Genomic DNA, 130,241 nt, shown 5'->3' with positions numbered 1-130,241 from the left:
AGACAGAATCCAGGAACTCCATGTGTGTCTCCTGTGTGGATGGCAGGGACCCAAGCACTTGGGCCAGCGTCTGCTGCCTCTAAGGCGCGTTAGCAGGAAGCTCTATCCAAAGTGGAGGCGGGACTCGATCCCAGGCACTCTGACATGGGATGCAGGTGTCCCAAGAGGCGGCTTACACGGCCCACCCTTCTCTCAGGCTCAGAAAGGCTGCGTTGCTTGCTCAGTGCTGCACAGATCTGCAGAACCCCATCCCCCTCCACTGGTTCTTGGGCTCATGCCTGAGGAAGTGAGTCCCACCTGGCGAGGGGCTGGGGGCCAGGGGGCCCAGGAGTCCCGTTCAGGCCCAGGGCAGGGGGGAGCCTGCAGCAGGTCTGGGTGGGGTCCGAGCATCCTGATGCGCCCCCCAGGGTGGGAGTCTCAGGGCGGCGGGGACAGGTGGAAATCCAGGGCCCGGCTCAACCTCAGCCCCAGTGGTGACAAGTGGCCGACCTTTCCATCCCCAAAGGCAGAAGTGGCGTCACGGGGCGGTGACAAGGGCTCAGGAGAGCACAGGCCCCCATCTCCCCCTCCTCCTCCTCCTGGGCTTCAGACGCAGAGCTGGGGTGGGTGGGAAGGGGGGAGGCTGGGTGAGGGCTGGGGAGCACAGTTTGCCTTTGGCTCCCTCAGGGAAAGGGGGCACTGCCGCTGGCTCCCTTCCCCTGGCTGTGGCCATCAGAGTGGGCCTGGGCGGGGTGGCAGGGGTTGTGGTGGTGCTGGTGGCTGCCGGCAGGGGCTCCACGAGCCCGCAGCTTACCTACCCTGGGGAGGGGGGAAGGAGAAGGGAGAGGGGAGCCCGGGCCAGGGGCAGACCTGGGGCCATGGATGCCTGCAGTCCGTCCCCACAGGCCCGTCCCCCAGACAGTGGACAGTGTCCTGTGACCCTGCGTGGGCATGGGCTCCTGTGGCCGCTCCTCCTGGCCACTGCTCCCTTCCGGCCGGACCTGCTGCTCACAAAGCCGTGCTCCTGCAGGGCCCGCTGTTTGGACAGGGGCTCAGGAGGCCGGAAATGGCCAACGTGCCCTCCCCACTCCAGACCTCGCGGTACCACCTCACTCCAGAACAAACCCCTTGCCATGGCTGGATCAGAACGTGGCAGCTATTTCTCAGTTGTCACATAGAGGACCTGAAAGAAACCAGCCTGGGAGGCCGCATTGTGGCACAATGGGTAAAGCTGCCACCTGCAGCGCCGGCATCCCATATGGGCATTGGTTCAAGTCCTGGCTGCTCCTCTTCCAATCCAGCTCCCTGCTAATGCGTCTGGGGAGGCAGCAGATGATGGCCCAAGTGCTTGGGTCCCTGCACCCACGTGGGAGACCCAGATGGAGCTCCTGGATTCTGGCTTTGGCCCAGCCCTAGCCCCAGCCATTGAGGCCATTTGGGGAGTGAACCAGCAGGTAGAAGACCTCTCTCTCTCTTTCAGTCTCTCCTTCTCTGTCTGTAACTCTGCCTTTCAAATAAATAAATAAATAAATAAATCTTAAGAAAGAAAGAAAGAAAGAAAGAAAGAAAGAAAGAAAGAAATCAGGCTTGGTTGAAGTTCGGGCAGCAAAGCCCGAAGACGCTCAGCTGGGGGCTTCTCCCGGCGGGGGGGGGGCTGCCGTGCTGGGGGAGCTCCGTGATGCGTGAGGGCCAGCAGTGGCTTCGGGGGGGTGGCTGGGGCACAGATGAGAGGCAGGGACTACCAGTCCAGCAGACTGGGCCGCAAGCCTGTGGGGAGATGGGGCCCCCGTGCTTCCGGAGTGGTCAGCGTGGGCTGCGTGAGGATCTTCCTAGATCATGCCCGTCCCTTCTGGGGACCACAGCTGCACCTCCCCTGCCCTGCGCTCAGGGGTGCCGTGTGCGTGAGTGTGAATGCTGGTGAGCATGTGTGTGTGTGAGGCTGAGATGGCGAGCGAGGGAGAGAGGGAGAGAGGGAGAAAGGGAGAGAGGAAGAGAAGGAGAGAAAGAGAGAGGGAGAGAGGGAGAGAGGGAGCAAGGGAGAGTGAACCCCGTTTTGTGCCAGGCCCAAGTCCTAGGCCCTGTGGGGACCAGGAAGTGAGGGCCGGGTGCCCCCTGCAGGTGAGCCGGGGCGGGGGACCCGCCCGTGCCCTGCTGCCGCGGCCCTGACCATGCTGGGTCCTCACAAAAGGACTCTTCTGGGGGGCCTTGGGGGTTTTCACCTGTGGGTTACGTGGTTCCTCCCCACCCTTAGTGCTCAGAACAGTGCCTTTTCTACACACCTGGGCATGTGTGCTAGTGTGCGGGGGCTTTTGTGTGTAGTTGTCTGGGCCTGCGTGTGCATGTGTGGCATGTGTGCACGTGCACGTGTGTGGTATATGTGCATGTGCATGTGTGTAGTGTATGCAGCACGTATGCATGTCTACATGTGTGGCCCTGTGCATGTGCACGTGTGGCACATGTGTGCATGTGTGTGCGTGTGTGTGCGTGTGTGTGTGGATGCAAGCACTTGCGCATTGCCGTCCACTGTGGCGCAGGCTCCTTGTATCTCCGCCTCTCCCCTGCACTTGGCATCTCGCCCTCCCACACCCTGGCCCGTCTCACTGCGAGGGTGTGGAGCACCACTTCACCTCCGGTTCCTTTTCCCCCTTTCTCTCTCGGCTCCTCGCTCCGCAGCCTAGGTTTCCCCCTGCCTTCCACGGTGCGGAGGAAATGGCTTTGGGGGGCCCTTCCGTGGGCTTTGAGCGCCGTGGCACTTCCACGAGTCCTGCTCCATGCTGCACGGTCACACACGTTGGGTCCCCGGGCTGAGGTGCTTGTGAAACCTCCAGTGAGGCTGGGACAGGGCCCAGCACCCCCTCCCCAGTTTCACACGGGCTTTGCCAGGGGCTTGCCTCTGTCTGGGGACGACCCTGGTCTTGTTCTTAATTGTGATTTTTTTTTAAAGATTTATTTATTTATTTGAAAGGCAGAGTGACAGAGAGAAGGAGAGAGAGAGAGAGAGAGAGAGAGAGAGAGAGAGAGAGAGATCTCCCATCTGCTGGTTCACTCCCCAAATGGCTGCAACACCAAGGGCTGTGCCAGGCTGAAGCCAGGAGCTTCCTCCTGGTCTCCCATGTGGGTGCAGGGCCCAAGCACTTGGGCCATCCTCCACTGCACTCCCTCACAGTATTCCACAGCAGAGAGCTGGACAGGAAGAGAGGCAACCAGAACTAGAACCGGCGCCCATATAGGATGCCAGCGCTGCAGGTGGAGGATTAGCCAAGTGAGAAACAGCGCCAGCCATAAATAAATATTTTTTTAAAAAAAATAAAAGCCCGGCCGGCGCCGCGGTTCACTAGGCTAATCCTCCACCTTGCGGCGCCGGCACACTGGGTTCTAGTCCCGGTCAGGGCGCTGGATTCTGTCCCGGTTGCTCCTCTTCCAGGCCAGCCCTGTGCTGTGGCCCGGGAGTGCAGTGGAGGATGGCCCAGGTCCTTGTGTCCTACGCCCGTATGGGAGACCAGGAGAAGCACCTGGCTCCTGCCATCGGATCAGCGCGGTGCGCTGGCCGCAGCACGCCAGTCACGGCGGCCATTGGGGGGTGAACCAATGGCAAAGGAAGACCTTTCTCTTGGTCTCTCTCTCTCTCACTGTCCACTCTGCCTGTCGAAAATAAATAAATAAATAAATACCCTTCAGTGTGTGAGCTCGTCGGCTTCTCGTGTGTTCACGAAGCCACACAACCCTTGCCACTAATTCCAGAACACCCTCTTTGCTGCCCAGATACCCGCATCTTTGAGCTGTCATCCCCCACCCCTCCCTCTTCTCCACACCCTTGCAGCCACTGGCCCACCTGCTGTTAGGGTTAGGGTTAGGGTTAGGGTCTGTCTCCACAGGTGCCTCCTGGGACCCCCATGTAAAAGGGTCCCACAGTACAGGGACCCTTCCTCCACCAACCACAGTGCTTCCAGGGTTCATCCTCCTTGGAGGCTGTCTCCGCACCCGCGGCACTAATGTTGCAGGTTTCAATCAATAATTTTAAAAAGATTTTCAAAGAATTTTAAAAGAGCAATTGTGGGTTCACACTTGAAAACTTAGGGCTCAGGGGATGACACAGTGGTATAGTAGGTAAAGCAGCTGCCTGCAGAGCCGGCATCTCATATAGGCGCTGGTTCAAGTCCCAGCTTCTCCACTTCCGATCCAGCTCTCTGCTATGGCCTGAGAAATCAGTAGAAGATGGCCCAAGTCCTTCGGCCCCTGCACCCACGTGGGAGACCCAGAAGAAGCTCCTGGCTCCTGGCTTCGGATCGGTCCTACTCTGGCCATTGTGGCCATTTGGAAAGTGAACCAGCGGATGGAAGACCTCTTTCTCTCTCTCTGCCTCTCTGTAACTCTGCCTTAAAAATAAAAAAAATAAAAATAAAAAAATAAAAAAACCACCAAGCTCCACATGTTGGATCGGGCATTGTGGCAAAGCAGGTGGAGCAGCTGCTTGGGATGCCCGCATCTGCTCTCCGAGTGCCTGGGACTGCGTCCCGCCTCCACCCCCTACCCAGCGTCCTGCTCACGCCCACCCTGGGAAGTAGCAGATCGTGGCTCAAGTCTTGGGTCTCTGCCACCACGTGGGAGACTCGGATGAAGTTCCAGGCTCCTGACTGCAGCTGGCCTAGTCCCAGCCATTGCAGGAGTTTGGGAAGTAAACCAATGAATAGAAGATCTCTCTCTCAACTATAAATAAATAAATAAATAAATAAATAATAAATGCAAACATTAAAAAGAAATTCCGTGTGTTCGTTGCTGGATATAGGGAAGCCATGACTGTTGTGTACTGACCTTGTATCCTACACAACTACACACCTGCTGTGGTTGGGGGTCCATTCCAGAAGCTGTGGTGCTGACCCACTAGGTGTTCTGCATGGGTAGCGTGTCTTCTGTACACAGAGGCAGTTTCATTTCTTACTTCCCAGTCTTTTCTCGTTTTGTCGCATCCGCAGGGCCCTCCAGTGTGATGTGAGAGGAGCCGTCGGAGGAGACATCCTTGGCTTAGTCCCGATCTTAGAGGGAAAGAGCCAGTGTGGACATTTGGGGAGTGAGCCAGTGTCCTCAGTGCGAATGTTCTGTCTCCAGCTGAGGACGGCCCCTGTGGCCTCAGTTCACCGAGAATTTTTATGCTGAAGGGTATTAGATTTTGTCAAATGTCTTTTCTTCACCTACTGGTCTGATTGTGTGATTTTGCTTTTTCTTCTATTGACCCGATGAGTCGCATGAATTGATATTCAAATGTTGAGCCCTGGCGTGGGCTTCCGGCTCAGCAGCTAGGACACAGCGTGGGGTGCCTGCATTCTATACCAGGGTGCCTGGGTGGAGTCCCAGGTCCACTTCCAATTCCAGCTGCCTGCTAACGGCCACCCTGGGAGGCAGCAGGGCACGGCTCAGCTGCTTAGATCCCTGCCACCCACATGGGAGACCCTAACTGAGTTCCAGCTCCTGACTTCGGCCTGGTTCCGCCGTGGCTGTCGTGGGCATTTGGGGATAGAAGATCTGTCGCTCGCTCGCTCTCTGCCTTTCAAATAAAATGAAAATAAATTTGAGGGGAAAAAAGGTGACTTTAACAAAACAAAAACAAAAATCCCCACAGCTGTTGAATCAGCCTTGCATTCCTTCTATAAGTTGTTGGATTCATTATACTAATATTTTGTTGAGTATTTTCACATGTATGCTCATGAGAGATATTGGTCTGTAGCTTTCCTTTTTTTTTAAGATTTATTTATTTATTTGAAAGTTGGAGTTATAGAGAGGCAGAGGGAGAGAGAGGGAGAGAGGTCTTTCATCCACTGGTTCACTCCCAGAGCTGGGCCAGGAGCCAGGAGCTTCTTCTGGATCTCCCACATGGGTGCAGGGGCCCAAGGACTTGAACCATCCTCTGATGCTTTCCCAGGTGAGTTAGCCAAGAGCTGGATGGGAAGTGGAGCAGCCAAGACTCAAACCAGTGCCCATATGGGATGCCAGCACTGCAGGCAGCAGCTTTACCCTCTACACCACAGCGCCGGCCCCAAGCTTTCCTTTCTTGCAATGTTTTTGTCTGGCTTTGGTATTAACATAATGTTGGCTTTCCAGGATGAGTTAGGAAGTATTTCTTCTGCTTCCAGCCTCTGAAAGGGATTGGACAGAACGGCTATAATTTCTTCCATTAATCTTTGGTAGAATTCACCAGGGATCCATCGGGGCTTCTGGTTTGGAAAGGTATGAAGTACAGGCGTAGCCAGTTCATTTGTTTCTTTGATGATTTTGGTAGATTGTGTCTTTCGAGGAATTGGCCCATTTTATTTAAGTTATCAAATCCCTAAGTATAGAGTTGTTCACAGTATTCCTTTATTATCCTTTTTTTTAAAACAAATATTTATTTATTTATTTGAAAGTCAGAGTTACACAGAGAGAGGAGAGGCAGAGAGAGAGAGAGAGAGAGAGAGAGAGGTCTTCCGTCTGCTGGTTCACTCCCCAATTGGCCGCAACAGCCGGAGCTGCACCGATCTGAAGCCAGGAGCCAGGAGCTTCTTCTGGGTCTCCCACGTGGGTGCAGGGGCCCAAGGACTAGGGCCATCCTCTGCTGCTTTTCCAGGCCATAGCCGAGAGCTGGATCGGAAGTGGAGCAGCCGGGTCTCGAACCGGCGTCCATATGGGATGCTGGCACTGCAGGCCAGGGCGTTAACATGCTGCGCACAGCACCGGCCCCTCCTTTATTGTCCTTTTAAGGTCCACGTGCTCCGTAGGAACGGCCCCTGTTTCACCACTGGTGTTAGTAACTTGTGTCTTCTTTCCTCGCCTTTCTAGGTTGGCTAGGACCTGCTTTTGATAGTGTTGGTTCTTCTGTAATAATTTCCTGCTTTCAATTTCACTGATTTCTGCTCTAATTCTCACTGCTTCTTCTCTTCTGCTTTCTTTGTTCTTTGTGTTTCAGTTTCCTAAGGAAGAAGCTTAGACGACTGATAGTAAAACTGCCTTCCGTTTGGGGCTGGTAAAGTCACCACCTGCAGTGCCGGCACCCCATGTGGGCACTGGTTCAAGTCCTGGCTGCTCCACTTCCAATCCAGCTCTCTGCTAATGTGCTTGGGCCCCTGCACTCACGTGTGAGAGCTGGAGGAGGCTCCCAGCTCCTGATTTGGCCTGGTTCAGTCCCAGCTGTTGCAGCCACCTGGGGAGTGAACCAGCGGATAGACAATCTTTCTCTGTCTGTCTCTCCCTCTCTCTGTAGCTCTTTCAAATAAATAAATTGTAAAAAAAAAAAAAAAAAAAAAAAAAAACTGCCTTCTGTTTGATATTGCATATTCAACATAGCACAGTCCCCTCCAAACCGTGTCTACCTGCACCTCACAAATTTTGGTGCGTTGGGCTTTAATTTTCTTTTTAAAAAAGATTTATTTCAAAGAGTTAACAGAGAGAGAGGGAGAGACAGAGAGAGAGGTCTTCCATCCGCTGGTTCACTCTGCAAGTGTCCTAAAGAGTCAAGGCTGGGCCAGGCCAAAGCCGGGAGCCAGGAGCTTCTTCAGGGTCTCCCACGCAGGTGCAGGGGCCCCAGCGTCTGCTTCCGCTGCTTTCCCAGGTGCATTAGCAGGGAGCCTGATCAGGCGCGGAGCAGCCAGGACTTGAACCAGCGCCCACGAGGGATGCTGTGGCTGCGGGCAGTGGCCTTGCCTGCTACCCCACAGGCTGCCTCTTCCTTTACTGCTGATTGCAGCCATTTTGGTGACTAGGGAGTGGTATCTCATCCTGGTTTTGATTCGAGTTTCCCCGTGACTGCTTGATGTTGCTGCTTTTTGGCCCTTTGCGTATCTTCTTTGGAAAAATGCTTCAGTCTTTTGCTCATTTAAAATTGGGTTATTTTACATTTTATTGTAGATCTGTGGGAGTCCTTTATATTGCAGATACCAGACCCTATCTGTCCCGAGGTTCCTCCCACTGGTGTCTCCCTCTCCCTGTGATGTCCGTGGGGGCACTGATCTTAATGCAATGAAATCCGATTTATCTATTTTCCCTTTCGCTGCTTGTGCTCACATCATATCTAGAAATCATTGCCAAACCCAAGGTCGTGAAGAGTTACCGCTGTGTTTTCTTCTACACTTTTTATGGCTTTTATGCTTAGGTCTTTGGTCCTTTTTGCATGATTTTTGCATATGAAGCGCGGCAGGGCTGCAACGTCACTCCTTCGCGTGGGGACATCTGGTTATCTCTGCACCATTTGCTGAGGATGCTGGAAAGAGGGAAGATTTTAAAGAAAAATGCTATGTAAAATATTAGTGCAATTCTGTGTGTGTGTGTGTGTGCATGCGTGTGCATGTAATAAATGTCACACACATACTGAGCTGATCGTCAGAAAGTGAGAACAGGTCCCTGAGTGGAGGGTGGGCCACTGTTGCTTCTAGAAGGTTCTTTCTCCTGAGGGGCTCCTGTTTCATGGAGGCCCTGTGAGCCTTGGCCTCCCACCCGGAGGGCCAGCGTGGGCAGAGCCCAGTCAGGCCCCCTCCTCTGCTCTTCCCCACACCTGTTCCTGACGGGGGTGGGGGCGGGGTCTCTGGAGGGAGGAGAGGCATTCGGAGTCGTTCCGCCCACTGCAGCCCCGGCCCCACCGCACAGCCCTGGCACCCACCCCTCTCTCCTCTTCCGCAGGCTGGGCTTGGCCCCACGGCAGGCCGGGCCGCCACCTCTCCAGGTAGCCGGACGGAGTATCCTCAGCCAGGGGACGCACTCCCAGCTGGGACCGGATGCTGCCGCCCGCGGTGGGCTCCTGGGCGGACAGCGAGGTTGCGCGGTTTCCCTGTGCCCCAGCGAGGCCGACCCCAGTCCCCCCTCCCCTGCAGTTGGAGGAGATCTCCAGGGTTCGAGGTGTCGGTGCAGTAAGGCGGGTCGCGTCTCACGTGACCTGCTTGTAGGCTCCCCCACCCCCGCCCCCCAGCGTCAAAGCCCACGGCGGCGTCTCCAGTGCGCGGCGGCTTCGTGCTCAGTGGCCTGGTGGGTCCCAGGAGACCCCGCTCGCTGAGGGGAGCTTGGCAGAGTGGTTGCTAGGGGGCTTCCGGTCAGGGCCTGGGGCTGGCTGGGGCCCGGTAGCCAGAAATGTCCCGGGGTCAGCGCTGGGATTCCTCCCCTCCGTGTGTCCCCTCCACATCCCCTCCCAGGGTCCTCCGTGTGTCTCCGACAAGGTCACGGGATTCGGGGCCTGCCGGGCTAAGCCCAGGTTGTCTCCTTGTCCTGAGATCCGCAGCCTCCTTACATGTGCAAAAACCCATTTTCCAAACACTCACGGCTCCCGGGGATTGGATCATGGGGGGGGGGGGAGGCGCAGCCGGCCGGGGGCGGGGGGCTTTGCTTGCCTCCTGCAGGGCAGAGGTGTGAGGTGCGAAGTGGGCACACCCGGGTCTCACCTTCCCTGAGATCTTCATCAGTGTGGGGCCCGGCGGCTTCATGGGGCTTGTCTTCCACTCCCCAGTGTGCACACTTTTTATTTTTATTCTTTAAGATTTATTTATTTGAAAGGCAGACAGGAGACACATGTACAGAGACAGAGAAAGAAACAGAGAGAGAGAGAGGGAGAGAGGGAGAGAGAGATCGCCCACCTACTGGCTCACTCCCCAAATGCCCACCTTAGCCAGCGCTGGGCCAGGCAGCAGCCCGGAGCCGGGCACTCCATCCTGTTCTCCAGCAGGGGCCCATGTACCTGGGCAGGGAGTGGACCAAAGCAGAGCGGTGGGGACTCAGATGGGCGCTCGTAGGGGATGCAGGCATCCCACGTGGCGGCAGTGCTGGGTCCTGGGGCCAGCCCGCCACCATGGGTTCCTGCCGCCTCCTGCTCCCCGGGGTCATGGCAGCGGGGCAGGGTGGGGGCGGAACTCTGCCAGGGAAAGGTGAGTGGCTGATCCTTGCAGTCCCTGCAGGGGGCCTAGAGCCTTCAGTGCACAGCAGGTGCGTGTTGGCCCCCAGAGCTCACAGACGCCCCCACACCTCGACAGACAGCAGGTGTGTCCTGGGGGAGGTCACGTCCCCTCTGGGCATGTGGCCTGGGGGCAACTCCAGTGCAAGCCCCACTGAGAGCTGCCCCCCACCAGGAGGAGGCGCCTCTGTGGGCCTGGCCGTACTCTGCTGTTCAGCCCCCTTGCGCCCCTGGAGATCACGCAGCGAACGGCCCGCTGTTGTCAGACTCCAGAGACTGCGCGGCCCCCATGGAAGCCGGGTCTGCACTCACCTCCGGGAAGCCCTTCCTGACTACTCTGGCTGGTGCCTCCTTCTAGCGCCCTACCTTCCACTACCACATGACCGGACCGTCGGACTCTGGACCTGGTCTCAAACACGCAGCACCGCTGTGGGTGCTTAGCCAGGTCAGGCTGGAGGAGGGTGGGAGGCCAGGAAAGGGCTTTTGGGAGGAGTCTCCGGGCAGGGAGGCGGCAGGTCGAGCAGGGAGTGGCCGGGCACGCCAGCCCCTGCCTGGCCGCCCTCCTTGTTGGGTCTGGCGCGGACCCCACGGAAACCGAGGGTTTCAATCAAACCTTGGTGGAGGGCAGGCGGGCTCCCGCCGCCCCGGCTGTTGACTTTAGAAGTCAGGAGGCTGTGGGCTCAGCTCGGGGAGATATAAAGGGAGAGAAGGGCCCGGCCCATTTTATACGAAGAAAAAAAGAAAAAAAACCCAAACAAAACAAACCCCGCGCGCGGCCCTGGACCCGGTCCACCAGCGCCGCAATCAAAGCTCCTTTCAGAGCTCAGCGCCCTGCCAGCCCCGCTAATGAAAACCAAGGCCGCCCCGGGAGGGCCCCGCGCGCTAACACCGTTTTATGATAACGGGGACCTCGGATTTTTCTAATTTCAGGCGTCGGCGATTTGGGTCGGGGCTGTTTTCACGGAAATAGAAATAGAAGCCGGCGGAGGCAGGTGGGACTCTGCCACCCTGGACTGTGGAGCCCACCCGGCCGCACCTCCTCTTCCAAGGAGGCCTCCAGTGGGGCAGGACTGCCCAGGGACGTGGTGTGGGTCCTTGGGGTGCAGCTCTGGGAGGTCCTGGAGGCCCAGCTCAGCAAGGGAGGCGGGCTCACATGGAAGCGTCTTTGTCTCGGCCTCCACGCCTGTGTGCATCGGGCGACCGCGACCCGAGCCCAGCAGTGCGGGAATGAGCAGCTTTTCCCCCTAAAGTCAACTGAATTCTGAGGTCAGGTTCAAACTCCTGTGCTGGCGAGAAACTTGAGCTCAACCTGCTTTGGTCAGGGTTGGGGTGTGATTCTGTCCTTGCTCCTCTGTGTTCCCATCTGTAAAATGGGAACAAGGAGAATGCAGGCCTCCAGGGGCTGAGTTAAAAATAGCACACATTTAGCACAGTGCCTGGAGCGCACTGTCATTGTTATGCTGAAGAGGAAGATGAGGCCTGAACCCCAGCACAGGTGGGGTGGGGGATCAGGGGAGGCCTCCTGGAGGAGGTGAGGTTGAGGCTAATGAAAGATGAGTCGGAGACCAGTGTGGTAGCACAGTGGATTAAGCCACCACCTGTAGTGCTGGCATCCCATAAGGATGCCGGTTCAAGTCCCAGCTGCTCCATTTCTGATCCAGCTCCCTCCTTACAAGCCTGGGAAAGCAGTGGAGGATGGCCCAGTGCTTGGGCTCCTGCACCCACGTGGGAGACTGGGAGGAGGCTCCTGGCTCCTGATTTTGGCCGGAGTGAACTCTGGACCTGGACAGGCGACTCCTTGTCTGCTGCTCCCTCGCTCTGTCCCTCAAGCAAACACATAGCAGGTTACGCATATAAATATATATGACGGCACAAATCTCTAACCCCACCTGTCCAGGGGCTTCATCCTCGACCAGTCTTGGCCGCATTGTGAACTGTAGTGATTGATAAAGTACATACAGGATGTATTTGGTTAGAAAAAACGATCATTCCCCGAAAGCGTTACTGTGTTCACAGCAAGTGTGGGTCTGCAGTCTAAGCCCTGCACACACACCCCCCTCTACCGAGGGGCTGCGCTGGGGGGTGGGCGGCACCGCTTGCGGCCTGCTGGGGGTGCAGTACCACCGGCGGCCTGCTGGGGTGCAGTACCGCTGGCAGCCTGCTGGGGTGCATTACCGCCGGCGGCCTGCTGGGGGTGCAGTACCGCTGGCGGCCTGCTGGGGTGCAGTACCGCTGGCGGCCTGCTGGGGTGCAGTGCTTCCGGCGTACTTCCAGGGGTGTGGGAAATGCTTCCCGCGTGCTTCCGGGTCATCTCCCTGCCGACTTTCTCTTCCGCGGTGTCCCCTGCCTCCGTCTCCTTTACGGATGGTGTGGCGTGGGTGGCGCGCGGGGCGCGGGCGGCCTCGGGCCCTGGGTGTCTTCAGGCCGCGGGCAGGCGCGTGTGGCAGCGCTGTGCTCCAGGCGGGGACCCTGTGGTCTGAGAGGCTGCCCATGGCCCCAGGTGCGTCCAGAGGATTGCTGGGGAAACTGAGGCAGGAGCCGGGCTTCACAGGTAGCTTGTGGGCGGTGGGGGAAGCAGGCAGAGGTCAAGGGCAATGGCAAGGACACTTCTTAAGGCCTTGTCCCCAGGGGCTCCATTAAGTGACGCTCGGGCCTCAGGCTGGGGGCCAGCGCCCTAGCTGTCACTTTAGTGCTGAGATGTCTTAGGAGCCCACTTGGGCCCCGCCCCACTGTCGTCTCACGCGGGCTTCCGGCTCCTTTGCTGGGACCGGTGCAGATGCCTGGGAACTGGCCTCTGCATGCCTTGGCGGGTCCACACGACCCCCCTACACGTCGCTGTCCCCTCCCCCACTGCCCTTCCTAGTCCCCACTTCCCTCCTCAACTTTCCAATGCACTGAGGGAGGGGCGCCAGGAGGTGGGGTTTGGTGACAGCAAATACGTGCAGGACAAGGCCTTAAAGACAGGGGTCAGAGCAGAGTGGTGTGGCGCTGGGCCCCAGAGCGCCCCCACGGCAGGCACACAGGGAGGGTGGCTCCTGGGCCCCGGCCTGGCGACTCCTGCAGGCTGTGCCCGGGCTCTCGGAGGTGAGGGTAAACACTGCACGCAGTGCTCTTAGCTGCAGGACTAAAAATAGGAAGCTGCGGCTCCCTGGACCACACAGGTGCGGCTGCGGACGCCGGCAGCGGAGCCGGGACTTCCGCCAGGAACAGTTCATTCTTTCTGTCTGCACCCCGCCCGTCCCGCTCCCCAGCTCCTTCCGTTTACGACCCCGAAATGAACTGGCAGGCTGAGGGGCCTTCCCTCCGCCCCTGGCCGGGCTTGGGGCGTGCTGGCGCTGAGAGCCCGCCCCTGGGCTGAGCTGGGAGGTCTGGGGTGCGTTTATGGGGTGCAGCCTGGGGCAGGGATGTCTGGGCGAGGGTGAGGGGGCCTGTGCCACCTCCCCCACTCTCATGGTTCCCACGGGTACCTGGCCTTTCTTCCGGCCTGGGACTGCCTGCCAGACGTGGCTGCATTTCCAACCCCAGCTCTCCCATGGCCAGACAGGCTGCGGGGCTGCTCCCTGCCAGGGCCACCTCCCTGTCGTTCCCAGGCCAGCCCCAAGGGACACCAACAGCACCTCAAACTGTAGGGACTTCGGAGACCGAGGGCTCCCAGCCCCAGGGACACACGGCCTCCCCCTTGCCCCAGCCAAGGAGACGCCTACCTAGGGGCAGGGGCCTGTTCACTACCTGAGGGAGGAGGGGCTGCAGAGACGGCTCCAGGCCTACGGGAGGAAGCCCCGTCCTGCACGTCAGGGTGCTTCCCCAGGCCCTCTCGGAGTCCTCTCCAGGATCCCACCGGAATTCTGGCTGTCACACCGGATGTGCCTTCTCCCCCTCTCCCCGGAGGGGAGGCGGTCGCTCCCTCTCCACCTGCTGCCCAGCGACACCCGCCCTGCCGCCACCTGCAGGCCACTGCAGGTACTGCAGCGAGTCCTGGTGCGGCCCTGGGGGGCATGGCTGGGTCCTCTGGCGAGCGGGTGCGCCGGCCTGAGCCTGCTGGGGTGCTCACGAGGAAGGCTCGAGGGGCTCTGGATGTTGCGGCCCCCTTCCCATCGGTGTGGGGGAGGGGCCTCGGCTCCCTAACGTGACCCCGGAGAAGCAGAGACAGCAGCGGGGACACCATGCAGGCAGTGCCACTGGACCTGCTCTGTTGAGCCCTGCCAGGTGCCACCCAGCGTGGCCAGGACCCTGCCAGAGACAAACCTGCTGTCCCTGGGGCTGGGGAGATGGCAGCCTCCTGCTGGGTGCTGGGGTCCGGGCAGAGGCTGGGCGCCCTCTGAATTCAGTGCCCGTGGGCATCACTCAGTAGCGAGGCCTGTTCCCTGGGGACTGCTCTCTGCCAGTCGCAGCTGGCAGGCACCTGGCCAGGCATGGGGCTGCAAGGAAGCCGGGACTCCTGGCTGGTCGGGTAAGTGGGGGTGCATGCCGAGCCGTGCTGGTGGCCCATCCCTGGCTGTGGTCCCAGTGGAACCTCCAACAGCCCCCACTGCTGCCTCCTCCACCTCTCAGCACCCCCACCCCGTCACGGTCCCAGCCAAGGATGTCCTGGCGGGAGCACCCACCACGGTAGCTGCACATGCCTTCCGCCTCTGCCAGGCCCCCGAATCCGTGCCCGGGAACCAAGCTGCCGTGGGCACCCAGCGGCTCCTGCTTCCAGCAAGGAACCTAGGCCACTGGGAGCAGGGGTACGTGGTGGCACCTTGATGATCACGGGGTCCCAGCCACGCCAGGGGGAGGCCTCACAGGCCATCCTGGCACCTGAGTGGTTTCCTGATGGAGCGGGACGAAAGGCGGCCATGGGCACAGGAGTTCCCAAAGCAGCAGGTGCAGCCCCCAGCCCCTGCCCTCTCCCCCCAGCCCCCCACACACAGCCCTGGAGGCCTGGCCCCGGGACCCTTCAACACATCTCCGAGTTCTATTACAGTGACAAAGCAGCCGAACTCCCACTTTCCAGTTAAATAGTACTGAAGACAGTTTACTGTACAAGCAGGTTGTGCATTAAAAACACACACACCAAGCAAACAACAGTGCAAAGCAGTTCCCAGCCCTCTGCCCGCCCGTCCGCCCGTGGGGGTTCTGAGGCCGGCGGCCGGCCAGCCTCGGCACGACCACCTGTCACCGGGGCTGGGCCCGCAACCCACGGGCTCCCAGGGACCGCCGCACCCTCTCCTTGTGCTTTTGACATCCGTGAGTTTGCAGGGTCCAACTTGAGGGCAGCCTTGCCAGGGCCCTCGCGTGGGCCCTGGCACTCGGCGAGGCTCTTGCCACACCGGGGCAGGGATGGGGAGGGGATCATAGGGCTACAAAGTGCTGGGCGCTGGCGACCCAAAGGTGCCTCCCTCGCTGGCCCGGGCCAGTCTGCAACCACTGAGCAAGGAAGCGGGGGGGGGGGGGGGAAGTGGACTTGTAGCTGCTTCCTGAGAAGGGGTGGGGAGGCCCCCGCAGCCACCGGGAAGAGTGGCCTGCTTTCTCCTGTGCGGACAGGAGAAACTGCAGCAGGAGCAACGTGAGCTGGATCACCAGAAGGACTTCCTAACCGGGCCAGGGTGTGCGTCCGGCCTCTGGCTGTTGCTCCACATGTGGGGGTGGCACTGACAGCCACTAAGGAGCATCTCCAGGCGGCCCGGCTGGAGCGGTTATGGGAAGCCACGGCCGACCAGTGCTGTAGTTCTCATCTGTCTCCCTGAAGCCCTCGAACTGGAGAACCCAGATGTGAGAGCCCACGCAGCCTGTGGAGGAGGGACACAGGCCCCTCCCAGCTCCTCCGACCTGCCCTGGAGCCCCCTGCTCTGGGAGGACGCTGACAGCCCCTGACGTGAGACGTGAGGGTCCCCGCGCGGCACCAGAGCTGCTGCAGGAAGGGTGGGGGTGGGGGACCCCCCCGCCCCGATCCCACGCGCTCAGAGACTGTGTTTAAAGAGGTCTGACTGAAGCTTGTTTCTGAAATCCATTTTAAAACCGGCTTCCGGTTCCAGGCTGTTTGCTTTGGGGGCCGCGGAGAGGCTGGGTGGGGCACAGCTTGGTTGGCCCTCGGGGGGCGGGGCGGCTGGCTCAGTAACCCCTCGGCCCAGGACCCCCTGCCCTTCCCAGGGTGGGAACTAGGGGCCCCCACCAAGGGAACTGGAGGGGGCTGCCTCGGGCTAGGAAAGTGCGTGGGGGTGGGGTCCCGGCCTGCAGGTGCTGGGACCCGACGGGCAGCTGGGGGCCAGCACGTCCCCTCCTTGCCGGCGCCGCCGCCAGCCAGGGGCCGGGGCCCACCCCATCCATACCCGGAGCGGGGGTGCTTTCCAGTTCGGACTCAATGTGTGCCAATGCAGCGGGAGGGCGGGGTCTCAGGAAGAGGGTGGAGCACGGGGGGGGGCCCTCTTCCAGGGACCCTGAGGCCTTCCCCGCGGGCAGAGAGGGCCTGGGGCAGTCGCAGGTGCTCAGATGACTGGGCTCAGGGCGGGGGTGGGGGGCGGCGTTCCTGGGGAGGCCCCCAGCCCTCGGTCCAAAGAGGGAGCTGCGCAGGTGCTCTCAGAGCCACCTGCCGCCTGGGAGCGTCAGTCTCGTCCTGCCGGGCCCGCAGCGGTCAGTAGGGCCGCCACACGGCCTCGTCCATGCGGCCCGGCGTGCTGAGGGCCGTGGGCGAGTTGCTGTGGCTGCCGTCGGCCTCCACGCCGTCGCTCTGGCCGCCCAGGCTGGGGTTCATGAGGTTGCCGGCGGCCACGGCGGCGCTGCTGGTGCAGGAGGCCAGCATGCGGCTGGGCGAGCGGTCGCCGCCCCCGCTGCCGGCCACCATGGAGAACTGGTAGGAGCCCGAGGAGGCGGCCCCGTAGTACAAGTGGTAGGGGGACGGGTTGGCCTGGAAGGGCCCGGCCTGGTTCTGCGGGGCGCCGGGGTAGGGCGGCGGGAGGTAGGTGTGGTGGAAGCGGCTGGTGGCCGGCATGCCAGCCACGCTCAGGCTGCTGATGCCCGTGCCGGACGGCGTGGCGCTGTAGGGGAAGGCGGCCGACATGGCCCCCGGGTAGTGCATCCGGGGGTCAGGGAAGCGGCTCTCCGTGAGCGTCTGCAGCGCCGGGAAGGGGCGGTCAAACTGGCGGGGGTCGGAGAAGGGGCTCAGGTCCGAGGTGCCTGGGGAGACAGCAAGGAGGAGGGTCAGTCGCGGCCCGAGACCACCCGAGCGCTCTTCCTGAAGCGAGATGTTGGGGTGCTGTGTGCAAGCCCACCGTGGGGGGTCCCTGGCTCCGATGGGGTTCTGCCTAGGGCAAGGGGTGGGCAGTGCGGGCCTCCCCCCAGGCCCGGCCCGGAGGGGAAGAGGTGGCGTCTCCTGGCGCATGCGCAGGAACGGGTGCCTGCCCAGCCCTGCGGCACCTGGGCTTCCTCCTGGAAGTGGGCCCTGACCCAGTCCCACAGAGACACAAGGGCCGGCCAGAGCCTGTCCCGGCACCCCCAGGAGTGCGGGTCCCCCAGGAGTTCCCGGATAAGTGTTCCCACCTCCACCCCTGACCTCTCATCCCCGTCTCCCCAGACCTCTGCCCTCAGCATGCAAAGTAGCTGAGGTTCAGTCTAACCCAGCTGGAGAGAAAGCAGGCCTGGGGGCAGTGGGCAAGGCACCGGCCCGAGGTCACACAGCCCCCACGCTAGGTAGGCAGCAGGCCCAACTCCCAGGCAGCACAGGAGCCAGGCTGTGTGGCCTCTGGAGCTGGGCAGTTACCTAGGGTTTTGCACTGATTAGCTGTGTGTCCTCGGGCAAGTCGCTTAACCTCTCTGGGCATCAGTTTCTCCATACTGAAAACAAGGACTGTAACAGCTGATCGGGATTAAGCTGGTTAACCCACATAGAACGGAGCCGGGCTGGGGCGGGGCCTGCCAGGTAGAAGGCAGAGGTGAGGCTCTCGCGCAGGGCCCCCTGGTGGTCTGGCAGCAGTGAGAGGAGGGAGCCCCCAGGGGTTCCAAGGTGAAGGTCTGGCCCCACCCGCTCTGTCACCCCTGAAGATGAGGCCAGGAGGGGGCCCTGGAGCAGCGGGTGGCCACCCCAGTCGTGTCCGAGGCGTGGCTGAGGACGGAGGGCTGTGACCCCCGGGGAGAGCTGCGGGGTGCCCTGGTCCTGCGCGTGGGCTGGAGCCGAGTGATGCTCCTGGCCCAGGCTGGGGGAGGCACACGGGGCATGCACGCAGGGCCGCACCTGTCGGAGGCCGGGACCTCGGTGCCGAGCGGAGTGGCAGTGGGTGCTGCCCGTGCATCAGGAACCCCACAAACAGGAGCCGCAGGAAGGGCCTGGGCCTGGCGCGTGGCGCTGGGGGCCCCGTGGGCTGCCTGGACCTGCCGCGGTCCCCTCCTGGCCTTGTCCCCGGGGTGAGGGAAGTCCCTGCTGTCAGACCCCCACCGGCTTCCCCAAGGCCCCCCACCCAGGCCTCGAAGCTCCAGGAAACCCGAGCTGGCCGGGCCACGGTGGAGCAGCCAACCCCAACAGGGGAAGGGAATGTTTATTTTCTTCTCCAAATTGCCCCAGCTGCTGTGTGGCGGCTGAATGAGCCCTTTGAGCTGCGCGAAGCCCCCCATTGTGGGCGGGCTGGGGGCTGGGGTCCGGAGGGGCTGGGCCTCGCCTTGCTTGCCTGGGACCAAAGCTGGGGGTCAAAGCCATTAACAGGCACCAAGGGTGGGCGGAGGCGGCCTGGGGGCAGAGGCTCACCCCACCTGTAGGGGGGTGCAGTGAGCGTGGCTCCCCAAGCTGCGGCCGCCAACCCGCTCTGTGGCTGGGCCCTCCTCCCCACTCTGCAGATGAGAAAGCTGACGCTCAGAGAGGTGCAGTGACTTGCCAAAGATCACACAGCCAACGTGCAGAAGAGCCAGACCCATTCTTAGCGAGGTCTGACCTCGAAGTTCACACTTCGGGGTCCTGGGTTCCCAAGGACTTTCGCTTGCCCCAAAGGGGCCAGGTCTGGGAGGAGCTAGAGGGCCCTGGCTCAGGCTGCAGCAGGAGGATGGGGGTCTAGCCCCCTCTGTCACCCCAGACCCGCCCCCGGAGGTCAAGCTGAGCGTCTCACACCTGCTGGTCCAGGAGCTCAGGGAGGCTGGGCGGGGCCCTCTCCCCAGGTCCGAGTGCAGACCGAAGGGGAGCTTCGTGGGCTACATGGAGCCGCACCTGGAACCCATGGCAAGCGCCTGGGCAGCGGCCAGTGGACCCACCAGCTCAGCCTGGCACAGGGGGCGGGGCGGGCTGGCACAGCTTCTCCTGTGTCCGCAGAGGGACAGGAAGTTCCCCGGGGGCAGGTGCAGTAGGGGCTGTGAGACCCACGGAGGCCCTTAGGCTCTTAGGCCTCGATCCACTCATCTGCCGGGGCCTCTGAGCAGGCCCTGGAGAAGCGAGGGAGAAGGGAGGCTGCGGCCAGCACCTGGCTGTCCTGGCCCCACCCAGTCCCACAGCCCGGCACCCTCTGACCCCCGGCCTAAGGGCGGGCTGTGCACGCAGCCTCCTGACCTGAGAACCTGGAAGATGGAAGAGAGCAAGCCAGGGCCCAGCGGCTTCCCAAGCACCTGCAGGTGCGCATGCGCTCCAAGACCTCTCCGTGGCTGCGCCTGCTGGACCCACGAGGGTCGTGCCCTGGTCCCTCCCATGGGAGGAGTCTGGGCAGGCAGGGGGAGAGCTTGCCCAGAGAGTGCGTGGGCCTGCAGCTGCACCCTACGGCTCGCCACGTGCGCCTGAGTGCCCTGAGCTCGCTCGAACGCCACTCCAGCCCTGGGCAGAGGGAGGCGGAGGCTGGGGGCAGGGACAGGTCTGTCACCTCCTCGGACAAGACGCTGCGGGATTCGCCCCATTTCCCCAGGCAAGCGCGAGCTCCCGGGGCGCAGGGCTGTGTCTGTGCCGCTGGTGGGCGCGGGCACTGTGCACATCGGCTCGCGTCGGCCACCTGGGCCACAGAGGGCCATCCTCGGAGAGGGGCTCTCCACCCCCTCCGCCTGCCGCCCCCGCCGTGTGTACCTTGGATCGGGGTCTGGGCCTGGCTGCTGAAGTGGCTCGTGGTGCTGAGGGAGCCGCGCGGGCTGGGCGTGCTCGGCGCCACCCGCATGCGGAGCCGCTCCAGCTCCCCGAAGCGGTCGGGGAACGCCTTGGTCTGGTCCTCCAGCTTCTGCCGGTGCCCTGCGGAACACGGGGAGCCGTCAGCCGCCGCCGACACGGTAGAGCCCCACTCTCTGCCGGGAAGTTCTCCCTGAGGTCTAGCCACGGGCCTCGGCGGGGAGAACCCTGACATCACCACCAGCCTCCCCTCCAGGGCTTCCGAAAGACCGAACAGAGAACCGGCAGCCTGTCCCACCCCCAGACTGCGGGAGCTCCCCTACACCGCGTGCGCCAGAGGGGCTCAGATCAAAGCCTCTGCAGCACTGCTTGGCAGAAGGGGAAACTGAGTCACCAGGCCCGGGAAATGCCTCAATGCCCAGGGGAGGCGGGGCGAGAACCCAGGAGTGCTGCCGCCCCCGCCTCCTAGACATCCCAGAATGGGAGGGACTGCTCGCTGGTGCCCCCAGAACCCCTGCCCCTCTCCGGGCCCCAGAAGGGAAACTCACCCTCCTGAGGCCACAGTCACAGCTAAGTGACACCCAGCTTGCGGGACAAGTCCTGCACCACGCCCACGCTGCCTCACCGGCTCACTGGACACGCACAGATACACGCGCCACAGGAGGCTCTCCCCGCCTGAGCCCCCGCCCTCTCCAGAGGCCCCGGGACTTTTCCTGGCCAGCTTCTGGCTCAGTGTGTGTAGGAGACCCCGAGCAAGGTCCCCTCGGGCCGGCTGTGCCCCTCCAACTTGCCCTCTGAGCAGCTCAACCTCCGTTTCCTAGTCTGTAAAACTGGCCCCACGGAAGTGACAGCGTGCCCGGAAAACCCTGGGACCCCTCCCTGGGACAGCGAGGGCCCAGCAACTGTGACGAGCACTTCGCCGCGAGCCCACTGGCCGTCCCGCCTGCCACGGGTGCTGAGGGAAGCAGCGCCCTGACCACAGGGCAGGATGCTCGCCGGGGTGACACACGGGGGATGGGGTGGGGCTTCTTGAGCCCCAGGCCCTCATAGGAAAGTGTGGGGAAGCGGCTGTGCAGGAGGGGGAGAGAGAAGGTTTGCCCGAGTCCTGGGGTCTGGTAGAACGTGGAATTTTCTAGATTGACAAACACAGAAGAGAGAAGTAGGTGGGGAGCAAAACACAAGCCGTGCCCGTCCTGCCAGCGACGGGCGATTCCCTAGGGAACGTGTGACGGGGACAGGGACAGCACTGCAGGCTTCCCCAGGCCTGACTCTGATCTTCCGAATGATCCGGTACCCGCAGACCCCCAAGCTCCCCACGTGTCCCTCACAAAGCTCAGACGGGCATCCGAGAGCCCGCAGAAGTGGAGCAGGTGTTCCTGGGAGCCCCAGAGGGTCACCAAGCCCCGGGGGACCCCAGTTAACTTTCCAGTGACGCCCAGGCCATTGGAACACTGTGGGTCACCTGGCAACGGGAGTGAGGCCGTGGCCTCGGTGCAGTCCCCCAGTGCTGCCTCCCAGAATGCTCAGCAACAAAGGGTGAGAGCTGGGGTCCCAGAGGCAGGTGCACACGGGGCTGGGCATGTGGGATGGGTGGGGACTGCGGCAGACAGGAGAGGGCTGGGCCCAGTGTCACCAGTGCTTCCCACACCGGGTGGGGCGCCGGGGAGCGCAGGGTGGTCTGCCTGCCGGATGGCCGTGGGGACCACAGACTGACCTCACGGCAGCCTGGCTGCGGAGGATCTGGGTGTCTCAGTCCACCACAAGCTTGACGTGAGCCTGTGGGCTCCATGAAAGCGGGTGCAAAACCTCAGGCGTGGCTGTTATCGTCACGATTAACAAGGCCCCTTGTTTCTGAGTCACCCACAGACACAAGCGCTTACGGTTACTCCTGTGGCCTGGTGGGGGGCGGGGGAGGGCGGGGTTCACCGCCAGCTGGGGTTCGAGGACCAGCTCAGCAGCTTACAGCCTGGGGGCCTCGCTCAAGTCCTGCTCCCTGCCCCCACCCCAAGCTGCAGGGTCCCCGACACGCTGGCCCGACAGGGCCTGTGGGCAGTCGGCCCGCACGGGGGGCGGGGGACATCGCTCTTAGGACCGGTGCTGGACGCCAGGGAGGCAGGACTGCCCCTCCCCCACCCGACCTTCCAGCCCAGGACACCGAACTCAGGCAGCACTCGCACCCAGATCCCGGCCCCCAGGCCGGTGCTCTCCCCTCGGACATGTTCCTTTCCTCCCAAGACGGGTGCTGTGCTCAGGGGCTGCTCTGGCACCCGGGCTACGGACCCGGGCCCGGCCCCAGAGCACACAGCACGTGCTGTCAGAGGGCAGACTTCTGGAGGAAGGGATGTGTGCAGCAGTCAGGAATGGCTTCCCTGCCAGGAAGGGGAAAGGGGAGCACGGGGCAGGGTCGGGGGCGTGTGGCCAGGGCGCCAGAGAGTCTCAGAGCCACGGGGCTGGGGCCTTCACGCGGGGAGCCGAGCGGAAGTTCCTGCGCCCGAGGAGAGGCCCTCAGAAAAGGCCCTTTCATTCCGGTCCCACAGTGAGACGGGGTGGGTGGTGCTGCCCTCTGCTCACTCAGGCACCTGCGGCCTGGTCCTCCAGGCTCCGTGCCTCGGTTTCCCTCCAGCCCGCTGGCTCACCGAGGCCCCTCCCTCCCACAGCTGGGGCTTGAGGGCTAGGATCAGCCACCCATCAGCCTAGGGCCCCAGAGAGGAGAGCGGGTGGGGCCTCTCCCGGCAGGGCCCACCCATCACCGCCTCTTCCTGCCCCTGCTCTGTAGAGATTCTCCGTCCCCCACACTTCGGCGCCCCTGGCTCAGGACAGCCTCTGCCTGGAGGGGTCTCCTGCCCTTTGGGGCCTAGGCCAAGAGCCCCCTCCTCCAGGAAACCCCGAATCTGTACCGCGGAGCCCCCATGGCACCTCTACAGGCTACGACCACTAGCAGGAGTGGAAACAGCTCGGTGGCGGTGGACACCCCACCCCGCCCTGCCCCTCGTGGTGCCCAGGCTGCCCACATGCGCGCCTGTCCCCATTTTGCAGGTGAGACACGGAGGCCTGGTGCTGGTCACACCTTCTGGAAGGCACCTGGCCTCCTGCTCTCCCTGCAGCCCAGACACCTTTCAGGCAAAGAGCCTCGCACTTAAAAACCTAGGGCTCTGGGGCCAGCGCTGTGGCATAGCGGGTAAAGCCACCACCTGAGGCGCCGGCATCCCATATGGGCGCCGGTTCGAGTCCCGGCTGCTCCACTTCCAATCCAGCTCTCTGCTGTGGCCTGGGAAAGCAGTGGAAGATGACCCAGAAGAAGCTCCTGGCTTCAAATCAGCGCAGCTCCGGCTGTTGCAGCCATCTGGGGAGTGAACCAGCAGATGGAGGACCTCTCTTCCCTGTCTCTGCCTCTCTAGTGCCTTTCAAATAAATAACTTTAAAAAAAAACAAAACAAAAGAAAGAAAATCTAGGGCCCCAAACTGGGGCGCGGAGCTGCTCTGTGCAGAGGAAGATGAGCAGCGGGCCCTGCCCTGCCCGCGCTCGGAGCTGAGTCTGGCGCTGTACACGCGCCACTCCGGCCCACCGCGGCCCCGCCTCCCCCGGCCTCTGGGAAGCGGCTGTGACACTGTCTAACCCCAAGGGCGTGGCTGAGTTGGGGGACAGATCACAAGTTTTGGAGAGGAAGGTATTTCGGGGGGAGCATGGGCAGCACCTGGGGCACCCCCTCCGTGGCCTGCCTCCAGCAGCCAGGCTCAGATCCCAGAGGGCTCCCCCAGCCTGGTTGGTGCCCAAAGCCCTCACTTCCGGGGGAGCAGAGCACGGCCTGCCCCGCCCCGAGGGGCTCCAGGGGGCCCAGGCCTGTGCCAGGCAGCTCCCGTCCACCAGTGTTCTCGGGTAAACCACCTGTCCCTCTAGGCCTCAGCTGTCCCTGTTGAATGGAGGCCTCGCGGCTAAGGACAGGCCTTGGGCTTCACTGGCGGGGAGGTGACCCGGCTTCCGGCTCTGCCAACTCATCCTCCTCAAGGCGCCTATGGGGCGGGGTGGGGGGAGACCAGGGTCCCAGCGGGAGAAGGGGTCACACACAGCAGAAGCCACACGACAAGGAAGCTTCCAGGTGCCTGGTGCTTCGGAGGGGCCTGGGCAGCCATTGGGGCCATCCTCCTGCCTCCACGCTGCCCAACACGAACCCCTGTGATGGGAGTGGGGCTTCAGCAGGTCCTGTGCCAGGTAGGCCATGCGTATCAAGTCCAAGGTCCCCACCCCCTGACAAGCTGCTCCTCGGCCCCCTGTTTTACAGATGGCAAAGGGGAGGCACAGCCGAGCAGCACCCATGGGATTCAAACCCGGATTGCTCAGCTGCTTCCCAGGGCCTCCAAGGGAAGAGGGCTGGGTCCCCGGACCACGAGGTGGGCAGCCAGGCAGGAGGGGGGGCAGCGGAGCCGGCAGGGCCACAGGGAACAGCCTGGGCCCCGGCACCGGGCCCTCGGCCCATCCGCGCCGCCTGCTGCGCCGGCGGTGCACACACAGCTGCCACTGTGCCGCAGCCGGGTGGGGCGGCCGGCAGGGCGCTCTGCGGCCTGTCAGGAGATTTACACCGGCTCTCAGCAACCGCGGGGGTGGGGGGTGGCGGCGGGTGCTGGCCCGGGGTGGTCTGTCGTGAATGGGCCCCCTGTGAGCAGATGAAAGGCTGGCGCTGGCAGGGGGCCAGCGGGCAGGGAGGCGGCAGCTCCCTCCCAGGCCTGGGCTTGATTAGGGAGCCCGGGAGGTCTGAGGTTAACCCCTTCCCTCCTGCCGGGGCCCAGGAAGCAGCTGTGCGGCTGCGGCACCTCTGGGGTCACTCTTGGTACCCACGCCTGCCCCACTGGGGGCTCCCTTCCTCGGCGCCGCTGCTGCCGTCCCGGCTGCCCCCACCCCACCTCCCCACGCCTGGAAGCACATGAACTAACTCTGGTCACTCTGGTACTCACTGAATCTCGGCTGAGCACCTACTGAGCGCTCGGGTCTAGCTCTGCAGAGACCCCAGCCCAGCAGAGCAGGTGCATGGCGGGCTGAACGGTCAATGACGTAAGCACGTAAGCGGATGATGCCGGATGCCGCGCCTCCGAGGGGGCAGGTGCTGTGGTGAGGGGAGGGCTGGGGAAGGCTGGAACGGGGTGGGTGCCGGGGAAGGCTTCAGCGTTGGAGCACTGCGCCATGCCTTCAGGTGTGGGCGGGGAAGAGTGCCCCAGGCAGAAGGAACAGCGGTGCAGAGGCCCCGCGGCAGCAGTGTGCCTGGCAAGTTCCAGGACTGGTCAGGAGGCCAGTGTGGTGAGTGGGGTGGGCAGGGAGGAGGGGCTAGGAGAGGGAGGCGGACAGAGCGAGGGGCCCGAATGGGGCGGGGCCTTGCGGGCTGAGGTGACAACAAAACCTGTTAGCATCTCTTCCCCCACCCTGGGGTGTAGGCCCCAAGAGGGCGGGAGCCCCACTGGTTGGGTTCATGGTGGCACATGCCGGGCACGGAGCAGTGCCTGAGACCAAGTAGGTGCCCAAGAAAATGTTTGTTGAAATCATTCCATATTGTACACTTTGGGGAAGAAAGGGCCCACCAGGAGGACCCCAGAAGCAAGCTTCCCTGGGCCTCGGGCAGCGTCAGGACCTCGGGGTCTCCCTTGTATGGCAGCAGCACCCGCGGGGCCCGGAGGATGGAGTCAGCCCTGCCCAGGCCTGGCTCCCCCGGGAGCCGCCGGGCACGGCACAGCTCCTCCGGACCCGCATGCAGCCTGGCAGCCTTGCTCTGTCGCCAGGCCCCAGCGCCTCTGGGACACCAGCATCGCGAACCTCAGAAACCAAGGCCACACAGGCAGGAAGCCACCAAGCCAGCCTCAGACCCAGCTGGCCACCTGGCTGCAGGTTGGGCACGCTCTGCAGGGCACCGGAGGGGAAGAACCCGGCCACAGAACCCACAGCCAGGCCTCAGGGAGCCCCAGGACCAGCCCCCAGGCCCTGCCCTGCCGCCGCCTCAGACCCCACAGGGGGCTGGGGCCTGGAGAGGAGATCCCGGAGTGCAGCTGGCGGTGGCAAACCTGGGGGCCGCCAGGCAGCGAGCATCTCACTGAACCCTCACAGCACTGGCCCGCATCCACACGGACCCCACCCATTTCACAGATGAGCACACTGAGGGGGGAGGCCCCTGGGCTGCACAGAAGCCGTCACCCTGGCTTCGACCTGGTGGTAGAGGGTCTGTTCCCAGAAGCTCTGCACAGCGCACCCAGGGGCTCTCGGGGGGCAGCAGCCCGGGGCTGGCCTCTGCCCTCTCACCCGTGCACAAACCACAGCCAGCAAAGGAGAGGGCGTGTGAGGTCACAGGCTAAAGGCCAGGAGTGGGCTGGAACCAGGGTACTGGAACCGGGGTACTGGAACCAGGCGTACTGGAACCACGGGTACTGGTACGATGTGACCTGGGCCAAGAGCAAGCAGGAGGCCAGCTGAAGATGGGGGGGAAAGAGGGGAGCCCGCGCCCTCCCACCTCGGCCCTGCTCCACGCGGGAGCCTCTACTAAGACTTCCTTTGTGCCAGTCACTTACCCCACTGATCTCCCGCGGCCCAGAGAGGGGCACTGCCTGCCTCGGGTCACACAGCAAGCCGGCATCTTGCCTCCCGGCCCAGCCTCTCTCCCTTCCTCTGGGGCTATCTCAGGCCTGGGAGACCCCAGAGAGAAAAGCAGGCAGTGGACTCAACCAGCGGCTCCCTGAGGGGGGGGCGGGGCCTCACATCCACCCAGGGGCTTCGGTAGGGGACGGCAGGCAGCTCTGGGCCAGGCGGTGCTGGCCCCCTGGGGCCTTCTCACCCAGCCTGCACCCGTGCCTGTAAGAGCAGGTGCTCCTAGACGCCAGCCTCCGCGGGGCCCAGCTGTGCCCGGTCCTCCGCAGCCAGCCTGTGGCTCCCGAGACAGCAGTGTGGGGGTGGGAGGCTCCACTGCTGATAGCCCCACAGGCTCTCAAGCACCCCCATCTGCTCCAGCCACCAGTGACTCCCGTGTCACCACCGTGCGCCAGGCTGCACTTCACGGCCCTGAGTGGTCAGTGTCACGCCCAAGGTCACACAGCAGGTAACAGCCCTGGCTGACACCACCCATCGCCTGCTGCCCCTCCCCCACCCGTGAGCAGATGGACACCACTCCCTCCTCACAACAGCACCCTGGGAATCCCATTTTCCAGACAAGGAAACTAAGGCACAGAGGTGACCTGCCCCAGGCCGGCTGGCTCAGCACCTGCTGGCAGCACCACGGTCTCCCTGGGTCACGAGAGTTCCTCAGCCATCGCTACCTTCAGACGCCTGGGGTCCCTGACCCAGTTTCCAGATGACAAAACTGAGGCCAGAAAGGAGACAGGACTTGCCCAGGGCCAAGGGCACAGACCTGCCCCTGCCTGGTCCTAGCAGAAAGGAAGTGGCAGGGATGTGGCCAGGCCTGGGGACCACGTAACGGAAGGCACACAGGTGGGGCCCTAGGCAGTGACCCTGAGAGGCCAGGAGGGAGCTCCCCAGGGAATGGGACGTGGGTGGATGGGGAGCCAGGCCTGGGCCTCCTGGGCGCTGGGGTGACACCGGGTGCTCCTGCCGCAGGCCCACTCGGCCAGAATGGAAGGCTGGCTCTGGGTGCCCAGCCGTGCACTGTGGGGTTCTCAGCCTGGGGCCTCGCCGCCCTGGGACACAGGTGACCCTCTGTCTCTGCTGCCATGACAACGAACAACACAGAGTGGCAGCTAACACCGATGGGCTGGCTGTCCACACCCAGGCCCAGAGCCCCGGGATGGCTCACCAGCCCACAGCTGTTCCTGGCTTCACTCGCTGGCCCCCTGGGCCCACACAGACCCGCGGCCTCCGCTCAGCTATCCCCACCTTCCCTGCAAAGCCGGCACTCTGATGGGTCAGGTCCCCCTGCACACAATAGGTGCCCCATCCTATCTGGGGGATCAAATGCGCACCCCCGACCCCCCTGGCTGTGTGCGGCTGGAGCCAGTCCCCCCCCCCCGCCCTGTAGCCGTGGCCCATCAGCCAGTGGTGGCGGAAGCTGGGGAGGCCCAACCTTCCTCCCCACCCCCCCCACACGCACCACAAACGCCCCAGCCAGAACTTCGCCCATCCTCTTCCGCCCCTTGACGCCTCAGCTGGCCCCCGTGGCGGGCAGTCACCCCACGGCGGAAGTGACCTCACCACGCACGCAGCCTCCCACATCTGCAGCGAGGTCCATGGGCTCTGCACACGACGACGGCGTGGGGGTGCAGAGCCTGGGACGCAAGCAGAGCGATCCGGCCAGTGCCCATCCCTCCCTGGCCTGGGGCTCGGCGCCCAGTGGCACTTACGTCTGGGCTCCCGGGGTCCGTCCACGGTGACCTTGATGGCTCGGTGGTAGGTGGCCACTTGGGTGGGGTTAGTGAACACGGTGATGGTCAGCGTGAAGCTCTTCCCTGGAGAGAGGACGCGAGAAAGGCAGGGGGTTGGCACCTGGACCCCACCTGGAGCCTTGCGAGAAACTGTCCCCTTTGAACTTGGGCAGAAGAAGGGGCTCTGGGGGAGCTCCAAGCAGCTGGGGCTGACAGTCAAGGCCCAGGGGGGTCTCGGCCCCCCCTTGCCACCTGCTCCCTGCCCCCACGCCTGGGCCGACCAGGTTTGTTTCTCCTCTGCTCCTTGGCCGTTCGTTGCGCTGTTCCTCCTGTTTGGAGACTTACATGATGGGGGTGTGGGGAGGAAGGCTAAGTAAGACCTGGTGGTTTCTGAAAATGGCCCTTGCGGAAAACTTGGAAAACACAGAAATCAGAGAAGAAGACGAAGAAAAAGGCCCACAGTGCTAGCACCCTCTGGGTGCCGCTGCTTCTGACCCCGGGGGACGGCACTGCGCTCCTGAGTGGGCCCCACGGAAACACAGATTCTCGGACCCAGCTTTTAGCATCTGCAGACTTGCCGCGTCCTCACAAGCACCATCTGCCGCGACCCCTGGAGGCCCCCGGCTGCAGGAGCTGCCGCCCCCGGCCCACCCTCCCGGCTGCGTGCAGCGGGTCTGCCAAGGGCCTGATCTGGGAGCTGCAGACGCTTCGTTTGCAGACACAACTGTTATTTCCAGAACCCTGTTCTATTTTTAGACAGACATTTGGCTCCGAAGTCTCCATTCAAAATTCCAGAGAGGGGGGGACAAAGTTTTGAAAATAATACTATTATTATTATTTTTTTGGCCCTTGAAAGTAAAATGAGAATGACCTTGTGTGTACAGAAATCTCCGTCTGCATCTGTGCCTATGTCCTTAGCCTGGATTCCAAGAAGTGGCGACGACAGCCGCGTGGTCTCCCTGCGCCATGACGCGGGCGGCGGGTGGGACCCCGGGGCGCAGGCTGCTATCGGGCGGAAGATCTCTGAGCCGCTCTCGGTTTTGTTGGTCTTTCTTCCAGATTAGTGAGACCGAAACTTAGGCGGTTGTCACTGTCCTAATCCAACACTGATTACTGCTTTGCCTTCCTTTCTACTTCTCCCGTTAAGGGCTCTGCCCCTTTTAACAAGCCCGGCCTCTGGGGCCGGCGGACGCTGTCCACGGGCGCAGGCAGCCCCCCGGGGCCACCCCGGGCTGTTTCTCGCGCCAGCCACCGCCACTTCCTTCGTGGATCTCAGCCCGAGACAGGTGTCCCCGCGGCCCAGGCTTCCGCTCAGCAGGCACTGCTCTCTCTGTACTCCATGTCTCACTGCCTGTCTGTGCTCTGCTCTAAGGCAAAGAGTCTTCCTCAAAGCACAACGGACTTTGCTGGCGCCGTGGTAACAGTCTCCTCTCAGGGGGCCGGCGCTGTGGCGCAGCGGGTTAAGCCACCATCTGCGACGCCAGCATCCCCTCTGAGCGCAGGTTCGAGTCCCAGCTGTTCCATTTCTGATTCAGCTCCCTGCTAATGCTTCCTGAGAGGCAGCCGAAGGTGGCCCAAGGGCTTGAGCCCCTGCCACCCACGGCGGAGACCCTGATGGAGGTCGAGGCTCCTGGTTTCAGCCTGGCCCAGCCCTGGCTGTGTGGGGAGTGAACCGGGGACTGGAAGCTCTTTCTTTTCACTATGCCTTTCAAATCAACAAGTAACTTAAAAAAAAGAAAAATCTCCTCTCACACTGTTCTCTTATAAGAGACTGCGGGGGAGTTCTATGGACCCGGTTCCCGCGAGGTAGCGGCGGCCCGTGCCCCCAGGGCTGGCCAGGGATGGGCAGATGGAGGCTGCCCAGTGTCCCCTCGGGTGTCCTGGGGCCAGCAGGTCTCAGGACTCCGACTTCCCAGGTGGAGTTGAAGGGCAGGGCGGGGACGGATATCTGAGGGATTTTTTTTTGCACGGCTGCTCCAGGAATCAAGAGGAAATTCTAGCTCCAGAAACAGGAGGCTCCCAAACATAATTCAAGCAGCCGGGCTGCCCGGGCCACACCAAAGAACCCCAGGGCCTCCTAGAGGCTGGGGGAGTGGAAGCTGGGGTGTGGCTCTGCGGGGAGGGGGCCTCCTTGCCGCCTCCCGCCTTCCCTTCCGGAGGCCATTTCCCTCGTGGGCCCCTCCCCCCGCACCAGGCACTGGGGGGTGGTGTGTGTCCCACGGGGCAGCATACTGATGGGGTCTTACACAGACAGCCCAGAACCCCAGCTGGACTCCAGGTGACCAGGACCAGGGGGGCCCATCCCCTGCGGCGAGGGACGCTGGCCGCTCCTTGGGGTGCCCACTGAAAAGTCACCTCCTCTGAGAAGCCTGCCCTGCTGCTCCACCCAAAGCAGGCCCCTCCCGGCATGGAGGGGAAGCACACGGTATCGGGAGGTGGCGTCTCCCTCAAGTGAGCGCGTGGGCAGCCAGCCCCAGCGATTCTCGGCAGTACCTGTGACCTTGCCGCCGGCTGACGTCACCGTCACCGATCGCGTTACAGTCCTGCGGCTGCTCTAAATGTGCTGTCTGCTCGCCTCAACTCCAGGGTCGCTGGCGTCACCGCCTGCCGCTGGCCCTGCTGTTTAATACGTTAAGCTACGCAGCACGCACGCCGCAGCTCCTTTAAGAGATTTTCCAGCGGGACTTTCACACCACGGTTTCCGTGACAAGCCCCTCCACCTCGAGCCCCTCCGCCCGCCCACGCCCCGCCCTCTCTACACCCTGCACCTGCTGGCGCCGCCCCAGAACGCCCGCCACTTTCAATAATCCACATTCTTCTTCAGCTCATTTTGTCTCCCTCTGCGAGACTGTGATAAGCTCCTTGGCAGCCGGATTTTCTGTCTTGCTCGTGGCTGTGTCTCTAGACCCAGGGGCTGGCTTCCGGCATATGCTCAATAGATGTTTGCTAACGGAATTAATGACAGAGGCTACTGCTCCCATTTTACAGATGAGAAAACTGAGGCTCAAAGAGGGGCTATGCATTGGCCAGGACACAAAATGTACAGGGAGGGTCCAGCAAGGTCAGAATGTGTGGAACCTGCCCCTAGGACCTACTCCTGGGAGTGAGGGGCCCCTACCCCCACCAGGTAGCAGCCCGCATCCCACGGCCGAGACCCCCAGCTTCCTCCCAGGTGCCAAGCGCACTGCCACCCCTCCCAGGTACCTGCAGAGCAGAGAGAGGGAGTCAGGAGGGCTGGGAGCTGGATCTGGAAGCAGGAGTGGAGGGAGAGGCAGGGGCCGGGGGTCCCAGGAGGCAGGGGAGGGGCAAGGGTATCTCCCTGGGTGCCCGTCCCCTGTCTGTCCTCCGGCAGCAGGGAGCTGAGAAATCGAAGGGGAAAAACTCTGCAGGGGCCCAGGGCCAAGTGGTACCAGGGCAGCCCCCGGCACAGGGAGAGAACTTAAGTCCGGGAGGGGATGCAGGTGCGCCTGGGCGGCTCGGAGCACCACCCCACGACATGCCTTCAGGCCTCAGGGCCCCGGGCCGCTCAGCAAGTCCAGCGGGGCAGGATCCTAGGCCTCTAGCTTGGGTTCCCATGTGACAAACCCCGCCCCCAACCCCGCCCTGGAAGCTGCACGGGCAGCCGAGGGGCCTTCTGGGCCTTCTGGGATTGCTCAGCCTTGACCAAGAAGCCGCCTCTCTCCTCCCGAACGTGCACGCATCTCACTCGCACGGTCTGCCCATGCACTACGGCTTCTACCCAGTTCACACAGAGCAGGGGCTCACACCTCGTCATTCGCACCCAGGACAGTGGCTACCCACCGGGGGCATCGCAGGGGCGTGTGGCTGTGTGAGGCGGCCAGTGATGGGGACGGGGCAGGGGGAGCGTCCAGCAGCACCCGGGGCCCTGGGGGTTCATTCTCCCTGAAGGCAGACTCTGAGCTGCGCAGACTCTGAGCCCCTAACTCAGTAAGCGAGCGAGTCTGTCTGCGCCTCTCCCAGCTACTGGATTTCCCAGGAGAGAGGACAGTCCTGATTTTTCTTTCAAATTTTATTCAGAACTTTTCCAAGAGCTCAAAACTTGGCAGTCTCACGGCTCTGAGAGCAAGGCCGCATTCAGACGTGGGGCCTAGAACCCTGCTCCAGCACCCAGTGTGGCCTCTGTCCACGCACAGTAATGCGTGCAAAGGGTCTTAGAAATCACTTCCCTGGGGCCTGTACTGTGGCGTGGCGGGTTAAGCAGCTGCCTGCAGCGCCGGCCTCTGAGATGGGCGCAGGTTGGAGTCCCGGCTGCTCCACTTCCGATCCAACTCCCTGCTAATGTGCCTGGGAAAGCAGTGAAAGATAGTCCAAGTGCTTGGGCCCCTGCCATTCATGTGGGACACTTGGAAGAAGCTCCTGGCTCCTGGCTTTGGCCTGGCCCAGACCCACAGCTCTGTGGCCATCTGGGAAGTGAACCCACAGGTGGAAGATATCTTTCTCTCTGTCTCTCTGTAGCTCTTTCAAATAAAATAAATTTATTTTTTAAAAATTATTTGACAGATAGAGTTAGACAGTAAGAGAGAGAGAGAGAGAAAGGTCTTCCATCCACTGGTTTACCCCCCAAATGGCCACTACAGCCAGAGCTATGCTGGTCCAAAGCCAGGAGCCAGGTGCTTCTCCTGGTCTCCCATGTGGATGCAGGGCCCAAGCACTTGGGCCATCCTCCACTGCCCTCCCAGGCCACAGCAGAGAGCTAGACTGGAAAAGGAGCAGCTGGGACTAGAACCTGGTGCCTGTATGGGATGCCGGCACCCACAGGTGGAGGATTAACCAAATGAGCCACGGTGCCGGCCCCATCAAATAAAATAAATATTAAAAAAGAAATAGTTTTCCTTTTCTTCTCTTCCATGGTAGCTACAGAGACTCTGAAACTGTGTAAGACAGTGGGCACAAACCTATGAATTTCACTGCAGGACCGTACAGGGTACATTCTAGATCATCCCCTGCAGGCTGGGCAGGCCCGAATCACCCCAGGAGACACTGATCAGTTGCCCTGGCCTCGCTCTCCTCTGTCCTGGGTTCACACCCATGAGGGGCCCAGGTTGCAGTGTAGCAGGTTGAGCCGCCTGCACGATGCCACAGGCCCGCCTCCCATATTGGTGCGGCTGCTCCACTTCTGATCCATCTCCCTGCTAATGCACCTGGGAAAGCACCGGAGGAGGGCCCAAAGGTCCCTGCTCCTGGCTTCAGCCTGGCCTAGACTCCCATGTGGCCATGTGGGGAGTGAACCAATGGATGGAAAATCTCTTTCTCTCTCTTCCCTTTCAAATATATATATATATATATATATATATATATATATATATATAAAAGAGCTCCATGGTACTACCCAATCAGTATATTTCATGGAAAGCCATCTTCCTGGAATTCAGACACAATCGAGGAATAAAAATCAAAGAAACGGCAGGAGTTCCCATCTGACTGTTGGCGCTGGCGACTGTCAGAGAGGCAGGGAAGAGAGAGACCCAGACCCCACCTGGTCCCGACTGCGTCAGGCACGGATCAGGCCTCTGAGGGTGCGTCCCCTGGGCAGGACAGGCTCAGCAGACGTGGGGCGGCGCCCTCGGACCCTGCACCCTCCCTGCTCACTCCAGCCGCCTCCACCTCTCCCACTCCACAATTCATACCTTCTGGGTTTCCCCCACCCCCGCCCAAACCGCACCATAATCACAGAATCAGTGAGTGTCACCGCTCAAAGGGACCTCAAAGCCCGCCCCCAGCCCCAAGCATTTGAAGTGACACAATCTCTGACAGGCCTCCAGCTCTCAGCGCGCGCGCCAACTGATTCAGCTCCATCCATTTCCTTAATCCTTCCAGAACACACGCCCCGAGTATCCCCACTTTCCGGAGCAGCTACAGGGAGCGTCATCCAGCAGCTCACCAGCAGGGCTGGGGACTACACCCAGGTGGGCCAGCCCAGAGCCTGGACTCTCACGGACCAGACGCCCTTGAGAGCCCACGGCCTGGTCCAGAGCTCCAGGGCACCAGCCCGGCCTCCCGGGACCGCGGAGGCTGGGGAGGGAGTGCGCGAGAGCCGGTGTGCAAGCTCAGCCGCCTGTGGCTCCCCAGCCCCGGTCCCGGGCTCAGCTTTCCCAGCCAGGTCACTGCCAGCCACCAAGGCTTTAGTCCCCCTGCCTCCCTGCCGGCGGCCAGCAGCGGGTGGGCTCAGGCCGCGAAACCACAAAGAGTTCATTTTCAGAGACTGGCCAGGCTGGCTCTCAGCAAGCTGGCGACTCCCGGCTCTCTTCTCGCTCTGCATCTCGTCTCCCAGGAGAGGGCGCGAGAAGTGAGCCGGCGACACCGAGTTCCCGAAGCCGGGAGCAGCCTCGCTAGGGGCAGCAGCCACTCCCCCCCTCCACGCACACCTGGGCCAGCCACCGAGCAGCAGCGACACAGACACCGAGAGCTGGGGGGGTTCGGATTAAGTTGCAAAGCGCTTGAGAGATTGGGGATGACAAAAGGGGCTTGGAGACTCATTAGGAGCAGCAATGAAAGCTTAATTCATAAAAGCAAACATTTTCCATCCATCAACCTGCAACTAGTTAAGGGCAACGTTTGAAAGAAATCTGTGCGTGGGGAAGGGAGCCAAGAGGAACAGGAAATGTTTGAAAGAATGTAAACTATTTCAGTTTCATAAAAAGTAACAAGTAAACAGTTATTACATGCAAATAATGCCCTGGTTTTAATTAATGCTGAAAAGTCAAAATATGTCTGACATTTGCGCGTATACATTGAGGGGCTTCGGAGGAGAAGTGGTACCCAGATGCCCGCTGCAGAGTGGGGCTGGCGGCTTGGGGGAGCGGAAGCCCCGCGCAGGCCTTGCTCACTGGTGAGGAAAAGCACAGCTCTGCGCCGGCCGTGCGTCAGCCCGCGCCGGGTCCGGGAGCGTGGGTACCGGGGCTGGAGGGGCGCCTGCCTCGGGAAGGGAACTGCAGGCTTCAGCCTCTTCGCCACTGGCCCCTCTTAAAGGGACACGGCACGGCCTCTCCACCCAGGAGCTAAGGGGTGGCGGCAGTCCCAGCAGCCCCAGGCGGCAGCCACCGGGGCGTCTGCTCCGGTCCTGAGAACAGCACACCAGCCTGACCCTGGGCGGGTGGGCGGGAGCCGGCAGCCTGAGCACCCCACGCTAGCATCCAGAGGTGCATTAGTTTCTCTTCTAAGCCACCTGGAGGGCTCTGGGAGACCACAGCTGGGGAGAGCAGAAGCAGACTCCGCCCCGGGGCCGGGAACGCCGCTGGGCAGCTCTGTCCCCAGGCCAAGGGCTCCTCCTTGGAGCCTCCTGCCTCTCTGAGCTGGTGATGCCACGGTCATGGTGCAGCATCCTCCCTGAGACCAGGGGAGAGCGCGGCGGTGCCGGATGGCCGCAGGAGCCGGCAGGCGCCAGGAGCGCGCCTTCACATGGGTCTGTGACACCCTCAGGGGTGGTCCAGGCGACTGCGGACCAGCTGGGCCTTTGGGGTGGGGGAACCCCAAGGCCTCTCTCTCTCAGTCTCCTTCCCCCTGCCTCCGCCACGGCCAGCACTGGCCACCCGCCCCCTTACCTCGCCCGCTGCGGCCCACGAAGCGCAGGTCGTTGAACCTGGCCACCTGGTTCTTCATGACCGCCGAGGCGTTGCGCAGCTCAGCCGAGTAGTTCTCGTCGTTGCCGGCCATCACGGTCACCACTGTTCCGTCGGGCACGTCCCCCAGCGCCACCACCTGAGGACACAGGGGGAGCGGGGGCCGCTGAGAAAGGAGGGGAGGGGCCGGGCGAGGGAGCGCCCCAGGTCCCAGGCGCACTGCGGATTCCTCAAAGGAGGGACCAGGAAGGGAACGATCTTTTTCCGCCCAAAGGCAACAAAAACAAGACGGAAGCCCTGCCTTCCGCCCCGCGGTCCTGGCTCCGCTGGCTAACCCGCGTCCCAAGAAATCTTGCTTTCCGCCAAGCTACCTGTGCTGGAGAGCCGTGGCTCGGCTCAGTCACGGTGCGACACACGGTTCCTCTGCCTTCCGCTCGAGCCAGAGAGGAATCTGCGTGCTCCCAGCAAGCAGCCCGCCAAGTCAAGAGCATCAACAGGAATCATAACGGCACTGCTCGCCCCACTCATCCACGCGAGGGCCACTCGGGGCCTGAGACGTGGCCCAGGCCCCGTGGATCAGCCTCCACAGGGCCTCGATTCATTACACAGAGAAAATGCAAAATGCAAAAAATACGCTGGTGCCTTGAGAGGGGTCCTCAGGAAAAAAAATAAAAAACCCTTTTAAAGTGTGTGTGTGCATGTGTGTGTGCGTGTGTGCGTGTGGGGGCAGGCTTTCGTTAAGAGGAAGATGCACCTGCTGGGAATTGCAGGGGGGGGCTGTGCCCCTCCACTCCATCTCCCCCACCCCGGGGAGGGAGAGTCAGATGCCTCCTAAAGGAATCAGACTTTGCACAGAGCCACAGCCATTTCAAGGTGCCCGCCGTGCGCAGGGACTGGGGATCCAGATGGTAGAGATTTCGAGGAGAAATGTTTGGGGTCTGATTAAAAAGGCCAGATTTCCTGTCAACATCCTGTCTTCTTCTAATTTCAAAGATTCCTTTTAAGCTCCAAGTGACAGTAAACCTCCGATCTGAGGACGAGTGGCACACGGGCCTCCCCCCCACCCCCCACCCGGGAGATTTAAGATGTCACCCGGGAGACCTCAAAGAGCCACTCATCCTTTTTTCCAACTCGGAGTCGCCTTAATGGGCGCAGGGCCGGCCTCCACTGCCTGCGGCGGCGGTTTGCAGCCACCTCGGCACCCCCCGCCCCCCGCCGCCGGCCTTTCCGGCCCGGCCCTTTCTCACGGCAGCTGCGAGAGGTTTAGGGGAAAACCGGGGCGTTTTTCGTTTCATCTCGCTGCCCCCTTAAACAAATGAAAACGAAACAGTCGCCCACTCCCTGGCACCGACGGAGCTCCTCCGAGTCGCCGGGGGACTGCCAGGGGCGCCGCTCTGGCCGGCGACCGCGCAGGGTGCGGGAGCGCCCCGAGTCACAGCCTAGGGTGCCCCCCTCCCCGGGAACGCCTCGGAAGCCAGGGGCCGGGGTGAGCAGGAAGTGCCTGCGAGGAGGCGCAGGAGGGCGGTGCTAGGCCCGCTCGCCCCCCACTCCCCACCCCCGGGGTCCTCCGCCCGGCAGCCCAGGGATCCCGATTGTGGGGGGGGATCGGAGCCCCATCCGCCCGTTCCTCCCGCAGCGTCTCCACGCAGGACTCCGCTTAGCCCGGGTGCAGGGGGCCTAAGCCTTGAAAGACAGCCTGCGGGGCGCGCAGCGACGCCGCCCAGGTACGGCGCGCAGTGGGGTCTCGGGCGCGTCCCCTCCCCACCGCTCCGGGCCGCCGGGAGCCCCGGGGACCGTGTCCTCCGCCCCGGCCCGCACTCACCTTGAAGGCGACGGGCAGCGTCTTGTTGCAGCGCCAGTGCGAGGGCAGCACGGAGCAGAGGAAGTTGGGGCTGTCGGTGCGCACGAGCTCTCCCGCGTGGTCTGCCAGCACGTCCACCATCGAGCGCACCTCCGGCCGGGCGCGCCCGCCGGGCCCCACGGCCGCCTGCGCGCCCAGCGCGCCGCTGTTCTCGCCCATCTTGCCGCCGCCGCCGCCGCCGCCGCAGGGGAAGGCCGTGGAGGGAGGTGTGAAGCGGCGGCTGGTGCTCGGGTCTACGGGAATACGCATAACAGCGGCCGTCAGAGCGCGAGGCGGCGGCGGCGGCGGCGGCTCCCCACTGGGTGGCCGGCGCGGGCGCCTCCTCGGCCGCGAGAAGCGGGAAAGCAGAAGCGGCGGCGCCGGCCCGGGCCTCGGGGCACAGGGGGCGGCGCCCGGGGACGCCCCGCCGGGGCCCGGCCGCCGCCGCGAGGCCTCGCCGCCCCGACGGCCGCGCGCAGCCTGCCCGCTAGCACCGCATCCCCGGGGCGCGGCCCGCCCGCGGCCGCCCCTCGCGGCGGTCCTGGCTGCCCACGCCGCGGCGGGGCCGTGCGGGCTCTGCTGCCGCCGTAGCCGCCGCCGCCTCCCGCCCCCGCAGCCCGCGCGCGGCCGCCCTGCGACTCGGCAGCCGCAGCCCCAGAGCAAATCCTAGAGAATCAAGTGGCGGCGCCGCGGCAGCCCGCGCGGGGTTAGTACCCTGGGGCCAACGGGGCGGGGCCGGCCCGAGCGACGCGCAGGGCAGCCAATCGGAGCCCCCATCGCGGGCACCTCGCGGGGGAGGAAGGGGCCCCGCCAAGGCCGCCCAGCTGGGGAGGGACGGGAGGCCCCGCCCCGCGGAGCGCGCCCTGGGCCGTAGCCCCAGCGCGGTGGCATCCCGGGGCCCGGGGCGTTCCGCGGAGACGGGGACTGACTCTGGAGACGCGGTGGGGGCGCGGGGGTCGCGCGCGAGCCCTCCTCGCCACCACCTCCAAGGGCCGCGTCTGCGCGGCGCGGGGCCGCAGCCACTTCTCTCCGCTCCCCAAGCCTTGCTGCTCCTCGCTCGTGACGCCTGCACCCTCCTCTGGGCGCGGGGAGCCTCCGGGAGCGAGTTCCCTCACCCCGCGCCCGCGCGCCCTGGCCTGCTTTGACCCAAGAGGCTGCACAGCACTGGGGGATCCCGCTGCCGTCGGGGCCCTGCCAGCGGCCTCTGCAGCTCCCAGCGCTGTGCGGCTTTGGTCCTGGCCTCGGTGTCTCCCGTGCCAAGCTGGGGACAGACGGGAGGGAGTCCCCCACGGGCCCGCCGCCGGCTAAGTCCGGCGGTGCCGTTGCTCTCTCCGCTCTCCCTTCAAAGGCAGGTGACAGAATCGCGCAGGCCTTGGGGCGTCGCACTTCGTTGGGGCGGCCTGTGGCGCCGTGAAGGCCCCGCCGGGGCCTGCTGTCCTGACCGTTTCCCTCCACGCTTAGCCCGCGTCCTGCATGATATGGGCGCACGTCTGTGGCGAGGAGTGGCCGCAAAGCTATGGGCCCCGGCTGCCAAGGGGGAGGCAGTGTTCTCCCTCCCGGGGCATGAAAAGTCGCCCCGGCGGATCCCAGCTCACTGCTCCCTGGGCCCCTTCACTCCCGAAACGCGGCGGCCTGTGTCCCGGCCCCGGGTTCCTGCTCCCACCCTGGGCCGCACCGCGCAACCACTCCCGGGCTTTATAGCAGGCAGCCCCCTTCTCTCCCGCCTTCTCGGGCCAGCGGGTCTAGGCAAGGGTTGCAGCAGGGAGCGGGCGGGAAAGACCAAGCCCCAGTTCACTCTCAGTTACACCCTGGATGTGCTCCTTGGACCCCGGGGAGCAGGCGGCATCAGAGTCTCCACGTTGCTTTAGAGAGGGGGCTGGATTTTCGTTTCGTCCAGAGCCCCGCAGGTGCAAAACAACGAATTCCAAGCCTGGGGAGCTGCAGCAGGGCAGTATCTCACTGCACCTCCCAAGACCCGGTCCTGGACCTGACCCCTGCCCCGCGCTCGGCATTTCGTGGTCTCCAAACGAACTCGAGCCCAGCCTTTTTTCCAAGGGGCTCTGGCCCAGCCCCGATGCCCTGGAGCGCTAGCCTCTGGCCGGGTCCCCTGCCAGCCCCTCAGTCCATCTGGAAAGTGAGTGTAGCGAGAGAGTCCCTGACTGGACCAGTTTGGGGAGCTGTCAGCCGCGGGGGACGAGGCCCGTGCGCCCTCGGAGACGCCGCCGTGAGCAGCACCACTGGAGGAAAGCAAGGGATCCCGGCCTTGGCCCTTGGCCAGCGGGATCTGCAGGAGCTTCCTGGGGAGGCGCGCACCGTGTCGTGGCCAGGAAGGGCTCTGGGCCCTCCAGCGGCTCTGGGGCCGCGGCCCGTGGCTTCTGGGGTTTGTCAATTCTATCCCTCGAGTGGTTTCAGTTTGCACCCGTGCGCTTTCCTTCTCCCTCCGCCTGAGTTCTGCCTCTCTCCCCACGACGGGGTAGCAAACGGATTTCCTGAGAATGGGGCTGTTCTGGGCCCCGGCCCCGGCCCTCCGGAGGGCGCTCGCTGCCCGTGGGCGCGCAATCCGGAGAACGCGGGTTGCCGGCGCGCGGGTCCCCCAGCCCCGCGGTCTCTGGGGCCTGTGGGGCAGCTGCAGTCTCGGGAGCCACCGCTAGTGGGTGCCTGTGCCCCGCCCGGAACGCAGTTGCGGGGCAGGGCCCAGCGCACAGATGCGCGCCAGCTGCGGTCCCCGTGCCCGGGCGCGGCGGGCAGCCTCCTACCAGCTGCCCTTTCTGCGCAGACTGCCCATCCACTTCCTCCTCCTCTGGGCGGCCACGTATTGGACAAGCCGGTGTCCTGGCGTCGGAACGCCGCCCTCGCAGCCTCCGAGGGACGGGCCAGGCACCCGAGGGCCCCTGCGCCCGCGCGACGGCACTTAGTCCTCGCGGGAACTGCAAAGCCCTTTCCCGGGGGAGGGTGGGGGCAATGCAGGGAAACAGGCCGGGCGCTCTCCGATTCCTACCTGTCTGCCTGCGGCCGCCGACCCTCTTCCTGCCCACCCCGGGCCGACAAACCTGCCCCCTTGCCTTGTTTGCAGTGTGCCCTTGACGCGTGGAACACCCTTTCCCCGGGCTGAGGTCTCCTTTCCCTCTGCCATCTGCCCCTGCACAGACAGCGCCATTTCCCGCCAGGGCCCCCAGCTAAGAGCGCCCCAGGCTGTCCGCAGCGGGGCGTGGAAACGGAAGGTCGGGACACTCCTCCTCCCCTACCTTGGCGCCCGGGCGCCGAGCTAGGTAAACCCGGACCCCGTGTGGAGCCCCAGGCTGGGGTGGGGTGGGAGGATCCGCCTACTGAGGTCGGTCTACCAGGAGTGCGCTCTGAATGCGTTCACCGCAGCGAAGGGTCCGCTGGGTCCCGCCCCCTCCTTCCAGCCTCAGGAGTGGCCTGGGGAGGGGCAGGGACCCCACCGGGTCTGAACAGACGCGCCCGGGCTGTGGAAGAACTCGGGTCTGCAGCGCCCTAGCCTGAATCCCCGCAGTGATGGAGGGGCAATGGCTGAAATCCTCCGCTTGACCTGCAAGGTGGGGGAAGTGCTTCTGTAGCGGCCTCCTCTTAGAGGGGCGTGGGCCCCGTGCTTAGCACCGGCCTGGCACACAGGGGCTGCGCCGTCCGTGCCGGCTGCAGCCATTTTAGCACAAAAAGAGGCCTGTCGCCCTTGCTGGGGGCTTTTGGCAACCCCCCGCCCCTCTTGGGGCCTCAGAGCCTTCATCAGTGAAACACTCTGTTCTCATATTCACAGCCCGCTCGAACTCGAACTCGAACTCAGAACTCAGAGCCGAGTCCTCGGCAGTCCCGCCTGCCTGGGGGTTGCCTGGGGCGGCCTGCGGGGAGGTGGACACCACCTGGGAGCTGCCCCCAGCACAGGTCACAGGTGCCCGAGCTGGGGTCTCAGGCCCCAGGCTCCCACACCCTCCCTCTGGAAACCTGTTGGCTCCGATCCTGCCCGTGCTGTCCCCCCAGGCAGCCACCTTCCCAAGTAGCCGCTGGGCCTCTTTGACTCCCCGGTCCGGGGAAGAGGGCTCTGGCTGGACGGAGGCCTGAAACCTGCCCCGCTCTGGGCTAGTTCTCCCGGGACTCCGGGGAGGCCTTTCTGCCTCTCGCTGAGCCTGGGTCTCCCGTCCGAGTGGTCTCCGCTAACCACTCCCTTTCACCTCCTGGGGTTAAAGAGGGGGAGGGCGTGGTGCTGCGCTGCGCTGTGCAGTGCCGCCGCGGGAGGAGGAGCTGCTGCCCCGAAACCGGGACTGCTCTGTGCCTGTGCCGGGTGTCAGGTGCCCATGTGCTGACATGTGTGCAAAGTGTGTACGTGGGCAGAAGGCATCACGCCATAGAACATATCTGACCATAAACTAGCCAGGAACATTCGTGAAAAACCGTCACATCTCAGTCCAGAGGTTGTCCCCTGCAGGGTCCGGGCCACCACCAGGGAGAACCCAGCTGTGGGGCCGCTTCTCTGGAGAGATCCAGTACTTGTGGAAGAGCAAGTGTGCTTCTCCAATTACAATAGATCGCTCTCTCCCCAGGGCCAGTCTTAGAAGGGAGGGAGGAGCGCAGGGGAGTGCACGGCGAGGCGGTGAGGCCGCAGCCGCCGTCTGTGCCAGGGACTGGCTGTATGGCTTTTGCCCAGGGTTTGCGCCCCTCTGCGCCGGGGCCCCTGCCAGGTGAGCTGAGTGGTACCGTGTGCTCGGTGCTCGGCACTGTCCAGCAGGTGGTACACTCACTGAACCAGGATTGCCCCAGGTCTGCCTGGCAGAGGAAGCCGGGAGCCAGGTGCAAGCCGGCGCCAGGGGCAAGGCAGTCACCACTTCCCAGCTCCTGAGGGCTGAAAGAGGTTAAGAGCAGCAGGGGGCACGGATCCAATGCAGCCCCGGGAACCTCTCAAATTCTCAAACCCCGTCCCAGATGGTCAGCGCTTGCCAGGGCCTCCGGGAGCGACCTGTGCGGAGGCTCACTCACCGGGCGCTCCCCTTCGACCTCAGAAACGGGGCGGGGAACGTTGAGACCAAAAATGGAGGAGAGGCGCAAACCAGGGTCTGGAATGAGCTCGGCAAGGCCAGGGAGCGGGCACTGAGCGGCCCAAAGCACGAGGGGGCCTGACCTCAGCCCTGCTTGAGCCGCGGCCCGAGCCCGGGCCCGCGCCGGCGCGGCAGTACTGGGCGCGCAGTCTCCGAGCCTGGACGCAACCCGCGGCGTCGGCCGCCGCCACGGCAGAAGCGCGAGAATCGGCCGCGTTCTCTCTGGGCCTCAGTGTCCCCGTGCGAATGCGGAAGGTGCGCTTCCCCGGCCCTCTGGGCGCCAGGCCGGCTTCTCGCGGTACCCCAGACGGGTTGGGTTCTGCGGTGACCACAGGCTGGAGCCCGAGATCCTCCCTGACACCCAGCGCCTTGCCACCTCCTGGGGGCCGCAGCGAGGACCCCAGCGCCAGCGCCTATCCCGCCGCGCAGCGCAACAGAAGTAAGGGGGCGCTCCGCGTGGAGGATGGGAGCGGGTGGGGAGAAAGGAGCAGAGAGCGCACGCGGAGATCCCAGCTCACCGGGCGCAGAGCGCGCTGCGTGCGGGGCGCAGAGCAGGGGCCGCGGGCACCCTGAGACGCCAAGCCCCAGGGCTCCTACCATTTGCTTGGACTTCCCGCTGCTGTCCCTGCCCTTGTCTTTTGTCGCCTACAAATCGGGGAAATAATTCTAACAGAAAAGCGTTCCTCTATGACTTTGATGACCGATCTTTGCCTGATAATGCCCCTAACGTTCTGGGCAGGCGGGCGTGGGCAGGGAGTCCCCCTCTGCAGCTCGCCCCCTGGTGCCTCTGCATTTTACAGGTGGGGAAACCCAGGCTGAGAAAGCCAGGAGCTTCCTGTGAGGGCCCCTGAACCTGACAGGTTCAAACCAGAGCCCTTTCAGCCACCCCAAGCCAGCTGCATCCGGGTGGTGCAGGCAGGCAGCCGGCCACAGGGCCTGACTGGAGCTAGGCAGGGCAGGGCCTTCAAATGGGAGGCCTCCTATGGTGGGGTGGAGCAGTGGTGAGATGGGACCTCCAGGGGCTTCTGGGAAAGATGAGCCCCGTCCGCAGCCCCAGGCGGGCAGAGAAAGGACTCCTCCAAGTGCACCTGCCGGGGAAGAACATTACTGTGGGGTGGCTGAAGGTATCTCCTCCACGGCTCAGAGAGGTTGAGTCACTTGCCCAGGGTCACACAGCTTGGAAACCGTGAGGCAGCCTGGCCTGGGATCCCAGCTTCCTGCCTATTGCTCTCTCCTCTCAAGGCTCCTACTCAGAAGTGCCACGTTGTGGTGATGGGCTAGAAGTAGGCTCCTGGCATAGGGACCTTGGTGGAATTCAGAGTTTTAGGGGCTCAGTGGGACTCTTAGGTGTCAAGTGCAAACTGCCATTTATGCAAGGGGGAAACTGAGGCCTGGGGAGGGAGAGGGTCTCCCTGAAGGTCACAGCCTAGGCCGCTCCAGGGTCTGGGTGCCCCTGCCCCTCCTGCCACCTCCCACGGACTCTGGTCCTGGTGCCTTCCTCGTCCACCCCCACCCAGCAGCTCCTGGGCCCGGCCCGCCCCATTAGGGATTTTCCACCTCCCCCAAAAAGGTTCTAATGACTGTCAGTCCTGTGAAGCTTTGATTGATCTCAGAGGCCGATGGTGGAGGAGACGGGGGCTGTGGGTTTACGCACATGAAGATTACGGCTGCATTTCATGTGGCGGCGAAGGAACGCCTCAGACATTCCTGCCAGCAATGAAAGCCACATGGCTTTCCAGCATCGCCCTTGGAAAGGGGAAAAAGCACAGGCCTTTGCGGAAAGAGATCAGCCCTGTGCTGCATGCATGGCGTGCGATAAAGACGGGCTCAGCCAGGTGGAGAACAGTCCGTCTTTTATGCCGTCCTGATGGCTACTGAGTGTGGCAGGGACCCTGCACGCCCGCCCCCAGCGACAGCCCTGGGCGACGGGGGTGGCACCCACAGGGGAAGGGCCTCACCCCCCACCTGACTCGCTGCGAGCCACCCCAGCGGGGCCCAGAGGCGGGGCCCTGCTGTCAAAGCTTGAGTTCATGCCCTGCTGCTGCTGCCGTGAAATTCTTAGTGCCCTTTGACCAGTCCCTCCTGGGCCCCCAAGTGGCCAGCCCGTCCTGACCACGCCTGCGCCCACTGGCCAATCACCAGCTTGCTCTCAGTGCCCGGGGTGTGGCTTTTCTTGAGCATCTGCCTCTTACGCCCCCCTCACCTGAGATGAACTTCAGATCGACCCCGCGAATCTGGCAGGTGCAGAAGCTGAGACTCGGAGAGGCTTCCATGTGGCGAGGAAGCCTAGGCCAGAAGCCAGATCCTCGTCCCCGGAGCGAATGCTCTTAGAACCCCTGCACTAGTTCATCTCTGCCACACCCAGCAGTGGTGACACCTGCTCGGACCTTTCGCTCGCCAAGCATGACTGAGACCCGAGAGGGCACCTGCCCAGGCTCACGCACGCCCCAGGACCTGGGCCTGCTTCCCTGAGGCTGGTGGTGGGCTTGCAGCTTCAGAGTTGGGCCCTCTGTGAACCCAGGAGCTCTCTCTCCGAGCAGATCATGGCCTTGAGTCTGGCCTGCTATGTGGCCAGAGCCCTGGCTCCTCCAGCTCTCCCTTCCAAACATCTGTAAGTCTTCCTTAGATCTTCTTCCTCTCCTTCCTACTCCAGTTTTCTCTGCTCCCCTGATTGGCTGCTAAGCAGCTGCACCTTGCATTTACAAATTTTAGAAGAGATTACTTTATTGAAAGGCAGAGTCATGGAGAGAGTGGGGGAAGACAGAGAGAGAAAGGGATCTTCCATTTGATAGTTCATTCCCCAAATGCCAGCAAGGGCGTGGGGCTGGACCAGGCTGAAGCCAAGAGTCTGGAATTCCATCCAGGTCTCTCACATGGGTGGCAGGGGCCCAGGCATTTGGGCCATCTTCCACTGCCTTCCCAGGCACATAGACAGGGAGTTGGATCAGAAGTAGAAGTGGAGCAGTGAGGACTTGAATTAACACTCATATGGGATGCCTGCGACGCAGGTGGCAGCTTAATCCACTGCGCCACTCACACCTGGCATCTTGATAAACTCAGAGGAGTCCAAACCTTCACCGGGTCTTAGAGAGTCGGGGCTGACTGGAGCCCCGAGGCTGTTGTGTCCTCTAAGCTGGGCCAGGCCTGAGGCTCCTGCCCCTGGCCACCAGCTCCAGGGGGCCTCGCCCTTGTTCCTTGCTGGGTGAGCCCAGGCAAGTTCCTGTCCTCTCCAGGCCTCAGGCGCCCCTCCAGGGAGACAAGGGCAGTGGCTCACACGGGATCCCCAGGAGGCGTCTCCAACTCCAAGCTGCTGTCGCCTGCCAGCCCGGCTGCCCTCGCAAGCCTTTGGAGGAGCCGCCACAGCACCGGCTCTGCTAGCCTGTGCTGTGTTCCCCATCCTGTCAGCTCACCCGTGCCCTGCGTACCCCCCGCGTCAGCTCACCCGTGCCCTGCCCCCTACTGTGCCCACTTGGAGAGCCCGGGGCCTGGAAGTCACAGCTAAGGGTCCTTGGCAGGCACTCAAGGTCCCAGGCTGTGGTCTGAGTGTGCCTCCAATGCCTCTGTTGAAACCTGATCCTCATGGTGGTGGCATTAAGGGGTGTGGCCTTTGGGGAAGTGACTGAGTCACGGGCTCTGCCCACATGAATGGCTTTGTCTTGGAGAGGGGCTGGAGGGGACCTGGCTTTAGCGAGCTGCAGCCTGCGCTCCTCATCAAAGTCTCTTTGCTTCCGCTCCCTGGCTCCAGCGTCCCCCCAGCATGGACTGAGGAGGCAGCAGGTGACGGCTGAAGTAACCGGGCCCCTGCCTCCCACGCAGGAGTCCTGCATTGAGCTGCTGGCTGCTGGCCCAGCCGTGGCTACGGTGGGCACGTGGGCAGCGAACCAGGGCACGAGAGCTTTCTATCTGTCCGTTTCTCTTTCTCTCATTTTCGTGCCTCTCAAATAAATAGTTAAATGAATATTTTTAAAGAGGGAACTCACGGAGGCCAGCACCTGGGGACACTGCGCTCACGCCCTGAGAGGACCCGGCACGAGGCGCCGCCTTGGGAGTGGAGATGAGGCCTTGGCCAGACGTGGATCCTGTCTCTCCTGGCCCCCGGGGCCGAGAGGGACTTTTCTGTGTCTCCATTTCTGTTTCTAAGTCACCCACTCCGTGTCGTTACAGCAACACACATGAGCTGAGACACTTGGGAGAAAAATGTGCCAGGTGAGCACAGTCCCGTTTAGGCCACATCAGTATTTCCATAAGCAAGCTCCCTCTTCCGCGGGTTATTGAACCAGGAAACCAGGAGGAGAGGTTGGGCCCTAGGACCTGAGGGGCAGAGGAAGTGGAAGCCAGGGAGAGAAAGGGTCTGCCAAGCCCCAGGCATGCGCACAGCGTGTTCCTGAACACAGCACACAGAGCACACGTGCTCACGGACACAGCACACAGAGCACACGTGCTTCTGGGACACACGAAGCTCATGTGCTCCTGGGCACACAGAACACACGTGCTCCTGGGACACACACAGAGCACGTATGCATATGGGCACACAACACAACACACATGCTATGGCATACACATAGATCACATGCTCACAGGACAGCACGCAGCACCAATGCTGCTGGGCTCACACAGAGAGCAATGCTCTGGGCACACGTGCAGTCGGTGTGTTCATGAGCTCTTGCACAGCACATGGGGTCATGGGACACTCCCCTACCCACACGCACCCCCAGCTCCCCTCTCTGTCTGGACAGGCGCTGATGTGATGTGCCCACACCCACAAGCCACTCAGTGCCTGTGTGTGCAGACACGTGGAAGGGACCTCTCCCAGTGTAGACACAGACACAGGCCCCCTTAAAGAGCTGTGTAGACAGCGGTCCATACACATTGGGGCTGGAGTCAGAGCAGGGCTCTGAGTACGGGTCCTCGCATCAGCTGTGGGACAGGCTGAGCCCTGGCGGTGGAGCCCTAGGTCCCCACCCCTGGAACACTGGACAATTCCTGCTGCTCCCGGGAGTGAGATGGGGCTCCCGGCAGCAGTGGGCCCTCAGCCTCGCCCCGGGACGTCCCCTTCATTGACCCCGTGTTTCTTGGTGAGTTCTGACGGCATCTGGGACTTTGTCCTGGACAAGAGCAGGTTGGGGGCCGGAGCGGGGGGGGGGGTGGCACGAGCTCCATTTGCAGATCAATGGAGGGGCCTCCTGGGTGCTGAGGCTAACAGGGGTGCCCCAGGGTGTTGGGCTCCACGAAAGGAAGAGAAGCGTTGAGAACCGGGTGGGAATAAAAGCATTGAGAACTGGGTGGGAATAAAACAACCCACATCCCCCTGGAGGTGGAGAGCTCCCCATTATGGGAGGTATTCAAGGAGAGGCCAGATATTGTAGAGGGGGTTCAAGTGCTGGACGGGACGGGAGGCTGGACGCCTGTGGCCAGCCCAGAGTCAGCGTGGGGAGACGTTCACTGAACACGGGAGAGAGTGGCTCCACCGCTGCAGCGTCCGACCCAGCGTGCACCAGCCCTGAGTGCCCACCGCCGGCAGCCGTGTGTCCCGGGGGCTCCCCAAGCCACAGTTCCCCCAGGTGTAAGATGGGGAGAACAGGTCATCTTCCTTCTCTTCCCCGCCCCTGCAAATGCTTCCAGCAGCTACCAGGGCTCATTTCTCCTATTGTTGATCTTTCAAAGTTGTCCCCAAATTTCTGCTCTTATCAATAGGACATGACCTTGAAAGCAAAAAGCACACAGACAGGCGAGAGAATGGTTGCTACGGAAGCTAGGAGAGAGGTCCCCACGGTCCCTGTCCCACAGCAGGGTGGGGAGGGGACCTAACCGAGTCCCGCCGGGGCTTTATAATTTAAAGCCAGGTGGTGGGCATGTGTATGTTATACGTTCTTCTGGATCTATATCACATAATAAAAGACTGAAAAACTATTTTTAAAGGAAAGCAAAAGATAAAACATAGAGAAAGGCCCTTGCCCCCGAATCTTTGAGAAGAAACAGACCCACGTGCTTACATTTGCATAGAGCAGTGCAGCTGTGTGCGGTGCCCTGAGCCGGGCACATTTGTTCCTGGCCACGTCATTGCTTCAGCCAGGTTGTCCTGTCCACCTGTTCACTGTCAGCCACGTCCCCCGGTGGCCCTGGAAGCCACAGCGCCCGGCCACCACGTGTGCATGTGTGCTCAGCTGCCAACACTGCTGCGCACTCTCTCCACGGCAGCGCTCCTTAGATCCCACCCACAGCCCCCACGTCCCTGGGACCTGGCCGGGAAGGGCAGAGCTGGGGTGAGAGCCTGAATCTGCCCAGGGTGACACTGGGACTTGCTGTCTGCAGTGGCCTCTCCCGGGGCCAGGCCCGTCGATTCGTGACCAGTGCCGTCTCAACATGTATCTGCACTCACGGTTTCCCATAGCTCACATGGCCATTTGCACTGGGTACCACTATGCCCCCCGTTATAATGGGAGGAAGACTGGGGCACAAGGTTAGCAGCCTTTTCACGTTCACACTCGAGGTGGGTGTCGGGGTTGAGCTCTGACCCAGGAGGCTGTGCTGCCTGGCCCAGCTGCGTGGGGGTCTCAGACTCCATGGCAGTGAGACAGAGCTGTGACCCCTGGGGGTCCACAGCCGAACCCTGGGACCGCAGGCCAGCAGTGGAGTTGCTGGGTGGGAGGTCTGTCCCCAGAGTGATGCCGACCCTGGGTCCTGAGCTGTGTGCCCGCCTCCTTTCCAGCTCTGTGGCCCTGGGGGAACAGGAAGGTGCTGCGGCTGTAGGCGGAGCCCAGGAGAGCTGGGGCCCATGGAGCCCTGTCTGGCGAGCCCCGGCCACAGGCTCCGACCAGGGACGCTCTTGGCCATTGCTGTTGGCATGAGCTTGTTACTGGCAAGAAGGTGACATTCGTTGCCTGTGGGTCTCTGGCTGCCCCCGAGTGGGCTTCCAGAAGCCCCCTGCCTGTCCTCAGGCCCCAGGACCCTCCCCCTGCCTCTTCTCTGAGCCTCGGGGGTGGGCATGAAGACCCATGGATGCCTGGGCTTGTCCTAGTGCCCTGGAGAGGACTTGCCCGATTCCCGCCAGAAGCCTTGCACTGAGACGGAGTGGACAGGACAGAGGAGGCGCAGCACTGCATTTGTGCCATCAAGACGCATCTGCTGAGCACTACTCCGTGCCGGGGGTATTTTAGGAGCTAGGGCTGCAGCAACGGCCGGGAGCGCCGCGAGGCTTGGTGGTGCTTGGCTCCAGCACAGAAGACGGAAGACAAACGAGGAGGCAAATGAACAAACCCAACCCGTCCTGGACAAGGAAGGAAATGGGAGTGTGTGTGAGTGTGAGTGTGTGCATGTGAGTGTGTCTGCCTGTGTGTGTCTGTGTGTGAGTCTGACTGTGTGTGACTCTGTGTGTGGGTGAGTGAATGTGAGTGTGTGTGTGTGTATATGACTGTGTGTGTGGGTGAGTGAGTCTGTGTGTGTGAGTTTGTGCCTGTGTGTGTGTGTGAGTGTGACTCTGTGTGTGGGTGCATGTGGGTGAGTGTGACTGTGTGTGAGCATGTGTGTATGTGTGTATGTGTGTGTGCGTGTATGTGAGTGTGACTTTGTGTGAGTATGTGTGAGTGTGTGCCTGTGTGAGCATGTATGTGAGTGTGACTCTGTTAGTGTATGAGCATGTATGTGAGTGTGTGTGCGTGTATGTGTGACTGTGTGTGTGCATGTATGTGCCTGTGTGTGTGAGTGTGCAAGTTTGTGCCTGTGTGTGTGAGCATGTGTGTGCATGTATGTGAGTGTGACTTGTGAGTGTGTATGTGAGTGTGTGCCTGTGTGTGTGAGCGTGTATGTGTGACTCTGTGTGTGTGAGTGTGCATGTGAGTGTGTGTATGTGAGTGTGCCTGTGTGCGTGTGTGTGCATGCATGTGAATGTGACTTTGTGAGTGTGTGTGAGTGTGTGTATGTGAGTGTGTGCCTGTGTGAGCGTGTATGTGAGTGTGACTCTGTGAGTGTGAGTGTGCGTGAGCATGTATGTGTTTGTGCGTGTATGTGTGCCTGTGTGAGTGTGTGCATGTATGTGACTGTGTATGTGGGTGAGTGTGAGTGTGCATGTGTGAGTTTGTGCCTGTGTGTGTGTGACTCTGTGTGTGAGCATGTATGTGAGTGTGACTTTGTGAGTGTGAGCATGTATGTGAGTGTGACTCTGAGTGTGTGTGAGCGTGTATGTGAGTGTGTGTATGTGAGTGTGCCTGTGTGCGTGTGTGTGCGCGTGCGTGTGAGTGTGACTTAGTGAGTGTGTGTGTGTGTGTGAGTGTGAAGGCACCCACGTGGCTGGGTGGGTCAGCTGGCCGAGGGCTCATCATGGATCCCTGAGGCGGAGCAGTCAGGGAGGTCTCTCGGGGGAGGTGAGACCAGAGCAAGGACTGAGAGTAGAGAAGGAGCCGAGGAGGAGGGGAGCGGGGAGCAGGCGAGAGTGCACCGCCCGTGGCCTCGCTGCCCTGTCCCTGTTCCTAAAACCCTGCTCCCTTTCCTCTCTTTTGCTTCCCCTGAGGCGGGAGAGGGAAGGAACCTGCCCAGCGTTGCCTGGCCTCGAATGCCGAGGGCAGACCCAGGCCGCAGCTCCCGGCCTGGTGCTCCTAGTGCCCGGCTCCCCGCCCTGCCCCCCGTGTTTGCCTCTGCCGTGCAGGCCACAGGCTGCAGCTGCCCAGTCCGGCTGCGGGCGCGCTCCCCAGAGGTCACGGGCTGGGCGGGGGGCCCGGGCGGAAGGCGCCCAGCCCTGATTGGAACAAGGTGGCTGCCCTGGAAGCCGGCCGGGTTCCATTGATCTTGCCCGGTGTTCCAGCCACCGGGCGGGGCCAGCGCCGGGCAGGCTGCCGGCTTTCCCAGGTGTGGGGACACCCTGGGGGGAGGGCTTTTCATGTGGTCGTGGGGCAGGCCTGCCACCCAGCACGTGGCGGGGGCCGGGGCCGGGGGCCTGGAATGAGGAACCCCACAGCCACGAATGCCGGGCTCCTGGGGACAGAGTGACAGACTTCGCCCCGGGGGCTCTCCCGGCGTGCGTGCCGTGTGCTTCTGTGCCTTCCATCCTCTCTCTGCCCACACAGTGGGGTCCTGTGGTCGCCCCACTTACAGATGGGGAAACTGAGGTACAGCCCAAGTCGCACAACTCTGAGATCTCCCACGGGGGCGGCAGGGGCCTGGCTGCTCAAGCCATCACCGCTGCCACCCAGGGCCTGCGATGGGGGGAAACTGGTGTCAGACTTGGAGCTGGGCATTGACCCCAGGCCCTGGGACATAGAACGCCACTAGGCCAAACACTCCCCTTGGCTGTGAGGCTTTTGACCCAGGACCTGAGAACTGCGGCTGCAGAGTCTCGGAGGGTGGACTGCGCCGGCCGCGATAGGGGGACCTCGGGGGTCCTGAGTCCGTCTGGCCCCTGGGTTGGAGACACAGATCTGCAGAGGGGGCGGGGCATGATGAAGTCACGAGCTGGTCAGAGGCCACGGGCAGTGCCCCGCCAGGACTTTCCCCCCTCCAGGTCACCCTGGCAGCTCGGCCGGTGCCTGAAGACAGCTCCTGGTCTCCTGGACCCCCAGCCAGGACCTATCTCAGATGTTAAGCCAGCACATGGGAAGTTCTTTCAGACGCCTAACCAGAATCCCTCCTGCTGCAGGGACGCCTGCCGTCTTCTTATCGGGAGACGCTTTGGAGGAGACGGGGGCCTTAGACGTTGGTGAAGAGTGCGGATTCCCTGGCAGTGGGGGTGGCGCACTGAGGCCGCGTCCCTCACCGGTCTAAATGTCTTCCTCACTTCCTGCTGCTCTACCTGGGATGCTGGGGCCTTGCTAATAGAGGCCACTGGCAAGAGGCCCGGTGTGGGACCAAGGGGCAGGGCGTGGGGGCAGCGGAGGGCCAGGATGGGGAGGGGCATCCTCGAGTCTGTCTTTCCAGTGGGCCTTGGTGATCTGCCTGCCTCTCCTTCCAGTTGGCCCCTCCCCCACCTCGCTCCAGCCACACTGGCCTCAAACCTGCCAATCATATCCCCAACCACAGGACCTTTGCACTCTCTTCCCCTCGAGCAGGCCCCTGTTGCCTCCTCCAAGAGGCCTTCTCTGGGCCTGTGTGGTAGGCAGGGTGATGGGCCCAAAGATGAACACACCCTAAACCAGAAACCAGTCACGACTCTGCCATTTTATGGTGAAGGTGATGTCACCGACGTGATGAAGATTAGGACTTTGGGGCGGGAGATTGTCCTGGCTTATATGGGCCGGTGTAGCCAGTGTAGTACAGGTGGAAGGAGGAGGCAGAGAAGGACAGTCAGAGGGAGGCGGGGCCTGGAGGACCCCTGGGACAGCCAGGGAGAGCAGGAGGAGGAGCCTCCGCCCCGGGTCACGGCTTTGAAGCTGGAGGTGGGGCCGAGGGAGGCAGGCGACCACCAGGAACCAAGCTTTCCCCAGAACTCCAGAAGGCAGCGCGGCCTTGGCGTAGGCTTTCTGCTGGTCGTGACCAGCCAGTGCGCGTGGCCCCGGGAGTGTGGCCACAGTGGCGGCAGATCGCCGGCCCGACGCACGGCTCCATTGGAAACAGACCCTTTGCGCACACGCGGCCTCCTCTCCCCTTGCAGCCACTCGCTGTCCCGTGCTGCTGCCTCCCTCCCAGCGACCCGCACGGAGCCCTGCGGTGAAATGCTGCGCACTGCTGGAGGGTGAAGGGGTCCCCAGTATTGTGATTATTCACTGTTTACCTGAAATTCAGGTAAGCTGGGTCTCCCGGCCTTTATCCGGGCAACTCCAGCCCCAGCCCCTGTGGCAGTTTCTGAGTATGTGCTGGGTGGGACTTCAGAAAGTTTGTGTAAAAGGAACCTCAAGATCTGGGGCAGATGCCATGGCGTGACGGGTAAAGCCGCCGCCTACAGTGCCGGCATCCCATATGGGTGCGGCTCGAGTCCCGGCTGCTCCACTTCCAATCCAGCTCTCTGCTATGGCCTGGGAAGGCAGCAGAAGATGTCCCAAGTGCTTGGGCCCTGCACCTGCATGGGAGACCCAGAGGGAGTCCCTGGCTCCTGGCTTTGGCCTGGCCCAGCCAGGGCTGTTGTAGCCATCTGGGGGAGTGAATCAAAGATGGAAGATCCCTCTCTCTCTCCCTCTTTCTCTGCCTTTCAAATAAACAAATTAATCTTAACATAAAGAAATACCGATTGAGTGAGTGAATTAAATCAGTGAGCGAATTCACATTCGCTTCCTGCCTAAAAACCCTCGCTGGCTTCCAGAACACCCGCAGGACCCTGAGCACGAAGGCCCAGAGCTCAGTTCACAGCCCTCACCACCTGCCAGACACAGTGCTGTGTGCTCCGTCACTTTGCCCAGTTCTTGCAGCAGCCACCAAGTCCACCAGCCCATTTCCCAGACGAGGAAATTGAGGCCCAGGAGGTCCAATGAGTTCCTCCAAGTCACATGACCATCGAGTGGCCAAGCTGGGCAATTCCAAGCTCTTGAGGACCCTGGCTCCTTGGAGTGGACATTGGGGTGCGGAGGATGAAGCCACCGCTTGTGACACTGGCATCCATAAGTGCACCAGTTCAAGTCCCGGCTGCTCTGCTTCCAATCCAGCTCCCTGCTAATGTGCCCGGGAGGGCAGCGGAAGAGGGCGAGGATGGAGCTGCAGTCACATGGGGAGTGAACCAGTGGATGGAAGCTCTCTCTCCGTGTGCCTCTCCCTTTCTCATTGTCTCTCAGCCTTTCAAATAAATAAATAAATCTTAAAAAAAAAATAAAGACCCTGGCTCCCAGAACCTTCTGGCTTTACCTCCCACTTGCTCCTCCTCCCACAGCGGCCCCCTTCCTCTCCAGGAGCCCCTCCCACTCTCTGGCTGCCAAACTCCTACTTGAACACCCAAGCCTCGTCCTTATTCCCCTGCTGGGGGAGACTGGCTCTGACACTCCCAGGAGGGCTCGGTCCCTGTCTCCTCTCTCTTCCCACGGCTTCCTGTCCTCACCCACTGGAAGGAAACAGCCACTGTGACCCAGCGTTAGTTAGACCCAACTACCCCAGCCTGCGGTGACCACCCTGGGGACACGCATGGGTCACACTCAGCTCTTTGGGTCTGCGTGGAACTTAGAACCGAGCCTGGCTCTCTGTGGGGGTCTTTCCAGGAGCATTTCGGAATGAATGAATGAATGGATGGATGAATGAATGAGTGAGCATCTTTCCCACCGTGGGCCTGAGCGCTGGAGTCTCGGAAAAGGGGAAAAGCCGCCCTTCATCTGCCCCCACCTCTTAAAACAAAACACATTTTTTTCCCGAGTATAAAAATAATGTGCATTCATTAAAGAAAAATTGGAAAATAATGAAATTATGAAGAAGAAAATGAAAACCACCCACAATCCTGCCACCCGGAACAATGGCCAGGGTTTCGGGTTAGGCCTGCAGGTTTTCCTGCTGCACGGATGGCTGCCGCCCTCCCCGCCTGCCGTCTCTGCGTCTGTCCCAGCGTCGGGAACACGCAGCGCTCGCTGTCGGGGCTCTGCGTTTGAATCCAACCAACACTTCATGTGTGTTCCCCCCGTGACATCAAACCCACTCCCGGATGGCAGGGACCGGACGTGCTGGGGGTGGGGTGGGGGAGGGACCACCGCTGTGTCCCCTCGTGGTCAGCTGTCCAGGGTGCTTCTGGGTTTCTGTCATTAGCGAGGCACTGCAGGGAGCACCCTTGCGTAGTCTTAGCCACATCCCTGATTGGCCCTCCCTTAGGACGGGGTCTGGGGCTGGGGCGCTGAGCCCAGGGTGTGTGTGGGGGACCCTGCTGTGAGCCACCAGCCCCATCCGCCCCCTCCCTGTGGTGGCCTACACAACTCCGCTCCCCCCAGCTGCCTGGACTTCTGGGCTTCTTCCACCTCTCCCGGAGACGAGCCGCATCCACATACGTCCCCCGGGCCTCCCTGTGTGCAGCCACGGCTGAGGACAGCCACTCATGCCGCCGCTGGTGTCTGTGCTATGGTCCTCAAATACTTGTTCCCAACCAAGCAGCCACAGAGATCTCCGTGGTTCTCGGGGAGCTCGTGACCTTGGGCCCGTGCGTGACCTTGGGCCTGTGGCGATGCCACACTTGCTGGGAGTTCACTGGCTGGGCTCGCCATGTCCACACAATGACCCTCGGAGCGTGGGATGGCTGTCACCCACCTTGCGGATCAGAACACTGAGGGTCTGCAAAGCCAGGCGGCCTAGCTGACGTCACAGAGGATCTGAGACCCACCCCAAGTCTGCCGGGGTCTGGTGGGAGGCCACATGAGGGGAACAGTGGGTGCTGGGTATTATAATGTGGGTGTGCAAAAACAGTGTCCCACAGCACCTGCTGCCTGCTGCCAATGGGCCACAGTCCCAGAGTCACCCGGAAGCAAGGACAGGCTTGGGCCTAAATGCTGGGTAACCGGATCCTGCTCCTGTCCTGAGAAGTCCCTGCACCTCACCTTCTCCATCTGAAAAATGGGAGAGCAGGGATTTATTTGACAGCCTCATGGGCTCGTGGCTGCTCTGGGCAGAGCGGGTGGCGTAGCTCAGAGCTGAGTCAAAGGGAGAGAGAACCGTCCCACGCGTCGCTGGCCGCAGCCGGGCTGGAAGGGGCTGGAGCCAGCGGGGCTCGGCCCCGGCTGGCCTGGGAGGCACCCGACGGCCCCAGATGGAGGCTGCCTTCCCCGGCCGCGGCAGATGGGAGGCTATTTTTTAACCGACCCCACAGGAAGACGAGGCCAGAAATGAGTTCAGGGGGTTAACCCAGGCCCCTGGGGGCCCCTCCTATTTGCATCGGCTTGGCCTCGCCACCCAGGGAGCTGTGTGCACTTCACCCAGGCTCCCTGGAGCCTGCCAGGGCTCCCAGCAGCTCAGCCCGTCACAGCCACAGCCGGAAGGTGCCTGTGTGGCCCGGGTGCGAACAGGGCCAGCTGCCTCCCTGTCTGCTGGCTCGCGCACTCTCGCTCGCTCTCTCTCCTCTCTACCCTGCCCTCCCCTGCTGTGATGCAGCTCCACCGGGCTAGCCTGGCTTCACCTCTGCCTTCTTCGTGGGGGAACCCGAGGCAGGGCCCTTGCCTGCCAGGCCTCAGCTTGTCCATGTCAGAAGTGGTCTCCAGGCATCTCTGAGGCCCCCCCCCCCCCCGCAGCCGCTGGGAAACTGCGTTCTGAGCTGGGCCCCTCCGTGCCCTCGGTTCTGGGCTCCCCACCCCAAAGCACGGGCCCTGGGCAGCGCCCGTGGAGGTGTCCAGGGACTCCCGGAACAAGGAAGGCTCCCCGGCCAGAGCAGTGGGGCACGTCTGCCTCCCTTGGGGACACCAAGGGACACCTGGTCCTGTGGCCCAAGGGAGCCTCCCTTGGTGTCCCCAGGAAGTGGTTCCTGGAAAGCCACTGTCTGTCGCGGTGGGCGCGACTGCTGAACTGTGTGCGTGACCTCACGGTGGGCGTGAGCACACAGGCCAGGCGGCCCGACGTGGAGGCAGGTGGGCCAGGCTTTGGTTGCTGTCCCAGGGGAGGCTTAGGCTTGCACGGAGGCCGAGCACTCCCACCAGTCCTACCCAGAGCCCCCGAAGGCACAGCCGCGTGGGGGAGGGTGATGTTGGGGGCGGGGCTTCCTCGGGGAGGGGAGGGGAGCAGCCTGGGCCTGGCCTCTCATTGCCTGACTGCTTAAACAACACGGTTAACCACACTGCTTCCATCTCCGCCCCCTCCCCTGCCCCCCATGGTACAAGTACTATGACACGGCAAGAAAACTTAGAAAACACAGAAAAGCACATTAAAAAGGCTAAAGCCTGAATTTCTAACGCCAGAGCGACCACCGGCAGCACCTGGGAGAGCCATAGCACCTGGGAGAGCCATAGCACCTGTGGCCCTCTGAGGTCATCCCTCCGAGCCCCTCCCATGCGGCTTCCCCATCCTCCACCACCCCGGGGAGGGGAGAGGGGCTGGGTCTCCCCAGTGTCCAGGAGAGGAAGCCAGGGGAAAAGAAGGAATCTCCCTCCAGGAATAGGCGGAGCAGCGGCAAGATTCGAATCCAGGTCCGGCTAATCTGAATGCACACACTTCCGCAGGGCCCGGGGCTTACGCCGCAGCCTTGGCTGCTCTGGGCGAGGTATTCATTTAGCCAGTCCTCCAGTGGTGTCTCCGGGACCTGTCCCAGCCCTGGGGACTCGCGGGTGAACACGGCACACGAGGCCCCACGCGAAGCACCCAGATGGCCACAGGCTGACCCCTAACCTGAGCCACCAGGTTGTCGCTGAGGCCCTGCCCTGGCTACTGACCAAGCTGCAGTCCTGCCTCCCTCATCCAGCCACAGCCTCTGTGGTTGTCATTGGCCACAACGTGTGCAAAGTGCAAGGCTGGCACCCATCTCCCCGGGACCACTGTCCATCGAGGCAGGGACGGGGAGGCCATCTGCAGCCTGCCCACTGGGGCCTCCACCCTGCCTTTGGCCCTGGTAGGCTGGGAAGCCACAGTTAGGCGTAGGAACCAGGCTCCTGTCTGTGCTGGGCAGGCCCAGGGCGCGGGGAGGGGCCAGCAGGGCTGAGTTCGGGGCCTGCTAACCACGCTGCAGGAGGGTTGGACTGGCTGGCTCTCTGGGGGGCCCTCTGAGCTGGGCGCTGGCCGTGGCCTCCCTCTCTTTGCGCCTCGGTTTCTCCAGCTGTGTTATGGTGAAAGAGGGCCCCGTCCCCCTCAAGTGCCATCTGCATGGGCCACACGTGGGTTTTACCACTTTCTCTCTCTTGGCCCTGAAATGATTGCTGGCCAGGTGCCCAGGTGAGGGACCTGGAGCCCAGGGAAGGCCCGACTCATCCAGCGAGAAAGGGGCGGTGCTGAGTCGCCCTGTAGGACGCGGCTGAAGGACACAGCGGCACCAGCTCTTCACGAGAAGGGGCCCAGGGGAGATACGGGATGCTCCCTGATCAGAGGGAACCCCAAAGCTCTCATCTCTGTGGCGAGGGGCACAGGCCCCGGATGCAGGCTGCCTGCCTGCCTTTGAACTCCAGTTGGGTGACCTGGGCAGGTGGCTTCACCTCTTTGTGCCTCTGCCTTCTCATCTATAAAATGGGCTTCCCAACATTGTTTTCTGGGGTTGCGAGGATCCAATGAGCAAAGCCACATGAAGTGCTCAGTGCACGCGTGCAGTCAGAGCTGTCACAGTGTCCGCTGCTCACATCGTAACTGGGTTGAGATGTCGGAATCTGTATTTTCCGGACAATCACAATTCATTAATCTCAATTTCGAATTCTCCTTTCTGTATCCAGTGTAGTTTCCTTTTCATTCCATACAATTTCCTAGATCCTTGAAAAGGTGACCGACCACCCTGCGCCCGCGACCCCTGGTGGACAGCACGCTCCCCGGAGCTTCTAGATGCTTCTGTTGGGTCTCGGTTGGCCGGGAGCCCTTTCGTTTCAGATAACAGGGCCGAACTCGCAGTGCGGGAGGCTGCCTGGGCTCCTGCCTCCCAGCTCAGGGCAAGGGGGCGAGAGCCGTAACTGTCGGCTGCCTCCGTGGAAGTCAGCTCCAGGGACACGCACTTGCTGGCCAGCAGCGTGAATATCCCCATCTCACAGATGAGGGAGCTGAGGTTCCCAGGGGTTAAGTGGCCGCACAGTCCAGAGCAGCCAAACTGGAAATCAAACCGCAGCTTCGATTCTGATGCCCGCGTTCCTCTTCCGTGTGGTGATAGGAAAAGTAAAAATAGATTCCGCTCCGGCAGGATCGCTCTCCCACCATGAGCTTTTAAAAACTGAAAAGGTTGGGGCTGCCCTTGTGGCACGGTTGGGGCGGGGGGGTAAAGCTGCTGCTTGCAGCGCCGGCGTCCCCTGTGAGAGCGCTGGTTCGAGTCCCGGCTACTCCACTTCTGATCCAGCTCTCTGCTACCGTGACTGGAAAATCAGCAGAACATGGCCCAAGTGCTTGGGCCCCTGCACCCACGTGGGAGACCGGAAGAAGCTCCTGGTTTCTGGCTTCAGCCTAGCTCAGTCCCAATTGTTCCAGCCATTTGGGGAGTGAACCAGCAGAGGAAAGATTCTCTCTCTCTCTCTCTTTCTCTGTGTCTCTTTCTGCCTTTCAAATAAATAAATCTTTAAAAAACAACCTAAAGCGGTTTGCCCTCCGGAGCTGAATGTAGAACTGCAAATTCTCATCAGCTTCCCTGTGACTCTGAAAGCTGCGTGGGCTTCTCACGCACGAAGCTTTGCGTGGAAAAACGAGGAACCCCGTGATCTCCTCTCTACCGGGGAGAGACCCCGACAGCTGGGCACCCACTCCCTTGGATCCGCTGGCGCAGGCCAGCTAGGGAGTCACATGGGCTTGTTGAAATGAAAATTAGAATGAAAATGAAAGATCAAAAGTGCGGTCCTCCTCTGGCCCAGCCGCCTTGCAGTGACTGAATATTCCCACGCGGCCGGGGGTTCCCACGCGGGGCACTGGGGGCAGGGGGCAGCAGCACGGAGGGTCCCGGTGACAGCGCGGTTCTAGATTCTTCCGAGGCACCCCCCCCCCACGTCTGCGTAACCGCTGTTAATATTAGTGCGGCTCCCAAATGAGTCTCCCCGCGCCTTCAACATGGAGGCACGAACAAGACCTGGGCCGGGGGAAACAGACTGGAAGGAAGCGCACTGCACAACGGGGGGTTTTCTCTGGGTGCCAAGATGGCGGCGTTCGTTTTTGGGTTTCCTGGCTCCCGCAGGCGTCCTGGGCCAGAGCAAGCGGAGGAGGCCAGGAGCGGCTGTCCCCGATGCTCCCACAGTTTCTAAAATCCTCCAGGTGTGAGCCCACTCGAGACTTACTTTGTTGCTGTTTGATTTTAAAAATTAGCTGCCTTTATTTTTATTTATTTGAAAGGCGGGGGCAGAGGCAGAGAGATCTTCCACGGATTCACTCCCCATCTAGATGCCTGCGACATTAGCCAGGCCAAAGTCAGGAGCCGGGAGCGCCACCCAGGCACCTAAAACATGGTGCCATCACCACGGCCTCCCAGGTGCACATGAGCAGGGTGCTGGAGTCAGGACTTGAACCCAGGCCCTCCTGTATGGAATGAGGGTGTCCCAAATGACATCACCAGTGCTGTGCCAAATGCACACCCCTCCTCTGTTTTAATCTCTTAACTTGTGCCCAAGTCGCAGAGGAAGAGAGATAGAAGGTGGTTTTCAGGGCAAGGGATCTGTCGGCCAGGCCGGCCTCGTGCCCAGGAGCCCGTGCAGACCCCAGGGAAGGCCCGTGGTGGTGCAGTGTTCCGTGACCACCGCCCTGGAATTCTCAGCATGTTTTGAACCCAGGGCCCTGTATTTGCGTTTTGCACCGTGCGCTGAGTCGGAGGTGCCCCCGGCCGGGGTGGGTGTCGTTGTCACAGCTCTGCTCTCTGCCCCGCTCCTGTCTGACCACGCACGTGCCTACCCACGAGCACGCTGCACGTACCCCGCTGCTCAGATGCATGTCTACACCGCAATAAAGATGGGCCTGGCGGGCAGGTGCAGCAGGACACACACACACACACACACACGCACACACACGACGTGTGCTCCAGGTGCACGCCCACGCTGGCCTATTCCAGAGAACTGCCCTGTGCACCACGGGCACTGCCAGTACAGGTCCTGCCCGACCGGAGCCCTGGCCGTCCCCCAGCCTGACCCAGCTTCCTCCAGCCTCCTCCGCACAGGACCACGGCCCCTCTGCCGTGCTTCCCCGTGCCCCTCCCTCCTCCTGCGCCATCTGCAGTCCTTGCCAGATCCGTCTGATTCCATCCTTTCCTGGAGAAGGACCTGACTGTGTTCTGGTCGCACAGAGGATGACGTGAACCACCTCGTCTGGAGGAATCAGGGAGGGCTCCATGGAGGTGGTGTGGCTAGGCCATCAGGAGGAGGAGACATCTGCCTGGCCAGATGCTGGGCTTTGCGTTTCCTCCCTTACACGACCTGGGTGAAAGTCACTTCCCAGCTGCACAATGAGGGCGACAATAACGGTGACACCTGCTACGGATCGCGATGGCGAAAGGCGATATGCTCACCAGGGAACCGCCACCACGCCTGGTGCACAGGGACGCATGGACAGAGGTTCCCTCTCCCTTCCTCTCCCGGGGGAGCTGCCGCTGGGCCGCGCCACCTGCCCGAGTCTTGGCAAACAGCAGAGAGGAATTAACGGGGAAACGGGAACACTTAGCAGTCCCCAGGGCTGAGGCTCCAGTCGGGGGCGGGGCACAGCTTCTGCAGCTTCCTGGCCATGGGGCCCAGGCAAGGCTCGTGGCCTCTCGGGCCTCAGTTTCCCCACCTGTAAGCTGAAAGACAGTGGGGACTTTCCACAGGACAGAGTGTCGGCTCTGCATCCTCCGTGCCCCAAACAGCGCTTGCATGCAGTAAGTGCTCAATAAATGTCCACAGAGTGACTCTGATTTGCCCATATCCGAGCCCAAGTCCAGGGAAACGTGAGAATCCAGGGAAACCTGGCCTGCCTCTCCCAGGAAGGTGTCTCCAGCTTGGGACCTCAGCTCAGGTCACAGGCGTCTCCCGAGCACCTGCTGTATACACGCTCTGCCCAGCCAGGCCAGGGAGGAGGGCTGCTGGGAGCGGGGGCTGGCAGGAGCCCTGTGATCCGGCTGGAGCCCAAGCTGGATGCAGCATGGCTCCCTGGGAGGGTGCAGCAGCTTCTTCCTCTTTCTTTCTTTGGAAAAAAAAAAAATTCTCCCTAAATCTGCCAGTAATGGACGTTCAGTGTTTACAAAGCCTGGGAAGCACGTCACCGCCGACAGAATGCAGAACAAAGCTCCCTGCCGGAACCGCACTAGCGAGGTCCCAGAGCCCACGCCAGGCTCTTGGGGCTGTGGGTGCTGCCCTCAGCCACCGGCACCCTGGCAGTCGGGTCTGGGGACAGGGACACGGCCCCAGCGCACCTCTGCTCAGGCGCCCCCTCCCAGCAAAGCGAGTGGACCAGGGCTCTGGGACCTGAACTCCTGCACTCCCAACAAGCCCACTGGGCAGCGACCCCACCCCCTGCCCCGCTCCGGGTCACCACGCCCCACGGTGCTGGCCACCCTGCGGGTGGGACGTCGCGCAGTCTGTCCTTGCCGCCGCCTACACGTAAGTCTGAACCTTTGGCCAAAAACCCGGTTCCCAGACTCGAAAGAAAACCCCGAAGAGGAACCTAAACCTTCGTGCTGCCTGCACCCATTGGCCAGGAGCGCTGGGGCTCAGGCCAGCAAACGTTTCACAGAAGCCAGACAGCCCAGGGGGAAGTGGCGCGCAGCTGGAAGCCTGCCGGGCGGCGGTGTCGGCTCGCTCACTTGTTCAGTCACTCTTCCTTCCCTCCATCACTGAGCAGGGGGCTCTGAGTGGCTCCCGTGAGCTCCTGGGGCAGGGGCACCCTCTGGATATGTGTGGGGGAGGCGACATGGACGACAGTGACAGGGTCCCCCAAGGCCAGGAGTGGAGGGGGACAGGAGGCTGGGGCTGGACGGGAGGGGGCAAAGAGGGTTTCTCACCTTCACCTCCCGCTCAGAGCTTGAGAGACTTTTTTTTTTTTTTTTTTCAGAAAAGGACAAAGAGCATCAATAAGCAAGTGTTTCTGGCACTTATGGGAGGGAGCTTGATACCCAATACACATCTCACCAAGTCCACCCAGCAAGCCTTGCGCCGGCTCTACTCCACTCCCCCCATTTTACAGACAAGCAAACCGAGCACAGAGAGGCGCGGCGCTGCTTCCACGGCCACGCAGGCGCAGTGTCTGTGTTTCCCCCTCATCACGGGGCAGCTCTCCCTCCCCTCCCTGCACTGCACCCCAGTCGGAGCCAGCCTGGCCCCCTCCCCCAGGCTTCGGGGCCAGGCCCACCCCTCTCTGCAGCCTGCCTTTGGGGCCAGTGTTACAGGGTTGGTGATGGGTTGCCCAGCTGGAAGGCCGGCTCTCTGGCTCCTTGCACGGGGCAGACGGCTGGACCCTGCAGGGACAGCGGCGGGACCGGGCCTCTCCTGAGGTCACTCCCATCTGTGCGCCTCAGTTTCCCCGCTCTCAGACAAGGGGGAGGCAGCGTCTGCCCCAGCCCCAACAGTCTCCTGGGCCGACTCCCGGTCCTCGTGCTCAGCCTTCCTGGGGCCAGGCCGGAGTCTCATCCCTACTCCAGCCCCGCAGCCGAGGGCTTGCTGTTCAGGGCCGTTGATGGGGGAGGGGGGGGTTGTGCAAACTCTCTGATGACTAAACAGACCCCTCTCCCTTCCTCCTCTCCAGCAGGGACGACTCACTGAGCTCCAAGGTGGCCTTGGGCCGGAACACAAGGAGTGGACAGAACTTCCTGGGGGCTGCAGGGGGCCCCAAGGTGACTCCTGGTGGGGAGGGGTGCTGTTTGCATGCAGCCTTGAAGGTTGGGGCCGAGAGACCCCCAACCAGTGGGGCGCCGGGGGATTTGAGGAAGGATCCACAGAGGTGGTCTCCCCAGGAGACTGCCCCCCTGACCCCTAAGTCCAGAGCTCTGTGTCCCCACGGCTGGAGGAGCCTGGCCTCTCTTGGGCAACGCTGGGGTCAGAGGGTGCTGCTAGCGTCCTGCCTCTCAGAGCCTCCTGCAAGTTCATGTCTGCAGGCCCCTCCCAGCCCCTCCCCCTCAGGTAGCCCAGCAAGCATGGGCTTTGATGCTGCCACCTCCGGGCCCAGGCGTCAATGGGCCCTCTATATGACCAGGGGGGCTGCAGTGGGTGCGGGCGAGGCCGGGACACACAGTCCCAGTGTGTGGGGCCGCCACTGGCCCGCCCAGGCCCTGTGGGCAGCGGGGGGCTCCCAGGAATGCCCTCCCAGCCCGGGGGTGCCCTTTGGACAGGCAGGGTGGTCTGGGGAGACGGGTGTGTGCTGGGCAGCCGCGGCGCCAGGCAAGGCCGCCGTCGTGGGCGCCGAGTGGCCGGCAGGCTGGCCTCCGGGGTGCTTGCACTTGGGGTGACCAACTGTCCAGGGTTACCTGGGGCTTTTGGTGTCAGCCCCGCGAGAGCCCCTTGTTGCCAGCTCCTGCCCTGAGCTTAGGAGGGGACAGAGCCGCGACGGATGTGGGGAAGGTCCACGCAGCTTCCTTCCTGTCCAGTGACGTCTGAGTCAGACCCCCCCTCCACACAGCCCGCCTGTTGCCTGAGAACCAACCCTACCCATGGCCGAGAGAAGCCTGGCCAGGCAGGGGAGGCCCCGCAGACGGGGCAGCCAGGGCTGGGTACCCCTCCAGCACTGCCCCCCGTGCAAGGCCTCCAGCCCCATCCCTGCCTGCCGGCACGCCTTTGCCCAGCCCTTTCCCTCTGCCAGGGGCCTCCTTGCCCCTTCCTGTCACCTTGTGCCACTCCTGCATGGAGGGGGTTCTGCCGGAAGTCCCCGAGCTCGGCCCATGCCCCTCCTGCAACTCCCAGCATCCCGTCCTCCCCCGCGAGCTCTCTGCAGCGCCATTGTCTTCCCTGCAGCCCGCCAATTGCACGGTGGAAGTCCTGCCCCGCTCTGCCCGTTCCCCTGCTCCCGGCACGGGGCCAGGTTCGCTGCCTTCTGCCCCTTTAATGCCCTCAGCAGCCCATGGGGTGGGTCTGGTCAGCGCCGCTCACCCACAGGGAAACTGAGGCTGCCTGTAGGCTCCTGGTGGGGGACGGGGCCCCAGTGTCACTCTCCACTCCCAGGCCAGGCAGCCTCTGGGGCTCCTCTCCATCCGCCTGCCCTGAGGGCCCCCACAAGGTGCAGTAGAGGGCCTTGCTGCCCTGGCGGGGGGTGGGGGGGTGGGGAGGGAAGGCGCCCCAGGGAGTGCTGAGAAGGGCCTGGGGATGGCGGGGGCCACAGCTCACTAGGCGAATCCTCCGCCTGAGGCGCCGGCACCCTGGGTTCTAGTCCTGGTTGGGCATTGGTTCTGTCCCGGTCGCTCCTCTTCCAGTCCAGCTCTCTGCTGTGGCCTGGGAAGGCAGTGGAGGGCCCTGCTCCTGCATGGGAGACCAGGAGGAAGCACCTGGCTCCTGGCTTCAGATCGGCGCAGTGCGATTGGCCACTTGGGGGGTGAACCAACGGAAGGAAGACCTTTCTCTCTGTCTCTCTCTCTCTCTCTCTCACTGTCTAACTCTGCCTGTCAAAAAAAAAATAATAATAAAAACAACAACAACAACAACAACAAAAAAACAAAAAAAAGAAGGGCATGGGCACACTCGGGATATAGGAGCTGCCCCTGAACAAGGTACCATGGGCATCCTCAAGGCCACTGCGCACCAGGGGCAGAGAGGGAAACTGAGGCCCAGAGAGAGAAGAGGGCCCGGCCACAGGGACATAGAGTGCCTGAGATACAGCCCGAGGGCTCATCCTCCCCATCTGTCAGAGACAGGAAGAAGCACCCCGAGGCCCCCTGGGAGGCCCCCACACTGTCGAACTCCACCCCCGGGGCAGCTCTTCCGTGGCTGCTCCGCGCCCCTGCACGGTTGGGCGGGAACCCAAACCTCGCCCCCATGTGCACGCAGGGCAAAGCGGTCAGGGACAGGGGTTCGACTCTGCAGGGAGTCCAGGGCTCTCGGCCCCAGGCGGTGAGGGCAGGCAGAGGCCGCAGGGGCTGCTGGTCTTTGCCAGAAAAATAAACCAGGGGGAGGGGGCTTCAGGAGCTCTGTGACAGAGCTGGGGACCCACCCAGGGAGACAGAGCAACCCTCACTGGGGACCCGGCCATCTCAAGAGGCAGGGAATCCACCCCACTCCTCCTCATACTACCAGCAGGGCACGGCAAGGTCCACGGACTCGGATGGAGTCACACAGCGCACGGTGCCAGAGGCAGAGGACGAGACCTCTGGCTAGCACGCCCCGAGCTGCCAGTCACCGGGGGGCTTCCCCCAGCCCCAGCCCCAAGGACAAGGCCCCTGGCCAGCACGCTCCGAGCCACCCCATCACTGAAGGGCTTCGCCCAGCCCCAGCCCCAAGAGATTCTCATTCCAGAGTCCAAGGTGGGAGTCAGGAATCCAGCGTCTCGAACCACCTTGGGATGGCGGGCAGGAAGGCGCTCGCTGAGGGGCTGGGGTGGGACAGGTGGGCCTGGGGAGGTGGGGGGGACAGGACAGGTGGGCCTGGGGAGGTGGGGGGGATGGAGAGGAGGAGCGAGGGTAGGGGAGGCCTTCCCCCCAATGCATCAACCCCGGGAGATTCTGCGAACGTTGTAGCCCTGGGCTCCTCGACTGGCAGAGGCCATGGGGGTCCGTGAACTTGGGCTGGAAATAATGACATCATTCCCTGATCTCTCACTGAAACCGAGGGTCCTTCCCCACCGCGGTCGTGTGCCCACGTGTCGTGAGGGCTGCCAGGAAGCCTTCTGCTCCCTGGCTCCCGCGCGTCACTGCTGCACGAGGCCGGTGGCTGTGCCACCACCAAGCAGCTCCTATGAAGGGACACATGGCCACCGGATCATAGAAGCGCTTTCTTTCCGAGTTTGATAATGGCATTCCCACAGATGTGCTTTTCTTTATAATCCTTTGTGTTTTTTTTTTTTTTTTTTTTTTTTTTTTGCATTTAAAAATTTGACTCCAAGATGTACAAAGTCTGAAGGCTTTTAGATTCACCTCCCAGCGGGGTGAGGACCCTGGGTGGGCGTGTAGAATTGGGGCCCTGCGGAGTGTACCCTCAGGCTGGACCTCTCTGGGGATAAAACCGGCAGCTGGGACCTGGTGGGATTTGGGAGCAGAACTGGGCAGGAGAGGGCTCAGCGTGGTGGACAGAGCTGTTCCGCGGAAGCACAGGGAACCCTCGGTCCCCAGACCCCAGACCCAGACCCAGACCCAGACCCAGACCCGAGACCTCCCCGCCACCCAGGCTTCTGCACCTGAGGCACCTGCGGGGCAGCGATCAGGCCGCTGTGCGCGCCGTGGGCCAGAGCAGCCGACTGCCCCTCCCTCTCCTTTGGTGCCACCTCTGTGGCCCCGGGAGCCCTTCAGCCCCATCTCCCAGGGTTCCTTTGTTTTAAACCCTGCATTTCTCCATCGTGCTCACGGAGGGAGAAGCGTAGATTACAAAGACGCAGCAAATGGTTTTTATAAACTCTTATTTTCTTGCCACAGAACTGCCTTTAATTAGCTCCGAGGACTACAAAGGGAACACGTATAATAGCAGCAGCTTGAAGGCAGGAGCCCACGGCCCCGGTCCCAGACGGGCCGCCTGTCACCAGCCCCAGCCAGGTTTGGTGGGAGCACCCCCATGTCGGGGACGGCGGCCTCCCGCCCCCACCTCAGTCTCTGCCCGCCCAGACCCCACCGGCCCCTACTCCAGCCCAGCCTCGGCGAAGCCTCTGGACGACAAAGACCCACATGGGCGTCGGGCCCTGCCCAGAGCTGGCCGCCAAGTGCTTCCTCTGAGTCACCCTGGGAGCCGGCAGCAGGGGGACAGATGGACAGAAGTGCAGACGGACAGTCGGGCCGGCTTCCGTGCCCCGTTGACCACCTCGGCGGAGGGAGGACAGCCACTGCTCCCGAGCCCAGGAGTTCTAGAAAGCCTTCAACTCTCGTCTGGCAGAGAACTGGTCCCTTTGAGCAACCCAAAAGCCCGGCCCCCGTCTGCAGCCCAGCCTCAGCCTTAGGACCTCACTCAGGGCTCAGAGAGGTTAAGGAATTTGCTATGGTTGCTCAGCAAAGTGGCTACTGTGCTGTGGGACACTCAGCTTGGGGGACGCTCAGGCCCCATCTGGGCTTCTGCTGGGGACGACAGAGGCGGCTTAGGAGGCTGCCTGAGGCCAAGGCCCATCCACCCTGAGGGCCAGACCAGCAGCAAGAGGCCCCTATGAGGTCCAGCCTCAACCAAGTGGAGAATCGGGGACACAGCCCAGACCTCAGGGTCCCTCCAAGCCACGGATGGATGCAAGCACCCCAAGAAACACTCTCTCTCCCCCATGCCTGGGCTCACAAGGCTCCCCAGGCCTGCCCCCCACCCCCGAGGCAAGCCAAGGCGGCACAAGTTCTGCCCTGAATCCAGCAGCTCCCCTCCTCCTGCCGCCCCCCCTCACCCGGGGACGCCGCCAGGGAAGGCCGCCGGGGGCCCACAGTGCTGCCCGGCCTCCACCTGCCTCCCACGGCTCTGCCTGAGCCCAGGTGCAGGGGCCACACTCTGGCAGGCTGGGGGCTGGGCTGCGGGGCCCCCAGAGCCCCACGAGAGAAGCAGGAAGCCGGGCTCTCCCTCCACCCTGCACCCTCCAAGAGCCGGCTGGGGGAGCTGCTGCCCGTGGCCCACTGTCCCCACAGGCTGCGGATAGAAGTCCCACTCCGGGAGACCACGGAGGCCACTGGCCCCTCTTCCCCGCAGGCTCCCTGAGGCTTGCAGGGTCAGGTAGCCAGGCCACGTCCTTGGGCCAGGGTCTGGGTGGTGGCCGCGGCTCCCCACCCGCGAGGGCCAGCCGGGGCCCGGGCACGCGTTACTCACCGCGGATGAAGGCCGGCGAGTAGGCGGGGAAGGAGTCGAAGATGCTGTTGGAGGCCATGCCCCGCTCTGCAGCCGCTTCAGGGGCTCGGCTGGGGCCGGGCTGGGCTGGCCTTGTTAGAGTTTTTTTTTCCTGACTACTTTGGAGAATGAAGGGGGGGGTGTTGGTTTTGTTGTTTGTTTTGTTGTTTTGTCTCTTTTTTTCCCCCTGCTGCTACGAAAAAGAAAAAAGGAAAGAACGCGAGAGTGTGTGTGAGTGAGCGAGAGAGAGAGAGAGAGAGAGAGAGGAGAAGAAAAAAAATCCCCCAGGAAAGCAGAGTTTCTGTTTGTACCCAAGAATCTGGATCCCTGGTCCCACAGGAATGTCTACCCACAAATTCTCAACAGCAGTTGTGTGCAGTGTATCATTAGATGGCGGGAAGGGGCGCTCGGCAGCCAGGGTGGAGGAGGCAGCGAGGCCCCGCACCAGCGCCACGGGGAATGAATGAATGAGGCTTACCCTCGACGGAGCCCAGGCTCCAGCCGGTGCGAGGGCGGCCGGGGGGTGGGGACGACCGGAGCCAACCAGCTCCCGCGCAGGGCCCTGGAGGCGGCCGAGGGCCTGGCCTTGTGGTTCTGTGGTCGAGGGACCAGGCCTTCCCAGTGTCAACCCAAGCCCGGCACACAGGATGCCAGCAGCCAGCTCGCGGCCTTGGCCCATTGGCTGGGGCGCGGTCACCTGGGCCGTGACGTCATGGCCTCTTAGAAGATCTTGTGGCTGCCTTTCTCTGCCTTTTGGAGAGAGAGAGAGGAGACAGAGAGAGAGAGAGGGAGAGAGAGAGGCAGGCAGTGGCTTTTATTTGTGGGACTGGCCTCAGCACGCGGCCCAGAAGCAGAACTGAAAGCGGTTGGAGTGGGGGCGGCCGGGGCGGCGGTTTGGACCCAGTGTGGGAGACTCCTTCTTAATTAAGGCCAGCGTTGGCCTGGGCGGGCCGGGAGCCCCGCCGGCCCCTCACCGGGCGCCGGGAGCCGGGTGCCGCCGCGGGCGCGGGGCTCACACCCTGCCATTGTCCTGCACCGCCTCGGCCAGGCAGAGGCGGCCACATGTGTGGCTCAGTGGCACTTCAGGGGGTTTTATGGGAGCTGGGATTACGTACAAATGGGAAACACATGAGGCGGCACCGCCAGCCCTCGTGCCCGGCAGAAGCCCCGCCTGCGAAGGCGGTGGCGCAGTGGTGCCAGGAGGCCAGGCCTGAGCAGGGCTCTGAGGCCCCGGCTTGTCAGTCCGGCCCACCTGAGCCCACCTGAGCCGCCCCAGGGTCCTTGGCACCACCCCAATGCCCGGGGGTCTCCTTGCCTCCTTGCCCAGTGCCTCCGGCTGAATCTTTCACATCCCAGAATCGTCCCGGCTCACAGCGGCTCAGGAGTAGGAGAGTGGAGGGCGGCCGCTCAGCCGTGCACACTGTGTGCCCGGGGCCAGCTAAGGCTTGGGGCTGGGGGCTGGGGAGGACAGAGAGGGCTTTTTCCGTTTCCCTGGTGAGCTCTACTCTCCCATTTCACAGGCTGAGGCACTGAGGCCCAGGGTGGTGCGGTCCGCTGGGCTAAGGTCACATGGGGCTGGATTGGAACGCCAGCCTCCCACTGGCCAGCCGTGACGTCGCAGCTCACGTCCGAGACTTCGGGAAGTGCCCCCTGCAGCCTGGGCACCACCCCGGCCCCTCCCAGCACCAGCCCTCCACCCTTGGACACACGATGGCCTCTGTAGGCCAAACAGGAGCGGGGGGGTATGGGGAGGAGCAGGGGGCTTGTCCAAGGTCACAGAGCCCCGCTTGTGGCCAACGAATGAGAAGCCCTCCACTGGGGGTGGCTCCTGGTGCTGGGGCGGGGGCAGGGGGTTCTAATTCGGCCGGGGAGGAAGCAGGTTTGTGGTGAAAACCACAGGGCTCTGGAGTCTGATTTGGGCTCCAGCCCCAGCTCCGCTCAATCCGAGCCTCGAGGCCTTGGAGCGAGTCACTTCCCTCCTCCTCGTCTCGGTTTCCTTTCCTGTAAAACAGGGATAACACCTTGGTTGACGGGGCGGGTGCCAGGCGCCGGGTGCCACAAACATGGGTTTCCTTGGCTCAGTCCCTGTGACGCCATTCGGGCTCCGTTATGAGTCAGCTCAGGTACGGAATCAGCACCAATGGGCGAGGTGGGGGGTGGGGGGCACAGACTGCCCCACCCCCACCCTGTGTTGTGCCCGGGCAGGGTCCTTGGAGATCGGGGCCCTGATTCGGCTCAGCGCATTCTGGGGTCTCCCATGCTGTAGGACACTCAGAGATCGACACGGTGGGGAAGACCCCCCCCATTTACTGAAGCGGAAACGGAGGCCCCCCGAGGGGCAGAGACTCATCCCGGCTCCTCGGGTGAGTCAGTGGGAGCCGGGCCCCTGCTCCCAGCCCGAGAGTGGTTTCCACTCTGCCCACACCGCCTCTAGTTTCCAACCCCACCCACTTGGCTGTTTTTTTCCACACCGAGGAGCAGGCCCCCAGGCCCCCATAACTTGATCACCCAGAGGGGCTCCTCCTCCCCAGAAAGCTGAGGCGAGGCCCAGAGATGAGAAGGAGCCCAGGGGCTGCAGGGGCCTGGCGGTGCACCTGTGCGGTTCCCCGAGGCCGAGGGACGAAGGTCTGCTGAGTGCCAGGCTTGACCCTGCCCTGGAGGGAGTTGTACCCACCACCTGCCCGCCGGAGGCGTGAGCTGCCCTTGGAAACAACCCCCTGGAAGCCGCTTTAGAGGGGCAGAAAGAACACAGAGGCTGGAAGCAGCCGTCCCTGAAGGCGGAGCTTGGTTCCTACCAGCAGTGAGACTATGGGCCAGCGGCTTTACCTTTAGAGCCTTGCTTTCCCTGTCTGTGAAATGGGCCCCACCACAACGCCCATCTCCCCAAAGTGTAAAGAGGAAGAAATGAACAAATAGTTGTGAGTTTCCGTGGCACAGTGTGGGTGCCCAGCTCCAGGGAGCTCCTGTCCCTTTAACTTCTGGTTGTGTGTTCCCTCTGCACGCCAAGGAAAGTCAGGTTTCCTCTTGTTCTTCACTGCAAAAAATGAAGTCAGGTTAGTTAAAAAAACAAAAAAGCAAATTTGATTAAAGAAGGGATCATAGGAAACAGTATCTGAAAAAATCACAGAAATTGTATCTTGGAGCCGGTGCTGTGGCGTAGCTGGTAAAGCTGTCGCCTGCAGTGCCGGCAACCCGTATGGGCGCCAGTTCAAGTCCTGGCTGTTCTACTTCTGATCCAGCTCTCTGCTGTGGCCTGGGAAAGCAGTAGAAGATGGCCCAAGTCCTTGGGCCCCTGCACCTGTGTGGGAGACCCAGATGAAGCTCCTGGCTCCTGGCTCCTGGCTTCGGATTGGCGCAACTCCAGCTGTTGCGGCCAACTGGGGAGTGAACCAGCGAATGGAAGACCTCTCTCTCTGTCTTTGCCTCTTTGTAACTCTGCCTTTCAATTAAAATAAGTAAATCTTTTTAAAAAATTCTTATCTTAAACCCACGAGCGTTGAACTTCCAAGTGTGCCTTTGGCAGTTTCCTCTTGCTCTTCCGGCTAAGCCATCCCAGGAGGCCTCTCTTTCTATCTCTGGCTGGGGTTTCTTTCCCGGGAAGGGGAGAGAGCCCACCTCTCCTCCCCCGCCCCACCCCGGTCTCACAACACCTGCCCCAGCCCTAGTGCAAGGTCTTTTTCAGCCACCTGCCTTTGCCAAGTCTTTCCGAAGTGTCCATTGTGGTTTTCGTTCAATCGGGGCTTCCGGGCAGTGTCACAGGGGGTCAGGGTCCACCCAGAAGACGGCCACCGCGGTGAGTGTTGGAAGCAGTGACGGTGATTCCAGGGTTATTGGAAGCACAGGTGAGGGGAGAGCACAGGGCCTGGGAGAGAGGGGGGTGTTCCCACAGCGCCCAGCACAGGCAGGAAGCAGGTGGCCCAGGCTGGCATCTGCCGGAGGGAGCGGGGCGACCACAGAGATGTCCACGGAGACCTGCACCAAGGGGGAGAGATGGCATGACGGGGCAGGGACACAAGGTCAACTCGTGGGGGCGAGTCGACAGCGGAGAGGCTGGTGTGGCAGAGGTGTGGCACCCCGGAGGGCCCTGCTGGCCAGCGGCACGGACTGGTGCACAGCGTGAGAAGTGAGTGTGGGTGACTCCCACAAGCCAGTGGTCTAGGGGTCAGTTAGGAAAGCACCTGCTAGGAGTGACGATAAAATCTGTTTCCTCAAGCAGGGTGCAGAGCTGCTGTTTCACCGTGACCTTGGTTTGCTGCCATTGGGGGATTTCCTTGCCAGTCAGGAGCACTGGACACAGAGCACTGTGCTGAGCTTCACCATGGACAAAGGGGGCGCACCCCAAGCCCACCGCGTTCCCCCACTTTTCACACGAGGCAAAGAAGACTCACCCCGGGGATGAACCCCAACTTGGAGTCTCACAGGACACAGGCCGGGCAGAGACAGAGGCTCAGCGGAAGGGCCTAAGAGGGGTGGGAGCACAGGTGTGCTGCCTCCACCTGCAGCCCGGCCCCCAGATGCCCCTGACTTCTGTTGTCTCCCATGGGAGTCGAGGTGCTGGGGCGTGGGTGCTGGAGGAGCTGGGCTTGGACCCCCACCCTGGCAGCTCCGCAGGGTGGGCACTTGGCCAGGGCTGTCCGACCCTCACCACCCTCCTCTGAGAAATGGGGGAAGTCAGAAGCCCCTAATTCTAACCAGGGTGTGGACGAGGAGAGCACGGAGCAGGCTAGGGAGGAGGGGACAGTGGCTGCCCTCCCGCTGGGTCCCTCAGGGCCCTGAGCGCCCAGGTTTCTGAAGGCCGAGCCCGGCCAAGGGTCTCCGCCTGCAGCCCCCGGCACTGCAGAGGCCGCGCTTGGGTGCCCCGGGGCCTGGCGAGCCTTGCCCACCACCCTTCGTCCCTTGGGGGCCCAGGCCCTCAGGGGAAGAGAGAAAACCCCAAACACTCTCCCCTTCTGGCAAACAAAATGATCCTTCTCCGGGCCTTTGGGTGGAATAACGTATTTTTTAGCTTCAAAGAGTTGTGTCAGGGGCTCAGACCTGCTGTGCGGTGGGCTCTGCGTGGCCGCCCTGGGCTGGGGGCGGGGGCAGGAGGGCACACGGAAGACTCCCCCACCCCAGGGCTGGCAGAGTGAGGGGACTGGGAGGCCTTACCCTCCAGATGCCGGGCCCAGAGCGCCTGCCTGCCCCAGTGCTGGATCTATTTTTCGGGCCAATCTCGTCCCTGCTCCCATGTCTTCTTAGAGTCCTCCCAGCAGGAGCCTAACTCACAGTCACCAAAAACCCACACAGAACCTGTTCTTTTTTTTTTTTTTTTTTTTTTTAAAGATTTTATTTATTTGGCAGGTAGAGTTACAGACAGTGAGAGAAACAGAGAGAAAGGTCTTTCTTCCATTGGTTCACTCCCCAAATGGCTGTGATGGCCAGAGCTACGCTGATCTGAAGCCAGGAACCAGGTGCTTCTCCTGGTCTCCCATGCGGGTGCAGGGCCCAAGAACTTGGGCCATCCTCTACTGCCCTCCTGGGCTACAGCAGAGAGCTGGACTGGAAGAGGGGCAACTGGGACTAGAACCCAGCGCCCATATGCGATGCCGGCACCACAGGCTGACTATTAACCAAGTGAGCCTCGGCGCCGGCCCCAGTGGAACCTGTTCTTCCCACGTGCCAGGCACCTTTCCAAGAACCTCACTTACCTCGCTGAGTTCCACAAGCATCATTTAAAAAGTAATTAATTTACTTGTTTATTTTCACTTGATTTGAAAGGCAGAGAAGGGATCCCCATCTGCTGGTGCATCCCCCGAATGCCCACGGTAGCCGGGCCGGATCGGATGAAGTCCCCCCGCGAGGAGCTCCACCCAGGTCTCCCACGTGGGTGGAAGATACTCACGCACTTGAGCCGTCACCTGCTGCCTCCCAACGTGCACAGGAGCAGGAAGCTGGGTTTGCAAGTGGAGCCAGGACTCGAACCCTGGCACTTTGCCCGATCCGGGATCCAGGTGTTCCAAGCTGGGACTTAACTTTTGTGCCAAATGCTCATACTATGATTGTTTAAAAGACAAGGAGCTCAGCGAGGCTGGCCCCCAGTCCAGCTCAGAAGGGGCCCAGCAGAGCTGGGCCCCAGCCAGTCTACATCACTGGTATTCAGCCACACTCGACAGCCGAGCAAACGGAGGCTCGTGAATTCCTGGGCTGATGAATCTGCTAAGAATGATCTAGATAAATGATTCATGGTGAGGCCATTCTCTCTCTCTCTCTTAAGATTAATTTATTGATTTGAAAGACAGAGGGGGAGAGAGAGAGAGAGAGAGAGAGAGAAAGTTTTCCATCCACTGGTTCACTTCCCAAACAGCCCCAATAGCTGGAGCTGTGCCAATCCAAAGTCAGGAGCCAGGGGCTTCTTCTGGGTCTCCCATGTGGGTGCAGAGGCCCAAGGACTTGGGCCATCTTCTACTGCTTTCCCAGGCCATAGCAGAGAGCTGGATTGGAAGTGGAGCAGCTGGGACTCGAACCAGCACCCATGTGGGAGGCCAGTGCTGCAGAGTCCTCCAGGCCCACTCTGACCTCTGGGCGCCCAGCATGTGGCACCTTTGACCTCCATAGCTGCCTCTAACCAGGGGGCCTGTGTGTCGGTGGGGGGTGGGGAGGAGGTGCTGTTACCCTCCTCTCCCCATTTTACTGAGGCATAAGCTGCGGCTCAGCAGTGAGGGTCTGGCTCGAGTTATGGTGCTGGGTGGTGGGGAAGCTGGCATTTGACAGAGGGTGCTGGGCCCCCAGCCTTCACGGGAATCCACCCTCGCAACCCCCCCTGCCGTCCGGCTCCCTGCCCCGTGCTTCCCGGGGGTGGGGTGGGGTGGGTGGTGGGCGGCGCAGGACTGGAGTTGCGATTTCTGTGACTGATTCGGTCTGAATGTTTTCTTGCCTCGCTCGCTCCTCCCTCTTTCTCTTTCTGCCTTTCAATTATGATGACCCCATTTGCAGGGGTGTGCCGGCCTGCAGATTTGCTGACCCAGGCAGAAGGGAGGGGGTCTCATTATGTGGTTGGGAAATAGCGGGGCATTTTGTATGCCACCGACCGAGCATCCCAGGAATTTCAGCAGCCCTCCAGGAAATGAGGGGATTAGCTCCCGCCCGGGACTGTGGCTTCCCCATCTCCCAGTGTGCCTTCCCCACCTCCTAGTGTGCCTTCCCCTGGCCTTTACCAAGGAGGCTCGGAGCCTCTGCGCACACGGGCAGCCCTGGAGAAGAAGGGGCTGCCTGGGGTAAGGAGAGAGCCCTGGCCAGCGGGGCTCAACCCTGCAGCTGACATCAGAGAGGGTCGGATGCTTGTCCTGGGCCACACCGCCAAGGCTGAGGTCCACGTGACCCTGACTGTGGTCGGGAGTGGGGGGGCCTTCCCCAGGGCCGGGCTCTGGGAGTCACTTGCTGAGTTCCGTCAGCCAGGCTCCTTCCCCCTCTGCCTCCTCTTCCTCATCTGCGGAACGAGGGGGTGAGACCCCTGCTTTGATCTCGATCCCCCCAGAGGTGCACCTGTGTCTACGGAGAATGGTCCAAGCACTTTCCTTAGGAGGTGACCCCAGGAAGCAGGGGTGAGGAGAAGGGCGAGTGAGCCAGGAAAGGAAGGCCCTCAGAGGGTGCAGGGGTGAGCAGCTCAGGACCCTGGGCACTTGGAACTCAACCCCACCGGGGCCCTCCCAAGTGGAGCCTCGGCCCCAGGGGCCAGCAGGCTGGGGTATGTATCCAGCACTTCTGCCACTGGGTGGCTTCTTATAGGGGTGGTATCCACCAATGAGCAGCGCTGCGCGCCCCTGCAAAGTTCACTCAAGGCCACCTGGTGCTTCCAGGGAGCTGTCAATCATCAGGCCACGTGACTCCTAAGGCAGCTTCCATGTCCTCACTCAGCCAGGGAGTGGTGTGTTGGCACGGCAGGTGGGGGATGGCGTCACCCCTGTCCGTGCTCCATACGCCGACACCGCGTCCCTGGAGAGTGCCCGGGGCACCCCGAAGAGCAGGCTGAACTGGGGGAGGGCTCTCTCCTTTTCACCTCTCTGACCAGGGACTGCCACTTTTTCTTTTCATTTTTATTTTAGCATCCCCCCTGCTTCTTTTCTTAACATTATGCAACAGTACTTGTATAAAAGTTCACGGAAAATATGTGTTGTGAAAAAAACTAGGCACGGCTTACACAATTTTTGCCCCAAAATAAACTTATTTTCTAATTCCAGTTTCCCATGAACTTTGTGATTTATCATCGTATATGCTCACGTTTTTAAAAAATTTCTTATTTATTTTCATTTTGTATGTGAAAGAGAAACAGAGAGAGACAGAAAGTTCTATCTACTCTCCATGCCTGCTGGGGTGGAGTCAGGCCAAAGCCAGGAGCCTGGAATGCAATCCAGGTCTCCCATGTGCTGAGCAGTGACCCTAGGACTTGAGCCAGCTCCTGCTGCATTGCCTGCTCCACCCCACTGCGTGCATCAGGTAGCTGGGATTAGGAGCAGAGCTGGGACCCAGGCACTTTGGTGTGGGATGTGGGCATCCTAAGTTCCTCTTTTTTAAAAAATTTTTATTTAGGGGGCCGGTGCCATGGCTCACCAGGTTAATCCTCTGCCTGCGGCGCCAGCATCCCATATGGATGCCAAGTTCTAGTCCCGGTTGCCCCTCTTCCAGTCCAGCTTTCTGCTGTGGCCCAGGAAGGCAGTGGAGGATGGCCCGAGTGCTTGGGCCCTGCACCCACATGGGAGACCAGGAGAAGCACTTGGCTCCTGGCTTCAGATCAGCATAGTTCCGGCTGTAGCAGCCATTTAGGGGGTGAACCAACGGAAGGAAGACCTTTCTCTCTGTCTCTCTCTCTCTCTCTCACTGTCTAACTCTATCTGTCAAAAAATTTTATTTATTTATTTGAAAGGCAGAGTTACAGAGAGGCAGAGGGAGAGGCAGAGGCAGAGAGAGAGAGAGAGAGAGAGAGAGAGAGAGAGAGGGAGGTCTTCCATCTACTGGTTCACTCCCCAAATGGCTGCAATGACCAGAGCTGTGCCAATCCAGCTTCCTCTGGGTCTCCCACGTGGGTGTAGGAGCCTAAGCACTTGGGCTATCTTCCACTGCTTTCCCAGGCCATAGCAGAGAGCTGGATCAGAAATGGAAGAGCTGGGACTCGAACCAGTGCCCATATGAGATGCGAGCACTGCAGGCGGTGGCTTTACCCGCTACACCCAACAGCCTCACAAGTGCGTCTTAACTGCTGCACCAAACGCACACCCTGCTCACAGTTCCCAGAGTCAAATATCTCTGTACGGCTCTCCTCTCATGCTCAGAGAAAATCATTGAAAAATTTTTATTATTTATTTTAAAGGGAGGGAAGGAGAGAAAGAGAGAGAGAGAGAGAGAGAGAGAGAGAGCGAGCTTCCAGCCATTGGTTCATTCTCCAAATGGCTGCAATGGCTGGGACCGGGCCAGGCTGAAGGCAGGAGCCTGTAACTTCATTAGGGTTTTATGGGAGCAGGGGCCCAAGCACTGTGCCTTCCCAGGGGCGTTAGTCAGGAGCTGGGTTGGAAGCAGAGCAGCTGGGACTTGAACCAGTTCCCTGATACAGGATGTCAGCGCCGCAGACGGCAGCTGTTGTACCACAACACCAACCCTGGGAAAATCACTTTTAGCCCCTTTAACTTTTTTTTTAAAGATTTATTTATTTATTTGAAAGCCAAAGTTGCAGAGAAGCAGAGGCAGAGAGAGAGAGAGAGAGAGAGAGAGAGAGAGAGGTTTTCCATCTGCTGGTTCACTCCCCAGATGGCTGCAATGGCCAGAGCTGCGCCGATCCGAAGCTAGGAGCCAGGAGCTTCTTCTGGGTCTCCCATACAGGTGCATGGGCCCAAGGACTTGGATCATCTTCTACTGCTTTCCCAGGCCATAGCAGAGAGTTGGATGGGAAGTAGAGCAGCTGGGACTTGAACTGGTGCCCATATGGGATGCTGGCACTGCAGGCGGCGACTTTACCAGCTACGCCACAGAGCTGGCCTCCCTTCTTGAACTGTTTAAGAGTGAAACAAATCCTTTACCTCTTCAACTTTTAATATTTTCCCTATTTCTCTAAATAACATTCTTGTCAGGCTCCCTGTGATTCTTCCAGCTTCAGGCATTATCTGATCACTTTCCCACCACTGGCAAGAGGGGTTGGCTCCCCGTCATCCTCCCCTGCCCTCCAGGCATTCATAATTTTGTTTGGAGTAACCGTTGGTATTTCCCTTTTTACAACTGGATTAATGCTCTCCACAGCAAAGCCAGAAAGTGTGCTGGGTACAAGTCCTCGCATAGCTTTGTTTTTTTGTAAGAGTTGTGACTCAGCCTTTTGTTTGCATCACATGTGTGCTGATCGCTGAGTCATCCCCAAGATCTCTGCCAGTTGTTCAACTCTCTCGTTACGAAATTCAGGAATATCAAGTGTCCCCGTTCTCTTTACTCCGCCTTACACCAGCGCCCCTGTTTCCTGAACCCTTTCTCCTTCTTGCTTTACTGCCTTATTTTGAAATAGTAAGTACATCTTCCAACCGCTTCCTAAGAAAAGGTGCATGGGCGGTAGACTTAGTGGACGTCTTCATGGATAGTTTGGCTAGGTATAGAAATGACGGTTGAAATGAAAGTCCTTCAGACTTTAAGGTAATTTCTCCATTGGCCTCTTGTGCTGCTGCTGCTGAGAAGTCTGGAGATGTCCAGATTCATCACATCTGAAGAGAGCCTTCTCTCCTTTCTCTCTGAAGGCTGGAAGACGGTCTCTATCAGGTCTCTTCACTACTGCTCTAGACACTCAATTAATTCTTCTGATCTAGATGCTAAGTTGATTAGTACTGGGTTGGTTAAAATCAGTTTTCTCCCTCCATTTTCCACTATTCTTACTTTAGCTTCTAAAGAATTCTAAAATTCCTATCCTTTCTTATTTTCTACCTCTCTGTGTTTCTTATTGTCTTTTGGGGAGATACTTTCATTTTTTTTAATGCCTCTGTTGAGTTTCTCATTTCTGATATATCATTTGGATTTGTATTTTTTGTTTTCAAACTGTAACATCTTGGAGATGGTCCTGTGGTGTAACGGGTAAAGCCACCACCTGCGGTGCCGGCATCTTATATGGGTGCTGGTTCAAATTCCGGCTGCTCCACTTCCAATCTGCTGTGGCCTGGGAAAGTAGTAGAAGATGGCCCAGGTCCTTGGGCCCCTGCACCGGCATGGGAGACCCAGAAGAAGCTTCTGGCTCCTGGCTTCAGATCTGTGCATCTCCTGCCATTGCAGCCAATTGGGGAGTGAACCAGCAGATGGAAGATCTCTCTCTCTCTCTCTCTCTCTCTCTCTCTCTCTCTCTCTGCCTTTCCTCTCTCTATGTAACTCTGACCTTCAAGTAAATAAATAAATAAGTCTTTTAAAAAACTGTCACATCTTATAACTTCCTGTTCTTTTTACATCCATGCAGTGCCTTCTCTTATCTCTCTGAGGATACTATTGACAGGATTTCTTTTTAAAGATTTACTTATTTATTTGGAAGGCAGAGTTACATGGAGAGAATAAGAGACAGAGAGAGATCTTCCATCCATTGATTCACTCCTCAGATGGCCACAACCGCCAGGGTTGGGCCAGGCTGAGGCTGGGAGCCAGGAGCTTCATCCGGGTCTCCCACATGGGTGTCAGGGGCCCAAGCACTTCAGCCATCTTCCACTGCTTTTCCTAGGCCATCAGTATGGAGAAGGATCAGCAGTGGAGCAGCTAGGACTTGAACCAGAACCCATGTGGGATGCTGGTGTGATAGGCAGCAGCTTAACCCACTAAGCCCCAACACCAGCCGCAACAGAATTTTAAATAAATATTTCCTTTGAGTTACTTATTTTTTCTCATTTATTTTGTCTCCTGGAGGAGCTCATCACATAGCTGGAGATCCTTGGCTGCTTGTCCCTACTTAATAGCAGGGTGCTAGAGGCTGATGGAAGCTCTGGGTCGCTGTGGACTCTGCCTGGCCCTGGCTCTCACAGATGGTCTGGCTCGGCCGTCTCCGTGGTCAGTGTCTTCAGGGCTTCCATCTCAGCCTGCTCACCCTCCCGAGGGCAGATGCTTCTGAGCTGCTTGGAAGGTGCCAGACCAGTCACCAATGCTCTGGGCGAGGGAGGATTATCGCGCACGTCCCAGAGTCCTTCAAGTGACACTAAGGGATAAGTTTATTTTGGTGCAAAAATATTTAAATCCATGCATACACTGTCTTCAAACTATTCATGAAAAATGCACATTGTGCATAAACTATGGATGGATTGCAAATGTTTTGTCACCAAAATAAACTTATCTTTTAATTCCATCTTTGCATGGACTTTTGGAAGTCTTTCCACGGTCCCTCCCTTTCCACACAGCAGCCTCTGCCTCCTATGTAGCCGGCCCCTGCTGTCCAGAGTCCCCTGTCTTTGTCTTCCCTGTAAACAGATATTCTGCTGGACAGCGAAGTGACCTGAGGTCTGGCCACTTCCCAAGTGGACTTGCAAGTCCTCGTCCCTCAGCCTCTGGTCCGCCTGCTTTTCCAGATCTCCCCCTTCTGCTGCCAATCCCTGAGGCCTGGGAGGTTCTGCATTGAGAGTGGAGGTGCTTTCTGGCTTTTCCACAACTGGGTCTGCAGGGACTCGGGTCTCCCGGCTCTGCCAGGGCGGGCGTGGAGGCAACTAAAAAGGTTTGCAGAAAATTAAACTGAAAGATGCGCCTATCTTGTTGCAAGCAATTCTGAAATCCATGCACGATTTTCTCATCAGACACATTTCCATGAACTTATTCATTCATTTAAAAATGTTTATTTCTTTCCAGAGAGAGAGAGAGAGAGAGAGAAAGAGAGAGAGAGAGAAAGAGAGAGAGATCTTCCATTCACTGGTTCACTCCCCAAATGCTTGCAAGAGCTAGAACTGGGCCAAAGTCAGAAGCCAGGAGCTCCATCCAGGTCCCCTGTGTGGGTGGCAGGGACCGAAGCACTTGAGTCATCACCCACGGCCTCCCAGGGCGCACGCCAGCAGGAAGCTGGATCAGAAGCAGAGGAGCCCGGACTCAAACCAGCATTTCCGTATGGGATGGGGGCGTTCCAAGAGCAGCTTAACCAGCTGCACCACAACGCCGTTGGCCCATGAACTGTGTGAAGCCTCCTTGCATGCATGTACTTCAAGGTATTTGGCACTAAAATAAACTCACCTTTTACTTCCAATTTCCACGAACTCTGAAGTGCCCTGTACAGCTGCTCTCGGGGCTCCCACACATGAATCCCGTCGTCCTTTTCTCTGTTCTCTGCGTCCCTGTAGGCTTAGGCTTAAACCAAAACAAACAGCAAGGACACCACCAACCAGCTGAACGGCAGCACTTTGCAGACAGCAAGCCGACGGGGCGCACACGTTCCACCCGTACTGTCTGCTCCGGTGGGGGGTCTTGTTTGAGAGGAGGAGTCCACATATACTGTCTTTAGGGTTGAGCCGGGGCTGAGCCAGTGCAAAGCCAGAAGCCTGGAACTCCACATGGGTCTTCCACGTGGGTGCAGAGGCCCAAGCACTTGGGTCCTCTTCTGCTGCTTTCCCAGGCCCATTGGCAGGGAGCTGGACGGGAAGTGAAGTGGCTGGGACTTAAGGAAGCGTTCTGACATGGGTGCTGGTGTCGCAGGCGGTCCGGCCCCATGTGTGGGCTTTCCATAGAACACAGTTTCCCTGACCATTTTGAAGACCGACTTCTGGTGCCAGACCCTGTGTGAGGTGCTCAGGACCCAGTGGTTGGCACACAGACAAGATGTCTCCACTCGGGACATGCGGTATCTGAAGGCAGAAGTAGGTGACAACCAGTAATGTCACAGATCATTACTCCACTGTGTCACAAAGGCCTCTCGGATGAAGGGACAGTTACAGGAGAGGTGGGGACAAGTGCAGGCTCCGGGCTGGGACAAGCAGGTCTGGCGGTGGGAATGGCCTGGGCAAGGGCCCAGCGGAGGGCCGCAGCCCCCCAGGGTTAGGCATTGGTGGAGGCTGAGGAGGAGGGGAACGGGCCACGCAGGTCGGCAGGGCCCGGCTTGGTGGCTCTGACAGTGGACAGAGGTGAACCGAGTGTGGTTCAGTCCCTGGCCTGGGGGAGGGGCATGCCTTGCTCAGATTTGCATTTGGAATTCTCTCCGGGAAGCCAGCTGAAGGGCTACGGGGAGAATGGGGCTGGGGTGTGCTCCGGCAGGTGCATCCCAGGGCTGGGGGACAGGCTCCCTCTGCTTCCCTCTCCGCTGGCGCTTCCTTGTAGGTAGCAGAAGGCCCTGCCCCCTGCCCCAGCTCCTTTTCCCACCAGAGAAAGGGCAAGCCTTCCCAGCCCTGACCCCCTTCCTGCCTGAAAGTGATGGGTTCCACAGGGCTCCCCCAAGGGCCATGTTCACATCCTAATCCCCGGAACCTGTGGATCGTATCCCACCGGGGACCCACGTGAGTTGTGGGCTTTGATGGAGGTGTGCAGGCTGTAGCACCTTCCTGGGTATCTTTGGAGAAAGGAGGCACAAGGGAGCCAGCGCAGGCAGGCACAGACAGACAGGGAGGCCCTGGGCCAGCAGGCTTGGGGAGAAGCTGCAGGGAGCCGAGGCGAGAGCTGATTCTGCCCCGGGGCCTCCAGAGGGAGCGCACACGGAGCCAGCCTTCGGCCTCACGGAGCCCTCTGTAGGCGCAGCTCTGCAGGCCACTTGCTCTGCAGCTGTCTGCATGCTGCCCAGCCCACTGAGTGCAGGCGGAGGCCCCACTGGCCAGCTGGGACCGAGCTCCGGCTATGCAGGTTTCTGTTAAGAGGGTCCAACACCCTGCACCTCTCCGCTCTTTCTGGAACGTCCAGCTCAGGCCTCAGGCCCTGTAACTGTGGGATCCATGGTGGTGGAGCTGAGTTGAGGTGAGTTCCCAGCTGGAGGAGACCTGGGCTCCCCGGCCAGGGTGACCTGGTTTCCATTCCCTCCTCTGCCCGTGCCGTGCTGTGCCGTAGGCCATGCACCCCCAGCAAGCGACACAACCCTAGGGTCTGTGAAGTGTGTGTGTGGGGGGGGGGGCGGGGTTGTGCATGGCCCAGGCACAGGCCCTGGGGAGGTGACACCTGCGGGGTCAGAGAGCCCGAGGCTGGGCCTGCAGCTCCCAGGGCTGGCTGTGCCTCTCGGTGTTCTCTGAAGCTTTGTTATCATTTGGGGGTCAGGAAGGCCTCGAGGAATTGGACTGGGGACAGCAGGTGCACAGGCGGTATCAGCGGTATCCCCCGGACCCTAGGGAGCAGCCACAGACTCAGAGCTGCCCATCAGCCCACTCAGGGTGGCCGCGCCCTTGACCGTTGGTCGTAGCAGGTCCTAGACTCCGGGAACCTCAGAAAATGAGGTTCCTGGGTGGGAGGAGCCTTCCAGTCTTCCTGGAGGGGTTGAGTGAAGGATGCCCCCTCCGGTCCCTGTTCCTAGCCCCCCCAGCTCCCAGCCCCCAGCTCCTGCTCAGATCTTGAATGGCTGCCTTTCCAGACCAAAGGCCCCGAAGTTGCATCCCAAGCCCTGGGAGTGGGGAACGGAGCAGGCAGGGGGGACCCGAGCTCTGTGCTGTGAGTCATCCCTCGCCCTCACCCTCCCGCTGGCCAAGGCGGCACAATTTGTGCCCATTTAGCAGATGGGGCTGAGCCCCTGCTCTGAGTGACCCTGAGAGCCGAGCCCCCCCCCCCCGGCCTGCGCCCACTGGCCAGGCTCTGACTTTTAGAGCCTCTCTTGGCCCGGAGCCTCTGCCTCCTCCACCTGCTTCTCCCCTCCCCCTGCCCGGTTCCTAAACCAGCATATTCAGGCCCGGCCTAGCACCCCAAGGCCAACACGGGATCTCTCGCTCCTCCTTCCTGCTCCCAACGACTCCCCACACCCACATCACAGGGACAGACCCTGTTCTAGAGGCCCTGCTGGCGCCCAGGACGCACAGCCGGAGAGCCCTGCCTTGCTCGCAGCTCCCAAAGCGGCCTGGAGCTCCTTCCCTTGTGTCTCTCAGACTCTCAGGCCCGGAGCTGAGAGAGGAAGGGGCTCACGCCGCGGCACTCGGATGTGCTCACAGGTGTGCCGAGGGGTCTCTGGGGATCCCCGCCCCAGCATGACTCCCTCCAGCTCCCCTGTCCTGTGCTTGGGACCACCCGAAAAGGGCCCTGGGCTTGGCAGAGCCAGAGGAGCAGCGGCTACTTCCCGTGTGGCTCCCGGGGGCAGAGGCGGAATGGATGGCTGGGGAGGTGTGTGCACGCACGTGTCTGTGTGTGTTGCACAGACATCTAATGGCACCTGCTCTATACCAGGCACGAACCTCGGTCCTAAGATTCACTGTGATCCAAGTGAAGACTCTGATCCCTTGGGGACCACGGGGACCAGCAGCCCTGTGCGCCCTGTGTCAGGTGCATCCGTGCTTTGGGGGAAGCCAAGCAGAAAGAGAGAGCAGGAGACAGGGAGGGCCACTGTCAGCGGGGGTTTGGGGAGCAGAAGCACAGGCTGGGGCTGGGGCTGGAGGAAGGCCCCCCCCCCCCCCGCTTCCCCCCGCAGGAGGTCGGCCAGGCAGCTGAGGCCCTGCGGGGTGGGGGTGGGGGGCTGGCAGGAAGAGTTTGACATATTCAGGATCTGCCTGATTTGGCAAATAAAGACAGATGGTGCCAAACAGTTCATGGGATTTATTTAAAAACTACATCGTTTACTGGAAATTCGAATTTAACAGGACACCCTGTCTTTTACCTCGGCTGGGACCTGAGACAGCTGGGCCTCCAGGCGGCCGGGGCTGAGTCAGAGGGGCAGTGGGGCTCCCTGCCATGGTATTTGCACTTGAGCCTGGCTGGGCAGGGGGAGAGGTGGGCTCCGACTTGCGCTTTAGAAAAGTCACCTGGGGTAGGGGGAAGAGTGATGGGTCAGGGGACAGGGACACGTCCAGGCTTCGGTGACACCCAGGAGAAGGTGAGGGAGCTAAAACAGGACAGTGGCTTCAGGGAGGGCAAGGGGACAGGCTTGGGGCATTTGGGAAGCTGGGCAGCAGCGTTGAGGGCTGAGAACGGCCCTGGGCCTGTGGGCCAGACACTGGGGGCCCAGGGAGTGAGGGGTGGAGCCTCCAGGGGCGCAACCTGCTAGGTCTGAGCTGTGCAGGACCTGGGTCGACCCCCACCCTTCCCCAGGCTTGAGGAGGTCTCCTGGTGGCCGGGGGCTGGGGAGTGGGTCCAGCTGGAGGCAGACTCGCAGCTTGGAGCCCAAAAGAGGGGACCAAAGGATTCTGGGGTCCACCTCTGGCCCAGACGTGGCTGCGGGCACAGCGGGCGTGAGGAGACTGGGGCAGAGGGCGGGCGGCTGGAGTACATCAGCCCCTGTGGTAGGGGGCAGCAGTGAGCTCGGCAAGGTGGCTGGGTGGGCTCCAGGGCCGGGGGCGTCTGGGGTGCGGGTCTGGAAGAAGGGCTCCCCAGTGGGGGCCAATGTGGCATTGATGGGTTTGGTGACCAGAATTTGCAGGTGACTTAACAGGGCCAATCTCAGGAGGCAGGTGGCTCAGCGCAGGGGCCCACGCCAGGCGGCACTCACTTCCTCACTCATCCACTCACCCTCCAGGGATCTGTTCCTGGCTCTGGGCAGAGGAACCTGCCCTGCCCCACCCCACCCCCAGGAGCCAAGGGCCTGGGCAGTGGGGGCCAGAGGGGGTGGCCAAAGCGGCGGGGACTCTATGAGTCAGCATGTGGGAGCCACCTTGGTGGGGGGGAGTAGACAGAGGGGTGGCCTCTCTGGAGGGCTGCAGGGAGGTGGCATCCTCTGGGGACAGTCAGGTTCAGGTAGCTGGGATGTGCAAACAAACTTCTTGAATCTCCAGCAAGGTGAAAAGCCACGGCCTACGGACTCCAGGGGCCCTGTGGCAGGGTTTGGGGTGACAGGTGAGGGGTAGAAGTGAAGGCACAGGAAGCTCCAGGGGCCATCAGGGAACAGAGCGTGGCTTCGGAAGTCCCAGGGCCCCTTCTGGCCCCAGAACGGCTATGTTTTTCTGTCCTCTCCCCATCAGAGCCCCTGTCCCCCACCCCAACAACGGAAACACACATCCCCCCAAGGCCTGCTGGACCTGTATTGAAAGCTCCAAGCAGGCATCGGCCAAGGGGAGGCAGCCGCGATGGGGGGATTCCAGGCGCCAGAGCAGAGGGGAGAAAGCCGTCTCCCAGCCCGAGGCTGCCAAGGTAGCGGGGCCTGCCCCTGTCACTCTGGGGCCCCGCCAGCCCCAGGGGCCCAGTAAAGGCAGCCCGTGCCGCCGCCCTCAGCAGCACTTCCGAGGCCGGGCAGCCAGGAGCAGGAGAGCAATCGAGCCGCTTGCCTCGGCCGGCAGCGCTGCACGCTGCACACGAAGCACATCAGATAAGCGTCTTTTCTTGTATGTGGTCAAGGTGTCAGACAGGCTGGCTGCTGGCTGCTTCCCTCCGTGGTGCTTGGGGCTCAGCTGGGCCCCTGGGAAGCCTGGGAGGGGGCGGGCAGGGGCTGCGCGCTCATGGAGCCGGGGTCGGGGGTGCAAGCCTCAGCCTGCTGCAGCTCCAGGAGATGCTAAATGCTGGCCTCTCCTGGTCTACAGCCTCCCATAGCTCCCCAGGACCTGCACTGTCACCTCCACACTCCACAGCCTGGTGTCTGCAGCCGGCAGAGCCACCTCCTGCTGCTTCTCACCGTGTATCTCGCGCCTGGACCCACCATAGCATGCACCTGTCAACCTGCAGGCCACAGCACACAGGGCCTCCTCCTCCTGGGGTCCCCTCCTTTCTTCCCGCGTTTGTCTAAATCCTGCTCTTCCTCTAAGACCCAGGCCCCAGGACCGCCCCCAGGAAGCCCCCCGATGCCCGTCTCTTCCGTCTGTTTTCTGTGCTTTTGGTAGCCAAGCTGTCGGCCCCCAGGGGTCTGTGTGGCCCCCTCTTGTCTGGCCCTGTGTGGCAGGCGGCCCGGGCCCCAGTTAACTGTTAGCTCTAATATGCACGTATGAAGCACTCACTAGGTGTAGGTCCCCTTGAGTCTTTGCGATGGTGGTGTTGGTGCCACCAGCTCCATTCTCCAGGCTGGGAAACTGAGGCACAGAGGGGCTCAGGGGAGCCCCAGAGTCACGCAGCCGAGAAGCCTCAGAGCTGGGGACAGCTGAGGCCTTTCTGAGCCCAGAAGCTGGGTCTCTCCACTCCGTGCTTGGTTCTTCCCGCTGGACACCCCGGGGCCCCCCAAGAACCAGGAGAGGCCGCTCCCACCCCAGCCGGAAGCCCACCTGCTCTTCCTTCTTTCCCCCATCCAAATGACTCGTGTTCACGCCTGACTCCTGGGGCCGCTGCTCTCTCCGCGACACTCCCTTGCCTCGTTCCTGGACCAGGAACCTGAACCAGGAAGGTGGGAGGTTAGCATGGCCGCCCGCCTCCTGGCCCCAGACTGTCAGTTTGGACACTTTTGGCTGTTGCAGGGGACAAAAACCCAGTTGTAATGGAATTCCTATTTGTTTATTCCTCTGCTTTGGAAGAGAGAGAGAGAAAGGAGAAGTGGACAAAGACCCCCCCCCCCCCCGCACTGGTTCACTCCCCAAATACCCACAGGTGCCCAACCGGGCCTGGACCACGCTGAAGTCAGGAGCTGGGAGCTCCATCTGGGTCTTTCACGTGGGAGGCAGGGATCCATCACCTGCCGCCTCCCAGGGTGTGGGTCAGCCGGAAGCTGCAATCACGAGTGGAACACAGACTCGAACCCAGACACTCTGATATGGGATGTGGGTGTCCCAGGCAGCATCTAAGCGGCTGTGGCAATGTCCACCCCTCTGTTGTGTAATTTTTGGTGCTTATTTGGCCAGGCCAAACGTCTGGTCGCATGCTAGTCTGGGCCTTGCTGTGAAGGTGTTTAGATGGCATGGACATTTCACTCAGTGGGTTTGGAGTAAACCAGATTCACCCCACCCATGATGAGGTGGGCCACGCCCAATCAGGTGACGGCCTCGAGGGCTGGGGGCGGGGGGGAGACTGACCCGTGCACACACCGGAAGAGGACTTCCTGCCCGCAGGCTGCCCCGGGACACGTGCAGCGCCATGGACCCTTGCCTGCAGCTCAGTGTGCAGCCTGCCCTGCAGATCTGGCTTTGCAAAATCGCAAGCCGATTTCTGCAGGGGAGGCCCGAGCCCCCTCCCGGAGCTGCTCCTGCGTGCTGGCTCCGTCCTCCAGCAGGCTCTGCACGAGGGCTCAGCCGGCTGCGGGCAGCCCTCCGTGACTGCTGCAGGCGGGGAGGGTGCCAGCCAGAGTTCCGGGGCTGGCACTCGGGCTCGGATCAGTGGTGCCACCGCTGGGGAGCAGATTCCCTGACTCTGGCCGGCCGGGGGCCAGAAGCCCTGCTTCCTGTGGCCTGACCGTGAGGCCTCCATATTTGCCTGGAAGCGGATCCCCAGCCTTAAAGGGGCCTGCGGAGCTGCCGAGCTGCACCCGGCTGCATTGGAGGGGCTTGGGCTGCCCGCAGGGAGCCTGGGCAGACGGCAAGTCCTCCGGGCCACCAGCTCACCACCATGGGCCCCAGGGCCTTTCAGCGCCTGCCCCCATCATCTTATCACACCCCCGAGTGGCTGCGCACCCCCACTGGCGGGGAGCTCATCACCTGTGGAAGCAGCCCGTGCAGTTGGGGCCCGCTCACGTCAAAGTGAAGTCCGCCGCGGCGCCTCCTCTCAGCAGCCCGAGTCTGTGCGCACCCCTTCCTTCCTTCCCCGGCTCTGGCACTGTGCCAGCCCCCACTGCCCCACGGCCTCTCGGCCTCCCATCAGCCGCTCAGGTGCTGAGCTGTTACCACGCCTTCCTCCGGAGCTGGGCACTCTCACTGCACCCATTTCACAGAGAAGGAAACCGAGTCTGCGGGCGTGAAAGGGTTTTGCTGAAAGTCACCCAGCTGTGACAGGGTGAACAGGAAGTCTCCTGTGACTCCAAAGCCGGGGTTCTTTGTCACCAGGCTACCCAACCTTCAACTGTTCCTCACGGTGTTTGAGAACCTCTGCCCTTCTCCAGGTGTTCTGGTCCCAGCCAGCGAGAACAGGTCCTCAAAGCGGGGGGTGCCCAGGGCCGTGATGGTCAGGGCCCCCTCAGTCCTTTGACGTCTCTCTCCAGTTTGGCAATATCATTGACTCACACACCTGAAAATTCCTGGAGAAGGTGGCTTCAGGCATGGTTGGATCCAGAGGCTCGGGCAACCCTGCCTGGTCCCAGATGAGCCTGTGCCCCCTCTGCACGCGGCTCTTTGCGGTCTTGGCCTCATTTCCAAGCCGGCCTTTTCCCCGGTGGTCCTCGGCACCTGAAGCTGCACATTCTGTGGTTACTATCTCTCTCTCTCTCTTTTTAAATTTATTTTATTTATCTGAAAGGCAGAGATACAGAGAAAGAGAGGGAGAGACAAAGACAGGTCTTCCATCCGCTGGTTCACTCCCCAGATGGCCTCAATGGCCAAGGCTAAGGCTAAGCCATCCTGAAGCCAGGAGCTAGGAGCTTCTTCTGGGCCTCCCACATGGGTGGCAGGGGCCCAAGCACTCGGGCCATCTCCACTGTTTTCCCAGGCGCGTTAGCTGGGGGCTAGATCAGAGGTGGAGAGGCCGGGACATGAACCGGCGCCCATGTGGGGTGCCAGGGCAGCAGGTGGCTGGTCCCAGTTTACTGTTTCATGCAGGTAAAGTCCCAGGACTCATTCTCTTTGGCTTGGCTTAGATCACGTGCTCTCCCTCCAACCAATGACTGGATGTAGGATGTAGCGCCCTGATTTGCCAGACCTGGGTCACGTGCTCATTCCTGGAGCTGTGGAGTGACGTCATTGCTACCCAGACCACATGGCCCAAACGTGGTTGCGCAGGGGTGGGGGTGGGGGACGTTTTCCAAAGGAGAATAAAGGTGCTGTTGAGGGAAGCAGTGAGAGGGGAGGCGGGTGGGGGTGCAGGGCAGGCGCTGGGGGGCCCAGCGTTCCCTGCTGCTGGGGCTGGTGGTGGGGAGACTCCTCCTCCCTCGAGGAGCCCACAGTGGCTGCATCTCCGAGTGCTGGCCCCGTGCCCCCCACCGCAGCACAGCCTGGCCTGTTCCTCCCACCTCTGACAGTGGCTCTTGGTACTCTCAGAGGAAGGTTCCTTTGTGTGTCGGGGTGCGAGGGGAGGTCTTCGTCCATCTTGCTCACTGTTGGGCTCGAAGCACCTAGAAGAGTGGCCGGCCCGTACGCTCCTGAATAGTTGTTGAATGAAAATAGGAGACCGGCCTGTGGCTCCAGCTGGCTGAGCCCCATTAGCCAGCCCCCTGGACAGCCACCTGTGGGGTCGCACAGCACAGCCAGAGGTCAGCATGCAAGAGCCCTGGGCACAGCTGTGACTTTCTTTTTGTGACAGATAAGGAACACAGGGAGGGCTCAGAGGGGTCACACAACTTCCCCGAGGTTGCACAGCCGGGGCATGCAGAGCCCAAAGCCTTTTCCTGCAGGGCAGCCGGCACCACGCAGAGGGCGGGGTTCCCGTGCACTGCTCGCGCCCCCTGCAGCGCGGGTGTTAACACGTCCCACTTAACTGGTGAGCAAGCAAGAAGTCGCTCAAGGTCACACTCAAGCAGATGGCTGAGCTGGGATTTGAATCCAGAGTTGCCTGAGGGCGGGTTCTTCCTGGGTACCCAGTGCTGCCTCCCCGAGCCGTTCTTCCTACCCCTGCCCCCAGCCCCACCGACCCTGACCTAACCCCAGGGTGGGCACTGCCCCGGGCGCCAGGGATGCAGCCAGACTGCGCGGGCAGACTTGCCCCAGCAGAAGCACACGCTAGCATCAGAGAGAGAATAAGCCACGGTGCACAAACCGAAGTGGAAAAAGTCCGCAGGTGAAGAGCATTGGGAAGGGAACACAAGTCAGGGTGAGAGGACCGGAAGCCGCCTGCGAAGCCTCCCTGGTGAGGGACCTGAATGCCGTGAGTGCAGGAGCTTCCCGGGCAGAGGGGGAGCCTGTGCAAAGGCCCTGAGGCAGGAGCAGGCCAGGCGTGTCCAGGACCAGCAAGGGGGCCAGCGTCACTGGAGCAGGTGAGTGAGGGGCAGGAAGGGAAGAGAGGAGTGGGGGAGACACGGAGGCTAGACCCGTGGAACCCGAAGCCCAGGGCCTTCCAAGGCGGTGGGAGCCGCTGGAGGATTTTGAGGACAGGAGGGAAAGTCATCTGACGCATGGTGTGAAGAGATAGTGCGTGGCGAGCGGGGAAGCGGGGAGACCCCTACCATGATCCCGGCGGGAAACGACGGGGGCTGCAGTGGGTCGGGGAGAAACAGTCAGAAGGGTTTGGAAGGAGGCGCCATTAGGACGTGGCGGGGGTGGGCTGGGTGGGGAGGAGTCAGGGTCGCAGGCAGGCCTCCAGCCTGAGTGAGTAGCCGGAGGTAGCTTGCATTATCCTAGAGGGAAAGCCCCGGGAGGCAGGCGCGGGGGCAGAGTTAAGAGTTCGCAGTGGGCACTGCTCTGTCTGAGATGCCGGGGCGTGGAGCACACCGGGCAGTGCACTTAGGGATGAGCCTGGGGCTCAAGGGAAGTGGCAGAGCTGGAGACGAAAGGGGGGGAGGGGCAGTGGCAGCAACATTAAAGGCCCGGGCTTCGGGGTTGGGCGTGCAGCACAGCCGCTGAGTCGCTGTTTGGGCCGGCTGCGTCCCACGCCAGAGCGCCTGGTTCCATCCCAGCTCCTCTGCTTCTGATCCAGCCTCCTGCGAATACACAGCCTGGGAGGCAGCAGGTGGCAGCTCAAGTGCTTTGGTCCCTACCACCCACCTGGCAGATCTGGATAGAGTTCCAGGCTCCTGGCTTTGACCTGTCCCACACCTGGCTGTTGTGAATGGAAGATCTCTCTGTCTCTCTAAAATAAAATGAGTAAGGGGGCGGCGCTGTCACACAGCGGGTAAAGCCGCCGCCTGCAGCGCTGGCATCCCATATGGGTGCTGGTTCAAGTCCCAGCTGCTCCACTTTTGATCCAGCTCTCTGCTATGGCCTGGGAAAGCAAAAGAAGATGGCCCAAGTCCTTGGGCCCCTGCTCACGCGTGGGAGACCTGGAGGAAGCTCCTGGCTTCGGATCCGCGCAGCTCCAGCCGTTGTAGCCATTTGAGGAGTGAACCAGTGGATGGAAGACCTGTCTCTCTCTGTCTCTGTAACTCTGCCTTTCAGATAAATAAAATAAATCTTTCAGCTGGCGCCGCGGCTCATTAGGCTAATCCTCCGCCCTGCAGTGCCAGCACACCGGGTCCTAGTCCCGGTCGGGGAGCCGGATTCTGTCCTGGTTGCTCCTCTTCCAGTCTAGCTCTCTGCTGTGGCCTGGGAGTGCAGTGGAGGATGGCCCAAGTGCTTGGGCCCTGCACCCACATGGGAGACCAGGATAAGTACCTGGCTCCTGCCGCAGCGGCCATTGGAGGGTGAACCAACGGCAAAAGGAAGACCTTTCTTTCTGTCTCTCTCACTCTCACTGTCCACTCTACCTGTCCAAAAAAAAAAAAAGTCTTTCAAAAAAATAAAATGAATAAGAGAAGAAAAAGGTCTGCGCTCCACCTCGAGTTCCAGCTCCACAGGTGGAGTCTCGCTGGCTGCCCGGCAATCGCGAGGTCGCAGGGATCGGCACCTGCGTGCCCTGGGGGCAGCCTCTCGGAGTGCACGTGGCTTCCCCAGAGCAGCACAGCGGGCCTGGCTGCGAGTCTGAAAACAAGGTAGCTCACCATCTGTCAGGACAAGGGACAACGATCCCAACTCTAAACAGCTCAAACCCAGCGAAGCACAAGACAGGAGTGCTGGCATTACGCCGGTTCTTAGAGCTGGCAGCACGCGCTGTGCGTCATCGGAAGCCCCCCTGCCCCTCGTCCAGTTCTGATCTCCTGCTGCACTCCCGGGCTCGTCAGAGGGGGTCACCAGCAATGCGGCTTTCATCCCAGTGCAGAAAGAGGATCCCTCTCGGCTCCAGTGCCAACAGCAGTCCCAGCTCTCTTCCGATAATCTCAACCAGCCTGGAGCCCTGCCCTGGAGCACGTCAGTAGGGGCTGGGATGGGAGGGGGTGGAGAAGCAGCCCCTCCCCTGCCCAAGCCTCTCAGATGGAACATGGCGGAGGGGCGGTTCCTCACCAGAAAGTCCAGCTGTTTTGCAAGGAAGGGAGGATGGGTGCTGGGGTGCTCGGACACTAGGCGGCCAGCGCTGGGTGGCAGCTGCCTGATGCTTCCGAGCAAAGCTGGGTGCAGGCAGGGGGCTGCCTGGAGGCAGTGCCAGTGTCGGGGAGCCTGCACCTCCACCCTGCCTCTCTCCTCTGCGAGTCCTGGATACCGTCCACTGATGACGCTGCAGGGACCTGTCGCCGACTCCCGAGGGCCGAGGGCCTGCCTTCTCTTTCCAGGTTGAGCTTGGGACTCCCCCGCCAGCCCCTCGGGGTTCTGAGCCAACCTCCAGGTCTTGCCATTTCCCCCTGCGTGCCCTCCTTACCATCTCTGCACACCGGAATAGGCTCTGTGGGCTCCCCGCCCCCTCCTGCCAGCTTCTGGAATGCAGGGAAGCCCCTGGCTTTTGTCCTCGTCCCCTAGGCTGGGCAGGTGAGCGGGAAGTACTGGGTGAACAATGAGTGATGGAAGAATACATTCTAATGGGATGACACCAGGGAGGCGGGACGCGGGACGGCAGGATGGAAGAACGGAGGGAGACGTGGCACAAATGTGACTTCGATCGGGCGCCTCCCCGGATGCCCGGCTTCCCAATCGGGGTGACTCGCTTCTCAGCACCCGTCGTTTCTGGATGCGCTGTCTCATCTCTGCTTCCTGTGCGTCCAGGAACTGCGTCACAGTCGCCTCCAGCTCCCTCTGGCCCTCCCTGCCGGCTCGGGGCGCTCGCCCAGAGCTCAGCCACCGAGGCCTACACGCACCAGTGCCAGCCCCGCCGGGAAGCCTGGCCTTTTCCCCTGAGTTACGGCTGGCAGAGGCCCAGATCATTTTTCTCGGGGGTGGGGGGCACTGCAGACAGAAAGGGGAGGTGGGGGTGACTTAGGGAGATGGACGTTGGGTGGGCACCTGCTCTGGGTGGGTGCTCCACACGCACTTTGAGTGCATCCTGCCCACAGCCCTCCAGGGGAGTCTGAACTGAGGCTGGGGGAGGTGGAGCGACAAGACCAAGGTCACGGAGCAGCTGAGAAACACGGCTGGACCGGGACCTAGGCAGAGGTATGCGAGTGGTAAACCAGCTCTCAGAGAGAGAGCGAGAGAATGGAAAGCCTGGCTCCGTGACGTTTGCCAATTTCCACGGTGTAAATACACACCTCAAGGCCATTTTCAAGCTCCCGAAAATGGACCTAAAAGTTCCAAAATATCTCATAACTGCTTCTTCCAAACCCATAGCAGGCAGCTCCAGTGACCACGGATAAATTTATCTGACTTCTTTTATTTCTAATATGCATCTTCCACAAACTTTGTGATGCCACTGTGCCGTGTGCCGGCTGGGCCGCGCCCCTGCGAGAGCCCTCGGGTAGCGGGGGGGCGGGGACCCCCAGTTTCCACTTCTGTGGGCCTCACTTGGTGCTGCCTACTCCCTGCACCTGCTCCCCACCAGCCCGGGGCCCACTCCCCATGCTTTCCCCCCGCCATGGCGCCCCTCCCGGCACCCAGCTCGGCCCGGTCTCGCTCTGCTTTGTCCGCCCTGTTTCCATCTGCAGGCTTCTCTCCTCTCCTCTGGCCCTGCGCTCTGCTTCCCTCTCAGGAAACATTCAAAGTCTGTTCGCAAAACAGCACCGCGTCTGACTTGACAGGGTTTTTTTTCCCCCTTGCTGCTAGAGACCATGATGCGAGAAGGCCAGGTTGAGCTTCCTGTGTGAGCTGATGTGTGGGCTCTCTGAGCAAAACAAGGGTCAGGCTGTGGGCCCCCAGGAGCCCACGCCAAGGTCGCCTGGAACCCCGTCCCAGCAGTGCCGTCCACCGGGTGCCCAGGCCACGCCTGCCTGCCGCTGGCACAGGTTTTCCGGCCAGCCACATGCCAGGGAGAGAGAGCTGGGACAAGCACAGTGTGTTCCTCTGGGTCCCATGGTCACGCCCCATTTCCCCAGGCCCTCGCCACCCTGGCCCTGCTCCACTCTTCCCGCTGTGGGTGTGGCTCGGGGCAAGTGCCTCTGCCTCCATGGGGCTCAGTTTCCTTGTCTGTGAAATGGGGGTGAAGGGGCAGGCTTTGGGGTCTTGCGTTTCCAAATGCTTGCTGGAGATGGAATTAAAGGTTTATTTTGGTGCAGTTTTCTGAAATCCATGTGCACGAAAGGGCTTCACAAAGTTTGTGGAGGATGCATATTAGAAATAAAAGAAGTCAGATAGGCCGGCGCCGCGGCTCACTAGGCTAATCCTCCGCCTTGCGGTGCCGGCACACCGGGTCCTAGTCCCGGTCGGGGCGCCGGATTCTGTCCTGGTTGCTCCTCTTCCAGGCCAGCTCTCTGCTGTGGCCCGGGTGTGCAGTGGAGGATGGCCCAAGTGCTTGGGCCCTGCACCCACATGGGAGACCAGGATAAGTACCTGGCTCCTGCCGCGGCGGCCATTGGAGGGTGAACCAACGGCGAAGGAAGACCTTTCTCTCTGTCTCTCTCTCTCACTGTCCACTCTGCCTGTCAAAAAAAAAAAAAAAAGTCAGATAAATTTATCTTCTTCCACTGTGTCTTTCCGCGAACTTTCCAAAACCCCTTCACACGTGGGGAACGCACCCAGTGGAATGGCAGGTGAGTGGGCGGTGCTGGGTGACGTGAGTGGCGTGAATCACATGTCTGGCACAGAGGCAGCTGGGAGGCAGGGCAAGGGAGGTGCCGGCGGCAGGTGCCCCGGCGAGAGAGTGAAGCTGTGAACCCCTGGCCCATGGAAACAGCAGCTGATTCGCTGAGTGGCTTCACTCCTGATCTGTAAAATAGAGGTGCTGACAAGAGCTGCCACGCGGGAGTGTCACGGGCGTGAAGGACCGAGAACAGCGCCTGGCACACCTGCTCTCGTTGCTGATGAGGCTTTGCAGGGTCCTGCCACAGCGTGGGTGTCATGGGAGGACACCACCCCACCCCCCAAAGGGTTCATGCCGGGTATTTAATCCACACCCCGTGGCGTCGAGGGGGCGGAGCCAGGGTGTCAGTGGTGGGGCTCTGGGTGAAGTGAGGTCACCAGGGTGGAGCCCCCATGGGTGAATGCTGGTGGCCGTGCAGGAAGAAAGAGGGGCCAGCGTCTGGCAAAGATGACAATGCTGCTGGCGACGACTCACCCCGTAGTCGAGTGGCTGGGTTCAAGGCCGGGCCCTGCCTCCGATTCCAGCTCCCCACTCGAGGGCCCTCTGGGACGCAGCGGGTGACCACTCGAGTCCATGCTTCCTGCCACCCCCGAGTTCTGGGCTCCTGGCTTCTGCTGTTGCAGGCAGGCAGGGGGATGGAAGACTTCTCCCTGTCTCTCTCTCTGCCTTCAAATAAATGCATGCACGCGTGCGCACGTGCACACACACACACGTACATATAGGTAAGTATGCATTCATTCGAAAGGCAGAGGGAGAGCAGAGGAAGCAGACAGGCAGCCGGCCCACGCCTCTCCTGGCGTGATGCCCCTGGGACTCCGCCAGCCGGAAGGCCCTCACCAGGCGCAGGCCCTTGGACGTCTTGTCTTTGCAGGTTGCCCAGCCTCGGGTGCTTTGTCCTGGCGATGCAATGCGGACTGACACAAGGAGGCTTCCAAATGCCCACAGAACACACACAGCATGACAGAGCTATGAATGGAGTTCCAAAAAAAGGTTTTTTGCAACAAAAGAAACAAGTGTCTGTCCATTTTCCCGTGAGCGGTGTGACCCACCCTGGCTTGGGCCTACTCAGTGGAACACGTGTTTCTCGGATAATTTTAGAGGCCTCTGATGGGTACAAGCACCCCCCCCCCGAGATGCCTCTCGATGGGGCCCTGGGGTCCCACTCTGTGAGCAGCTTGGGGCTGGGACAGCCCCCTGGGGAGTGGGGGAGGATGCTTGGAAATGATGGCCCCTGACCCAGGCCTGGCCGCCAGAGGCTGCCCAAGCCCTGGCCCCAGGACACTGGTTTGCAGCCAGCATGTGACCCACAGTGGGCCCTGGGGGACCCCCGCCCATGCAGCGATGGCAAGCCGCCTGTCATTCCCAGCCCGCCTGTCCGGATCGCCTGAGCCATGGACATCGCTCTTCACTTCACCGAGGAGGAAGCAGGCGGCAAGAAGCCGGACTTCAGGTCCTGGTTCTGCGCCTGCCTTGCTCCCGGATCCCGGGGAAACCCTCATTTATCCAGCAGACAACCATGAAGTGCCAAGTGCAGGGGAATCCCGAGGACCACCGACACATAAGCCTCATCTCTGACCACAGCTGCCGAGTTACCCCTGAGAGAAATGTTGTTGTTGCCATTTTACAGGTGGGAACATGGTGGCTCACAAAGCTCACACGGCTGGTGGGTGCTGCGATACGAACCCGGGGGTCTGGGTCATCGTGCGTGGCCCTGGACGTCTGCAGGGGAGGGGCCAGCATCCTGTCTTCACCGAGCAAGGTGGCAGATGGTGGTGGCTTGTGGTCCTATTCTCTGGTTCCCTGATTCATTCTGGTTTTCAGGACACAGAATGGGCTGCACTCCAGTGCTGGGAACCTCAACTCTGACCTCCCTGGTGTGCGACCCTGGGCAGGTTCCCCTCTTTAAGCCCGACTTCCTGTTAGGGGTCGAATGGCTCCCACGCCCCACCACTTTCCCACCTGGCTCTCAGCACCCCTCCCCCCCACATGGCTTCCGTGCCTCCCCTCCCCACCTGGGGACCTTCCTCTGCAGATTTGCTTGGACAACCTGGCCTTGCTCCCTGGATGAGGGGAGGCAGACAGCCCAGGCAGGCGGGACCCAGACGTCCCAGGATGGCAGAGACCCACCCCACCCCACCCCACCCCCGCTCCTGCAGGCCTGTCTGGCACATGAGGGGCAGGCCCTGTCTATCGATCCTCGCTGTTGGCTGTTTTCCTCCCAATCTGAAATCGATGGAAAACCCGGCAGAGCTGGGAGCCAGAAATCACCCTTGAGTTTGAGAAGCCGGGCTTGGGCAGGTCAGGCTGTGCTTGCTTGCGGCATCACCAGGCAAGGCAGGGCCGTAGAGCATGCTGGGAAGAGGCTGGGGCCAGGGGCACCCTGGGGCTCGGGGCCAGGCTGGAAGCTTTGGCAGCCTGGCTGCACTCCCCAAGGTGGTTCGTGGGGTTGGCCTGGCTCTTGTGGGACCCATTTCACACCCTGGCCCCTGCCACTGCACCACAGCGTCAATCTCCGTCCCTTCCTACACACCCCACCCACTTCTAGCAAAGGACTCGACGATCCCCTCCCCCATCCTCAGCACCTGTGCCTGTCCCCCAGGAAGACGGGAATACAGCTCGTCCTAGGGTCATGTCTTTGGCTCTGTCTCTAGGGTTGGGGGCTGGCCCCAGGAAGGGGGCCTCAGGAGCTAGGTCTGCAGGCATTTCCTGGAACAAGGAGCCCTGGGCTGCTGGGCAGGTGAGACCCCAAGCCTGCACTCCCCCAGTGTCTGGCCCTCAAGATTGCCATCTGCAGGGATGGGGAAAGGCCCCCCTTCCAGGCCCGCAGGGTCGCCCGCCCGGGCTGTCTCTTTCTCTCCACCTTCCCTGATGTGGCCCCGGCCCCCTCCTGTCTGTCCTGCTCGCTGCAGCCCCCTCATGGTCTCCTGACGTGGACGCTCCCCGCTCAGCAAGCTCCCGGGCTCCCTCTCGCCCACAACACAGATCCAGTCCCTTTGGTCCCATTCAAGGGTAAAGTGCAAGGTTCTCTTGGCTCTCCTTCCGGCTGCCCCTTCCGGGCTGCTCACCCGTGGCCCTGCCTACTACCGTGCCTCCAGCGCTCCCGCCACGACACACAGTCCTGCCTGTCAAGTGGGGCCCAGGGCCTCCCACCGCTTGGCCCTTGCTCAGCTGCCCCGGCACTGGCTGCAGCCTCTGCCCCCCTCCCGCCCCCTGCAGGCACGGTGTCGCCTCCCAGACCCGGGGAGACTGGGAGGTCCCTGAGGACGGGGTCCAGGTCGCATCCCCCTGGGCTTGTTTAACACAAACACAAGCTACTGCTTCCGGGCTTCCACTTGGTTCTCCAGGCGCGCACTGCACGCATGTGACCCGGTGCCCCTTGAAGTGACAGAGGGCAGGGTTGGTTCCGAGTTGGGCTGGGACACAAAGAGGCGGCAGTGGATGATTTATGCCAGTCCGGGAGGACTTAAAGTGAGTTGGATGGGATGGGCTGCCCAGGTGAGGCAGGCTGGGTTATGCGGGCTCAGCTGCTTTCGCCAAATCAGTTGGATTGGACCTGTTAGTCGGGCTGTCCTGGTTAGGAGAAAGGGTTTGTGTAGTTGGCCTGAGTTGGATTATCTGGATTGAGAGAGCTGGGTTGGCTTAAACTGGGTAAATTGAGTCAGTTTGGTTAGTTGATCTGGGTTACTGAGTTGACTTTGGGTTAGTTAAGTTGTGTTGGTCGAATTGGGTTGGTGTGAGCTGGCTTAGTTGTAGTTGGCTGGCTCATTGCATTCAACTGGGTTAATTGTGTTAGGCTGCTGAGTTGGGTTAAACTGATTGGGCTAAGTAGTTGAGTGGGTTGGTCTGGGTGGTGGAATTAGGTTTGGTTACATGGGTTGAGTTCATTCCTTGGGTTGGGTTGGTTGGTTGATTGGTTTGGGTTAGCTCGGGCAGGGTTAGTTGGGAAGAGCTAGTGGGGTGGGTTGGTCACTTGGGGTTTGAAGCATGGGGCTAGCTTAGGCGGGTTGAGCTGGTTGGCTTGTCTGGCTTGGGCGAGGCTGGCGTGGTGGGCCGGGTTATGGTCGGGCCTGGCCTGGGTTCTGGGTTGGCTTGGAGACGACCACATTGCTCTGAGTTCTGCTCCGTCTCCAGCTCTGAGCCAGGGCGGGTGGGGGGTGGTGGGCGCCTTGGCCACAAATAGCTGTGGGGAACACAAACAGTTTGGTCTTCAAAGCCCTTGGTGGCGGCGGCTGTAACTTTCCACACGGCCCCGGCAAGCACGTCTCTAAGCCTCGTGTTTAAGCCCAGCTGCTGCTTCCTCTGCACGCAAACCACAATGTGGGGGGCAGGAGAGGTGGGGAGCTGGGGGGCTCTGAGCCTCACCTCCTCCACACCAGCAGGGCAGGCCCAGCCCAGGCCCCAGGCGCTTTCTCCAGGAGAGAAAGGCTGGCTCCTGTTGTGGGGGGGGGGGGAAGGGGGTCTCCTCTTCCCTGTGGGAGCCCTTGCATGGCCAATGCGCCAGGCCTATTGGGCAGGTGCACCCAGGAAGGACTGCAGGGAGGCAGCAGCAGAGGTAGGGCCAGGGGTGTCAGGGCGCCTGGCCCTCAGCTTCCGCACGGCAGTGTTTGAAGCAGGGCTGGGCGCTCATGCACTCACTCATTCACGAAACTGTTTCTTTAGCACTCACTAAGCGCAAAGGCTCGGCTGGCAGGGGCCAAGGGCAGGAGGGACGGAGGATGTGGCCATGGTGCCCCCTCCCCCTGTTTTCTCACTCCTTCTGCTCCTCCTCGAAGGGACCCCCATGGGCAGGAGCATGACAGTGGCCAAGCCCAGAGAGCCAGGCCAGGCACCTGTGCCCCCAATGTCCCTGCCCCATGTCCCCGTGTCAGCCCGGCTGACTTGCCCTGGTCCCTGGGAAGGTGGAGCTTTGACACCCCAGGGGCCTCAGCGTGTGCACTCTGGAGACAAGGAAACGAGGGGCCGGGGTGGCGCACGGTGTGCTGGAGGCACACTCGGCTCCAGGCCACACGTCCTGACTGCCCGGCCAGCTGCGGCTGCAGGGCTCGGCAGGAAGTCCGGTATGATTCACAGCCCTGGGCTTGTTACCGACACCTGTGTGGCCTTGGGCAGGGGCCTGATCGCTCAGTGTCCTCCAAGGCAGTGTCCTCAAGCCGGGCAGTGTCGGCTCGTAGGGGAACACTCAGCTCTGTGTGGAGGCGTTTGTTTTTTTTTAAAAAGGATTTTATTTATTTATCTAGAGGCAGGGCAAGAGAGAGAGAGAGAGAGAGAGAGAGAGAGAGAGAGAGGATGTATCGGGTTGTCACAGCTGGAAGGTACAATGGCACCGCGTAGAACCTCCTCCAGCACACAGCTGTGCCCTCACAGCACAGGACGGCCTGGTCCCCAGGGTCCCCGGCGCCGAGGTTGCAGACTGTTCCAGGGTGACCAGTTGTCCCCATTTTCCTGGGTCGGGGGGCTCTCTGGGGACATGGGACTCCCTGGGCTAGAAGTGGGGCAGTCCAAGGAGCCCAGGATGTTTGGTCTCAATAGAAGCCATCACTGCTTCCGCCATGGTCACTAGCACACGTGCCCGTCTGCGTGGCCAGCTCTGAGTGGGGGTTGCTGGCTGCTTGCCCACTCCTTCCTCTTGTGGGACTTGGCTCTGGTTTTTCCTGGGGGACACCGCTTTGCTGCCCCGTGTGCCAGCCACCCTCCTGAGGCTCCGAAGGGCCCAGCTCCTGTCCCTGATGGGTCCTTTCATGTAGACCAGGCTTTCCTCCAGCTTCCTGCCACCCTGCTGCTGGTCTCCGCTTCCCCCCTCCATGCTGGCACCTGCCCATCAGGGGCTCCTGCTTGGCTGCCAGGTGTTCTGAGGGCTAAGGTGTCCCCTCAGCTCTACTCAGACTTTCCTCCCAGGCCCCAGCTGGACGGAGAGCTCATGGAGGCAAGCACCTGGCAGGGCGGACCTGGGCCCCGATGCCCAGCCTAGGGCCGGCATAGCAGAGACAGCAGCAAATAAACATCCCTTGGGTAAGCTGTCTGAGCCCTCACAGGTGCCAGTCTCCATCCACCCTCTGCGAGTCCTGGAGACACCATGTGCCTCTCGGTGCACAGCCCTCACCATCTCCCTCACGCACGCGGTGGAGACCTGATGGAAGCCTGGGAGAAGCCTTGAGAAGCGTCAGGCTTGAGACAGGTGGGGAAAAGGCGGGGTGCCTCAGGTCATTACAATTACCCCAGGGACAGGTTTTCTCCATCTAGGGGCAGAGGTGATGGCCAGACAGGTGGCGGCGCCCCTCTGTGTCCCACTGCGCACATCTTGAACGTCCCCGAGCTGTGGTGCCCGGGGATTCTTGCCGTGCCTCCCTTCCTTGGGGCGGGGAAGGACCCACACATGGGCAGTGCTAAGAGGCATCAGCGGCTCCCACGGGGGCACTGCCTCCGAGGCAGTGCTCAGGCACGCGAATCCTCTCCATCTTCCTCGTCCGCCTCATCCCTGCTCCGGCCACCTCACTGGATGACAAGGGGGCTCCCACATGCAGCAGAGCCCAGCTCCAAGCTCTCATGATCCCCAGAATGAGCTGGGGGCTGTGGCTCATCCTCAGGCTCCCCCAAGTCACCCCTCCTATGGCCCAGCTCTGGCCACTGCCACGGCCACCAGGACACGGGCGTGGGCTGGGCGGGGGTGGATTTGTTTACTCTCTGTCGACGCTGGTTGCCTGTGCTTCCTGCCTGGGTTTTCCCTGCAAGATACAGGTTGACATGTCTTCCAGCCGCCCCACCGGGCCCCCGGGCCCCCACCCTCGCCCCTTGCCACAAAGCCCTCCTTCTGTGTCCCCTTCCAGGCCACCGGAAGTCAGGCTTAGAGGTCTCCAGCATCGCTCGGGTTCTTCTTCAGCAGGAAGCTGGCATCCATGGGCAGCTGGCCCAGGCTAGGGGGTCCTTTGGTCCCATTGGGAAGGCCACAGACTACACACTGGTCAGCCATTCCAGAACATTCTGGAACATTCCGGAGTCACCGTCCTGTGGCATGTAAACCTACAAAGAGATGCTTTCTGCCCATTGTTCGAGAGGAGCACCTGAATGTGGCCGAGGAGTCAGGGCTGGGAGCAGCGACGCGTCTTCAACTCCCTGCCTGTGGCTCGATGACTCAGGGAGAGACGGGGCCACACCCCGCCCTGCTGGGCGCTGGGGCCACTCTGCGGTGAGCCGTCCTCCCAAAGATGTGTTTGTCCAGCTCGCAGTCATTCCTGTAAGACCTTCACAGCTTTGCTTACCCCAAATTCCTACTGCACACAATGCTCCCCACTATCCCTGGTAGAAAATGGATTCGCTCTTTTTATTTAAGTAACTTTAGCCTCATGCTAAGAGGTCTTGTTGGTGGAGTCATGGATGTGGCCAGCTTCAGACTTGTCCCCCCTCAAGCGCATCAGAGGACAGGAAAGCGGCAGAGCTGGTCAGGCGCCCTCTACAATGCTGTCTTTAGAGAACAGCTTGGGGGGGATCCCCAGGGAGGACCCCTGAGATGGGGCGGCCTGGGCCCTTGCAGCTCCGGGAACACTGAGAGCCACTCCGTCTGCAGGAGAGACCCCTTTCTGCCCGGCCACGGGGAGCATCCAGAGATGGAAGTCCAGCTTGGCTGAGCTCAGGAGCAGGACCCAAGGCACCCCTGGATATAAGCGCAGCACATTACAGTTTACAGAACCCACTCGCAACCCCCAGGCCCACCAGGAGCAGCCGGAGGCCACGTGAGCAACATGAACAGAGCTGAGACTGGCGGTCGTCTCAGCGCACCATCGCTGGCACGGCCGGAGGTGGCCTGGTCCTGTGCCCACAGCGCCTAGGCTGCGAGCCGACTCGGGGCAGCCATGGCCGGGCACCGGCTCAGTGAGTGTTCAGTGCCCCTTTCCCCCATCCAGGTCTTCGGTTGTCCCCAGGACAGAAGTCCCACTTGGGGGGCTGAAGGGCCTTCAGCACCTGCTAACCCCCAGCGAGCCCCATCTCAGATGCCTGTGTCTAACTGTAGCCTCATAACATCCAGGCACCCTGAGAGCCTAAAACCACCCTGACATCCCCAACCCTCCGGCACCCACGCTTGCATGATCCGGACCCCTAGGCCATGGGCAGAACCTAGGAACAGGACTTGGGAGAGGACCCCGAGTGGGAGGAGACGTCAGTCCTGCCAGCCCCTCTGTGTCAGCCCTGGTCCTGGCCGCCTGCACCGTGGACCTGCGGGAGTGGTGAGAGAACACAGTTGCTCGGCCAGCCTTGTAACCCTGCCACGGAAGCCACGGCATCATCGCTTTCCTGACACGGCCCCTCCTTGGCTTTCGAGGGAGTCGCGTCCTGATAAACCCAGCAGAGGTGCAAAGCCTCCCAAACACAGAGTGCGTCAACTCTGCCTAGCAGTGCCCACGTCCCAGCTCTGCTGCCCACCACGCTGCAGTGTCCCTGTGTCCCTTTGTGCCCGCAGGCTGCCTCTCTTACAAAAGATTTATTTTTATTTTTATTTAAAAGGCAGCGTTAGAGAGAGAGAGAGAGAGAGAGAGAGAGAGAGAGAGAGAGAGACACCCCTGCACCCCCAACACACACACTTCCATGCGCTGGTTCACTCCCCAAATGGCCACACCAGCTGGGGCTGGGCCAGGCTCAAGCTGAGATCCTGAAACTCCATCCGAGTCTCTTAGAGGGATGTCAGGGGCACAAGCACTCGGGCCATCCTCCACTGCTTTCCCAGGCGCATTCGCAGGGAGCTGGACGGGAAGTGGAATAGCCAGGACTTGAACTGGTGCTTGTATGGGATGCCGTCACCCTGGGCAGCTGCTTTACCTGCTGCGCCACAGCGCCAGCCCCCAGAGCTGCATCTCCAGGGAAGACGGACTGCACAGCACAAGCCTGGGAAAGACCGGATGCAGCATCTGAATCCTGGGGTCACATCCGTGCCCGTCGTAAGCTGAGAAATCCCAGCTGGGGAAGATCCGCACTTGGCTTTGCGGCTGCCTTGAATCGGCTTTCCACTTAGTGTAACGATAGAAGGTTTCCTCAACATTCCAAAACCTCAAGTTAATTCAATTTCAGAAACCAGCGAGGTAGGTGAAGACAGGGCCGGAAGTCTCCAGCACTCATCACGTCAAGAGGCGGGCCTTACTCCCTCCCCCGCCGGGATTCTGGGTGGAGCTATGATTGCTTCCCCAAGGGTGTGATGGAAGCCACGGGATGTGGCTGCCGTGGCCAGGTCGTGAAAGCAGGCACAGCCTTTGGCTGGCCGCCTTCAGACGCTCATCCATGAAAAACCAGTGTCCACACAAGCTCCGCACATGGTAAGGGCCACAGGTGGCTGCTCTGGCTGCCGTGGGTAGAGCACACGTGCGTGTCCAGTCCAGGTGAGTCTTCTGATAACCACAGTCCACCCTGTCCTCCAGCATCCGCCCACCCTATCGAGCCCTGAGTAAGTGTCACTAAGCAACAATGTCCCAAAATGCCTCTCGGGATCCCTGACCGTGTCACCAGTGAAATGAATCGGTCATTTTCTGCTGTGCCACTTCAGGGTAACTTATTACCACACCACCTGCCCTGACTGATGACACATTGGTGTGGCTCAAAATAAAAAACTCTATGTCCAGCTGGGAGCAGCCAGGAGAAAGCTCACCCTGGGGGTGGAGTCTGCAGGGACACTGCAGCCTCTCCACTCCCAGCCTCCCCAGTGCATGCATTTGCTAAGCACCCACTGTATACCACGCCACGTGGGCAATTTAGACGATCATGGAAGAGGCATTGCAGAGGTGGGTCGGGAGGTTCACAGCCTCGCTGGGGACACGGATGCAGCTCCGGGATCTGGGCCAGGGCCCACTGCAGGTGCTCAGCCCGTGCTCCCTGAACTGAGCCCCCCACCCCCGTCCCCGCCCCAGGCAGCCAGGCTGGGGCTCATTCAGTCATACACAGATGGAGGGAGCGCTGAGTGTGCCCGGCGGCATGGGGGTACCAGCATGGTGTGAGCTGCACTTCGGGGCAGGGAGGAGGCTGGAGCCCTGTGGGCAGAGCAGTCAGCAAAGGCGCTGGCAGCGAAGGCTTTAGGGTTTTGTGATTATTTATTTAGATCAATCACTCATGTGAAAGGCAGAGTATCAGAGAGAGATGGAAAATTTGTTTTTAAGATTTAACTGAAACTCGGAATTAAAGAGAAAGAGGAAGAGACAGAGAGGTCTTCCATCCGTTGGTTCACTCCCCAAATGACTGTAACAGCCAGAGCTGGACCAGACCAAAGCCAGGAGCCAGGAGCTTCATCCAGGTCTCCCACGTGGGTGCCGGGGCCCAAGCACTTGGGTCATCCTCCACTGCTGTCCCGGGTGCATTAACAAGAATCTAGATTGGGAAGTGGAGCAGCCAGGACTCAAGCCAGCCTCCTTATAGGATGCTGACCTCACAGACAGGGACTTAATCCACTATGCTCAGTGCCGGCCGAGAGAGAGAAACCGAGAGAGAGAGAGTGAGAGAGAGAGAGAGAGAGAGAGAATCTTCTATCTGTTAGTTCTCTCCCCCAGTTTCAAACTACATGTAGAAGCCAGTGCTGTCTTCCAGTTCCCAGCTCCAGCGTAGCTCTGGCCTGTGTGGCCCTGTGACAGCTGGGGTCTATGGGAAGCAGCCTTGTGGTGGCCTGAGACGCAGAGCCCAGAATGGCCCATGTGGAAGTGCCAGTGAAAATTCCAGGCCAGATGCTTTCCGGGGGGCACAAGCGGGCCTCATGCCTTCGCACCGCGGGTCCTTCCATGTCCTGTGTGGGCGAGCCCCAAGGAGGGCAAGGGGCTTGCCCAGGGCCACACTGTTGAGACCATGACTTGAGCCGCTAATCCTGGGTTCTTTCACTCTTAGACATAAAGGGTCCCTCGGAGCTCCCCAGGGTCCCCACGCCCCCTGCCCACCGAAAGTGTTGACAGGAGCGTCGGCTTCGACCATGGGCTTCCTTCCAGGCTTTCTCCAGCTGTGGGTCCCACAGTCAGCCCTCAGCCAGACCGGGCCACCCTGGAAACAGGTCCCCCTGGTGCCTCTGAGAGCAGAGAGCCGGCGGGAGACCTGGCTGGCCCAGGGGTGCCACAGGAGGGCCAGCATGTGGGGCTCTGGGAGGAGCCCTGCGTGGTCAGAAGCCCAAGTTCCTCTGTGAACTTGGACATTCACTTCATTTACTCTGTGGATCTTGGCCGAGGACCTATGCACCTGTGCCAGGAAAACAAGGAGGAAAAAAGAAAGCCCACAGGTCATTCCAGGAGCTCGGAGTTCAGAAGGGGAAGGGATCCACGGAGATGGGGTTAAAACTCAAAGCTCGGCCGGCGCCGCAGCTCACTAGGCTAATCCTCCGCCTAGCGGCGCTGGCACACCGGGTTCTAGTCCCGGTTGGGGCACCAGATTCTGTCCCGGTTGCCCCTCTTCCAGGCCAGCTCTCTGCTGTGGCCAGGGAGTGCAGTGGAGGATGGCCCAGGTGCTTGGGCCCTGCACCCCATGGGAGACCAGGAAAAGCACCTGGCTCCTGGCTCCTGCCATCGGATCAGCGCGGTGCGCCGGCCGCAGCGCGCCGGCCGCGGCGGCCATTGGAGGGTGAACCAAAGGCAAAGGAAGACCTTTCTCTCTGTCTCTCTCTCTCACTGTCCACTCTGCCTGTCAAACAAAACAAAACAAAACAAAACAAAACAAAACAAAACAACTCAAAGCTTGACGGGGCCACGGCGGGAAGCAGAGGAGGGCGAGTGGGGGAGAAGCTGATCAGGGAGGGGCGGGGAGGGTGAGGCAGGCCCAAGCCCAGAGGGGACCACAGGCTGGAGGTGGGGCGTGCGGGCTGGGGACGCGCTCCCTCTCAGAGCACCATCCTGGGGAGGGCCGGGCAGCGTGCCTCGTTCCAGCTCAGAGTGGGCCTGGGCTGACTGCTGCAGATCTGGGACTTGATTCTGTGGACAGCAGGAGCCAATGAGAGTGTTGAGTGAGGACCTGTCTGTCCATCAGTGTGCGACGCGGGAAGAGCCACCTCTGAAGGCCCCCATGCCTCTTCTCTTCTTGAGGGCTCAGCTTCCTGCTCCGCAGACCGAGGGAATCACGCTAGGTCAGAGATGGAGAATTCTTGGCACGCATACCATTGCGTTCCAGTCTGTATCCTTGTGCCCACAACAGACATCACTAATCAATCTGTGCTCTCTCCAGCGGAGCTCAGTGTCAGTACCACAGCGCCCCAGCCGGTCTCTGCAAATCACACGGAATCTGCAGTGCCCCTGGTGAGGAAGCGGCACTCCCCACCTCCCAGGAGAGCTGTCGTCCTATCACGCCCGCTGACCCCCTCGGCCGCCGCTGGGGTGCAGTTGTCCAGGGAGCAGAGCTGAGGCACAGAGAGATCGCGCCGCCTCCCCAGGGCCACTCAGCCGTCCACGAAAGCCTTCCAGGCCTGCGCCCCGGCATCAAGGGCCTGACCCGCCTTCTCCTCTCACCCCCAGCTGTGCCCCCAGCCCAGATGAAGGAAGCCGACGTGGGGGAGGCTCCTCCAGCCTTGCCACTGTCCCCAGAGCAGCCCTGACCGCAGCCCTGGTGGTCCCAGCACGAGGAGCCCCTGGAGTCGCTGGCCAGGACAGACGCCCGGCTACTTAGCAAAGCATGCGGCTTGCTCCTCCCCCTCCTGCCCCTCCAGCGACTACCACCTTCTAATTCAATTTCCCTTGAAAAACAATGGCTTCAATGAAGAGGGAAACAGGATTTTCCGAAACTTTGTAAAGTTTTGCACAATAATTATCCCCAAACTGGCAGGCTCCCTCCCCTTTCCTCCTCGAACCAACGTCCCTGGGACATTTTCACAGAGTTTTAGTCCCAGCTGGATGTGCCTGCTTCCTCCACCCCCAGGCTGCCCACCCCAGATCAGACCCTGGGCATTAGCTGGTCAGGGGTCCCGGGGGGCTGCTGCCCTCCCTCATGGTGGCCCACCTCCTCTCTGGGGAGGACCAGCCCTGGGGGAGAGGAAGCAGAGGGGATCTGAGTATTCCCCAGGCCCAGCTGAGGCAGGGGCCAACCCCCTAGTGGCCATTCCCTGGGCTGGCTCCAGGCCCCTCCAAGCCAGCATGGTGCCCCACGGGTCGGGGCACTGAACCAGAGGGGATGGAGTTTGTCCGAGGGCCCGGCTGCTGCAGTGGGCGATGGAGTCGAGACTGAACCCCAACCCCAGACTCTGCTCCCTTCAGGTGGGGAGCCGCTGCTCACCAGCCCACAGAGCAGAGGGCGTCCCCCTGTCTTCCTTCTTCACATCTGAGGGGCTAGGGTGGCCCAGCTGCTGGGCACTGGGAGGCCTGGCAGACCACCCTCAGGCAGACACAGCCACAGGCAGCCGGGCACAGCCTAACTGGCAGCTGAGATCAAACCCAGAGCTGGAAGCTTCTCTTTGCGGAGCACCACCACCCCTCGCCTGGGGCCCTGCGTGACCCCTGCGACCTCAGCTGGGGGCAGCCGCCCATGCCCACCCCGACTGCTCACCCTAGGGACGCCCCGCATGCTGCCGAGCCGTCCCCTACCCAAGCGTGGCCCATCTGCTCACCCCAGGTGGCTTCCCCAGCTGCTGCCCGTGACCTTGACCTTGATCTCCACCAGCTCCCATCCCAAACCCTGCTCTTTTCCTGCTGCCAGAAGGTGAAGGCTGAGGAACACATTGGGGTGAAGACAGGGTGTGACTGGCAGGCCGGCCTCGCTCTCCCGGAAACAGACCTGGCCCTGGGGTGGGAGAGCCGCCTGCCTGGGCCCTCGAAGCTTCCAGGAGCCCAAGAGGAAGCATCCTGGTGCTGAAGGCACCCTGTGCCACCTGCACCCACCCCAGCCTGGGGCCCATCTACAAGATGGCCCCGCCCCCCTGGCCTGCTGGGGTCACCCCTTGTGGAGAGCCCACCCCTGGAGGGCGGGGCAGGCCCGTTCGGCCAATAGGCTGTGGCGGAAAAGCCAGCATCGTCCATGTGCAGCAAAGGGGGACGGCCAGGGGTCCACCCTGACCCTCTGTCGGATCCCTCATCCCAGCTCCAGAGGGACCTCACTGGGTAAAAGCAGCTAGGTTCTGGGACCGTCTTTCCAGTGACAGGACAGCAGCCGGTCCCTCAGCCGCCGGCGCCAGCCCCATGGCCTCTCGCTGAAGCTGTTTGCACCAGTTTTGTTAAGAAAAATGATCCCCAACTTTGAAACAGGTGAGGAGAGGACAGCAGGTGTTCTCCATGGTCTGGATGTCTGTGTTCCCCCAGATTCAAAGATGGAGACCTAGGGGCCAGCGCGGGTAAAGCCGCCTGCAGTGCCGGCATCCCATATGGGTGCCAGTTCAAGTCCTGGCTGCTCCACTTCCAATCCAGCTCTCTGCTATGGCCTGGGAAATCAGTGGAAGGTGGCCTGAGTCCTTGGGCCCCTGCACCTGCATGGGAGACCTGGAAGAAGCTCCTGGCTCCTGGCTTCGGATCTGCGCAGCTCCGGCCATTAGAGCCATTTAGGGGGTGAACCAGCAGCTAGAAGACCTCTCTCTCTCTCTCTCTCTCTCTCTCTCTCTCTCTTTCTCTTTCTGCCTCTGCTTCTCTTTAACTCTGCCTTTCAAATAAATAAAATAAATTAAAAAAAAAAATGGAAACCTACCCACTGGTGGCAGTGGGCAGAGGAACCTATGGTCAGACAGTGAGGAAGGGACCCTGGGCAGTGGCGAAGCGGCCCCCAGGGTGACCTGGGCCCTCCCACCTGGTGAGGGTATAGGGGTTGGGGGGGAGGTGGGGCGGGAGAGGGGGAGGCGGGGCCGGGGCTGGGGCAGCTGCCCCAGACCCTGACTCCCAGGCTCCAGAACTCTGTGCGGCCACTCAGTTTTCCTGCTTCTGGCCACTGTGGAGGCAGCGGGGGCGGACGAGGGGAGCCACGCGTGGTCGTGGAACGTGCTGGGTGCACCGTGCGCTAGCCGAGGGCCAGGCTGTGGAATGCCATGGACATGTGGGTTTCTGTCCAGGAGAAAACCCCAAGCTGCTGTGGACTGACACTGGCCGCCTGGTGTCCCCTCAGGCCCCCTTGGTCCCAGCGTCTGTACTTCTAGTTCTCCAGCCTCTGAATCCACTCTGCCAGGTACCGATGCCCTCATTCGTGAGCTGAGAATTTCTGATGTGTGTTCCGCCTGCACTCCGTGGAGTTAATGCTCTTCCTTAACCTGTCTGAGACTCAGCTTCGCAGCTTAGATGCCCCCAGGAACGGGGCGCTCACTACTCATCACTCCCTTACCCGGCTCGCTGCACGCGGCCGCCCCGGTCACCGTCGGAGGAGAGCCTCAGGAAGCCAAAGCCCGCATGCCCACAGCAGCTATTTCCCGTGGCTCCGCATTCAGAAAAGGAAGCTGATCTGAGTTTCACTCCTGTGGATTGAGGAAGAATGGCTGTGGGAGATGACTCACGACTGATGGTGCTCTGTGCCCTGGCCCGTGCAGTGGAGGAACTGGAGATGGTCGGGGGTCCCAGGCTCCAAGGGACCTCGCGGGGTGAAGCCTCCAGTCCCTCCCCGGCTTCCTCCCAGGACTTTCTAGCTCTGAGGGTGAAGGTCAAATCCCATCCACAGCCCCCTTTGTGGCCTCGCCCTGCCCCTTCCTTCACACCAAGCCCCTCCTTGTGCTGCTTGGGCGCATGTGGTCCCACCACGCCCTGGCCTTTACACCTGCCATCGCCACAGTGCACCCATCACCAGCTGACACCGCCTCCTCACCTTCCCCCTCCCTGCCGCCCACAGAGGCCCTGGGGGAGCCTGGACTCTGCCCCTGCCGTCCCCACCCCCACACTCACGAGCTGATGATTTGAACTTTGCTCTTGGAACGATTGGACAGTGCCGGCTTCTCTACTGGCCAGCAGGTCACAGGAGACTGGGGACACGTCTGCCTCGCCCTGCATCCTGTCCCCCAGGGCTCACGCTGGGCCCAGAGGAACAAGCGTCGGTGAGGGCTACAGAGCAAGTAGAGGACGGTCTTGTGGGTGGGAGCAGACGCGTGCGGAAGGGCCTGGGGCTGGGCCTCGTCCTGCAGCCGGAGCACTCTAGTGCAGTGTGGCCCAGGGTGGAAGTGCCTTGGCCTCTGCACACAGCTGGATCTGTGGCTCGGGCTATGGGATACGGTCAAGTGGTCCCTGTGTTTCTCTCTAACGAGAGCAGCTTCTGAGACACGAGAGACTTCTTGACGCCTGCGCACAGCCCGGCGCACACAGGCGGGCTTCCTGAGTTAGGATACGGGGCTGGGCGCTTGCTGCAGCGTTAGGGTCCTGCTGGGGACACTCACGCACCATGTCAGAGTGCCCAGGTTCAAGTCCCAGCTCCACTTCCGATCGCAGCTTCCTGCTGACATGCACCCTGGTGGGCAGCAGATGAGGGCTCAGGACTTGGGTCCCTGCCACCCACATGGGAGAACCAGTTTGAGTTCTGGGCTCCTGGCTTTGGCCGGAGCCAACCCCAGCTCTTACAGGCATCTGGGGAGTAAACCAGTGGATGGAAAATCTTCCCCTCCCACTCCCCCTTCAAATAAAATGAAAATAAATAAAAAATTTAAAGGTACATATCATGATAGAGGTGAAAAATGGAAATGTAATGGCTGCGTGTCAACAACCAAATGGAGTCCTCTGCATCCACCTCTCAGAATCCCCCACTGTCCACCCTGGGGATGCCACCTGTGCGTGTGCAACGGCTGTAATGACCACAGCCAGCATCAGGTGTGGCTGGCTCTGGGCAAGGCTATTTTTTTAATTTTATTTTAAAGATTTATTTATTTACTTGAAAGGCAGAGAGAGAGAGAGAGAGAGAGAGAGAGGGAGAGAGAGAGAGAGAGGTCTTCCATCCGCTGGTTCACTCCCCAAATGGTGGCAATGGCTGGAGCAGAGCTGATCTGAAGCCAGGTGCCAGGAGTCTCCCCCAGGTATCCCATGCAGGTGCAGGGGCCCAGGCACTTGGGCCATCTTCTACTGCTTTCCCAGGCCATAGCAGAGAGCTGGATCGGAAGAGGAGCAGCCGGACTCTAACTGGAGCCCATAAGGGATGCCAGCACTGCAGGTGGTGGCTTTACCTGCTGCGCCACAGCGCAGCCCCCAGGGTGCTTCACATATTAAGCCTCACAATGGCCCAGTGAGGTAGGCACTTGAAGCTGAAACAGAGAGATTAGGTAAAGTTGACCAAAGACACACAGCCAGTAAGCGGCAGAGCTGGGATCAGAACCCAGGTGGCAGGCTCAGGAGCCTGGATGCTTGATGCTCTGGGTTTTACGCAGGTGTCTACACTTGAGGTCTCAGGGCATAGCTGTGCAATTGTGGAGTCTGAACTTGAACCTTGGCTCTGCTCCTTCCTAGCTCTGTGACCCTGGGCAACCTAGGCACCCCTCTGTGCTCAGCCTCTTCTTCAGAACGGGGACCATGGTGGTTCTGCTTTCCAGGTGGCTGTGGATGAGCGGATGGAAAGTTCTAGAACAGAGCATGGCCCGGCAGGTGGCAGGTGCTCAGGCCATGCCACTGTCACCATGGTCACCCACACCAGGCCTGTTCCCTGGAGAGAGGACCCGAGTTCCTGCTCCCCCAGAGCGAGCGGTGCCATACTGCAGGTGCAGGAACGCACCCCTGCCTATCGCCCCCATCCGCCCTCGGCCGATAGCCCAGGGTGAGCCTGGGCTTTCTGACCTCTGACAGGTATTACGACAGCTGCACCCCTGCCAGGAGCCTGCCAGGTGCCTTCTGCCCAGGACAGTCAACCAGGGGCTCACGGTTTGGTGCCCGGGAGGCTGACGGCCTGAGTGTGGAGCCGCTCCTGGGCGTCGGTGCTGCAGCACCACCCACAAGCTCCAGAGAGGCCCGAGGCCCAGCCCCCTACAGCGCACACTCCCCAGGAGCATGTGGCCAGTGGAGACCCGCCTCCCAGGGCGGTCACCCCTGCTAGCTCCACAGTAGTCCAGCACGGCCTCCCTCTTTTTTTTTTTTTTTTTTTTTATTTTTGACAGGCAGAGTGGACAGTGAGAGAGAGAGACAGAGAGAGAAAGGTCTTCCTTTGCCGTTGGTTCACCCTCCAATGGCCGCCGCTGCAGCCGGCGCACCGCGCTGATCCGATGGCAGGAGCCAGGATCCAGGTGCTTTTCCTGGTCTCCCATGGGGTGCAGGGCCCAAGCACCTGGGCCATCCTCCACTGCACTCCCTGGCCATAGCAGAGAGCTGGCCTGGAAGAGGGGCAACCGGGACAGAATCCGGTGCCCCGACCGGGACTAGAACCCGGTGTGCCGGCGCCGCAAGGTGGAGGATTAGCCTATTGAGCCACGGCGCCGGCCACGGCCTCCCTCTTATGGGCTCAAACTTCCACGATCCTGCCCAAGAGCCCTGTGCCTAGGAGGCCCTGGCTGGCCACCTATCGAGTGGGGGTGTGGGTGGCAGAGGGGCCACCATGGGTGCCCAGCTCTGCTGCTCACTACCCTGTGTGCCTCTGACACCCACACCCACACGGGTGCAGGTGCCCTCAACCTACGCCAGGCTTAAATGGTTCCCACTCCAGAGCCAATGAAGTCGTTGTTTTAAAAGTCAGCACTGGGGGACTGCGCTGTGGTGCAGTGGGTTCAGCCAGCAGCCGGCATCCCATATGGGCGCCTGTTCGAGTTCTGGCTGCTCCACTTCTGATCCAGCTCCTTGGCAAAGCACCTGGGAAAGCAGAAGATGACCCAAGTCCCCGGGCCCCTGCACCCACGTGGGAGCCCCAGAAGCAGCTCTTGGCTCCTGGCTTTGGCTTGGCCCAGCTCCAGCCATCGTAGCCACTTAGTGGGTGAACCAGTGGGTGGAAGATCTCTCTGTCTCTGCCCTTCTCTCTCTCTCTCTCTCTGTAATTCTGACTTTCAAATAAATAAATCATTAAAAAAATAAATAGAAGTTCGGGTTGGACATCACTGAAAAGAGCCAAGCCTCTCATTTTACAGGTGGGCTGACAGAGGCCTTGAGTAGGCGAGCGCCGTGTACCAGGCCACACCACCAGGCACTTGCCCAGGGTCTCCGGCTCCTGCTGCCACATATCGAGGTTGGTGCCGAGTGAGCTGCTTGCTCAGCATGCTGCCCACCCTCCCTGCCGGCCCCAGCCCCAGTCCCAGCCTGGCCATGGCTGCTCAGCCCCCAGGTTCAGCTCTGCTCCAGCTGGCTAGCCCCTGCGAACACCGGCCCAGGGAAAACCCACAGGGGAACCGGCGGCAGGTGTGTGGCTGCCTCGCCTGCGTCTGCGGGTTTTTCTTCCCCTGGTCTCGCAGGAGATGGTCTGCAGGGTGGAGACCAGCGTTCCTCGTGGACAGGGAGGAACCATGCTTCTGCAAACCTGCTGGGCGGGGGCGGGGGGCTGGGAGCAGAGGCAGCCGCGGCTCAGCGTGGGAACCCTCTGCCGGGCCCGGGCATAGCTGGCAAGCACAGCCTAAACTCCTGCCTCAGTGCACACCTGGCATGGGGGCTGGTGTGGAGGGGCCCAGGCAGGAGGAGCCGTGTGGGAGTACCAGTTACCCCGAGGCGCTGGGATATCCCGGAATACTGCACACCTCAGGGTGGGTGTGCACTTGCAATGTCTTTATTATTTATTTGAAAGGTAGAGTGAGAGAGAAGGGATACAGAAAGAGAGAGAGAGAGAGAGAGAGAGAGAGGTCATCCATCTACTGTTTCACTTTCCAGATGCCCTCAGCTGCCAGATCTGGGCCAGGCCAAAGCCAGGAGCCAGGAACTCCATCCGGGTCTCCCATGTGGGTGCAGGGCTCCAAGCACCTGGGCCGTCTTCGGTGCTTTCTCAGGCGCATTGGTGGGAGGCTGGATCGGAAGTGGAGCAGCCGGGACGTGAACCAGCACTTGGACATGGAATGCCGGCGCCACAGGCCGAGGCCCCACAGCTCTTTGGAAGCCTCTGTCCTAGAGCATTCCGATGACCCCGCTGACCCCAGCCTGGTTCCTTCCTGTCCCTCAGCCTCCCTTTCCTCCTCCAGGAGAGGAGAGCTGGGCGGTTTGGGGAGTCCTTTCTGCTTAGTTGTTCGGGTTGGTTTTTCTGTCTTTATGGGGTTAGGCAGACAAGGTCAAGAGGCAAGCCAGGTTCTCTGCCCCTGAAGTTTAAGGCCGGCAGTGCAGACCGCTCTCTCGCCCAGGATGGGCACGGAGGGGGCCCCTTCCCTTGGGGCACCCAGGCTCCGGCATACATAAAAGTCCACCATTTGCGGGGACTGTCGCCAGGGCCCTGAAGGGAGGAGACTTGCTCCATGCAGACCCTGGGCCCTTGCCCTTGGCCCCACACCGGGAAGCCATTAATGCTAACTCTTCTAAATGCCCAGCTGTGCTCCCGGGGGTTCGTGGTGCTCAGCTGAAAGCGCAGATCCCAGAACAGGCTGCCTGGGTGCCAGCACTGGCCCCGGAGCATCCTCAGCGGGGGTGGGCAGTGGAGGGCTGCGGCCAGCAGCGGTGGGTGGGAGGAGCCCAGGGGTCGAGGTGCCCGCCTCCTGCAGCACTGGAAATAACCTGTTGGCTGTGCTGGCCTTGGGCATGGCGGCTCTCCCCAGTCACTCATTGCCTGCAACCCCTCGGCCTTGACCCTGGCCACAGACCAGGCCTTGCTCCCTGACACACAGCCCTGGCCACACGCCGAGCGTTCTGACCCCGAGCAGCCGCATCAGACAGGCCCACATGGTCACAGGAAAGCCTTGGCCACACGGTCCCCACAGCCAGCCAGGTATACAGTCACCCTTGAGGTCTAGGACAGGCTAGACCAACACCCCAAAAGCCCTCGCTGGTCCTCAGGAGACATGTCCATAGCTGGGCCCAGCACCCCGCCACCGCGTGGCCCTGGGGGCGTCCCACCACGTGGCCTCGGTTCTCCTCTCTGCTGACTCCAAGGGCTGGTGATTCCAGATACACGGAATGCTCTTATGGTGTGGCTTCCACCTGCTTCCTGGCTCTTCCTACCCGACTCCAACCACCCCCACGCTGCTCACCCGGCCTCGGCTCCCACTCAGCCGCCGAGGCCACACAGACCAGGCCCCAATACCCAGTTGCCACATGCTGGCTGGGGGACCTTCCTAGCCTCTCAGAGCCTCAGTCTGCCCGTCTGTGGAATGGGACTGGGGAGTTGGGGGCTCAAGGCGGCTGATGCGTGGGCACTCTTGGCCCAGAGCCCAGCGCGAATAAAAGTTCAGGAAGCCGGAGCCAAGCATCCTGGCCTTCCACAGGGTTCCCGGGCTTTGCTCCCCTTTCTTGGTGGGGAAACTGAGGCCTAGAGGCAACCAGCTCCTCACTTCCCCCTCCCTACCCCCACCCCACTCCGATCTCCACACAGGCCCCCAGAGCCCCTGGTAACCCCCGCGAGTCCCTGCGCAGCGTGGGCCCCGGGCCCTTCTGTAAGGGGAGGGGCGGGACCCGCGGGACAGCCCCACTGCTGAGCATAGGAGCGTGCCAGGGCGGGAGTTCTGGCAGGGCGGCAGTCCCGAGAAACCTCCGGAACGCGGGGCTGAAAGTTTGGGGCCCCCGCGCCCCTCCTTTCTTTTCATGACATTTCACCAAGTGCTTCTTCCCTTAATCCAAACCATTGTTTCTCCAGGGTGAAATTCAAATCAAAGCCACATGGTTCCTCCCCCCAGCATGCCCAGGCCAAGCAGAAGCACACTCTGGGGGGACAGTAGCGACGCTGCATACGGGGGCCCTGGGCTCTCCGTGGGGGGCACCAGGCCATCGCTGTTGGGAAGACTCGGGGGGGAGGGGGCTTCAAGCTGGTCATACCCGGGCAGGCCTGGAAGTTTCTAGGCCTAAATGTGGCTCAGGCAGGGAGCAGGGGGCTGAGCCGAGTTTCTCCATTACCAGGGCAAGAACCCCTTCCCTGAGCCTGGGGTCTTCATCCTGTGAGCTCTGGGCGCGGAGGGGCCAGGTCCCTGAAGCTCACGCGGGGAGGGAGCCCACGGGTCAGCCCAGGGTTTAGGTGACATGAAATACGGCAGCCAAGTGTGGCTTTCTGGACAGGAGGCCTGGACTTGGAGTCTTGTCTGTCTGATGCTCCCGGTCTTGCTGTGTGACCCCAACAAGTTCCTTAACTACTCGGGGCCTCCGTGTCCTCGTCTGTACAATGGGCTCTTGTCGGAGCCCCCCTCTCTTTCTCGGGGTTGCGGTGAGAGCAGTGCAGGGGAACAGCCAGAGGGAAGGGGGTGGGGTGCCAGCCCCTGGCACGGCGCCGAGGCACCGAGGCCCCTCGGGAAGTGTGTGTGGGGGCGGGGGCGGGGGCGGCTTGGGGAGGAAGGCGGAAGCTGAGGGCAGCCAGGGGCATCTGTGCCAGGTGGGGCCCTGACCGTGCAGAGGGCCCAGGACAGAAGGCAAGAGGACTTGGGAAGGAGCAGTGGATTCCCTGGGGGAGGGGACCTGATGTCTCCAGGAGCCACCCTGCAGGGCGTCGCCACGCCTGGCCTTGCTCTGCACAGTCGGCCTCTCCCAGGGGGACCCCCCTGTGGAGCTCCTGGGATGGGGGTCAGGAGAGCAGGGCTCCCTCTCACCCCACCCACCCCACCCATCCAGCCCAACAAAGAGCACAACCCCTTGCTCCAGGAATCATTCTGCTTGGGGCCGGGACCGAGGGGCGAGCACGGGCCTCCCCGCAGGCCTGCGTCCAGGCGCACACGCTGAGCCCACGTGCAAACAGACGCCAGACCCACGCGCATAGACACACAGGCCCACATACGGAAACACACGTCTGCCTGGGTGTGCAGGCACAGAAATGTGTGTGCACACATACCCACATACAGACATGCGTGGGCACACACATGCAGACGTACACACACACCCATGCACTGCCCACGGGCCCCAGCGGCCCCCTACAGCACCTGCCGTGGAGAAGACTCTGTCCAGTCCCTTATGCACTCCACGCGCACACTGGGGTCCCCGAGTGTGGGCACAGTAACCAGCGCTGGCACAGTCACGGTCTGTGAGAATCAGTGGCGCGTGTGGCGGGACGCACGGCTCCTGCACAGCCACCAGCTCTTGCCTGCATAGAGCAGCACAGGCGCTGGGGGCGCCCCTGCCACGCAGCTGAGGAATCCGGGTGCCCTCCAGAGGCTGGGACCGGCCCACTCTCTGCCCAGGCTGGAAAGGCTCCGGGGAGCTGCCCCCAGGGAGAGGCTGAGGCCCACGGAGGGGCCTGGCTGCTCCCCTGCCTCAGGGCCCACTGCCCAGTGCTCAGTGGAGAACACAGGGTCTCTAAGAGGACCGGGACCTGTGGGACGGTAGAGTTGAGAATGCGTTCTAGGCCACCACGGTCAGAGCCAGGGAGGGGAGCAGCTGCCCCACCCCCCTCCCCAGGTTAATCACCCAGCAGGTCCTCACCCACCTAGGCCCCAGCTGGACACCGCGCTGGGCACACAGGGACAGCCCAGCTTGCGCATGTCACCACCAGGTCACCTGGAGGGAGGCTAGTGAGTGCAACCCGGCCCGAGGAGACCAAACACCCTCCGTGCTGGGACCAGAGCAGGTGAGTGGCTGGGGCTACAGGGCCAGGCGTCCACCTTTCCCTGTCTCGGGGTCCCTGGGGCAGACAAGCATCCCCACTCCCACCTTCAGACCTGTGGCCTTCAGAGGCCTCAAGCTGACCATGCAGGGCCAAAGGGACATCAGGGAGGGGACGTGGCGAGGCTGGTGTTTGTCACAGCAGTTTAGATGCCACTTGGGACACCACATCCCTGATTGGGGCTCCGGGTTCAAATGCCGGCGCTGCTCCTGATACCAGCTTCCTGCTAATGCACACCCTGGGAGGTACCAGGCGATGGCTCAAGTACCCAGATCCCTGCCACCTGTGTGGGAGACCCAGCTGGAGTTCTGGGCTCCTAGTTTCAGCCTGGCCCAGCCCAGGCCGCTGCAGGCCTTTGGGGAGTGACCCAGTGAACGGGAGGTGTCTGTCTGTCTCTGCATCTCTGTGTGCATCTCTGCCTTTCAAGTAAATAATAAATAAGTAAATAACCAAAAAACACCCTGGCCGCCCTCGCTCCTGTCCCACATGTGGCCTTGGGATGGGGACAGCAGAGAGAGGTGGGGTTCACCCTCCAGCCCCTCCCCCAGCACCCTCTCTAGAAGCCCTGTGCGCAGGTGGCGGCGGGGCCCGAGGGCAAGGTGAGGGCTGCGCCTCCTGGAGCAGCCCTGGAACTGCCGCCTCTCTCAGGGCGCCTTCGGAGCTTCTCCATCTGCGGATCAAGGGCTGGAAACGTGGGAAGTGCAGGTTCCCGGGCCCTTTCCCCATCGGCCGCCTCGTGTGGTCGCGGGCATCCCTGTTCACAGGCGGGAGACCCGGCGGCTTTCTGAGTCTCCCCGTGGGACGCCGTCTCTCCCTACCCCGTGTCTGGCCCCAAGGCTTCGGTGGGTCTGATGGGGGTGCTGGGGCTCTAGCCAGGGTGTGGCCCGCACGGAGTCCACCTGGCTCTCCACTGTGTGACCCCGGGCAAGTCGCTCCCGCCTGGGTCACAGTGCAAATGATCTACAAAGGCCACCAATGGTCCCCGAAGATGCCAGAAACCCAGGACGGGCTCTGAGCTCCCAGGCGTCTCTGCAAGTCCCTCTTTGTCCTCTGCGAAATGGGGCCAGGCCGTTGGTGCTCCCTGCCCTGAGCCGGTCACAGCCTGGACATGGAGGGCGTCTTCCACACCCAAGGGAGGGGCCTCAGGCAGCCCCTGAACCCCAGCCTGAACCCCTGGGTGAGCTGCAGGAAGGCAGACCCCTGCCCCTCCCTGACCCACCCATCCGCTGCGGTGGGCTGGGAGCAGGTGCTCGGGGCTTCTACTTCTTAGAATCCCTGCGAGGCCCCCGGTGGGGTGGGGGGTGAGCTCATTTACAGGAAAGGAGCTGGGGGGCTCTCTTCTCACCCGGCCCCGCTGGGGGGCAGCAAGTGCGTCAGCAGCCCCGGCTCCCGCTGCCTCCGGAAACGCTGCCCGGGGCTCAGTCACGAACCCGCCGCTGGGGCAGGGGGGCAGCCGGAGCAGTGGGGGGAGTCAGGTGACCTGCGAGGAAGCCTGCCTGGGCCTGGAGGCTGCACCGGGTGCACAGTGAGGTCAACTTCCCCCTTCCCGGGCCCGCACCCCTGCACCCAGCACCCCTGCTGGATGTCCCCCCAGCCGTCTGTCTGTCTGTCCGTCTGCCTGCCCGTGGGCACCGCTGGCCCGATCAAGGCCTGAGCTCCCATCCATCCAGAGACCAGCTTCCCGAGGGGGCTTCCAGGCCAGGGAACCGAGGTCGGGGTTGGAGACCCCGGCCAGGGCCTGGGGGAGCCCTCGCTCCCCACCCCCTCTGCTCCCTCCCTTCCTCCTCTCTTCTCGGTGCCGCTATTTCAAGCCAGCGGCGGCCGTGGGAACCCTTCAGATGTGTGGTTTCTCTTCTTCTGCACAGGGGCCGGCGTCTGTGACTCATCCAGAGTGAGAAAGGCCTTTTTGTTGTTTGACGCTCGCTCGAGGCTCTGCGGCCTGAGAACCTCGCCCCATGGGGCCTTCCCTCACCGGGACTCCTGGAAGGGCTCGGGAGCACCCCAGTGGCCCCTCTGTCCCGTTACCACCCAGGCAGCCCAGGCCCCGTGGTGCCCTTGCGCGGAATGCTCCTCCTGGCTGGGAGAGGCCCCATCCTCAAAACTTGCCTCTGCCTCACCTCCTCCGGGAAGCCTCCCCTGCTTCCGCCGGGCCCTCAGTCGATCTCCGCCTTAGTGACTTGGCCCTCTGACCCCCAGTCGTCTCAGTAGCTGGCAAGCAGGTGCGCGTGAAGATTAACACAGCACGTGGGCACAGTTCTGACACCTGTACGTGCTCGGCAGGTGGACGCATGACGCGCGAGAGTGGCTGATATTCATCCAGAGCTGATTTTGCGCTGAGACTCTACACAGATGATCCCACTTTCTCCCCCCAACCAGGGCATGAGCCTGTGGTGGTGAAGACGTGCTTGGGGCGCCCGCATTCCGTAGCAGAGTTCCTGGATTTGAGTCCTGGCTCCGCTTCCCAGCCAGCTTCCCGCCGATGCAACCTGCACTGTCCAAGAGGCAACAGGTGACTTCTATGCTCAAGTCCTTGGTCCCTGCAGCCAGAGGGGAGACCTGGACTGAATTCCTGGATGCAGACCTCAGCCTGACCCAGACCTGGCTATCGGGAGCCTTTAGGGAGTGAACCACTGGCTGGAAGATGGTTCTCTCTCTATCTCTTTCCCTGCTTATCAAATACAAAAAATACATACATAGATAACCCTTGCAACAACTCCATGAAGTGTTCCCCAGTAACTTCCCATTTTACTTCTGAGGAAACTGAGGCTGGGGAGGGGGGGAGGGTGCACATCATCTCATAGAGCTCAAGCAGCAAAGCGCGATTCGTTCCCCGGGCCAGGTGGCGCAGGGCCTGAGCCTCCACCCACCGTGCCAGCCTCTCCCAGGAGCTGGGCACACAGGGGCTGTCAGAGGCTTGGACTGGCAGAGCTGCCCAGTGCACGTTCCTTCTGAGCTGAGCCTCTGCACTGGCTGTTCTCGCGGCCCGAGACGCTGCACACTCCCCCGCCCGCACGCCTGGCTGCGTCCTCTGCAAGCCTCAGACCTCAGCCTGGAGGTCGCTTCCTCCGGGGAGCTTCCAGGATTGGCTGTGTGGTGCAGCTGCCCGAGCACAGGGCAAGGAAACTATACTATGCAGTTCAACCACAGACTGCTGTGGCCCTGCCCGGCTGTGGGGGTCTCCAGGGGAGAGAGGAGCCTGGCCCCTCATTGCCCACCCCCGGGGCAAACACAGTACCTAGCACTCAGGAGACCCCCAAGGTCTGTGACCTGAACAAGCCCCACCAAGGCATCCAGAGTTGGGGAGAGGTGTAGAGCAGTAGCCACCAGGAAGGTTTTCTAGAAACTTCTATGCTGTAATACAGAAATCTCTCTAGGGAAAAGTAGGCCTTTGGGTGTGATGCCAGTAAGGCTGTGGGGGTGACAGGAGGGTCCCCAAGAGGCCACTTGCCTGGGACAGACGGTGGCCACCCCTCCAAGGAGGTGGGGTTCCAGACTATTTGCTTTTTGCCATGGCCCTGAGACACCATGGTTGTAGGAAGGACAATGACCTTGGCAGTGACTGAGGTCCCACTTGAAAGGAGCTCTCAGCTCTGTCCCTGGAGGTCAAGGTCGGTGCCCACCGCAGGGCTGTCTTGGGGGTCTGAGAAAGGTGCTGGGTCCCAGATGGGCAAACACAGTCTCGGGCCCCCAGCTCTGGGGGGAGCCTGTGACCGTGAGAGCAGCCTGGGAGGTACAGGGGGCCCGTGTGAGTTCCACCTGGGTCACAGGCAGCAGGGCTGCCGGGGGTTGTGGGACAGAAACAGCCGTGTCGGCAAAGGGATCTCCCTTCACGTCCACGTGAGGGGCAGCAGCCGTGCAGACAGGTGAGCCCAGAAGAGGCCACAGCTGCACCGACGTCGGGTCAGGACCCACAGAGAGCCCCAGTGGCCACAGCAGCCGGGGCAGCGTGGTCAGCCTCAGCGGGGCCATCGCAGAGTTCCCCAAGTGGGTGGGGGCTTCAGTGGCTCATGCCTGCTGTGCTACTCCCTACTGCGTGGGCCAATCCTGGAGACCTCGGAGGCACATGGGGCCTTGACACAGGGGACGCCTCGGGCAGGGCCGGAGGGTGACAGGAGAGAAGGCAAATGGGACAGCGAGGGCCCCTTGGCCACTGCTCCCATCTCTCACAGTCTCTTACACTCCCAGGGCTCCTGTGCCCACGAGCAGGGCTCTGCTGCTTCCCAGCACACAGCCAGGGCCGGGAGTTGGAGCACCTGGGAGCGGGCTGCAGGTTGCGGGTCGGTCACACTATGCTCCGTCCCTCGGGAGGGGCAGCCACGAAGAGAAACCGTGCGTGGCTCTGAGCCTCTCACGGCCGTGGTTTCCCCTCAGGACGGGTGGCGGCTGCAGGCAGGGAGGGGTGGGGGAGGCCAGGCTGGGCGGCCCCTCTCCAGGCCTTGTATCTCCACTCCCCAAATGAAGCCTTAGCCAAAGTCAGTGCTCAGCTCCCATCAGAGGCTGGAGCTGGGCTGGCGGAGGCCTGGCCTTGCCCGTGACCCTGGCATGGTGCGTGCAGGCACATCCGGGCACCCTGGGCCGTGGCTCGGAAGCCTGCCTGGTTCTGGGCCACCTGACCGGGCGAGGGGAATCCCGGGGCCAGACGCCGTGCAGGGGAAATGTCCCTGCCCACCCCACGGAGCCCTCCCTGCCTCTTGCACGTGACCTGGGCCTGGGCCGGATTCTCGTGTGGCCCAGACACAAAATTTCCCTTGTGGTTTGGCGTGGATTGTGGTCACTTCCTGTGCCCCGTGGGAGGTGAGGGCAGGACAGGGAGCTGGAAAGGGGCTGACCCCCCCATCAGGTTCCAGAGACACTGGGGTAGGGGGCTCTGGCGTGAGAGACTGCCCACCAAGGCTGGGCCCCAGACGGGCAAAGGGTCGGGCTCTGATGGGGCTTGGTGGGGCTGGGCGGGGGGGGGGGGCGGCACAGAACGAAGCCGGACGCCCCCACCGCACAGAGACCCTGCACACGGTCTCTAGCGCCCACCCTCGGCGAGGAGATCACTCGGGAAATCTCCTCGCCCACTGCTGTGCCATCACTCGCGCGCTCTCCCCGTTCCTCCACCTTCCCCGCGGCTAGGGACGCCCCGCTGTGGCCTGTGCACCTCTGCCGGGCATCTCCACTGCCTTCCTGCCCTCTGCCAGTCATGGCTGCGCCCTGGCCCAGCCTAGAGGCGTTTGGTTCAGGCCCCTGGTTTCAGTCGGGGGAGAAACCCCTTCCCAGGACCACACAGCGGCTCTCAGCACCCAGAGCCCTCCCCCTCTCTGCTTTTTTCTGTGCCCTGTTCCTGCTGCCTGGTTTTTGGGGCCCAGGAGACTACCAGGCAGGCTCCTCGCTTTGGCACTTACCTGGGTACGGGCCTCATCCTTGGGCAGAGTCGGCCACCTACAAGATCTTCCCTAGGAGGTCCTTCCTCGGCGTGCCTGCAGGGGCGCTGCTGAGTCCCTGAGGAAAGTGGCAGCAGGGGCACTTGAGCGGGCTGGCGGGGTGCCCCGTGGGAATGCGGTGGCAGAGCCCAGGCCAGGTCACAGAGTGCGGCCACCAGCGAGGGGCGTTTGAGCCTCACCCGCCTGCTGGGTGGGCTCTTCAGGCACCCCACCCCCACCCCGGGCTCTGCAGCAGGCACTGGGGTTTGAAACACGGGGAGAAGGGATGATGGGTACTTCCCAGTGCTTCCCAGGACCCACCTCGTGGCTGGCTTGTTTGCCGGGCCACTCACAGAGGACCCACCAGGTTACCTGTGAGCCACAGGTCCCAGCAACCTGTCTGTCCCCCTCCGTCCTCCGCCCTACTCCCCTGAGCTGCCTTCCTCAGCTCTGGGGCAGGGGGAGCCAGCTGAGCCCGGAAGGGAGGCTGGCTGAGGTCTCGGGCTGTGAGGCCGGCTTGGGCTTCCAGCTGACAACCGCAGCCTCGTGGGCATCCCAGGAGGCAAGCCGGCTGGGGCAGGAGGCCGGGTTTGGTGGAGTCTCCACGGGGCGGGGAAAGGCTTCCCAGGGCCTGGCGCCCAGCCCGGCAGGTAGACCTGAATGACTGACTCAGGTCTGCTTGCTGAGCGCTCAGGGAAGAAGGTGCCCTTGGCGCAGGGACCCTGGGTATGCGCGACAGATCCCGAGGGCACTGCGGTGGCCAGCGAGCCTGTTTTCATGACAGCTCAGCGGAGGGTGCAGGTGCACAAAGCGAGGCTGGAACGAGACGCACCCCAGGGTTAGTATTCGAGGGGAGGCTACGGGAATGACTTTTCGTATGCTTTCTTTGCTTGTCTGCTCTCCATATTGGCAGCAGAGACACAAAGAGAAAAACACTGCAAGTGAGGAAAGCCCAACCCTACCCAGGGCTGTGTGACCGACAGCGAGCGCAAGGGTCTGGGGTGGCTGTGGTCTGCAGCAGGGGCTCCCTGGAGGAGGTGGCCTTTGCATCCAGAAGCAACAGGGGACAGGAGTCAGGGCCAGCGGACAGCCCTGGGCATCTCAGGGTGCCGGTGAGTGGAGGAAGCAGGGCAGCTTTGGAGACAAAGATCAAGGACAAGGATTTGGGCGTCTAGCAGATGTGGGGGGCTTGGGGCCCCTATTAACCTAGAATATGCCCTGGGGCGAGTCTCAGTTTCCACGTCTGTAAAACGGGGCTCTGGAGGGCTGTTAGGAGGATGAAGTGAGAACCACCCCCAGTCAAGTCAGCCCCAAATCACGGCCACCGTCCCAGTGCTCTTGTCCTCCAGGGCCCTGTGGGCGTTGGCGCCCGGCTGGAAGCTGCAGACGGGGGCTCGCCCCTTGCTAACAGGTACAGAATCTGGGGGTCAGGGAGGGCAGCCTCCTCCAGGCTCTCTGTCCCCGTGCAGACGGCCTGCGGCTGGGACGCTGCGGGAGGCTGCAGGCCTGCAGCAGTGCCCACCCCCGCCCCCGCCCCGTGTGGCCTCTCCTGCTCAGCCCCACCCGCCGGGCTCCGGAGCCGTGGAAACCGAGTTCTCCTTCTGGCTCTGCTTCTGAGTCAGCAGCCACACCACACCAGGCAGGTGACTCAGAGGAGACTGGGGCCCAGGCCCCGCCCAGCCCAGGGGCTGCAGGGGAGCCCCACCCCAGGCCTCCCCCCGCCCCCGGCCAGAGCAGCTCCTGGAGGCAGGGAGGAGCCCCAGGCTGGGGCCTCCGCCCCCAGGTCAGGATCCCCGCGGGAATTCTGAGTCCCCCAGAGGCCTTGGCTGCTTCCAAAGTCAGACAAGGTCTCACCCTTTCTTGGCCACTGCTCTGCTCAGTGCAGACGTGGGAGACCCTGATGGAGCTCCTTGCTCTGGCCTTCAGCCTGGCCCAGCCCCAGCCCCGGCCGAAACAGCCATTTGGAGAGTGAACCAGCAGATGGAAGATTTTCTCTCTCTCTCTTTCTGTGTTTCCCTCTCATTGTAACTCTGCCTTTCAAATAAATAAATAAATATTTGCAAAGAAAAAGACAGTGTGGAGCAGAGACAGCGTGAGCCGGGGGCCCCACGGTTCACATCCAGGCAGTGGCTCTGTTATCCAACAAACGTGTGAAGCACCTGCTTGCTCCAGGCTGGGGGCTGGGCTCAGGGGGCCGAGATGAATCAGGCCTGCTCCCTGGGGGCTCCGGCTGGCGGAGCAGACAGACAGGGAAACAAATCATTAAAGACATGAATAAAAGTCTTTGAGCTAAAAATACTCAGCGAATGCAGAGGGGCCGCAGGGACTAGGAACGAATGTGGCATTGTATGTGAGTGGAACTAGAGGCAGAACTCACATCTGACCCTTGTGCGGGCGGCTGGCGGGAGGCCCGAGTGGCAGGTGCCTCCTGTGCCCCTTGGGGGCTGCGTCACTCCGTCTAGCATGCATGGCAAGCGGGTGGCCCTCTGGAGCTGCCGCAATGGGCTTCAGATGTGGGGGTTCCAATAACCCCCTTGCTAGGCCTGGATCTGCCACCCACTTGCGGTGTGCCTCAGAGCAGTGACCTCCTCTGAGCCTCAGTTTCCCCCTCCGCCAAATGGGCTTCAGGTTGGAAGCCAGTTCTCATAGCTAATACTCGCTGATCGTTCCTTGGGAGTCAGGCCCCGCAGCCAGCGCTTTGCCCTCCTTACCTGGCTCAGTCTCTACATCCGCCCTGTGATGGCCATGCTGGGAATAGGGGGAGCCCTCATCCAATGACAGTAGCACCAGGGGCTGCTTAATAGGAAAAAAAAAGAGCATTGAAAGCAAGAAATCTTGTGATACATAAAAGCAGCAGTTTTACTGAACATAAGCATGGTTTATTGGGTGTTACTGAAAAACGGCATGTGTATTTTTTTAAAAAGATTTATTTATTTATTTGAAAGAGTTACAGAGAAACAGAGGCAGAGAGAAAGAGACAAAGAGGTTTTCCATCCACTGGTTCACTCCCAAAATGGCTGCAGTGACTGGAGCTGCACTGATCTGAAGCCAGGAGCCAGGGGCTGCTTCTGGGTCATCCACATGGTTGCAGGAGCCCAAGCACTTGGGCCATCTTCTACTGCTTTCCCAGGCCATAGCAGAGAGCTGGATCGGAAGTGGAGCAGCCAGGACTTGAACCAGCACCTGCATGGGATGCTGGCACTGCAGGCGGCTTTACCTGTTACGCCACAGCGCCGGCCCTTGTGTGTACTTTTAGTACGTGGTCTTCTCGTGCACGGCCAAGGCTGCCGGCTCAGGTCCCACTCTGCTTCTCTTGCAGCGAGCAATCCTGCAGAGCAGCACTTACGCTTCCCACGTGGGGTTCTGGGAGGGGGACTTCCGAGATGCTCCGGATGCAACCTGAATCCCCCAGCGGCCAGGACCCACCCTACACGGGTTCTCACCACTGTGGTCCCCCCCTTCCCCACGGGGCTCACGTCCCGAGCCCTGTATCTCAGCCATGTTTTGGCCCGTGTGCCACGACTCTCTTTCCTGCTCCGATTCGCGCTTCCCTGGGCCAGCGACCACAGGTCAGGGGCCGCGCGGCCCTGAGCCCGCAGGAGCAGCCGACAGCACCAGGCAGCCGCTGGCCACCCGGGGCACCCAGCCCTGTGCCGTTCGCAGGCTTCCTTGCACAGGAGAGGGGTTGTCAGCTCAGGTAGCAGGGGGGCCGGGTGGACTCCTTGAAGGCAGTGTCTACCGCCCCCTCCCCATTTTACAGCTGAGAACGCTGAGGTCCCCAAGGCCACCCCAGGCTGGGCAGAGCAAGGGTGTGCACCCGGGCCTGTCTGGCTCTCTTCCTCCCTCCTGCGGCCGCCCTGCCTCACGCTCTGGGACCCCACGAGGCTTCTGGTTTCTCAGCCGGGAGGACCGCTGGTGCTGCGGCCACCTCTGACTGTGGTCGGCCCTGGGTCTGTGCGAGGCGGCGGCTGCCACTCCTGGGCGGGGGCCTGTGCCACCGATCCCAGCCCTGGTCCCCAGCAGGTGCATGTGGGCGTGTGTGTCCCCAGCCCCTGCAGCGGGGCAGGTGCCAGGCTGGGAACAGGCTCCGTGTCCCATGTCTGCAGCTCACACCCCCTCCGAGAGGCACCGGCCAGCGTTTGTCGGGAAAAGGATGTGGATTTGAGTCCCAATTCTGGTTCTGCCACTTCCCAGCTTAGGCCAAGGGCAGCCTCAGGCCCCAGGTGGGTGGCACTGGTTCCAGGTCCCCATGGGCAGACCCCCGGCGGGGCTGGGAAGGGCCCTCCCCGGAGCCTCTGGGAGAACCAGGCCGGCTAGCAGGAAGGTTCTCAACTGTGAGAGGCCCAAGAGGTGGCTCTGAGCAGCTCCCGACCGTTGGTGGCTGTGGACAGGGTGGCGGTGAGCAGGGAGAATGAAGAGGCCGCAGCACGCAAGGGCGGCTCATCCCGCCCGCCACCAGCACCTCCCGCGCTCAGAAAGGGGAAGGCGGCCCAGACCGGGAAG

The 130,241-nt window shown here is 61.5% G+C and overlaps 1 protein-coding gene across 1 annotated transcript; it reads right to left on the bottom strand.

The window, feature by feature from the left end:
- Positions 1-14,875: 14,875 nt before the first annotated feature.
- RUNX3 (RUNX family transcription factor 3) lies at positions 14,876-69,745 on the bottom strand. The gene is made up of 7 exons (XM_089299155.1): positions 69,566-69,745; positions 69,070-69,277; positions 37,671-37,942; positions 35,831-35,987; positions 28,248-28,352; positions 19,887-20,045; positions 14,876-17,035 (listed from the first exon to the last, which is right to left on the bottom strand). The coding sequence occupies exons 2-7, from the start codon at positions 69,125-69,127 to the stop codon at positions 16,494-16,496; spliced, it is 1,293 nt and encodes a 430-aa protein (XP_089155281.1). The 5' UTR covers positions 69,128-69,277; positions 69,566-69,745; the 3' UTR covers positions 14,876-16,493.
- Between the last annotated feature and the right edge of the window lie 60,496 nt (positions 69,746-130,241).

This window comes from Oryctolagus cuniculus, chromosome 7 (assembly GCF_051225735.1).
Source record: "Oryctolagus cuniculus isolate XC-2025 breed Fujian yellow rabbit chromosome 7, ASM5122573v1, whole genome shotgun sequence".
Taxonomy (NCBI): Eukaryota; Metazoa; Chordata; class Mammalia; order Lagomorpha; family Leporidae; genus Oryctolagus; species Oryctolagus cuniculus.
Note: the sequence above shows the minus strand (reverse complement) of the source record. Positions and strands in the feature narration are given on the sequence as shown.

What these genes read in the sequence shown, in the direction of transcription:
- RUNX3 (XM_089299155.1), bottom strand. Translation starts at nt 69,127, where the DNA reads ATGGCCTCCAACAGCATCTTCGACTCCTTCCCCGCCTACTCGCCGGCC. An exon ending in CGTGGGCCGCAGCGGGCGAG is followed by an intron (nt 28,353 to 35,830) that starts GTAAGGGGGCGG and finishes TCCTCTCTCCAG; the next exon opens with GGAAGAGCTTCACGCTGACC. An exon ending in GGCCCAGACCCCGATCCAAG is followed by an intron (nt 17,036 to 19,886) that starts GTACACACGGCG and finishes CTGTCTCCCCAG; the next exon opens with GCACCTCGGACCTGAGCCCC.